This window comes from Anopheles arabiensis, chromosome 2 (genome assembly GCF_016920715.1).
Source record: "Anopheles arabiensis isolate DONGOLA chromosome 2, AaraD3, whole genome shotgun sequence".
Classification (NCBI taxonomy): domain Eukaryota; kingdom Metazoa; phylum Arthropoda; class Insecta; order Diptera; family Culicidae; genus Anopheles; species Anopheles arabiensis.
This window is the reverse complement of record NC_053517.1, coordinates 55,392,423-55,514,318: the sequence shown is the minus strand read 5'-3', so window position 1 is coordinate 55,514,318 and position 121,896 is coordinate 55,392,423. Positions and strand designations below refer to the sequence as shown.

The window sequence follows — 121,896 nt, the reverse complement described above, 5'->3', positions numbered from 1 at the left end:
CTTTCTTTTATAATAAGGATTAGTATTTTTTTTTACATATTTAACTGTAATTGATCAAATTATGAACAAAACAAATAATTTTCCATTCTGTATTCAATTATCAGATACAGCGTTCTATCATTGAAGTCTTCTAAAAATTAGGACCAGATAAAACCCAACCGAAAAACAGTAAATAAAATTACAATATCTAGGTATTTACTCACCTGTTGAATGCGGTTTGCTTATTCGGGCTTTGTTAACATTTACTGCTGTGTGCATCACTTGATTCTATTTTTTCCTGCAATTTCATTTGTGACATTCATGTTTTGGTAACGTATTTTTTTTATGAAAAATAAAATAACCACATTGATAACAATGACAGTGCTGTAATCAGGCAGAAGTACGAAGCATCATTACAACCACAGCACGATCAAAACTACCACATTTACAGTCGGTGAAAAAACAGCCGAAACAATGCAACAAAAATCAGCAATGCGTCCTCTCCTGGTGCCTATGGATACTCACCACGCTTCGCCGGTTATTATTCTGAAGTCATTCTTTCAGCAACGTTCAAGGCCGTAACATTGGACGACCGAAAGCAGTGAACATAAAAATATACGATACTGTTGTCGTTTTGTTATGAATCATTTCTTTTAACTACATTTGCTTATCGAAGCGTGCCGTGCGCAGCGGAACCTCTCCAGGGCTTGGCCGTTTCTCTGTGTCGATCAGCGTGTGCTTTGATGTTGTTACATTGCACTAGTCATTGTGCTTTAATTTTTTTTATATAGATCAGCGGCAATGTATAGATCTTCTATGCTGTACATACATTCACTTTAGCTGTCTGTGTTTGGTACTTATGGTATTTTGTGCACACGTTTTTACGCCGAAAAACGCATGTATACGCGCAAACACACAGACACAGAGAGTTGATGATTGAAACGTTGAAACGTGTGATTTCGTTCTATATACACATTTTTGAGACGCAAAACACCCAGGTATCGTCCATTAGCAATCTCATTCTTACCAATTTTAACACAATTTGCTCCTTTGCTCGTCACATCGTATGTTCGTTATATTTTTCCCATAACTTTTTTCACGCGCATTTTTCCTACAAATACAAATACCATACAAATGCTATGCATTCCGCTTGTAAATGTGTATCAATACATGATTTGTTTTGTGTATATATGTGTATATCCGGTTCCGCGAAAATCCTTTGATTTCGGTAATTATAGTCTTTGTTTTCTATCTTTAGATGAAGTAAATTGCGTTAGGCCAAACTTTGTGTAGTAACAAATTCTGCATGTAGTTCAAAGGGGGGCTTTTTATTTTAGGCATATTTGCAGTTTGAAATGAAAATTTAGCAGACATAATAAGTCGATCAATCCGGTCAATTAAATCACTCCCACATTTCTGTAATGAACTTTTTAGCTTCCACTAGATGCCACCAGTAGTTAGAAACAATCAATACAATTGAAGTAATAAATTATTCAAATCTTGTCGCTCCTATTTTTAAACTAAATGCGGACGTTGCATACCCATTTCTGTTAACCAGCTCTAAACAAACCCTAAGCGAGACGACCAATGCCAAAGTAATTTTAGGTTACAATGAGAGCAAGTGGTTCCGGCTCAGCTGTGGTTGAAATCGTTCGAGAGAGTACGAATTTTCTGTCTATCAACAGACCGACAGCTATCGTTGGTAGTTCGCATTACTATTCCTCCTTCGCCATTCCGGCATTCAACACTATCACGCATAAATTATGCAATTCAGGGTAAAGAAAAGAAGCGATAGCACTTGATGGAGTACTTCTGCTGCTGCACGAACCTGCAATCAAATTTGAAGCGAACATTCAAAGGCTTCACAGCGAGGCTTGAGATGTCAACAAAACGACTTCACTTTTTGTTACAACAGAAGCCACTTACTCTATGGCCAGGGCAATATTGCAACAGAAAGTGAGCAGCGAACGATACAAGAGCAACTTAACCCTTTTTACTCGTCTGAGATAAGCACGACGATCACGAGACTGTTGATTCATACGGAATCATCGTCGTTACGGATTAAACAAACAACACTGTCACGAATTCAACTAGTTATTGTTTTGTTTGACAAATGCACACCAAACGCTGGAAACATAAATACATAGTAAAAACACCAAAACACCAACCACTGTTTCTGAACATTTTTTTCTGACCAGTTCGCGCCTAAGGATTCAACATATTGTACGTATTCTGTATGATATCTTCAATCCTACATAACCACGTCACACCACCTTCTATTGTTCTCTACACTACGTTCGTGGTAGATGTGATTAAATGTTTTTAACTTTCATAATCAATACCATACATGCAGCTTGCCGGATCTTCTGCAGCGCAAATTAAAAAAAATCAACAAACCACTTTTAATTTAATTTTATTCCTTCCAATTTTCCACTACAAACAACATAATGTTTCCTTTACTATTATTGCACACCTCCACAAACTATACTGCCAAAACAATAGTACAATCATCGCGTAATAAATGACAATATAGACAAAAGCACCTAATAAATGAAAGTATTGATTGTATTCGTTCTCTCTATCGGGTTTTATAATCGTTTCACTTCGTTCTAATTTGCGCGGCAAGTTTTTTTTGTTTTGTTCGCTACATACAACATGTATGTATATGTGTTAATGTAAAAATGTATTTGTTTGGCTAAATTTCGTTACAGTTTGCTTCACTAACTAAGTGTATAAATAATAAATTATCGCGGATAAGGCCTCACAGTGCAAGAAACGATGTTTTGTTGTAAGCGTGTGTTTTTTTTTTTGTTTTTGGCGTTATGTTTGTTAAATTTGCTATTTGCTCACTACGCATCGAAACAAAACGCTTGTAATTTTCTTGGCAGCATTATGTTGTTTTTGTTTTGTTCGAAGATAATAGTAAAAATTAGCATATTTGTATATAAACCCAGTTTGCACCATGACTGAAATTGGCCGTCATTGTGTGGACAACACACAAACATTACAAGCAAAACACAAAGAAAAACGCCTGCTTCCTCTGTTGCTTTCAGTTGCTCCATCAACGTTTCCGCTTCCTGAAAACGTGAAGAGTAACCGGTTGAACGAACCCCAGGGAAGAGAAACTTTGAGGATTGATTGGTCGCCAAAAACAAGACCAAAACGTACCAACACACATTGGGGAAAAGAAAGGTCAAGCAATAACCAAAAGATGATACACAAAGTGTACATGCGTGAACAAACTCTCGGGTGAATGTCAGAGTTGACGGGTCGGTCTAACGGATAAGCAATATTTGAGGCGTCCTTCCACTGAGGGCAGTGGACAAGAAAGTAAATAGGGAGAAAGATTAACAATCAAGCTAGTAGTTTAGCCGTCACATACACACACACAAACAATAACGCGAATCACTATACGGCCTGCTGGTATTCTTGGTCCGGAAGCTAACAATACCTAATTCTAGTCCACCCGCCGCTTGGACGGTGGGACCAGATGAAGTGGCAAAGCAGTGGGCAGCTCATTGCCGTCCATTTTGACGTTGATTAAATGCATTGCCAAAGCAAACTCTTCGATGTCCAGGAAGCCATCCTGATCGTAATCCGAGAGCTTCCAAATCTTACTCAGGACGTTGTTTGGTAGCTTCGATTTGATCAGCTCCGACTTGGCCGCTGCAGATGGCGGATGGGGTAAAGGACGTTCAGCAAGGTAAGTACCGGCAGTTTATCACAGTAAAGCACCATCAAGAACAGCGGCGAATCAGTTCCAAAAACAGACATTAATGTTCGCGTACCAGAAGAAAAGAAAGGCAGAAATCAGAAATCATTAGTAAATGCTATTCTCGATCCATCCATCGTCTGATTAATCGATTCACAGACTAACACACACAAGGAAAAACAATTTCGCACAGGTTCTGATTGAGATTGGAGACGAACTAAGCTGACAAAGATATTTAACCTGGCTGAAGATGATAATGATACTTACCGGCACCGGAAATTTTTCCATCAACCGGTCCAAGCGACTCAAAGATAGGATCCGTTCGGGCACGATCACGATTGCATATCCAATCGACCTCACCATACCCGGCATCGATTCCTTCGCCCTTCCGGTATCCGAATGGTGAAACGACATCTTCCACACCGTCGAAAGCGCCTCCTAAACGTCATGCCGTGTTCGAAGAAAGTTATATCACGACACAGATTGTCGGGCAATGACGAGAGAAAAGGTAGAGAGAGAGAGAGAGAGAGAAAACACATATACATTTAGAAGATCCGAAAATCAAACACATCTAGCACTAACAAACGCGGAAATGGAAAACGGAGATGTTGTTCAACTTTCAGCATTTTCAAATTTAACATATTTCTATATTGTTGAATGCTACCTCTAACAATTGTCACTCGTTTTCTATATTCTCACTTATTGCCTAGACGAAGCAACGCATCTCCCAGGCACCACACCACCATACCCTTGAACATTTCGAGCACATTTTAACACTGAAACATGACAATATACCAAACTATTGGACAAACTGTTCCCATAAACGATGACAAACAAGCTTTAAACCACCAGAAGGACAAGACCAGCCTAACAAATGATTTGATTGTACCGATGATAATGATAAGATGTGTTTTGTTCTTTTACATAATCCCAACCACCAATCCACATAGCACAAGCACCATTATAAGTGAACAATAAAATGGACACAGCAAATGAAAGCACTTTACTTTAGGCAAAACTGCATGTAAGTCCCACAAATGGCAGAAGATTTACGATTCCAATTTAGTGTAATAGAAACCCCCTGTTTTTCGTAGTACTACTGTACGTATAGTAAACAATATAAAAATTATATAATAAGCTGAATAAAAACAACAGTAAAACAATAATAATAACACAAATATTTTGATAAAGATAAAAATATAGTAAACATTTTTATGTCGATATACATGTGCAGATATTTTTATTTTTTAAGCAAACGCACATGAATGAAACCGTAAAACTGGCACAATATATTACAGAACATTTAAGCGAGTAGAATGGAGTTCAGTGAATATTACATTAGTGGAGAGAAAAAAATCATTCGAACCTTTCAGTAGAAGATGGTCCAAAAAGTTGGTTTCCATTGCCGTCCCGTTGCTTTGTCCTAGAAGCCAACGTATTTAAAAGATGGATTTTAAGTAACACTATCGCTAATGAAGAGAAATGGAAATGATGATAACAGAAAAAGAACTATTCTTCTGTTACGTACATCGATTCTTTTTCAATCTTCTGAATTTGAAATTCCCTTTCTTCTACATTCCTTAACATTGACTAAGCAGTATGACACAGAAGAGATGCATGTTTAGATGTTCTTATTAGTTCCTAAAATATGAACATCTATCAGCAAGCCAGTTCGATTTCACTTGCCATATCCTTCAGTGTGCCCGTGCTCTAAAGATACTAAGGTTTGTCACATAACAGAAGGTTTGTAATAACAAATTAGATAAACGGAAAATGTATATGACATAATTTTGGCGTACTGGAATACCATATGACCTCAAGACAACGGGAACATGTGCAGAACACACCGAACGCAGAACCATGCATCGCCTCAAATTTTAAAATGCACATTTTGACAAATGTTTGAACTTTTTTTTGTACGTAACACTGTTGTGTCGTTGGGACAATCAGTTTTAAACTCGTCTAATTCGAGAAGGAAAAAATCAGCATATTCGGATATAAAAGAAATTATTTTAAAATCTTTGACTTAAAGATCTTTATAGTATTATATTTGTCATACAGATTAAACTAATACGTAATAATCATTTTTTTAGTAAGTAAGTAGGTAAGTAACACTACACTAATCATAAACACAAAAAGGAGGAGATTGGCATCCAACATTTGAAATGCATATGAACTTTTCGTTATACATACATATACATAAATTTGGCTAATTAATTGAGTTATTTAAAGATTTTATTATTCAAAAGCACAAACTATTTAATGCAACTCAAAATTTGCTAGATTTTCCGTTATAATTTCGAAAACAATCTACAATTATACGTACGACTGAACGTATCAGCACACTTAATCAAGAACGCCAAAGAAAATACTTAGGTTCAGATAAAACCTGAGTAAGTATTATATAAAATTTAGCATTTAGCCTTGTTAAAAGTTTATGAAAGATCGTAATTTCGAAATTTTACAACCACCCATTTGATTATCTTCTCATTTCCAAATAATTAACATTCCGTGTTAATACTGTTGACGACCAAATAGCTAATTTCGAACCAAATATCAACATAAGTTTACGGCCTCATAATTAAAGTAAATTAGCGATAAGGATGAAATTGTGTCTATCAAAGGTAATGTTGATAATAAAGGAAAGATTAATAAATAAACGCCGAGGACCGTAATCATAGCATTTGAAACGATTGAGAATGGAAATAGTATCCTCTGTCTTGTTCTGTTTTCTATGGTACAGTAAACCGATAAGATATTAAAACATATTTTTTCTTCCATGATACTTTCCATCGACTGTTGCATAACAATGACATACATAAAGTGTTAATTATCTTGTAATATATTTATGAGAGTGTAAGCATGAAAATCACATTCGAAATACGATTAAGTATAAATAAATCAAACGGCGACTTTCTTCGGCATTTGCTAGTCTTAGGCTGGTGCAAATAAATTCAGAGAGACAATGTCGTGCGTGCGACGATTCTAAAAGTAGCTCAATTTTGATAACACAGCTACTAGTCACGCGCAAAAATTCTCAACTTCATCCGGAACAGTCAAATTATGCATCTTGTTTTCAAGCTAGATTAATGCCAAACTTAAAAAAATTAAGCTAAAGGGTCCATCAATTGCATAACGCTTAAATAACTAATTTAAGACCTCCTCCCCCGCTATTGTAACAAACTGTAACGTTGAAAGAAAACACCCCACAAACATTTTGTAAATGATTGTGCTTGCCCCCATAAAATTCGATTTTGTACAATAATATATACTTAATGTACAAATCGTATTTTTTTGTGAGTCATCCCTTTTTTAACTTTATTGTGCAAAAGTCACATTTTCATAATTGAAACGAGATTTTTACTTTTACATTATTAAAAGTGGCCCCATATAGAAAAGAAATTCAAAAAAAAATTGATAACCGGATCCTCAGTGTCGTTTGCAATGTTCTTACATCACAATCATCAGAAAAGTAATCAATCCATCTATCTTCCTGGTTCCTCCATAAATATGTCAACCTTTTTCAGAGTTGTTTTTTTCTATTGCTTTAGTATTGCATCATCATACATTTGGCTGTTCTATTTAACATAATATGTGATGCTTAATAAATTATATGCACCTCTTATAAATTACAAACAAAAACGATACTGTTACCTTCCCTACTCTCTATCAACGTTACGTAATTAATGGATAACGCCTACTAAACTTATTATAACTTATTTTGTCTATGTTTATAAACAAAAATAGATAGGCTGAATTGAATAAATGAGCAACTTCAATCAACGCGATGTGTGATTTATCATATCATCGAAAACCTGCACGACATTGTGGCACTCTACATATATTAGCAGGGTAAGTAGGATCATCCTATATGAAATTCGTAACTACTATTTAGTGTTGATAATTTAGTGTTAATAATTTTGTGTAAAATTTTTATTTAATTTCACTTAACTCTCGCATTCACCATTTCAAAGATCTACAAGCCTAAGAAATGTTGTCAATTTCGCAGATTCCTTCTGTTGATGATATGTTCTAATGGAAAACCACCGACAACAGGGCACAATTTTTACAAGGCAGACCTTCTATAAAAGAATCGAAAGAAGCGAAACGTTTTCCTACATCACACGCGTGATATCTCTGCTGTTAATGTCGTATTAGTGGTTTCTACTTGATTCATGCAAAATAGCTTGGCACGGTTCGACGAGTAGAGAGGAAAATGCCCCAAAACGTAACACCACAGCCATGAAGGTTTGCTTAAACGTGTGGCGTGCAATGAATAAGACACCCATTACCTAACGAGGGACAAAGATCCCACTCCATCCATTACCATTGGCACTCTTCTATAAGATTCTTCTTTGCGTACGCGCACGAGATACGCATGGAAAAGAAGCCTTTGCGAAAATTACCAATCAATCACGTGCGTGCAGCGTTCCACCAGTAACAGAACAGTCACGCCGTTGTGTTTCTCCCAAGACCTTTAGAGCTACGCATCGTTCCTGTCTAGGCGTCGAACGGTTTGATTTTTATTGCAAAAGAATGTTCTCAAGAGAATGACAAAAAAACGAACGAAATTGCTCTTGTCGGTTTCAGGTACTTTTGGAACATAAGAACATACACTGATGTTCATTATCTTTTTTTTTATTTCATTGTACTATGTATGTTCAATTAATCGTGTAAAACCTGTTCTATTCGCTTTTAAAATAAAACCAAGCGTTCCGCAAACGATGGTATCAACTGCAAGACTCCTGTTCTATATGGTACTTTTATATTTTCGAATTAAAGTTGATTTCAAATTGCATTGGTCATTTTGAATTGATTAGAAATCACGAATTTATTTCAACCAATTCTACAGAAGAAGGAACGTTTCTGACACATTCTTTAATTTTTGTTAGCTAGTCACATCGAATATCCTTGTATCCCGGAACACAGAATAATAGATTAATGAATCGACTAATGAAAACAGAAAAAAGTTTAATGTAATATGTTATGTAACAACACACAGAATGCAGCAAAATCCAATTCATTCAACAATCAAATCAACAGACATAATTTTATTCAACACAACAAAAAAATCCAATGAAAACTTAAACCTTCATCTACTGTTTTTATAGTACAATTTAAAAAATGGCCAAGGCTCTATACTTAGTTACAGTTAAGTTAGAAAGCTAATTAAATGAACCCAATTTGTTTGTAAAACTTTTGAGCAAAGCGTTTCCAATCACATTTGACACAAGTTTGGTTGAACGGTCACGTATTACGATGTTTCGTAATTCCATGGCATCATGCGGGTGTCCAAAAACTTGAATATTAAACTTTTACATTCATTTTCTACTCCTTTCATATCGATAATCACCAAATGCAGGTACATAGTAGACCCGAAGCACACGATACCTGGTATATAAGGATTCAGATAAAAATGGTTTTCTAAATACAAAAGATAAATTATAATTATCAAGTTAAATCGATATTTAACCAAATTTGGAAAACCATTATCAAAAGCAAAAAAGTGCAGTTTTCTATTTTAATCTAAAATAATAATTGATGATAGAAGAATGACAATGAACAGACATAGACTGTAATCAAAAATCTGATAACAGAAAATTCATACAAGCCCACTTCGGTGAATACTTCAACGTCAAGATTCCCGCTGAGCAACAAAAGCGGGCAGAAAACACGACAAACAGATCATCACAGTGCGAAACTAACGACTCTACTATGTCCCCACTATTACTGAAGAAGGACAGACAGATGGACAGACAGACAGACGCCACCATGCTACCAGAAGAGCTTCAAAAACACATTCACACATCACAAGACAACTGAGCAATGGACACGTACAGTTCGTCCTGCAGTAAACAACACGAGAATGCATCCTTTAACCCCAACTGGGTCAGGTCATCGTGTGTGGGCGCACTGGCAAATACAATCTCTAGGAACACACGGAGCAAAGGCAAAAGCTTCCTGCAGGAATGAATGAGGTTAGATTTTTTTTACAATAAAAGCAAAATAAAATAACTATAAAAGGTGCGGACGGTGAGCATGCAGTCAACAGCATGCCCGCAATGTACCGCTGTGAAATGAACACCGACTGGCAGCAGATACAGAAGCTAACGGCTAAAACAATATTCGCACGGTACTGACTGCTCGGTACGACAAAAATGTTTTCTTAGTACGGCCTCTACTCAGCAGAGATCTGTTTGCTTTAGCTAGACACGCCCGAATTCGGACCATCGCGGACAATGCTAGAAGATTCATTGGACGGTCAAACTTCATCAGCATGCAAACAGCATATCCACCTACCGGGCAGCTTTTGTGGCGACCGTTGGTGTGCTGCTGGTGTGGGGGGCAGCCTAGCAGACTCGTTGATGGGGAAAATTGAAAAATTACCCCCCTGCCGATGACGGCCGTAGTGTACTACAGCTTTTGTCAGCTTTTGAGGTTTCCCGAAATTTGGCTTTCTACTCTTTGTTGGCCTTGGCCGCACCTACGCAGCACCGAGATGAACTTCCTTCTCCGGTGGGATTCGCGGCTGGAAAAGTTGCCACCCCAGTGCGAAAAATGGAGCCTGAATAAGTGAAGGTACGAACGAAATGATGGGTGTAACGAGGCCGGGTAAAGTAATGATATATTATGAGAAAAGGTAATGTACACATACACCGGCACTGGCACACTGTGCTGAATAATTAATACCGCAAAACCTGTCCTCCATTTTCCAAGACAATCGCAGAGAAGATGATGCAAAACGTATCACTGGTAACTGGCTGATGGCAGTCCCATTTAAATATCCCCTATCCTCCTCATTACCATTAATTCTGGCCATAGTCGCGATGACAATCCCTCCTCATTTCCCTGTGCCACTACCCACAGCAGAATCCGGCAGACATTTCCGGATCCGGGGGCCATTGCGCTAATGTGGAGTGTTTATGTAATTTAAGACAAACACTCTCCGTGATACCTCGCCTTCGCCTGTTGCCAGAGTAAAGAAAGCAGAGGCAACAACAATCCAGCTAAAAGAAAAAAAAACAAAACAGACCAAGACCAACGAGAGCAAAATATGCGCTGGAAGCAATTTACTTTATTGGAGTATGCACCCAAATAAGGGAATCATACCATGGATGACAGTTTTACACTACCGAGCGGGAAGAGACATATTATGCACGAACATGCGGCATCCGACCTCGAACGTAGCAGTACATGTGTTGAGGATATCATGCCTTGCTGTTACAGGTTTTGGGACAAAAAAATATTCTTTCTTATGCATTTTTTGTGTGCACTTCAAATATGCTGCTTTTAGAAAAATAACTTCCTGTCGAACAAAACTAAACAATATGCTCAATATACCTTCCTTTCATTATACCAGTCATTGCAACTAAATGTTGCCCGTGCTGCCGTATTTTTTTTATTTAATTTATAAAGTTGTACATGGCTTTTTAATGTGTGAGTTCCATAAATTGTCACACCTCGCAACTACGGGTCGCTTAGAAATGTGCTTAATGTTCTTCTTCTTCTATACCGTCGTAACGCCCTACGCGGACATGCCGGCCTATACAGGCTTTCGAGACTTAATTCATTACCACGTAGCCGGATAGTCAATTCTAGGCTTGAACCCATGACGGGCATGTTATTAAGTCATTCTAGTTGACGACTGTACCACGGGACCGCCCCGTGCATAATGTATAAAAGTTAAATATCACCATGCCAATTTTCAAAACTACAATAAAGTCTTTATGTTTTTATGCATTATCAGATATTAACGTAATTAAATTGGATCAGGTTAAAAAATAATGAATACTGTCATAGGTATATTCTTGCAATTCTTGCAATGTAAACAAATGACCAAACACATGGTCCGATAAATTGCCAGTACCTTGGTACAGTATTTATCATGCACGACTTAGAAATATGCCCGTCACAGGTTCTAGCCCAGGATGGACCCGACTATCCAATAGTCAACTTAAAAAAAACCCAAATACAGGCGTCAAAATAAATCACCGTAGAAAATTTTGAACAACGAATCTATCGAATCATTTCTATGCTTTCTTTTTATTCATTGTTGTGTATTCTTCTTCTTCTTTGGCTCAACAACCGATGTCGGTCAAGGCCTGCCTGTACCCACTTGTGGGCTTGGCTTTCAGTGACTAATTGATTCCCCCCATAGCAGGATAGTCAGTCCTACGTATGGCGGCGCGGTCTATTTGGGGATTGAACCCATGACGGGCATGTTGTTAAGTCGTACGAGTTGACGTATTGCCGGTTGTGTATTACTTTGTATTATTCTAACTTTTGTTGAAGTTTAGTTTTGCAACAAATTAAACACCACGCGCTTATTCATAATCGCCAAGTGGGATTTACACCATGCTTTCAGGAACTTAACATTATCAAAATCCCTGGAGCATTATAAAACCTCTCGGTGAAACATGCCATGACGATCCCTAGCCAATAATAGCAGCAGTGGAAGTAAAGTTCGATTATTATATTTACTCGTGGGTTCCTTTTTCCTAATCAAGCATTCGCTTTACTGTTTTATTTGTTCATGCACAGACCGATTCCTTTCCCATTAGAAATGTGTAACGGCTAAATTTACGGGTCGCTTGATATGTCCCGACCGGCAGGACTCGGCGTTAGGCCCGGGTACGAACTTAGCCATTATTTTCTGTCACTCTGCAGCATACAAATCAAACGCCTTACGGTTCGCATCCGAGCAGTACAAAAAAGTTTCGACAATTGTAAAAGGTACGATAAACGGAATGAACAAAAAAGGCATCCCCGTCAGCATATCCATCCAATAACCTACCATTTTGACAAAACCCCGTCTCCCGGGGTTTACTTCCCGCTTTCGTGACAACAAACACGATAAGATATCATAACGACGGTTGACATTGGTTTGTAGGGACCCTTGAATAGGGCAAACAGAAACATACAGACACAAAAGAAAACAAAATAAAATATAAAGATTTCCTAGTAAGGTTAACGGCGGCCGCAGTGAAGTAAAACCAAAAATATTAAAGTTAAAGTGTAGATTTAAAAAGAAATTTGCTACCGAGGAGGAGAATAACGTACGTGCCAGTGCTACATTTCAGGATGGGAAAACGTTAGTGGGAACTAAGCTGACGAGAATATATACCACCATACAACATCTGACACACGTACTGTGAATCTAACAGGGACGGATATACATTCATTTATTTATTTATTTATTCGTTTATTCACGGAGCACTAGCCATATTTTGTTGACTCTAACGCAAAATTTCAATCCGCCAGGATGGGGATCTTGAGGATTGTTATAATTACACTTATACATACTTGTACATTATTTACACTTACATATTCTTGTTAAGGTTTATAACATATTAACACATGCTAAATTTAGTTAATTCCGCATACATTGCATGCAGATATTAAGTAATAATAAGTGAACAAAATCATACAGCTGTTTATGTAAAACACAATTCGCATCTGCTGTCCAAGTTGCGATCATACTCACGGTTAATAAACTACCACAACCTGCACCAACAATTTGATAAAGCTATTTCAAGTTTTTTTTTCGCTCCAAAAGCAGCCCTCTTCAATGGCACCCTGAATCGTGTACGCGTGCACCAGAATCCATCGTTATTTTTTATATCCATTCTTCTAGCTTCTTGCCCTTTATCACAGCAACTGAGACACTTGACACAAGCACCATTAAAGCGCCACGCATGATCCCTATGATGTCGTTGAATGCTGACGATTTGGGATAGACAGTAAAAGCAAAATCCACTCGATTGGCATTATACCACGCTGCCTCTACCGAGTGAATGTTTTTGTTTGGTTTTCTGTGATTTCCCAGATTGTTGTGTAAATCCCTTTTGTTACAGTAATAGGATAAACATAAACTATAACTCGACTGCACTATTGTTTATGTTGGAATGGATGTAACAAAATTTAACAAAAAAAAAGCTATTTGGCAACTCTAACTTAAGGTTGAGAACATTAACTAACGGGATACTGTACTTAATGATAAATAATCAAAGTTAGTTATAAACTCGCACGACTAAACAACATGGCCGCCGTGTGTACAAGCATCGCATGGAACATCCCCCGTATTCATTCAATTCATCCTAAATAACGAACGATCTACGTTCAACGTTCATCGATTCTTTATAAATCATAATGCACAGAGTTGATCACCAAAATAACGAACGTTATAGTACGCCAGAACGTTAATTTCCTCCATACAAATATGAACGTGAACCGTATGACCAGGACGTTCACGAAAAGAACGACCTATCCGTTGAAATAAAGAACGTCCTAGTACGCTAGGTCGTTCGTTCCCGCCATACAAAAATTAACGTGAATCGTAATACCAGGACCATGTAATGAACGTCCTACCCGTCGAAATGAAGAACGTCCTAGTACGACAGATCGTTCATTTTTCCCATAGAAATATGAACGTGAACCGTATGACCAGGACATTCACGAAAAGAACAAACTATCCGTTGAAATAAAGAACGTCCTAGTACGCTAGGTCGTTCATTCCCGCCATACAAATATGAATGTTAACCGTAATACCAGTACGTTCATGAAAAGAACGTCCTACCAATCGTAATAAGGATCTTCCTGGTGTGCCTAATAATTTTCAAGATGCAAAACAATTTACAATTTGCAAAACAATAAAACAATTTACCATATTTTCTTCAACTGAAATGAACGAATGAATCGCGATTCACGTGCAGTTCATCTGAATGAAAGAACTAGTATGTACACGTTCATGGAAATGAACCGAATTGCCCAAGCCTAATTTTTAGATGAACAAGTGGCAAATGAGTTTGACATATCTGTTTAATAAGACTCAAATACCTGTATGGGCCGGCAAGACCGTGTAGATCGTTACGCCACATAGAAAAAAGAAGAATCAACATGAGTATACAAAACATCCGTGAATAAATAAACGAACATCAATAATATGATGAGCACAACGAAATTCAAACGTTCATTAAGTAGGATTAGTTCAAATGAAAAGAAAGAAAAAAATAAATCAAAAGGTGATTAAAATTGTTTCTTGTGAAGGCAAGTAATTCCTGTAACCTAGTAGAGTTTAAAGTTTTGAACCGTGAATAGTTAACTTAAATAACTTATCCAGCGCTACAATCGCTTTGCGGTCTTGCCCTGTCTCAGGAGTGTCCGAAACCGCTCACGGTCTCGCGCCTTCTTTAGCCAATCCTTAATGGCCTCCATGCCATCTTGCCTTTTCAATTTGGGCCTATTTGGGTCTGTTCTTGTACACGGCCTAAACATATTTTAAAGACTTGGTCGTCCGTTTCCATGCGTATTACATGGCCAACCTACCGGAGCCTTGATGCTCCGTTATATTGGCTCTTCTATTGTCCTACCAAACATACGGGGCAAAAAATCCTTCTGAGCATCTTCCTTTAGAATGATTAAAATAAAGAATTTTGCATAAACGCTTTAACAATTTTACAATTATTCGATCTATTCGATTCGAATAACACCAGAGTAAGCTTCATTAACGAAGGTGCGTATGATGTGCAACATTTCAAAGAAAACTAAGCGTGACTAACAACGATTTTAAAACCAAAGTGCATGATTCACTTCCACATTGTTATCGATACTATATGACGTATATACCGGTTACGGGTATACTTGTTTGTAAGCCCAATCAATTGATTCTGCAATACTCTTCAAGGTACTCTAGCTTCCACTACATGACGCTTCACCTCATGTTTACTTCCTCCATTAATCATCTCGAATCAACATCAACTCAAATATCGCGTTTATCAGCGACTCAAATACGTTTACAGTGTGAGATGCTTTTATTGAATATGGTGCTTTTAGTTACTAAATTAATCTAATTAAGGCAAGAATTAAGACAGAGCTAAGACAGAGTTAAGACAGAGATTCATATTATTTTAATGGGTCATGGGAGAAATCAATAAATTTTACTTTAGGTATTGTAGAAATAGAATACTTTGTATCATAAATAAAGAACCTCGTTCCTTAGGGACCGACTGTACATGTTTTGTGTGACACGCATGCTGATGAGAATGAAAAATGACACATTTTGGGGTTTACCTATTGCATAGTAGAAATAAAGGCTAATGCAGAAAATGTTCAGAAGAATAATACATTTGATATATCATTTTTGTCATAGCTAGCCACTATACTAAAAATAACACTAAAACTCCGATAATACTATCCACGATTTTATTAAGCAAACCGTCGATGTTAATTCTACCAAGTGCCACAGCGGGAGAGGCAACTTTGCATGGGGTGTTTTGCACCGCTGGTATTCGGATAAGTCATTTTGTACACGCTTTTTGAAATATCAACTTTGTTAACACATTTCAAAGCCAGAATGTTGCGAGTTTCTTCGTCGTCGTCTCTTTTTCTTTGGTACAACACCGTTGTCGGTCAAGGCCTGCATGTACCACTAGTGGGATTGGCTTGGAAATCACCTATTAATTATCCATAGCCGGATTGCTACAGGCAGTACAGTACAGTAAGGCGACTCAGTCAATTCGGAGCTAGAACCTACGTGTTGTTAAGTCGTACGAGTTCACGGCTGTACTACGAGACAAGTTTATCACGAGACGAGTATCACGAATAAAACTCTTACTCCGCGGACACTCAAAAAGCAAGTATGAAGGGCAGTAAATATAACATATCGAAATGAAAACCCAATGACTACCACGGACGTTTTGGCATAAGAAAGGTTAGCAATGGAACAATTCCTATCTGGACCTGCAGTCGCTTGCTTGCTAGTTTTTGTTTCTTTTTGAAACTCCTAATGGTTACGATTTGGTCCAGTCCCATTATAGAGTCGTCAACTCCCATGCCCGTCAAGGGTAGTAGAAATGCATTATACGAACAAAGCAAAGTTGTAGATCACAACGTGCATAGATGTGCATTCTAGCAACAGTGCACTATTAAATAAATCCGAAGGGCAGGAGCAGAGCTCAATCTAGAGTTCTTGGAGCAATTATTATCAATAAAAATAAATAATGTTAACAAAATAGATAAAATGATAAAAAGAACACAACTGCTCCCGCTTCACATTAATACAATGAATACTTTTGACGATGCACGCAACTATTGAATGCTAGTTGCTGATATTTCTTATCGGCCTTATGAATATCAATAAAACAAGACATCATGCACTGGATAATATGCGACTGAGTGTTACTAGTATTTTATTAGTATATAAAGAAATACAAATAGTAATTTCTATCATTTTCCAGACTTTTGTTATTAGACTTTTTTTAAAAAAACCTTATATATCAGAAAAATCAGTGTTCTGTACTTATTCAATATGTATATGATTCAATATGTAAAACACTAAAAAGCATTAAATACTAATAGCCACAAACAATGTTTTAGATAATCCAGATAATAAAAAAAGATAATGAATTAAAGATAAAGATAATAAACAAACACTCCAACACTGCATCAGTCATGTTCTACTAGATATAAAAACATCAACTACATATGAAATGTTGAGACAATATAGGTTCAATTGTTGAAGGCGGTATGCACAGATGGACCTTGCGCTCACCGAGCAATTTATGATAAACTGCTAACGAATGTGCGCCACTTTCGAGTGTTGTCCATGGGCTCGCGAAATTCTTCTTTGCTCTCTTGTCAGCCTTTAGCAATGATCAAGAAGTGCCAGGTCCTACTTCCATGCATCAATGATAAATCACCAGTGCAGTTAACCATGAACAAGCCAGAGAGCTAGCAGTATAGCGGAATGGAGGCGGATGATCTAAGTATTGCTCTGTTTCGACTTATGTATCCACTGCATTCCGGAGTTGAACGGAATTGCAAATGGAGCAAAACATAACAAGTGGTGGTGGTACGGTCATCGTGGAAAATACTAACCAATAAATAAGTCCAACCATGCACGATGTCGCACAGCTGCCCTACAATGCTAATTGTGGCCCAACGATCTTGCCAGCGGCATATATGCTAGTATGAAATTAACATCATCGCTCTAATCGTCTACGATAGACCGCTCGTAGCATCACCGAGGGGTAACTAGAAGAAGGAAGTTAACACAGTTGCTGCCACGATAATGTCATAAAAGAGCAATTCGATCGACAAACATTTGAAGTGTGTAATACCCATGAAGTAAAAAAGCAGCGACAATAATAAAATAAGAACAGAATAATGTATCAGAAGTAGAATCAAACAATACATCAATGCTCGTTTATCTGGTTATCGGTAAAGCCAAACAAGTCAGTCTAATGGTGATGTGCTGTCGGTAGTGCATAACCAACCCTTTGCTAGAAAATTTTAACACGAAATACAATGACATGTAAGAAGAATGATGGCTACTGGAAATAGATCTACTACTCATAAACAAGTTAAGTCATATAATGTCTTCAAGTGGATTTGTCCCTCAAGTGCAGTCCATGGAAAATGGAATGAAGCAAATGCTATGAAACATAGAACTGATACTCTACATATATGTCTACCATTTACCTACTCTTTAGCTGATATGGACTTCGGGCACAAATGAAAAAGCGGACGACACCGTTGTAGATTATTTGAAATGAATAAATTGTAACAGCTATGGCTTGGACCGGTTCTACATTTACTGACTCGATATGGCAAAATGGCGAAATGGCCAGTTAGTTGAGTAATAATGTAAACATTCACGCATAAAGTAGGTTAAGTTTTAACGAGTGCTTGCTACACTGTGCAACTTTATCAGTGTAGAACGACACATTGGCCTCGCAGCTCGACAAAGGGTTAATATGTTGTCTACTATCAAAAGTGTTCGTGTCCTGGCAACCATGTGTTGCAAGCAACAAACCAAATCTGTGTTGCCTCAAACAGACCAGCTAAAGATTAGATAAAACGGAACGAACTTCGTCATACTGTGGGTTCGCGTACAACGCCCATCCATAACGTCAAGTGGATTGCGTAACTACGCTGCGTTTCTGAAACTTATGTATAAGCGATTGAAAGTACCAACCTTTAACAAGCGGTTCCGAAACCAACTGCATCTCTTCCTGCGGAATCATGCTCATAAGACGGGCAATGTCCACGGCAAGCATACGGTCCACGACCTCGATAAGTGGCATTTTTAGCGAATGGAACTTGGTAAAGTCCTGATTGGCGAGTACTTCTTGCATTTTCTTGATATCAGGCAAATCTCCAATCGAAACCTGATGCTCCCGGCAGACGCGATCGTAGATAGTGCCGAGATTTTTTATCAGCTCCTTTTTCTTACTATCCTTGCCGAAAATTTGAGGCATTTCTTTCCGAAGCTCTGAAATGAGGTAGGCGTGGACCTTTGCTAGTCGAGCACGTTTGATAAGATCGTTCAGTTTACGCAATGCCGCATTTCGCGGCAGCGATTGCAAATCGCGGAAAAGATCTTGCTCCTCATCCTCGAACAGTCGCCGGTTGACGTCGTACCGCAGTGGCTGGTCCCAGAAGGAGCCAATGTAGACTCTTGCCACCTCGGGCGTTTGCAGTACCTTGCCGAGAGACCACATTAGAGCGCCGTACACGCGCATCAGCTGTTGATGATCGATCATGTCCGCCTTGTTTAGCACGATCCGTATCTTATCGTCATGTCCTCGCAGTGCTTCGATTGATCGCCTAAATTCATCCGAAATGTCCAGCTTGTGGGCATCGAAGAGCAGGATAATACGATCTACGCGTTCCGCAAACCATTCCAACACTCCAGTGAAATCGTAACCTCGGTCCACGCGCTGCTTTTCACCAGACAGAATACCGGGCGTGTCCACGATTGAAATGGCTCGTAGTACGGGGGACGGTACGTGGGAACACTGGAAACGGTTGAGGAAAGCGTTGCCATACTTTTCTAGCGGCCGGAACTGTTTCTTCGGATCGACAACAAGCGCATTTCCCGGTATCATGCCCTCCTTGTCATCGTACATGACAGCTATGAAACGGTCAGTTGTTGGTTCCGGTCCGATCCTAATGCCCGGAAAATCACGTTCCAATAGATACCGGATGAAGGTGGTTTTACCAGTCGAATACTGGCCAACCAGCAGGATCATCGGTTTCGCATCGAAATCCGAATCCTCCAGCTTCGGCGAGTGAAAGTCATGGAAGTTGTAATGCTCCTCCAGCGGTAACAATTTACTGCGATAAATTTTTTTCAGCTCTCCTAAAACATTTTCCACCACCTCCTCCGTTTTCGTTTCTCTTTTCAACCAACTGAACATGTTGCTTGGTGTAAGCGGAAAACTCAGTTATTCCTGTGAGTCACTTTCTACCGTGATAAAAATGCACTATGACTCATTCAGCAGTTCGCAGATCGGTGAATTATTTGATGAACTTTACATACACTTGTGACCGGTTGAGTACGATAATGTACGTATGCGCTGTTCCTAACGTGTTTCTTTACAAAATCATACAGAAATGCGATTTCACTTCGGGAATAATTATAGCAATGAGTAATGAGGCGCTGGCGAGACGTATGCCTTATCTACGAAATAGGCGTATTAAACTTCTGAAAGGAACTAACGAAAGCTAAATCAATTGAACGAAAGATACTAATCGAGCCTTTATCTAACGAAGGCACTATAAAACACTGCAAGAATTCGTACGATCAAAACGGTAAACTTGGAGCCGAGGTGTAAGCAATTTGCAGTTTGGCTACGGAAAAAAGAAATCCAGACACATCACATTTGTCAAGTTTCGAAACAAGAAGGAGAAGAAGAAACGAAACACAAATGTCAGAAAAGACAATTGTTCGCCACAGACCAAGGTGGTTAAAGAAAAATCCGAAAAAATTACCCCATATAGCGACCGCTGTGTTGCAGCAAGGTGTATGTATTTACTAGGTGATTTTTGCCGATTTTGCCGGGCCTAGCTATCATTCGCAATTATATACAGGTATTCCCCGATATACGCTATTAATGCGGACCCCGGTGGCAATCGCGTATCTCGAATAATAGCGTAAGTCGAATGTCGCGTAAGTTCGAGCTTTTCGGTCAAATAATAGCTATTTTTCGTATGATTTTGCCTGAAGTGGAAGGTTCAAGCCACTAAATTAGTAATTTGATCCGATTTCAACTGAAGATTTCAATTTTATTCCTTTTGAAATGGTTTTTAATGGTTTTTAAAGGAAATTTATTTTGCAATTGACATTCGATGTGTCAAATTAGTACATTTTGCTCAAAGAACTGTGAAATTTAAAACATGTATCGGAGGAATACCTCCCTAATAGCCAGCTCGAACTCCATAGCTGATTTGGGGAAAATGATGATTTAACGAAAAATCGTCCCGATACTTTTCTTCCGGTATTCTAATCTCACTTGCTTCAGTGCTGGTGGTGTCCATTGGAGTTTAGTATTTAAACAATCGTATCGCCGTTCTAGTTCTAGCGATGCATAACTACAATGCAAAACAGCACAACAGTACAGAGGGAATGAGAAAGCTCTCAAAGCGTGGAAGCTCCACTGGTTGGGCATCCCACCAACAGATGGAGCCACTAGCTTTTTGCTATTTTTAAAATGCATGAGTCGTTTGCCGTCTGCTAAACGAAGTCTTTTTATATTCTGTTTAGGTTGTGAGCTTGTGCCGTTCAGAACCCGTTTAGAAATCGTTTAGTGGATTTGTGGCTCTTGGGATGCGATTGTATGGAAAACCGGTTTTTGAAAAAATCACAAGAATCTCATGGCTTGTTGAGAAAGATTGATTTTTTTTTTGTATGGAGAACCGTGCCAACTAAAAAGCACATATTCAATAGTTGGCAGAGAATCAAAGTTCAACTCGTGAGTTCATCCTGTATATTCCTCTTTGGATCAAATTCCAAATTTACGAAAAAGTTTACGCTTCATGTGATAGGGGTGCGATAAAAATCAACCTTCGAAAAATGTGCATCTTGGCATAATCAAATACGGTCGTATGTCGGGGGTCGCTTGTATTTAAGAAAAAATGGACAACTGACATGTGCTTGATGCAGTGTGATTTGTTTATACCTATGCGTACATTCTCCAAGACACCATTTGATCAATTTCGAATGAAATATATCTTACAAACCGCAATAAAAACTTACTTAAGTTCGTTTAAAAACATAGAGCTGCAAATAATAAACGATATTGTTACACTGGAATGTTAAACTGTTGTATAAAAATAGGATTAATAAAACAATGTTTTGGACAAACTAATCGTTAGTTTTCGTCATGTCATATGTCCATTGTGACTACCTTTGTGCCTTCAACGAGCAAAATCGGCAAACTGGGTTTTGGCGTGAGCGTGTGCGTGCGGTGAAAATTCTACAATTTTGTGAACCGGAAAGTATCTACATCAGCAAAATCCACGCTTATTTGGGGTTCGATAGCTCAGTTGTAGCTATTTGAAGCAATATTGTGACAGGTACGCAGAGTTTTATCATTAATATGTGTAATCTTATTTTGCTTGTGCTTTTCCATCCGGCATTTAATGCCGTCATGTGTATCACAGCAATGCGGAGAAGAGAGTGTTAAGCCGCCATGTTTAAAGTACGCGTGACTTAAAATATTTTAACCATTAACTCACTCAATTGCTTTATTTTTAACCAATCTGCTTGTTGTTAGTTATTCACTATTTATTTGCTTTGCATTAAGACGTTTTAGCGGCCAACTGCAAGTAATGGTGGGGTCACGCGTGTATGTTGGTGGTTTGCCGTATGGCGTCAGGGAACGCGACTTGGAGCGTTTCTTTAAAGGTTATGGCAGGACGAGAGATATTCTGATCAAGAATGGCTATGGCTTTGTTGTAAGTATCGCTTTATTATTAGCTGTTAACTGACAAAAAATAACATTTTTTTTCTAATGTCTCCTACGTTTGCTAGGAGTTTGAGGATTATCGTGATGCTGATGACGCCGTCTACGAATTAAACGGGAAAGAGCTATTGGGTGAAAGGTACATATTATTACACTGTTTTTTTTTTTTTGTAAATATTGACTTACTTACCAAAATATGAATTACTTTATTTGTTTTACCGTGTAGAGTTGTTGTGGAACCAGCAAGGGGTACCGCTCGTGGGCCAAGCGGTTACCGCGAAAGAGATAGGTACGATAGAGATCGCCGTGGTGGAAGGTATGACAAGTAAGTATAACTACGTGATGGGTGTCAAATAAAGAACCCTCCGATTAGTATTAATAACACACAATCCCTTGAACTGTCGGTTTAGATATAAAAGCAATTCCAGGAACAGTTCCCGTTATGGACCCCCACTCCGTACCGAATACCGTCTGGTCGTGGAGAATTTGTCGACCCGTGTCAGCTGGCAGGTATGTACTTTCCTCAAATTCTTACACTGGAAGGTGAACATATGTACTATATAAATTTGTTTGATGATAATATTGATAAAGAGATGTGGGTGCAGTTGTTCGGGAACCGGTGTTTCCATCTCTGTTATTTGAACATCTAGACTTCAAACACGCTTGGTTATTATTACACGTAACTTAAAATGATTTTTTTAATTCGATGCGGAATCATAATTTTAAACAGTGATAGGAATAGATAGATTGCGAAAGTAGAACGATCCTTAACAACACTGAGTTATTTTTTCTCTCAGATAGAACGGCCAATGCCGTATTGCTATGTATTAAAAATGGTAACGATTTAGCTATTCTGAGGTATTTTAGAAGTTTTCTCGAAGCGGCATGCGAAAATCTCAATTTATTATTTTTTTCAGCTAGTCCCTATTATGGCATAGTAAGAGCATAATTTATATATTTCAACATTTTTATCTTATTTTTTTAACAAATCCTTTCAATAAACTCGTTGCTCTTAATAAAATTATTTACTACTTGGCAAAACGTGTATACAATGCCAATGGCATGATTTGCAATATTTTCCCATTTCATATATGCATATGAATGGTCTCAAAAGTATGACAGTTAGTGGTAGCTAATTGGACCATCAACCAAACCAAAGGATTTTTTAAATTAAAATTCAGATCTTGTTTAGAAATATTCAAATTAAATGTATGACAGTGCGTTGTGCTGACATTTGTGAAAGTTGTAGGCCAAGTCCTTCCAATCTTTTCAATTACCGGGTCCCGCATTGCATCAAGTTTGTACAATAACTTTAGCTAAATTGTCATAGTTAATATTTTGATTTAAAAAACAACCAGTTAAACATATAAAATTTCCCAAGATTTTTAAAGTTGAAATACTAAATTGGTCTTGGACTTGTGTAAAAGTTGGGCAGTCTTCTCAGGTGGACGGATCACCTTTGATTTTGATCCCTGTTCCGTAGTTTGTGAGCACCTTGTTTTGCGATACATGCCACAATCAGCATATCATAAGCCGGATAGATTGTAGTGTGTGCAATTCTATGCAAATGTAATTTGCTGTTTCAAAGTCTTTTTATTTATCAATATTGTAAATCGTGCTTAATATTAATGTACACTATTGTTTTACTATTGCTAGCTTAACAATTCACTCTTTATCGCAAATGTCGTCATTGCTTTAGTTATTAACGTTCTATATTGCATGAAATAATCATAGAAAGATGAAGGATACTTTTATAATATTCAACAAGTGATTAATACTCCATGAAGCATTAAAGGGATTAAACGAAGTTTTTAATGTTCTAGGAGCACAGAAGGACAGAACAGAAATGTATTGTTTGTTATCAGCTATGTTTATGACAGAAGATATCGTTACCTGTTCGAGGAAATGTAGTAAAATTGTATGTGTATTATATTCTTTTTCTGTTAAGGCGGCTGCCCTTATTTCATGATGAGAGAAGTCATAGAACTAGGGTTTACACAAGATAATGTGTGGTAGCGTCGTTTGATTGCTTCCCTTCGAATGGCTAGTGATTGACGACTGGGAGACGTGCAGCAGCCTAATTAACATGGATGTTTGGAGGTACTGGTGGGGTGGACCTCCACCGTTCCTCTCCGTGCAGGATGATAACACCCAATGAGAGAGATGTCATGGTTGATCTGGGCACATGGATCAGCACTCGACTACCGATAGCACATATGCTGAAACACCGCTCAGCTGATCAGAAAAGAAACTTACATTCCTGGACGATTAATTTGACGGCTACTGATGATACCACTCCAATCCAGACGTAGTTCGCAAAAAAGTGTAACTCATGCACCAAGTACGATCAGATATTATTACTGAACACCGTTGAATCAATGCACACCAATAATACCAAGTTGCGGGTAGATGGTGTTCAGGAGCTCCTTCCATATATGATTCGGAAATCATAGGCACCGGACTTCCCCTCTCTGGCCAACATCAACCACATACCTCGGATACAGCATACTGGGGCGAACGTCCAACCGTGTGTTCCAGCAAAAAAGTACCGTTATTGTTCCATTGGTTTTCATTTCTTATATTTTCTTTCCTATTCAACTGTTCTTGCCCTAATCAATGGTACACTAATTCTTGAAAATTTTTCACATTGATTAATTTTGAAGATTTGTGCGCGCCCAAGGATCGACTGCTGCCCCTTGGTCGTCTGATGATTGTAAGAGGGGATGACGTTATGAAATGGCATGAGCGTGATGGATGAACTCCCAAGTGATATTCTCCTTCGATCGCCACAGGCCAGCGGAGTCAGTATGTGGTTAAGGACTTCTCGTCTAGGCATTTTATCAAGATCTGCTCTACTACTTTGGATTGCTATGGAAAATTGAGTGAAAAGGTTGGATTCGAATATCTCAGCTATCTACGATGTTTCCTTCCACTGGTCCTAATTTTGTTGGAATCATCGCAGTTCTACAAATGCAGAAGAGACAGGAGAATGTCCGTTACATAATTGCCTCCACCATAGTCATCCTTTGAGACGAAGGCCGCTAAACAATTTCAACGCCTGATGAGGTATCACTCGTTCTAACGATGGCTAATAATGTACTCGTTTCCAATTCAACCCTTACTGCTGCGACGTGAAATAGTGCACGGTTACTACTCTCGCTCTCTCGTACGCCTGAAACTAGTGTTGGAATATAGTGTTCCCTGTGGACAGAAGGGGATCCTACTCCGCGAGAGAAAAGACGAGACTTGGCCCTTGGATGTGTGATGAACGCGAACCGGCGGCGATGTCATCGGGATCGGTCCATCCTAAGCGTCATAGACGAATGCTCTTTTCCTTTTTTCTTTTCTATTTTCAAGCTTTGACTGTTCTCCTCCGTCGCCAAATGCGTATTTCAATCCATTTCATCCTCCCGAGAGCATGGACACTCATCGGTTGTGGCTGGAGAGAAGATGATGACACAAGCACGATGAGGTTTAGTCACCTGTCTACCATACTGCCCGTACCATCTTCTTTTCTTGTAATCAATGGCAATGGCGCTGTAGTTACCTATTCTCCCCCGGATGTTGCGTGGATGTTTTGGAAGATGATCATTTCCGAGGGTTCTGCGTTAAGCTGCAACAGGAGGAACGTCCATTCGCGTACACTAAGGTGGAAAATCTTCGGGTGTCGCTCTGATGTCCTTTTCATTCATCGGATGCTATTCTTTAATGCCATTTTTGGTGTCGTCGATTGTGTTCCCCTTCGAAGAAGTGAGATCCCATCACAGAGGTCGGAGGCACTAAGTGAAGGATCGATACCACCCTTTTGGCATTTAACGATGATTCCAGCTATGTGAGTGACGGTCATGCTCGCTCGGTATCCACACTAAACACACACATGCATGAGGAGAGGTCAAATCTATGGTTCTGTGAACATGAGAAAGGAAAGATGATTCATTGACTGTCCCAAATACCAAAACTGTGTCCGGCCGTAAAGGTAATGGTCGATATTTTTAGATTTTGATTTCATCTTTTTACTTTAAACGTTTCTTTGAATCTTAATCGTTTTTGTCCCTTTCAATATTCTGTTTTGTATTGATGGTTAGAAGAATGTGAAAACTGTCGATAGCAATACTGCTAGTTTAGGTTATAGTACGAATTGTTTGTCTCCCCTACAATTTTTATATCCTCTGCTAATTCAATCAAGGAAATGAACTATCCTGATTAAAGTGTATTTTTGAAAATATGATTTAAACAAAATCATTGTCACCAGTTGTCAAATTTTTTTAAACAAAGATTAGGTAAGCATGCAATTTTGCAGCCTGGAAAGTATAAGTATGTTGAAAAAGGACATAATGAAAAGAATCATAAAACATATCGTTGTAAGACGTCTCAACATAGACTTCCTGAAGCGGATTTCACATAAAAACGAGCAAAGCAAAGACCACAAATCGATTTATGGTGAAACACATCCAGAGAAGGAGGCGGAGAATGATACACTGTTATCTCAAGAAGCGGAATTATCTAGTCGCTGAACGAATGACTGATCCTCGTTTACCAAAGAAACATAATAATGGTGAAATATGTTTTAACAATGAGAAAGACAGCATGATGATTGTGTATACTTAACTGTATACTGAGAGGAATCAACTTGGCGAAAATCGACTACATTCATCCTGATCCTGACCTGTAAACCGAATCTAAAGCAACAGCCACTGATGGGAAGATGCTGAGACTGATGGAGAATTTCTAGACCACACAACCAAGAAAATGAAGACACATTACCGGTTATAAAACGATGAAACGAAACAAATTAAAAAAAAAAAAACATATTCAGCATTTCTTAATTTACTGCAACACATTCTGCAAAAGGCATTGGACTTGCCCTGCGTGCTTAAAGATCGTACAATGATTCTTTTCATTATGCCTGATATTAGAAAAATACGTACCGAAAGAGCGAACGGACCGGCAAAAATGATACATTAAGGCGTCTCATTATTCTCATCGATAGATATTGAAACTTATATACTTTTGGTATATTTTTTTATTCTCTCTTTAATGTGTGCATTGTAAGCGCATATGATGTGACTTGTAAAGACATATTTTGATGGTGTCTAAAATACGCAGATGATGTGATCTCACTCACAAGCATTCTATTGCAGGTTTAAGATTAAAGAAGAAAACACAGTTACCCTCTAATAAGAGTCTTCTTTCAGAGTATTTACATAACCTTTTTTATAGAATCGCTCCGTATTAATTTACTTTTTCTGTTTATTTACGCATTTTTTTGTGTTCTGAAGGATCTCAAGGACTACATGCGCCAAGCTGGAGAAGTAACTTATGCAGATGCCCACAAGCAACGCAAAAATGAAGGGTAAGCTGAGCTAAACATAGGCATTAACTATTGTGTGTAAGTAACACCATTTTGTGTGTTTGATCATTTTTAAAACAATAGCGTCGTAGAGTTTGCGACTTTATCGGACATGAAAACTGCCATTGAGAAGCTGGATGATACAGAGCTAAATGGACGACGTATTCGTTTGGTTGAGGATCGTGGACGTAACGGACGAAATGGACGTGGCCGCTCACGGTCTTCGAGCAGTCGTTCTAGATCGCGTTCGCGTCGTCGATCGCGTTCCCGTTCCCGGTCTCGTCGTTCGTCTCGTAGCCGTTCTAAGTCGCGTAGCCGATCGAAATCGAAGAATGGATCGAAATCACCTGAAAAGTCTCGTTCGCGTTCTCGTTCAGTGTATGTATTGTTTAACGTGGATCATTAGTATACACATCAGTATCTCATAACTACGAACTTTATTTTAATGTAATTTGTTTTTAATCTTTCGCAGCAAATCTCGGGATAACAGCAAATCAAAATCACGTTCTCGTTCACCGAAACGCGATCGCGATGAGTCCCGCTCTCGTTCCCGATCACGCTCAAAGTCGCATTCACGTTCGCGTTCCAAGTCCAAGGACAACAAATCGCGTTCGCGATCCCGATCGCGCTCCCGTTCTCCACGATCCCACTCAAGGTCTCGCGATCGCTCGCAGTCGCATGATAAGTCACACGATAAGTCCCGTTCTGCATCTCCCAAAAATAACGATCACTCTCCGGAGCGTAATGAAAGCATGGAGGATTGAGTCCAAATGTGCTCTGTTTTAATCACGTGTAGTATGAAGACGAAGACGGCTACGTTTGGAGAAAAAATTGCACCTCAACTTTATCCATTTTTTAAATAATAATTATATGCATTAACCACAACCACTTAGGAATAGGATAACTCTACATAAATGATTGCCCTACCTGAGTTTTAAGCAAATGAGACAGTCCTTCCAAATGTTGTATTTGCCTACAAATTGAGAAATTGCATTTTCTTTGGACCATTGCTCACATAAGCTTTGCTCTTAACATTTTGTCAAAATGCGAAACACACTCAAAGCAAAACGCAAGCTCTGACGCTTGGCGCACACGTTTGCGGTGTTGTGATTTGATTTGAGCGACAGAGTGCAACACAAATATGATCTAGATCATAGCACCGATAAGTCATCCAATAATATTGTAAAAGAATGTCTTTTTAGGAATGGGTTATTAATCGATTTCCGTCTAGAATGGAGTTCTTTCTAGTTGGCAATGCAATATAGGCATCGAACGGCGATAAGGATTTTCCTTTTGATTGCACAGTTGTTTTACCCAGGTGTGTGTATGTAACGAAACAAAAAATGTAGGATTAGGTTTCATCTGTAGTAAAGACGCAAATTCTGTACGTTCCGGGAGCTGAATTCAACGCAAAACTTACCGTAAAAACTGTCATATTGCCCATTGAAAAAAAAAATATTGATTTTATTTGTCCAATAAAGTAACCATAATGGTAAAAATCACAACTGTCTGGAAAAGTGGTGGGTGCTTTTGATTTTCTTCAATATAAGTACGTATTTGATATACTTCACGGGCTCAATATCCATTTGAAATTGGAATTGGGCTCTTAAGGAATCGGTTTATCTATCTTGGATGTAGCATTGTTTTAAGTATCTAACAACTCTACTCATTATTAACCTTCATTTCTATAACCACCTACCCGGGTATGTTTTGCTTATTCTTTGTATTATAACTTTTAACTGGGTTATCGAATCGATCCAACAAAAAAAATAAGAATCCCTAGAGAAACATGTTTTAAAAGAGTGGTAAAAAATTCAGAATTTTTTAATTTTTTAAAATGTGCTTTAAAAAATTAAATCAACTTTTACCCCTTACTTCTATAACCACCTACCCGTGTAGGTAATACATGCAATAAAGGTTTTTGGTTTGAATTAGTCGCTAATTTTGTAATGATATGTATAGCAATGCATGTAGTTATATTTATAGAATCTATTCCAAAAGTTTTCTAGCTCTTAATTTTCTTCTAAAGTCACATAATAAATGATTGCCCCGACAGTCGGGAAGACATGGCGGTGTATTAGTGTCAGTTGAACTAATTTCTATGCATTCAATTTATGTAACTAAAAGCCATACTTCATAAATTTATAACATGAAAACAAGTGTTGTTATTATAGCTGCATAGAATAAGTTAAATAAGACATTTTTTTACCAATAAAAATACAAATTCCCTTATAAAATGTATTACCTACCCGGGTAGGTGGTCATAAAGATGAGGGTGTATTTTTGGTCATAGAAACGAAGGTTAAGCAAACTCCCAACCATTTCAAAGTCCGCATGTCTGCACATTTGTTTCAAAAGGGGTAGGTAATTGAACATAGTATGACTGTAAATAGCCTGTCCATTCTCCGCCTACAATCCACTACACTTTTAAGCACTTTTAACACGTTGTCTGCCACCATACATGCCCACTGAACTGCCCCGTCAGGCCACGGAATCACTCTTTGAAACGAATGCATTTGCTTTTGCATTTTTTCTCTTTTAAATCAAATTCACCAATTCTCTTTGTTGTCTCAGTCGCTCCACAATGTCGTTTGTTGGGCTAATTCCATGGAATTTCATTCTTGGAACCACCCCTCCCCTCCCTTCCCTTCCCTTTCTTTACCTCTCGCAAAAGTCGGTGACATTCCGACTCCAACGCTTTGCAACGCTTTGGTACGCGCATGCAAACGATGCTACAACAATGACAGGCAAAGCATGTGCCGATGAAAGGCACGTGAAACTGTGAAAAGATCGTTTACGTATTGTCCAAGCTGTCCCGATCAGCCTCAACTTTGTGATGAGTGTTTTAAGAATGTGCGTCAAAAGTAAAGAATGAATAAATGAACTCCAAGATCTTTTAATTATTGTTCATTCTCATTCTCATTTATTTATGAAAACATAATAGAAACTCTTTTTGATATTTGAATCATTTTTTTGAGAAATAATAACCGTGAAAGAAAAGCATTGTGAAAGAACCGATCAAATACGTGCAAATTTATCTCTTGTAACACGTCTTTTACAATGTGTAATGTGTCAGCCACTATGTGGCTGACGTGGCTCGATCGGAAAAAACCCGTCAGCCACATAGTGGCTGACGTGGCAGATAACGTGTTAAGGAATAAGCCTTTTAGACCAGTGGTTCTCAACCTTTTTGCAGCTTCCCCCTCCCCTCCCCCCCCCATGAATGTACTCAGTCAAGAATCAGTCAACCCTTTTGCACAATTGTGAAATTCTTTGGCTGAACACTAAAAAAAGGAAGAAACATAACTTCTTCTTCTTCTTTGTCACAATAGCCGTTGTCGGCCAAGGCCTGCCTGTACCACTACTACTGGGTTAGGCTTTCAGAGACTTATGGATTTACCCATAGCAAGGTAGTCAGTCCTACGTATGGAGACACGGTCCATACGGGGGTTGAACCCGTGACTGAACCCACCCATTCGGAATCTCCCACTACCAGCCATTATTAGCACAAAATATCTTCCGCTCTGTATTACTGTAATTGAAGGATGTTGTGAATCACAGTATTCATATACAACTTCATTTTAGAGCAATGTCCTTACTTCTTCTGAGTTGAGGTGGTACAAAAATACTTGCAAAAATGTTGCCATTTCACGCTCCTCTAATTATAACTTTTACTTCACCTGACCTAGTTGTAAATAAACGACGAACCCGTGGTATTTATTTCTCTGTTATCTGTTATCACAACACTTGCCATTGAGTGGTGTTATTTACTCTCCAACAGTACACTTTTAACACAGCGTTGAATAATAAGCAAATTCATACCTCATGTCATGCACTTCAGGCTATTCAAAATATCATTCGGAATTATATCCGGAGTTGTTCAGATCAAGGGAGCTTTTTTCCGGATTGGATCTGGAATTGGATTTGTTATATTAGCGTAGGCATCGGGGTAGATCCATGACGGCAATCCGCATTATATATTACTGATACATTCCCGCTATGTATCTAATAACTTTGAAGACTTCTTTCCATAGCTTGATAATTTATAGTATAGCTTTAAGTTTCCAGTTACTGTAAAGCGAACTATACTTACTTCTGACCGACCACTGACTTAAAGATACACTAAAGCGAATCTAGCTTTTGGCTTACGGATGAACAAATTTAACATTTTAGTAACACTTTTATTTCAATAACGATAGTACACAAATAACAAAGAATTAAGTAACGATGACTGTTCGAATTTGTTTTCAATGAGATTGTCTTTTTGGCATTTGGCAAAGTGTGCTTTTAAGCTAACATTATTCACGAGACTCTTACAAATATCAAAGTGTAACGAGTGAGGTATGTGGCAATATATCGTGCCGAACGGAGGCACATACCACCCAAACAAAGCCTTCAAACTAGCTGACAAGTTTCATCGTAGTTCCTGAGACGCACCGTCTCCATCACCTGTTCAAACTTGGTCAAAGAGCAAGGACTTTCACAGTTGGGTATTTCTATCTCCTTCGGGTACTTATCGTCACTGTTGAAGAAGTAAACGATTTTCACCTCAAAATCGTCATCAAACGTAATGCTATGGTGCAGCTCGAATACGATCGCTGCCGAAAAGTCTGGTTTACCCGTCGTCTGGTCGATGATGTTTAAGGCGCGCATGAAGTTTACCAGCGTCACGTCGTGGCCCGAATAGATGAAAATGTTCCGCTCGGGTATCAGTATTCCCGATCGTCGGCGAATGGCATTATCCAGCAACTCGGCCACGATCGCACCGCCCTTGATTTTTTTCATCAGCGGCAGTTCGGTTATCAGTGCCAAGCTGCGCTCAGCAATGGGTAGCATCTTCTGCGGAAAAATACCTTCCGTCCAGTCCGGCAATTCCAGCCCAGCCGATTTCTCTATCTCCAATGTGTTGTACAGCAGCTCCACATCGAGAATGGTACTGATGTTTTGTCCAGTTCCTTGGCTTAGCGTGCGAAACAGCGCAGCATTCTTTTCGTACAATTCTCTTATATCTTTCGGAGGATAGGCTACAAGACGTTGTTTCGATTGTTCGTACCTTGGGCAGGGTTGCTTTTGAGCTAAAATCTGTGTCCAGCGAAGGCGCAATTAAGAGACGAAACCCATTGTGCATAAATGACATCATGCTTACCGTGTCACGATCCCGTGGCAATACATTTACAGCTGCAGGTTGCCATGGAATGGGCAGGGGATTAGTATTTTCCAGCGGGGGAAGAAATCCAGCGATAAAGCTTTGAGCGCTCATGATACATCGTTCCGCGTAGCTACTGACGATCGTCATGTGCTCCTTGGAGTACAGCCCGTTCGGCGGAAGCAGCCGATAGTATCGTGGGCGCAGCAGTTTGCCTAGTTGATACATTTGCTGAGATCCTTTCTGCGAATTATACAACAGCGAAATGCGATTCTTCGGTCAGGCGATACGAACGGTTAATAATAACAGGCGATCGCAACCTCCAGCGTACCTCAGAGAGAGCACCCAATCCTCCAGTCCAGTGATGATTTCGATGCGGATCGTTTGGATAGAATTCAGTGGGCGAACGATCACCATGGCGAAAGATGATGCTCACCATACGAAGCGTACGCAGGCCGGATTCATCAGTGCTGTCCCCGAACGCCAAATAGGCCAGCATTACCGTTAAGCAGGCACCGCCTAAAACAACAACCGACACCGTGAGGCCCCGTTTGCCCGGCTGCATGCAATCAGTGCCCATTGTTGCTCTGATTCCCGCACCTGTTGAATGCGGTGGTAAGACAATAATTCTATTATTATCTCTCCCTCTCTCCACAATACTTCAATCTTTACATAATGCGTTTACGGAAGGGATAGATTTTGTGTAACGCGAGAGCGATGCTTTCACGAAACAGCAGTTAACAATCAACTTATTTAGCTGTTTGTTACCTACTTATAAGAAATCCAGCTAATTTGCGTTAAAACTAAATCGACTAAATCAGTGGCACGCAATGGCGCACAGACAACGAGCACAGACTGATAGAACATAAACAAACCAAATACGATGACAGGAGCACACCAACACAAAGACAACACGATGTTGCACAATGCGCCTACTATTGAATTTTGGGTAAAATGAAAGAACAACACTCGCCAGTATTACAAAACGCCTGAAAGTATGCTTTATGTAAACTGACCAACCTTTTGAATCAGCTTAAAAAAATAACAAGTTATTCAAGAAAAAATGGATTTTAGAATATTCTAGCATAAAGGAAATAAAAAAAAATAAACAAACACATATAACCTACGCCAAAACTAATGCTTTCTTAATTTTTACCTACAGTTGATCACAATGGCGAACAATCGGTCAGACATCGTTGCATGATGTGCGTGTATACAGCCGAGAACCAATTAAAATTGTGATTTTCTCTCTGTAATTGAACGTGAACATGGAAGCATTCCGTGAAGTAGTAGTATAACGATTCTTTACAAACGGTTTATTGATATTTAGCACAAATTTTATCTCTCTTCTGCTGACCATGCACAATGTCTACATGAGCTCGGGTTTCGGAGATGTAAGTAAAGATAGGCTCGGGAGGAAGTTGGTTCATATCCCCTTCCAGATGTTTCAACTCTGCTACCGAAGCCAGGTTGTGCAGTATGCAGCACACTTTGATCAAGTCCACCATCCGAGAAAGATGTCGTCCCTTGAGGTGATGCAGCCGGCGGAAACGTGTCTTGAGATGGGCGAATATTTGGTTACATTGACTAGTGACAGTCTGCAGGTGGTCGTTGTAAGTTTTCTGCGCTTGGGTAAGCAACACTTCGTCGACGGGGTAGGGCACCAACAACTGGTTCATGCAGGGATATGAAGCGTTGCCAAGCAAGCAATACCTATTGCCACATATGCGTTTGACCGTTTCCAGCAGTTCCGGCTCATCGGGATATTCCACGAAAACATCAACGAAACGTAAGTTTTCATCAATAATTGCTTGCAGCTGAATGGAATAGTGCCCCTTTGTAAGTAGATACCTCTCTGGGGTTTCTCTCGGTTTATCAATCTTGATTTGTGTTCCACCAACGCATCCTGCCGATCGAGAGTAAAGCTTATGTAGATCGATCACGCTGCACAGTGCAAAACAATAGAAATTCTTAAATTCTCACCAATTACGCCAGAAAAATTGCATTTCTTGGAAAACGCAATGTCCGATGCTGTTTTCCTCGCTTCAGACAGTGGTATCATCAGGATGTGTTTCATACTCAAAATAGCATCCGCTACTCTGCAGATAACACTATGCAAACAGCTTACGGATAGATTAAACTGAGTTGCAACATCCCGATAGGACGTTTTATCGTGCCCAAGAAACCACAGAAACGATAACACGTGCGTTTGCGGACTAATAGCTTCGTACCCGCCATGTCCTGGAAATAATCACACAAAGAACGAATATATTACATGTCGAAACAAACCTCCAACCGCATGGCAAGTATGGCAAACCTCTTAATTTCTTGTACGCCGAAGTTGTTTCTAAATGGTTGCAGATCATCTGGACAGCTTTACGTCCAATTCGAAATTGTCGTAAAAACTCTTCGTCACTGTATTTTGGCACAACGTTTCGTATGTAGTGTGAAAAGTGCATCGTACACTGTCTGCGAAGAGTTAGTTCCAGCACTGGTTCCGCTATGGATGAACATGTTGATACCGTAAAGTTCATACAATAACTATGAAACTATTACATGTTGATACCGTAAAGTTCATACAATAACTATGAAACTATTAATTACCATTTTTCAATGTCGTCTCGTGTGGATCTGCCATTTCGTGTGGATCTGCACCATCTTCCAAGTTCGAATGGGAGATTTCCAAATGTATGATCCTGCAAAAAGATTTTCGTTCTTAATTAGCGTTATTCAACATTAGCCCAAGGCGTACCTCACCTATCCGAATCCGAAATCCCATCAGGTCGAGCATACGTCGGAGAGCTGGTTTCGAAAGATAGATGATCGAATTCATTGTCGACGGAAGCTAGTTTCAATTGTTCGATATCATTTTCTGACACATCTATCACAACTAAACACTCTTCAGACGGCATTGATATGTGTTTGCACATATCATAAGCCAAAGAAGTGGTAGCATGGTTAGCATCATCGCTGTTGTGTTGATCAACTTTGAGGCGTTTCGGGGGAACTGAAATATCGTTTTGTGTTGTCAACACCTCGGTACAGTTTTCAACATTTACAGCACCAGACGATTTTTTAGATCCATCCGCATCGATGTGCGGCCGGTCATAGGTTAGGATACCACTGCGGCCCCATTTCACAACATTGTCGATGTGATATTTTGCGTACATCAACTGCTGGGGCGGTAAACGTTTCAGCGCGGGTACGAGCGACTTGCAATAGAGAACGATCTCATCATCATAATTATTGATACACGAAAAACTATCATCAATGGTGCTAAAAGATGTATCTATTACGATGCCAGAATTGTCTGTAAAAATGCAGATAGTTACATGAGTAATTTTGCTTTTAGCAACTATTTTTTAGTGGTTATTATAATGACATACCTCCAGTTAAACCGGAATGCAATTTTAAAGTGCGCAGTTCTTTCGATTCCAAAAAACTTAACGCTTCAAAGTACCACAGAGCCGATCGGTAGTTGCTCAAACTATTGCCAGTGGCATATGTGTGCTCCAAAGCTAGCTTCAGTTCGGTTCGGTAAGCTAAGCGAAAATCTTTTAAAAGTTGTTTAATTTCCCTAACCCCTGCTGCGGCATCTCTTTCTCGATATTTTCGTAGCAGTATATTAAGCGCACGATCACGAAGATGTTTTGGTTTGTTTTCATGTGCGTCTGACCACAGTATGGGAATATTGCGGTAAAGTTCGATGAATTCATACCAAAAAGTTGTATCCTGATTTGAAGTCTCTATTTTGAACGCCATATTTAATACAGTTTTTTTTACGACCAATAACCACAACACTAGTACACTACAGCGAAATAACGGATGAGAACGATGCACGATAGCAAGAAAACAAAGTGTTCGTGTCGTCCATTATTTATGAACTGTCATTAGTTGTGAAACATAATCAGCCAACCCTGTCCAGCCCGGCGAGCAGGGTTCGTCAGAAAAACATACACATTTCTTTCATCAAAACGTTAATCTGTCGAATCTATTGCTCCAAATCAAAACGTGTATGTAATGTGGTTTAGGATAAGCTTTAGAAATGAATTCAGCCATGATTGATCCTAAAAAAACATATCGCAATATAAACCATATGTTACCGTACGGTTGGTATTAGCTTCGTGAAACAGCCCTGTACACACCGTGATGATGGGAGTTATTCGAGTACCTATTTTTATCACACCTTTCGAACCGCCAAAACATGATACGGCTCGCTGCGAACCACGAGAGACTGTTTCACGGAGTCAAATGGTTTCTATACTGTTGAATTTTATCTAAATAAATAGCATCTTTAATCTATACAAAGGCCCAGCAGTACAATACCAGACTTACTGCAGGCTAAGCACTTATCAACATACGAGAATAAATACAATTGTGTTCCTAGTACCCGTCTTTAAGTAGCTCTAACTATCCGCACTCTTGAACATCCATATTTTCTTGGTGCTCTTGTTAAGCGTGGGACGTGACCCGAAAATGTTAATTGCACTGCATAGTTTGTATCCAAGTTTCGCGTAAAATGCTTGCTGGTCAATCGTGGAAAGGTAAATTTTCTTAAGATGCAGCTTGTGGAAGCAATGCTTTTCCACTTCTTGCATCAACAGTCTCCCAATTCCTTGGCCACGCCGCTCCCGGGTAACCACTACGCTTTCCACAAACACAGCCTCCCGATCCGCAGGAATGGGAGAGAGTTTGGCATGAGCTAGCACGATGGTTTCATCTTTTATGTCCGTCGTCGTCAGCACGAAGCTGGTCGGTAGTGTTTCCTTCGATGATTCCAAACTCCACAGCCGGGCGGTGTATGATCGAGGCCATTCCGAATTTATTAGTGCTATGCACTGGTCCATCAGCTCACGGTGTTTGTGGATCGGAACCACTTTGTACGGTTCGCTTATTACAGGTTGAGGAGGTGGTAGCGTCATGCCTGCGACTCAACTTCAATCGTACAGTAGCTGGAGAACAAGCAGAAGTATGTCAAGGTTACGCCAACTCGTGTCGGGAGTTACCGGACACATTGCAGGAAAGGGAAACGGTAACTTACTTGCTTTTTTTTGTAACGGGACGGGATTTCAGGGTGTCCGAACGAGGCTACATCACAGATTCATATGGTGCTAAAAATAATTGTACGCACACGCACACCACCCTGAGACGGTGTACGTAGTCTGCGGATTAATATTGATAATGATGTCTAAAATTATTACCCAATAATATCGAAGCAAAGCTCTAAATAGTACCATCAGTAGGCAGCAGGAGAGTTGGGTTTTGTTCCGGAATAAACTCACTTCTCTGTTATTCTCGACATTGATCTCTTCTACTCAATGCGGTTTGCGTATGAAAATTAAGCAAAGAAAAGAACAACATTCATAACAAAACAAACCACCAGCCAGTTATGAAATGTCAAATCGCGGCGCGGGTGAAAGGCTACATGGATATATGAAATAATCTGGATATTTTAACTTATCTGGCACAAATGTAAAAATCTAAATTAAAAAAGTTTTTGCAGCTGAGCTTTAAGAAAGGAATGAGTCATTTCAAACTCTTACTTTGTGCTGCTGAAATTCATTGTACTTTTTTATTGACTGTCACTTGAGCACATAAGCAACTAATACGCATACGCATTTAAACGAATTATCCTTTAGTATGGAAACATCCATACTAGTATCCAAACTTTTCATTCAGCGAAGTTCGGCCATCACCAGTCTGGCCCGACGGTGGCACCCACTCGACATTTTTATCATCGCTCGCTAGTTCGACAGCATCGTCAAAATCGACGTTTTCGCGAAATTTACCATCTCGGGTCCGTTGTCTAGGTCGTTTCTTCTTATTGCTGCTACTGCTCTCGCCGGCAGAAGTGCTGTCGGTTATAAGATCTGCTTTACTTGGATCGTCAGCTTGCGCTACCAAAGATGACCGTTTCCGTTCATTTCTATAGTTGCTCGGTCCACCTGGCACTTCTTCCCGCGAAACGGACTTGCTTCCGGAGGGAATGTCTTTACTATTCGGAGCTGTCTTTGGAAGCGATTTTGTTTCCTTTGTTATGGAAGTGGAACATTCCGCTGCATCCGCATCATCTTTCTCCGCTTTTATGCTAGATTCGCGGATGCCAAAAGTGTTTCGAAGCTTATTGCGCTTACCATATAGTGGCAACATTGGACGTTTGTCACCCGACGTTCCCTGTTTGACCAATCCAATCTTATCGATATCGACAGGTTTGGTTATTTGTATGAGTTTCTTCACCTGGGCAAGCTCTTCATTCAGTTGCACTTGCTCCATGCGCAAACGCCGAACTTCGAACTTGTCTATTACTTTATCTTTAGTCAGGTTATCCAAAAATTTGTCCACATCATCGGCATTCTCTGGCAGATGCGTTTCCTGTTTGATGAGCCGCGCGTTTTGTATCTTCGATTCATTCGTCTCCAAACGTTCGAGTATTTGTGCCTCTTTGTGAATCTGAAAAAAGGGGAGTGCGATTTGTGATGGAATCGGTTAGGCATTTTGGTGAACAATATTTTAATTAATCCACAGATGCACTTACCAAATCAGCGTATGTGTGCGTTTGTGGATTTTTGGCAGCTTCTTTACGCTGCCGTCGTTTTTCGACTGCACCCGTCCGGTCAAGAAAATCGTCGTCATCGTCCGAATCCGATTGTTTTTGGAATCGTCGTCGCGGCTCTGGTATTAAAGGATGCAAGTGTTAGTACGGCTTGGAAGTCGTGGATATAATCGAGCTTGTGGATTTAAAACTACACTTACCATGGTTAGCTTGACGCAGCAATCCCTGCCGATCTAGTATACGACAGGCTTCCAATGCACACTGCACGACCACCTCCTTTTTCTTGCCTTTATTTGTCGCTTCGGCTACGATGGGACGCCCGTCGGCATCGTCGATCGGCAGCTCCACTTTGCAACAGTACGTGCCCGACGACAGTTCTTCGACTTTGTACTCCAGGTCGTGGCCCTCGCGCTCGAAGTATCCGCGCAAAGTTTTCTTCGGATCGTCCAGAAACAGTTCTTCGTTGTTGGATGTAGCGTACGGATTCTCGGTAAGGTCCGTCTCTTCGTCCGCATCTTCCGCCATACCCCATGTAATCCCCTGCTGTTCCTGTTGCAACTTTTCAATGCGTTCCTGCTCCTTTCGGGTGATCTCGTTTATCTCTTTGCACATTTCCTTTCGCTTCTTAATGTGTTCGCGCATTTCCGTGATTGTTAGACCGAGCTCGCCATCGTCGGAGGGTCCTTGAAAGATGTAAGTCCGCGAGCTTGAACCAAGCTTTATCATGTAGCCGACGCGGACAAGAACGTACGTGCGAGGCGGTATCTGTTGTTTGTTTAAAAACGTACCATGCGTACTGTTAAGATCGTACAGATACCATCCCGGTTCGTTGGTTGCATGTGCACGATGGGTCGAAGCCTCTTCATCCTGTTCTTGTGCAGGTGGTGCACGGTACTGGAATATAGCGTGATAGCGTGAGATCGTCGGATGTGCCATATTGATATCGCAGTTGGGCAAACGACCAAACAGCCAGAACGGTTTGCTTTGCAGTTGTTTTATCTTGTCAACAATGACTCCGTTTTTCTCCACCTCGAAGCTGTATTCCTGAGATGGGTCACATTTACGGGACCAGGACGGTTCCTTATAAGGTATCGGAGGAATCTCGACATTATTCTGCTCAAACTGCTCGGCGATGTTTGGTTCCGTTCCTGTCGGTACAGCGATGTCCGCCTTTGAAACAGACGCTGGTAGACCAGACTTCCGCAGCTTGGTTAAAACCTTCGGATCTACGTTGGGTATCTTGAAATCCGCCTTTTCCGTCATATCCTGGCTTTGTTTCGCACTGCAATGTGTCCGGCAAAGGAAATATACTATGTTTGTAGATACAGCTAGGAGTTAGGCCAATCAATTAGACCGCGCTAGCTTCTCCGGAAAACAATACGCCGTAATAAGAAAACAACCCACCATCCGCTTGTTGCCAGTTGAAAATTCAATACTGACAGTTGACAGTGAAATCACTGACAGTGCGATGACGTTTTCAAGCATAGCGGCCGAGATCCATTTGGTACCGAACTGAAATAATAAAAAAATAAAATAAAAAATTCAAATTACCAATCGACTGATTTAATTAATCACGAGAAATATTTTCTTTTTCTAAAACTAACCTTAATGATGCTTTTGTACACACAAAACAAAAACACACTCACATAAAGTAATATTGCGTTGTCCACTAAAATAACACTGTGCGAGCAACGATCGTGCGACAGTTTGCTGAGGTAGGGTCTTCATTCAAGCAAGAGTGTGTGTTAGCAGCGGGGTAAAAAGTGAAACTATCGATCGAATGATAGAAATTCTCATAAATGTGCTATTAACAGATCCAAGCACTGCCTGCCACCATAGTATGTATAATCACGCCTATTTGATCACCAAAAGGACTGCAGTTGCCAATACCATCAAACGATATTAGTGGAACCGAAAGAACAACAGCGCAATGGCGTTACGTTTTTGGCAGTAGTTTATTGTTTTAGAAATGTTGTAGCTCCATCCTGTTACTGCCAACCATACCCAAAGAAACTTTCCAACCGTGAGCGCCAGTCTAAATGTGTAAGTGTTTAGTTTTGTTTACAAAGCAATGTGTTGTTATCCTGCTTGTTAATGCCCTTTTACTAAGCCTTAGCCTATTATCCCAACTGTATCGATCATGCAGCAAAAGTTATCCATGGTGGCTTCTACAATACCATCGAATAGGGCTCGAAACATGTCATCATCATTTTTCTTGCCGGACGTCTTTGTGATACATACGAAATAAGAAGAAAAGATTCACGACAGGGCGTTTTACTTATTCATACTTTCCAACGTTGAATGATCGTAGCCGCTGCCTTGTATTTTTGTCTTGCGTGTATATAATGTCAATAGTACGCTTTAAACCCATTTTAATAGGTATATGCTAAGGAACTCTTCTCTTATGTAGAGATTAAAAAAAACCTTATGCGAAGGCTACTAGATTGAACTTTTAAAATATTTTACATCCATCGTGCAAAAATGTTGAGTAGCATAATAGGGTATGAGTGACAAGGATTAAATTAAAAAAAAAACAATGCCGGTGTTGGGACGTGCTTCTTTGAGCATCTTGCAGCATTGTAGCTTTTACTTGATATACGCGTACCTTAACATTTTTACCTTTTTTTTTTCGAAGTAAGTTACATCAATTTCTTTATCTTTATTTTATTAAAGCACAGCGTATATGTTCTACGCTCATTTTGCTGCTTGTAAAGACAAGTGACGACGTGTAAAGAAAAATAACGTTTGAAAAGTGCTAAACGAACATCAATCTTGAAACCATGAGCCTCAAAACACGCAGCATTGTGTTTGTGACTTTTTTCACCAGCTGCCTGATCGTTGGATTATTAGTGGCCAGCCTCACGACCAACAATTGGATACAAGGAAATGCAAAGCGGCGAAATTATAATGAATCAAACGGGCAGGTCAATTTTGGACTGTTTTCTGGGCATCGGCGGCTGAACGTTGGGTTTGGTTTAAGGGACCATAAAATCGATGGTAAGTAAAGAGGAGTCTCTACAGCTTTGCTGCTTATCAACACACAAGTATTGATATAAAAAGCATATTTTTTCACTTTCCAGTTCCGGCAATGATCCGCAACGAACCAGACGTTATGAGTTATTGGCTTTGGTTAGGCGCTGCACTTGGCACAGGTTTCGGCATTCTGGGTGGTGTGATCACTGCCATCGCATCTGTACTTAAGTCGGCATCGGCATCAAAGAAAACTGGCACTATGGTGGTGCTGCTAGTAAGCAACCTATTCACCGGTTTCTCCCAGACAATTGCATTTGTTTGCTGGCTGGTACAGTTCTACAACTACCTGACCCACAACGTTCTGCTTGCAGAAGATCGTAACAATAGCTGGTACAGTACCGGGCTGGTAGTACTGGGATCCAGTTTCTATTTTATTCCGGCGGGTATTGTGTTGGTAGTGGTTAATTTAATTTTACTGATTGTCGCGACGCGTCTGGAACAACGGGAAAGGAAAAAGTTCCTAAGTCCTCCAACTGATGATAAAACCCAAGGCGCGATCATGTTGTACTAAAAATGCAATGCGGAATGTTTACATATCGTCGTACAATCTCTTTACTTACTCTACCAATACTCAAATTCACAAATTCATTAATTTTTGAATGTATTATCTATAAATAAGGATGGTTTTTAAATCATGCCATAAGATGAACTAAAGACAAATGAACACAATCCACGTGAAGTTGTGGTAGTTTTAGCTACTTGCGGGTAGAGTAGATATCCACCAGTACCGTTTTAATTTTACCATTTCGGGCCCGACCTGATTTTAATCTGCGTAAGATACTATTAGGAATTCATTAATTCTTTTACCATGAAAACGAAAGCATATTTTTAACATGAAAATAGCTACTTCAAGCTTATGAAATAAAAATAAATATTTTGTAGGTTTTGTAACACGTAATTGTTTCTTTTATGTCGTATGTAGTAACAAAATCGGACGTATTCATCGACACAAATATGATTAATTTATTTCTTTTATTTTATTTTATTTATAAGGAATCAACTACTATTTTACACGGAGTCGACTTTTTATTTACAAGGAATGGCTGTTCCGTATTGTTAATGATACAACTTTGCTCCGTAATTATAAGTCTGTGTTGACGAGCTTGTGCATCGTATTTTTCCAGGTTCAAAAGCACGAATATCTTTTTTCAGGCTCTCGTGGTCTAGCCGTTATCTTACCCATCCATCTCTGGCCAGCGACCCGAAAACTCAAGCACGTCCTTCCATGAACATCGGCACGGTTGCTGGACTACGTAACGGATTTTCCGGTTACGCGATTATCCTCTGTCCGTATCAGGGGCGGATTAAGCACTACGCAAACTAAGTCAAGGCCAACCACTTGTGGGGTTGACTTTCAGTGACTTTTGGATTACCCCCCACATCCTACGTATGGCGGCACGGTCCATTTGGGGCTTGAACCCATGATGGGCATGTTGTTAAGTCGTACGAGTATGGTCCGCGTAGTATGCGATACAGCCTGTAATCAAATGACTTAAACGATGGGGAAGAGAGGAAGTGTAGCTAACTTAATCCAATTAATATATTTTAATTAACTTCAATGTACCTGAATATGTACACTGTTAGTACTAATCATGCCTTGATTGGAAAAAATAAGACAGGTATGAAATTTATGCGGTCCACTGAAAGTCAGACAGTTTTTATTTAATTCATTTAATTTAATTCAGTTCATTTAATAACAATATGACCACGCAACATGCCAATATTGACCAATATGGTTCTTAAACTTTTTGATATCAGTTATTAAAGGTCCATCGACTAGTTCAGGTGACCATCTGCGTGCACGAATGTTCAACCAATTCGAATCAGTAATTATTCTATCTAAATAATGAACAACGGCATTGAGGCAATTAGGTCGTGAATGGCAGGTAAGGCAGTGCATTTCCATTACTCCTTCATTTCTGATACTTCTTAAGTTTAAGCAACTCTAAAATTATGCAAAACAATAACTCTCTTCAAAATTACTATGATACTTTTGTTGGAGCCTTCCAACCACGGTATTTGGCTGATTAAGACCATAGGGCGCTTGGCATAGGTTATGTATAACATATCTGGTCACCTAAAATAGTCGATGGAGCAATAATAACGGATATCTAATGATTTTAGCATCATATAAGGTAATATTGGCAAATTACGTGTTGATTTTGCTACGAAATGAAGACTGTACGAATTTCAGTGGACTTCATAAATTTCATACCTTTTATCACATTTATGAATATTGTTCCGAAATTTAAAAAAAAATATGTTTTCTGGTTTTTTGCACGTGTATAGTTAAAGAGTGTCCTCAAGGACTTGTGAAGAAAGATTTCCGATAAGTGGTCTAGAGAACTGTCCAGGGTGCCGCAAAATCAGATAAAAGGTGAAAATATGAGGTGTCCGACCTTAGGGTGCGGCCATTGTATCAGCATAATTCGGAAATACCCGCAAGTTTACTCGGCAAAATATCGCCAAAACTAGAATAACTTTGATTAAGTCGAAACCCGCTAATTCCACTTCATTTGCATTTCGTACGACTTAACCACATGCCCGTCATGGGTTCAAGCCCCGAATCGAACGTGCCGCCATACGTAGGACTGACTATCCTGCTATGGTAATGTTGTGGGCAGCCGTACCGACCCCTGGACTTGTCGTGGCAGTTGCGCTGCCACCGGTCAACGTCCAAGAGGACGACAGTGTGTCACGGGCACTGTCGCATACACTAAGCGTGCGAGAGGTATCAGGATTCGCCAGCCTCGGGGCCCCAACGTCCTTCGCATGAACCTCGTAGCTAGAACACTGTCCAGTTTTATACATACTATAGATTACCAATCTACGGGGCCCCAGGCGACCGCCTAGTCCGCCTGCCGTTAGATCTGCCGCTGCTTGACCGACACCGGTTGTTGTGCCAAAAAAAGAAGAAGAAGTAAATATATCCTTCATGGATGATTATGATTAAATATACAAAAACAGTAAAAGAAACTTTTAAAATTCCCATTTTTCACTAAGGTAAATCACACTAATCTTTGTGCTAACAAACAAAATGCATGGGATAACATACTCGGTCGTATAGATGAAGATAACATGAACGTAACATAAAAAAGTAAAAGAGAATTTAAAAATCCTGTCAATATTTTTTTCAATTAATAATGATTTACAACTTCAACCGCAGCCGGCTAGGTCGTAACTTTTGAGTGAGTGTTTTGCCTTTTTTTATTATTACAAGTTTTCATAAAAGTCGCTTAGTTTTGGCGATGAAAATGTTAAGCTGGTCACATCGCCGTATTTTGCGAGCAATATTGTATAATGCAGGGAGCGCACTCCCCTGTTTCTATTCGTTGCTAAGGTGTACTAGTAGAATTATTTTGAAAAAATATGAAAAACGTGCTGGAAATCACAAGATTCAACTTACACGGAAATTTGAGATACACGGTATTTTGCGGCCGTTTTCGGTTGGTGTATTTCGGGGATCGCCTGTATAGCGAAATCGCGTAGGGTAACTGTATTAACTACGCGTAGGGTAACTGTAAGTGTTTGCGGCAGGCTAGTGCAGCAGTTTCACAAAAATTGCTCACACATCAATATTTTTCATTATTTTTCTTGAAAGTGTTCACAAATATGCGTGAAAATGCAAACATTGATTTTGCTCCTATTTTCGGCAGTTTGTTCCTATTTTCGGCAGGCTGTGTTCTTATTTTCGGCAGCGCGAGTACGGGTCAGAAAATGTTTGTATCAATGTGAATATGTACAAAAAAAATGTTTAAAGCAATTTAACACTCTTACTTTCCCAAGATTGGTGTTAAAAAGCATTTTAATTATTAATTTTATGTTGCTTATTTTGGCCCAACAAAGCAGCCATTGACAGTTTGATGGTTATAGCGTACAGGGCGAACTGGCTTACACATATTTATTTTTCTCTTAAGTTAGGGCATTTTTTGTCGTAAAATTGGTGATATTTGGTACAAGAAAGATCATATTATGTGTCGACATACGCATTGTAGTGTTCTGATCTATTTTAAAAGGAATATTCAGCCAAATTCAAAGTGTGTTATTGTTCCGAGTTTCGGCAGGAGCCCACAACATTGAGCTGTCAAAAATGAACATTTACTGTGTACAGGCGGTCCCCGAGATACACGGTTATTGGGGACCGAAAACGGCCGAAAAATACCGCGTATCTCGAATTTCCACGTAAGTCGATTCTCGTGATTTCCAGCCAAAATATCACTAATTTTCGTGCAATTTTGCAAGTAGGGGGTGGTTTTAGCCACCAAATTAATTTTTTGATGTGTTTCTAATGAATTGAACAGTTTTAAACCTTTCTAAATGGTATTTTACATTCGATCAATACGGAAATTATTTGGTATTTCACAATGGATGTGTCAAATCAGTGCAATTTGCTCAAAGAACTGTCAAATTTTGAAAACCGCGTATCTCCGAATCCGCGTATAAGAGGTACCGTGTATCTCGGGAACCGCCTGTACCTATTTTCGGCAGCATTTAAAGTGAAAAATAACTTGTCTACCGTGATTTTAAAATTCCGAACAAGTTAGAATAAATTAAACAAGCATAAAATCTTTAATATACACCACTTTTTCATTGTTTTACTGTTCTGATTCTCTTTATCACAAAACCTGCCGGCTGACAGCAAAGCTGCCGAAAAAAAGCACAATCTATTTGATATTTTGGAAAATACGTATTGAAATGGTGTGAAACTTCGTATATGAATATCAAATAAGTACACTTTCACTACAAAATTGTATTTTGTGAAATTTTTTACCGCATTTGTGCAGAATTTCACGTTTTTAGCTACCCTGCCGAAAATAGGTACACTGCCGAAAACTGGTACAGTTACCCTAGGCCTAGGGTAACTGTACCAGTTTTCGGCAGTGTACCTATTTTCGGCACTAAAACGTTAAACCATTTTGCGTACGGTAAGTGTTGATATTCACATCACACACCATTGTATTTTCAAAATATCAAATAAATTGTGTTTTTTCGGCAGCTTTGCTGTCAGCCAATCGTTCGGCAGGTTTTGTGATTAAAGATCAGAACAGTAAACAATGAAAATTTATATAAAATTTTGTTAATTTTCACGATAAATTATTCACGCTAATATTACACAGTAAATGATCATTTTGACAGCTCAATGTTGTGGGCTCCTGCCGAAACTCGGAACAATAACACACTTTAAATTTGGCTGAATATTCCTTTTAAAATTGATCAGAACACTAAAATGCGTATGTCGACAAATAATATGACCTTTCTTGTACCAAATATCACCAATTTTACGACAAACAATGCACTAACTTAAGAGAAAAATAAATATTTGTAAGCCAGTTCGCACCGTACGCTATAACCATCAAACTGTCAATGGCTGCTCTGTTTAAACGTCGCATCAAAATGGCTGTCAAAACGGGCCAAAATAAGCAACATAAAATTAATAATTAAAGTGGTTTTAAACACCTATCTTAGGAAAGTAAGAGTGTTAAATTGCTTTAAACATTTTTGTACATATTCACATTGATACAAACATTTTCTGACCCGTATTCGCGCTGCCGAAAATAGGAACACAGCCTGCCGAAAATAGGAACAAACTGCCGAAAATAGGAGCAAAATCAATGTTTGCATTTTCACGAATATTTATGAAAAAGGGCTTTGAACCGGCAAATAAAAAATATTGTAACATACTATGATACTTTATCAACCATAATAACAACACTTTCAAGAAAAATAATGAAAAATATTGATGTGTGAGCAATTTTTGTGAAACTGCTGCACTAGCCTGCCGAAAACTGGTACAGTTACCCTATATCGAGTATGGCGTATTTCGTGGAATACATGTATTTGCGGAATTAAGTTGTCAACCATTTTTTCCGTTAATCAACCAGTGTGGTGATCGCAATGACAGCACACTTGACGGCTGTTGTCACACATCAAAACAAAACAACACGACGGCAATCGGCACAGAATAATTGCAAACGATTCCTTAGACATTTTGATTCAAACTTTTTCTCAATAAATCCACATTTTGGAAAATGTACACATTGTTGAGTGGTTTTTATAAGTATCTCACACAGAAGGATGAGTATTGCATATTAATACTGGGACTGGACAACGCTGGAAAAACGGTAAGCACTTACTGTGAAAGTTGATGTGTACACCAATATTTTCAAAACATTCATTATCATTTCTCTTTGAACTAGACCTACCTGGAGGCGGCAAAGACAAAGTTTAGCAAGAACTACCGAGGAATGAACCCGAGCAAAATTACGACAACCGTGGGTTTAAACATTGGCCAGATCGATATTGCTGGCATACGGATGAGCTTTTGGGATTTGGGTGGCCAGCAAGAGCTGCAGTCACTGTGGGATAAATATTACTCGGAATCGCATGCCGTTATCTACGTCGTCGATTCGAATGATCGTGTTCGCATGAATGAATCAAAGGAAGTGTTCGATCGTATGATCAGCAATGAGTATTTATCGGGCATTCCCTTGCTAGTGCTAGCTAACAAACAGGATCTGCCAGATTGCATGGGTGTGCGGGAAATAAAACCCGTCTTCCAGGAGTCCGGTCATCTCATCGGACGCCGAGACTGTCTCGTGATGCCTGTATCAGCGCTTACCGGGTAATTGCTATACTTTAGTTTTTTTTAACCACGTTAGATTCACCACTGTTTTTTACACGTACTGTTGCTCTTTACCTGATTTTTTTTTAGGGAAGGTGTTGACGAGGGTATAAAATGGTTGGTTGAGTCCATTAAGCGCAATTCAATCATTCGACCACCAAAAACGGAAGACACTTGATCGTAATTGAATGTATCAATGCTTTTATTTTTCATGCGTATTACGATTGTGATAAAGCTGGGTGGCGATTCAGAGAAGCTATACAAACCAGAGTGGCAGTTTTTTCTTCAATAGAATTATGTTGTGTATCACACTTACATCATAATTTAAGTTCTTTATTCCAGGAACGATCAATGTCAACAACAACTACTACCAGCTAATAAGAATGGCGAACAGCATTAAAACTATTTTGTTGATGCCAAATTAAAGTCTTCACAGCCTTATTGATGTTTACTTTTTATCATTCTTATATTTATATTTATTCTACACAAAATGTAATGAATATGCACTTACAGATTCTTCCGGAAATATTACCATTTTCTCAATCATTCTCGTAACAATACATACAAACAACGAAGGAAAGGATAAATTTCGTAAGACATACGGTTTTATTGTAGTTGAACTGAACACTTTTTATTTGTCTTGTGATTCTAGTATTATAACGGAACTTTTTACATACTGAACTTAAAACGCTAAATGGTCCTAGTGTAAAAACGTTTCGATATTCTTAAATCCATTCTTACTTTTATACAAAATGTTTATTTGTTTATGGGCTATGCATAATAGTTTATTACACTTACATTACACTAACCTACATTATTACATTATACTAACCTCGAACAATACGCGCACGCATAAACATTTGTATCTGTAGAATTTTGTACATGTTGTACATTCCATATTTAATCTTTTTAACGCCCCTTACCACTCAATCATGACAAATACAATTAAAATAATCCTATGATATGCAATATTGTACTGTGAGAAGATCCGATATCAAAAGCTAGTTAGCATCTATTTGTTTAAACTTTGGCCTTCTACCATGGTAAGTTCTGAAGTTGAATTTCTTGGCCAATCTCCGAATATTATCGATGTTTCGTAATAAAAAATTCAGAACTTGCGAAACTTTTTAGAGGAGACCCATTGTCATCGCCAAATTTCTAAAACTTAATCAAACATTTTGCCATTTTAGATGAGTCAGCAAAAAATAAAAAAAGTAATAAAATAAAATAAAAGTTTTATGTTCCAATTGATTGAAATGTTTTAGCCTTTCAAGATTTTGAAAAGCTTCCAGCGGCCAATAGCCCTCTAGCAGTGAAAAGTCAGCCTCCAGTGGAAAACAAATCTCCTCATTTTTTTGTGGACGCTAGTTTAGGCTGCTCAAGCATCGTCATGAGTACCTTTCCATCGGAAACAGCTATGAATCTAATACCGGAGTTTAGAGGGAATGCAGCGGAACTTGATGCCTTCCTTTATGCCGCAGATCAGACCAAACTCAAGGGCAACGCGGCTGCCTATTTTAAGCGGATAAAAGCGGATACCTGGAATGAGGTAAAAACTCGCCTCTTGCATGAGTTTGGGGATAGTTTGAAATTAAAAACGGTAGGACAGCAGATCGAAACATTGCGGCAAGGAGTAAACGAATCCTTTCCACGCTATAAAGAGCGAGCTGAGTTACTGGAAGGTTACCTTAATGCTTTCGAGCAAAAAACTAAGGAAAATCTTTCGTACTCTAAAAGAATGTTACGATCGCATTTTATTACCGGGCTAAGGAATCGTTCACTTCGCAGCCTTGCCCGCCTTCAGAAGCCGCTTGACTTTGGAGAGTTATTAAATCATTTGATGGAAGAATATCTCAATATAGAAAATGAAGAAGAATTGGAGAGACGGTTGGATGCATTAGAACAGGGCTCGCGCCATTGGCGAATAAACACATTTTCAGGGGATATATCGGATGAAAAAGATTATGGTGATAGGAATTCAAAGGGTAAAGCGCCTCCACCATGGGCTAATGCCGAAGTTTATCCTCCCTCCCATTTCCCTCATCATACAAGTGGAAATGCGGTCTATCCGTCAATGTGGGGACCGACAGCCCCCCCCCCCTAGTCTGCCGGCTTATCATAATTCGTGGGTATCGCCAGCACCTTCTGCACACATGAATTACGGTAATGCATGGGCACCCCCACCTGTTTCATCGTACCCTCTGTGGGGGATGTTTTCAAACAGTTACGGGACACACCAATCTCCGAGTTCGGCGCAGGATGTCCCTGGCCCCAAAAATTACCATTCGACGTGGGCCCCATATGCGGCTAATGGCAATCCAGCCTTTTATAGTAATCACGCTCCCCAAATGCCGCCCCAAGTTTTTCCTTCAAGTAACCATACTATGGAATCCGAAGTTTTAGAGACGGCTAACCAACAAGGATATGGCCAACGGCTCCGAAACCACAATCGTAGAGTCATGTCCGCAGCAGAGCCAAAAAACTAATACCGGGGGTCCGCAGCAAATCGGAACCCCCACAATAGATAAGAACCCTTTGAAATCTCCACCTGACGGTGCTCAGCCCTCCTGTGTACCTGAGGCCGAATGGATCACCTGTCAGGTGGTGCAGGCCCCGGGAGATCTGGACTGTGCAGAGCTATCAACCACTATGAATCCCTCTTATGTATCAAAATTCCTCATTGATACCTGAGCAGCGGTGAGTCTGCTTCGCCGATCAGAAGCCCACAATATCGGCATTAATGATTTCGATTTAGCAGATTGTCCGACTTTAATCGGCATCGGGAACTCGACCGTCCAAACCATAGGCTCATGCCAGATTGATCTATTAGTAGGGGGAGAAATTTTTTTTTCAAAATTTCGTGTCGTTAACGATCTATTTGTTCCTGGATTATTTGGAAAGGACTTTGTTGATGACAGCGCCGCATAATTAGGTCATCACGGCCTGGGAACTGACCGACCGAACGAAAACAATTGTAAGCAAATCTAATGTAAACAATATCGACCAAATAAAAACTGCTGATCGCGATCGATCAGCAGAAAATTAGTATATAAGTTAGGAATAAGCATGAATAAATCGACTTTCAAGCACAAGAACTCAAAGACTAAGTTGTTTGTCTGTTCCAAGCCAAGTCGGACGGTAAAATCCTCCTGTCTTGGCGCTTCCCAACGAGTTCAGACTCGGTGCGGAAAATATATGGTGGCTCCAAAGAGGATTAGTAGAGACCTCGCAACGTACAAGTCGGAGGTTAACTTCCGATCTTGAAACCCAGAGTCGGCAGGAACATACAAGTCGGAGGTTAGCTTCCGATCTTGACGAACGTATTCCTGACCGATAGAGAAAAACAACCGGCGCTCCAACGGAGGAAGGTTCGTAAAAGCGGAAAACATCGCAAATGTATAATAGTAGCCAAAAACGTAAAGTGCAACAAACCAAACGAGTGCAAAAAAAAACGCCGGAAACAGTGCTTAAGAAGTCCAAGGTACAGAGACAGAATTCAGTAAGGCGCCGTACGATCACCGATATATTGTGATTGAATAAAGACACCGGTGGTAAAAAAAACGACGTTCGCTATATCGTTTCGGTCGTAGCACAGGTTTGTAAACAAAACAAAAAGGGTGTGTGTGTGCAGTGAAACGCAACCTCAGAGAGGGCGTTTAAAAACGGACGACCTGAGAACATCTGATCGAAAATCATTACGTAGCGTACTAGTAACAAAGTGCAGTGTAAACAATTACGCGTGTGGCACACATTCGCAGTGAGAACGTAGTAAAACCCACAAGACGCTAACGACCGCGGTTTACGGACGTTCCCGTAAAGCACCGGCAGTGTACTCCAATTACAACAACACAAGTAAATGTGCGGATCAAGAAAAGATCAACAGTTGGGGAGTGTAACAATACGGGACGTGCATACAAAAAAGAAATCTTCGAGCTAAACCGTATCCGGCTTTAGCATTTCCGGGAAACCACAAACATAATGGTGTTGATAAGAGTGCGAACTAGTGGAGTAGTACGTGTCCAGCTTATTGACGTGTGTTGATACGGTGATCGGTAGCCAATGGTCATCGCCCCGGAAGACCCGATTATCCAACGAAAAAGCGTGGCGGCAATACTACCCAAGCAGCGGATTTGAAGGCGACCAGAAGACAGGGGTACTGACGACACCGCGGGGGATCACCTGAAGACGACCTCGAGCAGGACAAGCAGGGGCGTTGTAAGAGCAGCAACGACACGACGACACCCATCCAGATCGGCAGCGACAGCCCAGTTACTTTATCCACCGGCTACGCAAAGTGAGTAGTATGGATATCATATTTAAAAGCAACCCGAAAGGCAATTGCAAGCTATGCAAGAACCCCGATGAATGGGACACACAAGTTAATTGTATCGAGTGTGACAGATGGTTACATCTCAAATGTCTGAAGCTAGAAGGTCCCGTTAAAAAATATGTGTGTCCAAAATGCTACACAATAGCTGAGGAACGCAAGGGAAATAGGGAGGCCTTAATGCAAACAGAGAGGCTACTAAAAGAAAAAACTGAAGCGGAAAAAAGAACTAGAGAAGAAAACGAAAGGTGTGAGAAGGAAATCGAAAGACTAGAAGACATATTAAGAAATGAAGAAATACATAACCAATCCGACACAACTCACCTACAAGACGACCTACAAACACTTACAACAAACGTAAATAAAATGGCAAACTTGGGTTTTGCTCCACGCAAGAAGACAGTTTTAAAACTTCCGGATTTCTATGGCAATTATAGAACATGGCCTCGTTTTAAACTACTGTTCGAAGAAACCACTCGAACAGAAAAAATTACGAATTTGGAAAACCTTACACGGCTCCAAATTCACCTTAAGATGCATTGCGATCCGTTAGCGGGTTGATGTTTAACCCAAGTAACGTGGATGCAATCTTGGAAAGATTGGGGAGGCTATATGGCAACCCAGTTAGCATTTTTAACGCCTTACTAAAAGACCTTATGGTGGTTAAACGGGCATCTTTGGAAAATCCATCTTCGATTATTGAGTTCTGTAACGCACTGAATAACATGGTGGAAAATATGACCATGTTGAACCAAACGGAGTACTTGATGGACCAAAGGCTCCTTACAGATCTGGTCGCAAAACTCTCTCCGGACCTTAAAACCAGGTGGCTCGGGAATTCACTTAACGAGGAAGGTGACAAAATCAAAACCTTGAAAGATTTCAGCAAATGGTTGAAACCAACAGAAGACGTGGCGATCACACTTCTTGCTATGGAAGGTGGTCAAAGAGACAGACCGGCGAGGCTGAATACTCACTATTCAGCCAGCCATCAAATTCTCAAATAAAAGCTGTCTAATTTGCAGCCGTCCTCATGAAACCATATCTTGTTACAAGCTAAAGAATGCCTCAGTAAACGAAAGATGGAAAATGCTGAAGGAGAAAAACGTTTGCACTAACTGCTGCAAATTCTCTAACCATGCGGCCATTAACTGTCGCTCAAGGCCGCAGTGTACAGTGGATGGTTGTGGACAACGACACAACACCATATTGCATGAAGAAAAATTCAACTCAATGGGCGCGGCGTCAAAAGCACATTTAAATTTTCATCAAACCTCGGAACAATACCTATTTCAAGTTCTGCCAATAACTGTCTGTAACGAAAACAACTCCATCGAAACATTTGCATTGATAGACCCAGGATCCTCAACGAGCCTCATGACAGAAAGCCTAAGACAGAAACTAAATCTGCATGGCCCAAGGAAGCCGTTAACACTTTCGTGGACAAATGGATGCAACCAGGTAGAGGATACAAGCACGTCGGTACCTCTGAAACTCAGAGGTCCAAACGGCAGGCTGCTTTATGTCAAGGACATTAGGACAGTAAATGAACTGGACCTACCCACTCGTAGCATCAATGCAAACGTGTTGAAGAGAAAATTTTCCCACTTAAAGACGGTAAATATTTCAAGCTACAAAAATGCTAAACCCACCATTCTGTTAGGACTTCCACATGCTTATTACACGCAAGCTGTGGAGTCCAAATCAGGAGCGCCCAATGAACCAGTGGCACACAAAACACGCATTGGTTGGGTCGTATTTGGAAAGTGCAGAGATGGTGATGCAAAAGAAAATCAACATCTTTTCACAATACAGGATAAGAAAGAGGAGGAAGAAAAGTCAATGAGAGACCTGATGAAAAGGTTTTTTTCAACAGAAGAATTTGGCGAAAGGGAAACCAAATTCACCCCAAAATCAAAGGACCATGAAAGAGCCCTAAGTGTAATGAATGACACACTGAAATATACAAATAATCAGCATGAGATTGGCCTACTTTGGAAAGATCCCAATGTATCCTTACCAAGCAGCTACGCACAGGCGCTAAGAAGGCTCGAAAGTCAAGAACGGAAAATGAAAGGTAATGACGAGATGAAAACCTGGTATAAAAATCAAATTACTGATTATGTTCAGAAAGGTTACGCTCGTAAACTAACACCATTTGAATTGCTGAATAGAGATCCAAAGATCAATTACATTCCCCATTTTATGGTCATCAATCCAAATAAGCCAACTCCAAAACCAAGACTGGTTTTCGATGCAGCTGCAAAGAACGAAGGGATTTCACTTAACTCTACTCTCTTGTCCGGACCAGACGCCACTACGTCAATTTTTGGAGTATTAATCCGCTTTCGCGAATACCCTATCGCCTGTTCAGGGGACATCAAGGAGATGTTCCATCAGATACGGATCCGCAAAGAAGATCAAGTGGCTCAACGATTTTTATTCAGGGATAATCCACGCAACGAACCCCAAGTATACGTTATGAACGTCATGACCTTCGGTGCCACATGCTCTCCTGCTTGTGCCCAGTTCGTTAAAAATGAAAACGCCTTAAAATATAAAGACAAATACCCCACTGCAGTGGAAGCAATAGTAAAAAACCACTATGTTGATGATTATCTTGATAGTTTTCGGACTATCAATGATGCAATCAAGACTATTAACGAGGTTTGCCTCATACATGATAGAGCGCATTTCTTTATGAGAAATTTCGTTTCTAACTGTCAGGAGGTAATAAGAAGCATCCCAGATGATAGATCCTCACAACAAGAGCTGCTGCACATCTCTAATAAAGATATGAATTTTGATAAAATTTTGGGGCAATACTGGGACAAAACAAACGATGTGTTAAGGTATAAGCTTAAGCATACCCCGTGTTCCATAATTTCAAAAGAGAAATGCTAGCCTACTTGATGAAAATATATGATCCATTGGGGCTAGCGGCAAACTATACTACGCAAGCGAAGGTCATCATCCAAGAATTTTGGAAAACAGAACTGGATTGGGATAGCCCAGTACCAGAACGCATAATGGAACAATGGCAAAGATGGAAGGAAAGAATAAAGGAACTAGAACACATACAAATACCTAGATGCTACTCGGTGGCTAGCAATATCGAAGTAACTGAGTTACACACTTTCGTTGACGCTTCGGAGAAAGCGTTCGCAGCAGTAGTGTACTTAAGAACATTAACAGAAAAGGGGATTGACGTAAACATAGTGGCGGCAAAAACGAGAGTGGCACCAATAAAACCACTCTCAATTCCTAAGCTGGAACTTCAAGCAGTAGTACTCGGAGTCAGACTCGCCGAGACTGTTAAGGAGGAACTAAGAATTACCACTGATAGGGACTATTATTGGTCAGATTCCAAAACCGTCCTAGGATGGATCAATGCCGATCCACAAAAGTACAAACAATTTGTGGCGGTAAGAATTGGAGAGATTTTAGATACTACCAATGCTAGTCAATGGAAGTGGGTCTCCTCCGAAAGTAATCCTGCAGACGAAGCAACCAAGGTAGTTACAAGAAAATCTATATGGCTGAATGGCCCAGTATTTCTTAAAAAAAGGGAAATTGAATATAGGGACCCCAAGCTAATCATTACTCATGAAGAAATCCGTCCAAATCTTATGATTAAAACCATAGAGAAGAGAACATTCAACTTTATAAAAACCGAATGGTGTTCAAATTGGCTAAGACTGAAGAGATCACTGGCAATCAATTTAAAATATATAGAATTTTTGAAAAGCAAGGTCAAGCGATTAGCATTTTCCCCGATAGTAGAAAAGGAAAACCTGGATAAAGCAGAAAAACTCCTATTGCAAAAGGCACAATGGGAGATATACGAAGATGATTTAGTTCAGCTTTCACTCAATGGACAAGTCTCTAAAAACAGCACAATAAAGAATCTCAATCCACAAGTAATAGAAGGACTACTACGAGCAAGGGGACGATTAGCAAATATATGCTACCTCTCCGATGACGTGAAACAACCCATAATATTACCCAAGAGGCATCACGTGACAGAATTGATCATACAGCATTATCATGAACGCTACATGCATAAAAAGATGGAAGCAGTTATTGCGGCAATCCGGCAAAGGTTTTGGGTAATCGACCTTAGGGCCGTGGTAAGAAGCGTGATCAGCAAATGCCAGCGTTGCAAAAATGAACGCGCACGTCCCATTGCCCCGATGATGGCCCTTCCAGATCCAATTCCCTTCCAGAAAGCCGAGCCGCTGTGTTCAAAAAACCCTTCACCCATACAGGTGTAGATTACTTTGGACCCATGACAGTGTCAATCGGAAGAAGGGTAGAAAAAAGATGGGGAGCGATATTCACGTGTATGACAACGCGCGCTATACAATTAGAAATCGCTAAAGACTTAAGTACAAATTCCTTCATAATGTGCCTAAAAAATGTGCAGCATAGGCGTGGAAAGATTTGTCACATATACAGTGACAATGGTACAAACTTCGTTGGGGCAAACAGGCAAATAACGGAACTCATCGAAAGATGTGCAACCAACGGTATCAGAGAGAGAGAAGAGAAGGTATCAGAGAGAATGGTCCGAGAGGTCAAGAGCTTGCTGCCAAATAATGATAATACGCCAGAAGAAGTATTAAAATCGGCCTTTATCGAGATCGAATTTATTCTCAATAATAGACCTCTTACTCACATCCCCCTCGAAACTGAAGACGACGAACCTCTCACACCGTTTCACTTCTTGATAGGGTGTTCCGGAGAGGCCGAACCTACGCCAGCCGGGATTTCAGCAGCTGAAGCTAGCAGAAACAACTGGAAGAAGGCACAAGTTATCACCCAAAACTATTGGGAACGTTGGTTGAAGGAGTACCTCCCAACATTAGCCAAACGAGAAAAGTGGATAGAACGCTCAACCCCAATACAACCTGATGACATAGTCGTCTTCCCAGACGAACAACGCGTGGGTAGGTAGTTAAAGGGCCGGGTAGTAGAAGTTTATCCCGCTAAAGACGGGCAAGTTAGATCCGCAAAGATTAAAGTTGAAAACGGCGAATACAAACGCCCTGTTATCAACTTATCAGTACTAGAAGTAAAGGGCAAGAAAATTGCAGACGTACCTTCGTGGGGAGTTAAAAGACCGGTCAACATCGCCTACGTCAAGAAATTAGCTGAACAATTAAAAACTCCTCCTGCAAAAAGGAGGAAGCATCTCGTAAAACCTTATAATGGTCCGGTATCTATGCATTATAAGCCTGTTAGCCGCATGGAAACTAACAGACAATCTTTCAGTTAAACCAGTTGAAGAAGCTGGTATATTCTCGACCACGAAGGAACGCTTCTCTTGAAAAGGGGTGTGTGGGAAACAACCTTCCACACGAAAATACACCCCGAAAATGACACAGAGACTTTACTGACAATGGAGAAAGAGGTGACCACAGTATTCAAGGCACTGAGCGACATGGACACTAATCTTCTAAATTTGAAATTGACATTACAACAAAACATTCGACACGCACTTCAACTCTCACAGACTGCAGTAAAAAGACGAACCAAACGATCTAGCGGCATATTTGGATTTTTGAAAGGTATTCTTTTTGGAGAAGACGATATTGACGAACAGTTAGCCCTCTTTAGAGCTTCTGAAGACCAGAAATTGAAACATATATCGGAAGACATGACTCATAAAATCAAGCAGGGTGACAGACTTAGAATCGAACTTAATATGAAAATAGACCACATGAACGAAGGTATTAAGAGTCTTAATAAAAGCTTCAATGAAAACAAAAAAAAACGTACTCATAAAGCATGTCACAGAAACAATCATGCTAGCTGAAGACATAGTACAATACATTACGACAAGGTATCTAGAGTTAGAAATCCAGCCCCTTAGCATATTCGACTCGACGAAAATTTCCGAGAAGATACAATCAAGGTTACCCGATGGGTATATAATTCTAGACCACCCCCGAATTTCTAGCAAAGAGTTTTTTAGGGGAGAAATAATAGTACATATTGAAAACGTCATCGTTTCGCAAGAGAGATTCGAAATATTCCATATCACTGTAATACCAAACCTAAAAAACTTTACAACTCTGGACTTAGATGAAAATGTAATAGCTATAAACGATATACACTATATATACCCTACAGATATTAGGCGATACAATAGCACTCATCACGTGTCCTCCGATGTAGCCGTTAGAAGAGATTTGGATTGTATACCCTCATCTTTCAGACATATAAAAACAGAATGCTTGTGTGGTATAAAACCAATTAAAAACTCAATAACCAAATTTGTAAAGCTCTCCCAGCCGAACAAAATCCTATACTACTCTTCTCATCCTAACGAAATATACCTCAAATGTAACAAAACACTGACACATCCCGCGACAGACCAAGAACATAGAAATCCAGCCAACCATGAAAATTGAAGCTGTAGAAACAAAAATGTATTTCAAGCCGCTGGCCAAAATACTAAATTTAAGCGCAGAGCAAAAAGAAGAAACGAATAGGGATCAGCTCTACCTCATAATAATTACAAGTACAATAGCCTGCGTCGCCACTTTAATATTAGGAATAACCATAGCATTTATTATCAAACAAGTACGAGCCAAAATGTACACTTTACGCCCCCCGCCGTTTAAACCGTCACCAAATAGTAACCCCTCTACGAGGAATTACGGGGGTCAGGATGTTGATGACAGCGCCGCATAATTAGGTCATCACGGCCTGGGAACTGACCGACCGAACGAAAACAATTGTAAGCAAATGTAATGTAAACAATATCGACCAAATAAAAACTGCTGATCGCGATCGATCAGCAGAAAATTAGTATATAAGTTAGGAATAAGCATGAATAAATCGACTTTCAAGCACAAGAACTCAAAGACTAAGTTGTTTGTCTGTTCCAAGCCAAGTCGGACGGTAAAATCCTCCTGTCTTGGCGCTTCCCAACGAGTTCAGACTCGGTGCGGAAAATATAGACTTGGTACGAAAACACCAGGTGCAGATCTTTCTGGCAAACGATTGCATTAGATTTCCATTGTCAGCGGAACCGCAGATGGATAGCGCAAGCTCCTCAAGAGGAAAATATATTGGCACACGTCTCCCATGTTTGTTAGTTCATCAAAACTTGTTTCATCTGCATCTGTACCTCAAAGAAAACGGGTGGAGAGAAAATAGCCCTAATAAATTCAGCCAATCGGAGGAGCAATTGGATTGCGACCCCCGAGACCTAAAAGGAACCCTTTTGGTGGGAGAGAAAAGAGTACAAGCTTTGTGTCATGCTCTAAACTTACAAAAAGAACAGGTCTTGCTCTGGAAATTATAAAACCCAGCGTTAGCCCCTGGAACGCTCCGGTACTTTGTATAACAAAATCCCCGGATGCGGCAGGCAACCCTCTACATTAGAATGGAAAACAGGGTTTTTTCAAATTCCTATCCATCCTAGAGATGGGGAAAAGACTGCATTCTCCACACCGGCCGGACATTTCGAATTTACACGAATGTCCATGGGGTTACGAAATAGTACTTCGACCTTCCAAATATTGATGAACACGGTGTTGTACACAATCCCAGGTGTTAAGGCAGTAGTGTATTTAGATGACATAGTGGTCCATGGCGGTACGAAAGATGAGCATAATGACAATTTGAGAAAAGTATTATCTGCCCTACGATAACATAATCTCAAACTTGAACCCTCAAATTGTCAACTTCTGCGGCAGGAGGTTAAATATTTGGGGCATATAATAGATCACCAGGGCATTAGACCCGCGGAGGACAAGGTAGATAAGATCGCCAATGCTAAGCCCCCAAGTAGGAGTAGGACCTTGAAGGGTGCAGAATGCAAGTATCATGCAATTGAAAAATAGCTTTTAGCCATTGTTTGGGCCACTCAGCATTATCGACCATATATTTTTGGAAAAAGATTCATAGTATATACTGGGCCTCATCGCGAACGAAAGTCGATAAAATTTATCCGATCGGTTAATTTGCTCGAATCCACCGGTGGAATTTATTTTCAACCGGTGGATAATTTTCTCCACCGGTGAATAATTTCTCCACCGGTGGATAACTCTTTCCGATTCGAGTAGCCATTGATTTTGCCTATCTGTCAATCACACTTCTGTTTACATTTAGAGGTGTTGTTTTGCGGAATGAATAAAATAGTAAATTTTGCTTATTTACGGACCATCTAGTGAAGAATCCACACCAGGCCTTAGACAGTATTGACTGTAGGCCTATTAAAACAATCCGGGTAAAGTGTAAAACGGGTTGTAGGCTGAACAAGTCTAGTTGAAACAAAATCGTATGAACTGGAGGACGAGGTTTGAACCCTTTCTGAGCTTGCCACCTTCACTGACGCTTGTCCTGTGTCATATACCATGTGCGTCCATCAACTCCAGCCACCGCGAACGTTGGATCCGTGAACGTCCGTATTTTACGCCCTCGTTCAAAAATATATTGAAACAACGTGGTACACTTATTCCGTGCAATAAGGAGTGTCCGAAACCGTTCACGGTCTCTCGCCCTCGCCAGTCCATTATCCTGGCCTTAATGACTGACGCCTCCAAGTCATCTGGCCACTTAAATTTAAACCTACTACGCCCTCTCCGCAATTGCGGATTTAACCGTAAGCGGACTGATTGGCCGCAGGAGGCTCCGTAGATATAAAGTCCAGCATATATGGTGTGTACAGTAGTCTCATCACGAAGAGACTCAAAGACTACAGGGGCCCATATATGAGGTATTCCGACCAATACCCCCCACTCCCCCAAGAAAAAAATTAAAGTGTATTTGATTCAAATCCAAGAGATGAAATCTCCCCCCACCCCCTCTCCCTGCACAACACCTGGGACGATCGTTTCCATGCCTTGAACAAGGACCGTCCACTGAAGACTGGCGAGCTTGATACGACAATGAGTGTGCTTCCACACATACGATGATGATTTCATCAGATTTGATAAAAATAAAATAACTACGTTAATATTGTAATCTATGCGATTCAGTATAGCTGCTATTCCAGTGTACATATTCGTTTAAATGGATGAACAAAAACAATTATTGAGTGACGCGTTTGTCACGAGGCGTGGAACTTAGATATGTGTGTGTCAATCCGAACATTCCCGGGCTATATCCTTCCATAAACGACCCAGAGTTTTTGGGAATAGTCCGGATAGTAAAAGTAGACACAACACTTTCGATAGGTGCAAGACAACGCAAACGATTCCGACCGGAACTCGCCGCTCCAACGGATATGAATTGCTTTTAATTTCTTGTACCTAGTGATCCTACTGGTCTTCTCAATCTCATTGCATTTCCGTGTCGGAACCGATTCTAACATGCCATAAGGCCATAACATAAGGTTGTATAAAAGAGAAGGATTAGCAGAAAAGGATTTTTTTGGTTTCTTATTTCTTAGCTTGAACTATAAAAACTAGATACCTGTTATAAACCTAAATTTATGTGTTTTGATTATTTATTAAAAAAAAAACAGGTAAATTTATATTTTCTAAAAAATAATATTTTAGCTAAATCGAATGATAAAACATCTTAAATAACTCAAACAGCGATAAAACATCCTTTTTTGCGAGTTGTGAAACATGGTTTTTAATATTATTTAGCTTTCCACTGTTATATCAACTGGGGTGGAGCAGTAGATATGGCTATCCGACTGAAATGGTTTTTTTATATGAAGTTTTCAACTGCATATCCCACTGCTCGACTTTTTAACCACGTTGCTATGGCGGCAAACACCATTCCACTCCACTGCCAAACCGATCGGTTAGCGAAGATTCTGATTGAGAAAACGCAATTGGATAACATTGGAATTTTGCTAACCGATCGGCTAAATTATCCACTCCGTTATCGACTTTCGTTCGCGATGAGGCCCACTGATCACCGCCCACTTATTTCGATTTTGAAATTGAAGGAGACTTCGCCAACCTTAACGCGCTTAAGGTTACGATTACAGGGAATCGACTGCGAAATTAGGGATAAAAAAGGGAAAGAAAACGTGGTAGCCGATTTCTTATCAAGGCTACCTGACTACGAAGGGAAACCAGAAAATGAATTAACGAACATCGAAGTGATTACCAGCCAGGCGAAAAAGAAACAAGACATCCTGGAGGGAGGGAAGCCGGATGATAGTAGGGATGATAGATGAAAATCATTGGGACGATTTATTATAAATAGAGATTCCGAATGAAGAAACGGAGGAAAAAGCAATTAAAAGAAAAGAAAAAGAAAAAAAGAAAGCAGCAGACAAGCTAGAAGTGCCTCAGGAAGAAGTAGAAACCATTCTGAAAGAATTTCATGATACGCCGCTGGGTGGCCATGTAGGCTCCTGGAGGATGCGTAAACGAATAGCAGCTGCCTATTATTGGAAACATATGAGAAGAAATATAGAAGATTTTGTCCGTAGGTGCGATTCGTGCCAGAAGAACAAAATTTGTAAAGTTAATCGGATGAAAATCCCGAACAAATTAACCCTATGAAAATTACTACCACCGCCTCCGAACCAGGAAAGAAACTATTCATGGATATAGTTGTTTTACCCGAAACAGAAAGGGGCAATCGATACGCTCTTGTGGCCTAACATGACCTCACTAGGTTCCTTACGGTTGTGCCATTAGAGAACCAAGAAGCATCAACTGTTGCCAATGCCTTTGTGGAGGGGCTCATTTGTTGGTTTGGAACACCCGTAGAGTTAGTTACTGATCAGGGCACTAACTTCATGAGCCAATTAATGAGAGATACCTGCAAGATACTGAACATAAAAAAAAACCGCTTACCACCCGCAGGCAAATCTTGTGGAGAGGGCCATACTTCACCTAACTTTCATAGTCCCCTTTTTTTGCCGTTCGTCGTTCGAAAGAATTCTCGCCCGCTACACCAGTAATATTTTTTTAAAACTTACTCCGGGCAATCGTAAACATAATTAAACTTTTTAAAAATTCCTCGATCCTAAAGTACGTAATGGGATATAATGCGATGAATCCATAATGGGAAAAATTCAAGAAATTTTCAAATCAATGTACAATTCAAAAGCAATGAAAATTCGTTATTCTCAATTGTTAGTACAAGATTTGGAAACAGAAGAACAACAATTAGAAAAAGTTTAAGAAGTACATAACTTTGCTCATAGAAATGTTAGAGAAAATTCTATACAATTCATGAAGAAATATTATTTTCCTGGAATACGTAAATTTATATAAAACTTCATTCAAACTTGTGAAATTTGCAAACTAGTAAAATATGATAGAAAACCACAGAAGTCCATTCCAATTAAAACCCCAATACCAACCTAGCCAGGAGAAATAGTTTACATAGACATGTTTGCCTATAATGCAAATAATCTTTTTTACCACATATTTGGAAAAATTTTCAAAATATTTAAAACTCAGATCTATAAAATCAAAATCAATAGCCGATATTAAAGATGTCTTGTTACAGCTTTTATCTGACTGGAATCTCCCAGCAGAAATAGTAATTGATAATGAGTCTCATTTTGTATCAAATGTTGTAAAGCAATCAATATTGAATTAAGGTGTGAAAATATTTAAAACTCCGGTCAATAGGTCAGAAACAAATGGTCAGGTAGAAAGATGCCATTCAACTATACGAGAAATAGCCAGATGCATTAAATCTCTCAATCCTGATATGAGTATCATTTGCCTTGTACAACAAGCCACTTACAAATATAACAACTCTATACATAGCTTCATTAAAGATACTTCCAGAAATATTTGCATTAAATAATTCTCGAGTGACCATCCATTTGCAGAAAGATCTCAAATACGTGAAGAAAGTGATAGGAAAATCGCTAAACTTTTCAAAGAAAAAGAAGAGAAAATAGTCGATCAGGAATATCATCAGACTTATGAACCAGGCAGCATTGCATACGAAAAAAAAATAAAACAAATAATAAAAGAGAGAGTAGGTCATTCAAAATCATTCAACTTATATAATAGATTCTCATAACAGAAAAGTACATAAAGTTAACTTTAGGAAAATATAATTACAAACTAACAAAAAAATGACTAACATTTAACATTTTATCTCTTTTCAGACTCGCCATTTGCGTGTCATTTAAATTGTTATGCTAACATAGGAATTATTAGGTCAAGCACGAGTCAAGACAGGAAATATAATAATCATACATCCAATCAAGATAGATCATTTAGAACAAGTTCTCATAAACAATGATGCGGAATTAAAACACCATGTGAACGATAATCCTGTTTACATTATTATAAAATTAAAGGTTAATAAATTGCATGAAACATTTAATAAGATTAGGCCACACACCAACAGAGAGCGACGATGGGATACTATTAGCACCATATGAAAGTGGATCGCAGGAACACCTGCTACTGAAGATGTACGTGTTATAAGCTCCACTGTTAACTCCTTGATTGACCAAAATAATCAACAAGTACTGATTAACGACGAAATCGATAAACGCTTGTATGACATAACCAGAATTGCAAACAGCGTCAAAAATTATCATCTCAAATCTCGATACAATGCTAAACTATTTAGAAATACTAGCTGATGCTATTTTACTGGCAAAACATGGAATACCCAGCAGTAAACTATTATCTCTTGACGATCTGAAGCAAATGGTTAAGTTTCTAGCACTACATACATGTATCATCTACAGAAGAAGTGTTGATAAGATCTACAGCCCAGGTAACAATGAACAAAACACATATCATATATATGTTGAAATACCTATTTGAATCCAAACATACTTTTGAATACAATTATATTGATTCAGTTATAAAAAATGACAAAAGAATTCTCTTGCATCACAACTATATACTGAAGAATAACACTCATGTGTTTAAATTGTCACAGCCCTGCGAACAAACAGATAATGGTAATTATCTCTGTGACAGCGTACACCTCAACCCATCAAGTAAGTGTATTCAAAAACTAGTACATGGATATCATTCCGATTGTACTTATGGAAAAGTATATTTCGATGGAATAATTAAACGTATCCATGATGACATTATGCTCATTAACAGTGCTACAGTCAGAATTTCATCAAGTTGCAACAATGACACGCAATTTCTCACAGGCTCATATGTAATACATTTTGATAAATGCAACAACTATATCAACGGAGAAGAATTTCCAAACCTTGAAATAACAATACCGAACAAAGCATTTCAACCAACACTGGGGTTAATAGCAACAGAAATCGACGTCATCGATATACCACCAACAACATATCTAAACAATCTCATAATTGTGCATAGAGAAATGTTGAAAAAATCAAACTAGAACAAATCTTTGTCATGGAAAGTTATTGTGTTTGGATCAATAAGCGGTTCGATTGTGTACATTGTATTTATCATAACAGCCATATTGATACATACACATCAAAGCCTGAGGTTCCAATTGCCATCTGCATCAAGGGAAACAACATAAAGTAAACAAGAGCATCTAGCAACTTTGAGAACAAAGTCATTTAAGAGGAGAGGAGTTAGCGAGACACCAGAACCGAAAGCAACATTGTAGACCATTGGAACCAGCATCATGCACCAACATCGCACGAACATCCGGTCAACATCTAATATAAACAACTAACCATAGAAATAACCATAACAATGTAACATTCAAAACCAAGCATAAACATAACACAACATAGTATGTGCATTGTCATGTAGGGAAATCAATCTATATAATAAGAATTCAGGCCAAGACAGTTAGGTCTAATCAAGATCTTAGACTCAGAACATGTGCGCGACAAATGGGTACAATAAATTTTTTTTTTATATAACAGTTTAAACGCGTGTGTTCTTAACTTGTAGTCCCAGCTTCGTCCGTCGCGACAGTTTCTTTGAGGTGAACTGATTTTTCAGGCTGTAGAATGATAGGTTGGTGAGGGGGGGAGGTGGGGGGAGGTGAGTGCTACCCTTATCAAATTTCGTAATTGCGACATTTTAATCGATAGAAAACCTTTTTCCTATGTAGATATTGTAGATATGTAGATATTCCGATACATCATAAAATTATCATTTTTCACATTTTAAGGTCGCTTTACAACTTGCGTGAAAATGAACGTGCAATTTTGGTTTTTTGGTGTTGCTATATTTCATTGAATATTCATCAGAATATGGCTTATCGTACACGAAAAGAAAGGATATTCAATTTCACAACTATCAAGGCTATAAAACATGCTTAAATAATTAATTAAATGCATTTCCTCATCATTCCCCGATGACCATTATTTTTTGCTATTAGGAGTATATGAACATAGGGAAAGAACCTGAGTATGCTAAGAATTACCCTTTTTTAGGAAAAGCCTCAAGCTTTCCAAATTGGATAATGGAAAGTTGAAACCGTTCAAAATTTATATGAATGGCTCCGAGTATCAGATAATCCAAGGTACTATTTGAAAAAAGATACAAGGCGAAGATCGAATGGACATTCAATCCACCTGGTGCGCCACACTTTGGCGGCGCTTGGGAGCGACTCGTAGGGAAGATCAAAAGCCTTCTCCCAATTGAAGAAAGCTATAAGGAAGGTGAACTAAGATCTATAGTTATGTACACATGCGCTACGCGCTATGATACAGGTGCTGAGTAAGAAAACGGTCGCAAGCGAGCCATCGATGTTACTCCACGCGCGGAGTCAAGTTCCAACGGGAACTCCACTGGAAGCAGGTTCCCACGACCAGGTGTGGTGTCGTATGCTCAGACGGACCGAGGCAACATGATCATCATAAACGTGGACGACAACGTGACCGGCAAACCTGGCAGCACCGAAAACACCAGCCTAGCTAAATACCACCGAATCCAGAAGTTAGCTTTAGTCTTAGTTTAGCAGTTCGCAAATAAAGATCCCCAGTAATATTTTTTAAAACTTACTCCGGGTTATCGTAAACATAATTGGCGCAGTCGGCTAGGCCCAATTCACGTTCAGTGACAAGTGTTCAAGTATAGTGCAGTGAAATAACGGAAATAAATCTGTGTATCGCCCGGACTTTGCTCCATCGCCCGATCCGTGGTTGACTCGTGACGATCGCGTGAATTTCATTATTTCATAAAGTGTAAGAACAAGTGCACGAACGGTTGGTTTCAACTATTTAGAATTGGAAGAGAACATTCGAACAAAAGCTAGCGGCAAGACTCCCCAGCCAGCGTTACTGGGTAAACTAATCAACGCAGGACAATCGCTGACCCAACCCGTGGACAACGAGCGACCAAGGAAGAAAAGGAAGGACAATCGCTGACCCAACCCGTGGACAACGAGCGACCAAAGAAGAAAAGGAAGGACAAAGCAAAGGACAGGTAACGGAAAACCCTAATTTCCCGACACGTGGATAAAAAAGGTGAGTTACATCCTAAAGCATAAGTTCCCCACTCTTATAATAAAAAGGCGGTAGGCAACAAACAATTTTTATAATTGAATGCCAAAATATACCCCTTTCCCAAAAGTTCGTTCTTTGAAATTCACTAGGGACAAGAAAATTCCAGTGAAAATGGAACAAAATATACACGCATTGATTGAATCTATGCGCTCGTTAGAGAACGCGTTAACACACTCCAAGCGGAAAATGATAGTTTACAACGCTTCCAACAACAACAACAGCCAACGACCTCGAGTCGCAGTGCTGACTATTTTCGTATCCCGGATCCAATTAGGGTCATTGCCGGATTCGACGGAAACAAAAACAGTTAATCGGTTGGTTAACAACAGTTAAAAAACACTAGACTTCTTCAAAAACAATGTGGCACCAGAAATATTTAGTGTCTACGAACAGACCGTAATTAATAAGATAGAGGGCAAAGCACGTGATACTATTTGTGTGAACGGAAACCCTACTACTTTTGATGAAGTCGCAGATATTTTGCAGAACGTTTATGGCGATCGAAACAACATCGCAACGTATCAAACACAACTGTGGAACCTAAAACAAAACGAATCTTTGAGCCTTCACTATAGAAAAACAAAAGAAATTTTGATCAATATGAAATCAGTAGCAAGACAGAATACGGTATACGCTTCACATTGGGAGGCAATTAACCTGTTTTTAGAACAAGAATGCCTCGCTGCGTTCATAAATGGTCTGAGCAAAACATATTTTGGATATGCACAAACCGCACAACCAGAAGACTTGGAATCAGCTTACGCCTTTCTATGCAGATTCCAAAACGCCGAAAGAACTAAATCAAACACCAATAATGGGTTCGAAAAACATCCTAGTGTCGACAAAAATGTAAAAGGGATAATAAATTTTCACAACCTAAACACCTTGAAAATAGACCATTCAATAACATGAAACCATCTTCAGATCGTACAAAAATTGTTCCCATGGATGTCGATCAATCCTTACGGTCCAATATGAGAAACAAAATTTTCTCGCATACAGCCGAAGAAGATGACGGAAAAACAATATCAGAAGAATCCGATTCAGACGAAGAAACCGATAATGAAGAAGATGTAAATTTTCAAATTACTGCAAACTTAAACCCACCGAGTTAAACGCAATTAACGGACTACCCTTTTACACAACAAAATTAAATGGCTCAAACATCAAACTTTTAGTAGACAGCGGAGCGAACAAAAACTTTTTAAATCCAGAATTAGTTCCACTAACTCAAAGAGTAAACAATCACCATAAAAAATAAAAATGGTAAGTTCAAATCACAAGAATGCACATTCATAACTATTCTAGATAAAAAATTAAAATTTTACCTTTTCAAATGTCACAATTATTTTGACGGAATACTCGGATATGAATCACTCTCCGATATGGAAACACTAATTGATACAAAAATCATAAACTTATTCTACCCGATCGTACAATCGACTTAGAAATAAGAACATTAGAACCCCCTTCAATTACATTAAATGCTAATAATTCTCAAATTATAAAGCTTCCTGTTTCTCAAACAAAAGGAAACATTTTTCTTCCAAAAGACATTCAAATAAAAGATGCAATAATTCCTTCAGGCGTTTATAAAGCAAAACAAGGATATGCTAAAGTTCTTGCCAGGAATTACGGCGACACATTAACATTTCATTGGACTAAACCAGCAAAAACATATGAATTAGACAAAATGATCGAAATAAATCACATGAGCACACACCCATATAATGATCATCCACAAAATTACATAGCAAATCTCGAAAATTTAATTCGCACCGATCATTTAAACAAAGAAGAAAAACATAAACTTTTCGAAATTCTTAAACAAAATCTAGGCATCATCCATCAAGAAAAAGAAAAACTTTCATGCACCACCGCTATTAGACATCGAATAAAAACTAAAGACGATATACCCATTCACACAAAAACTTATAGATACCCCAATATTCATAAAGCAGAAGTGAATAGGCAAATCGAAGAAATGATTGCTGACGGTATTATCCAACATTATATATCCCCATGGACATCCCCAATCTGGATAGTCCCTAAAAAATCAGATGCAAGTGGAAAGGAGAAATGGCGCATCGTGGTTGACTATAGAAAATTGAATGAAAAAACGATCGATGATCGATACCCTATTCCCAATATAGAAGAAATTTTGGACAAGTTAGGTAGAAGCATGTACTTCACTACACTTGATTTAAAATCCGGCTTTCATCAAATTGAAGTTGATAAAAAGGATAGACCAAAAACAGCTTTTAGCACAGAAAAAGGACACTTCGAGTTTATACGAATGCCCTTTGGCTTGAAAAACGCACCTGCTACTTTTCAACGAGCCATGAATAATATTTTAGGTGACCTTGTAGGAAGAAACTGTCTCGTATATCTAGATGATATTATTATTTTTGGTAAATCACTCCAACAACATTTGGACAATTTGAATAAAGTGTTGAAAAAATTAATTGAATCAAATTTAAAGGTTCAATTAGACAAATGTGAATTTTTAAGAAAAGAGTGTGAATTCTTAGGACACATCGTAACTCAAGATGGCATCAAACCCAATCCAAACAAAATAGAAAAAATATTGCATTGGCCCATACCAAAAACAACAACCCACATTAAAGGCTTCTTAGGAATCCTTGGTTATTACAGAAAATTCATAAAAGATTTTTCAAAACTGACCAAACCTCTCACAAAATGTCTTAAGAAAGGTTCTAAAATAACACATAATGACGAATTTATAAATTGTTTCAATGATTGTAAACAAATGCTCACTACTGATCCAATTTTAAAATATCCTGATTTTAGCAGAAAATTCATTTTAGAAACAGACGCAAGTGACTTCGCCCTTGGCGCTGTACTTTCACAAAAATTCGAAGATGGTAAGGAACACCCAATCGCTTACGCTTCTAGAACGCTTAACGAAACAGAGTGCAACTATTCAGCTACCGAAAAAGAGCTACTCGCCATTGTTTGGGCAACCAAGCATTTCCGACCGTACATTTTCGGAACAGTTTTTGAAATAAGAACTGACCACAAACCTCTTGTTTGGCTAAGACAGAAAAATGATTTAAATAGAAGACTTCTTCATTGGAAACTGGCCTTGGAAGAATTCGAATTTGAAATTAAGTACAGGTGTCCCCCGAGATACGACTGTATTTGGGACCGAAAAAATGTCCCAAAGCAAGGCGTAAGTCGAAAAAGTCGTATGTCGAATATCTGTCAATGTTAAGTTTATAACCGAAGTTGAAAAGATGAAATCTATGTTATTGTGATTTTTATTTGCCACAATGTTTGATAATGTATTATTTTACAGCAAAAGTCGTTTGCACGATGCAAATATTGAAGATCGGGTAGTTATAGAATCTTTGAAAATGTGTATGTAACGGTTATCAGCACAGAAATTCAAAAAAATAAAACAATTTCTTGTCACTGATAACTTTTCACTGTCAAAATCAAAATCGTCGTATCTGCGAATCGTCGTAACTCGAGGGGGTCGTAACTCGGGGGACGCCTGTATAAAAAAGGTACTCTTAATGGAAATGCAGATGCACTATCCCGCATAACGGAAAACCCTGCTTTAACATCCGAATTAAATGCAAATACTGCCTCTAACAATACTGACACTATGACGCAACACTCAGCAGATACTAATGATGACGAATTCATCCCAGCAACTGAAAAACCACTAAATGAATTTAGAAATCAAATAATACTAGAAGAAAATAATAATGATTCTCGAGAAGCAATTACACTTTTCGGAAATTATCATAGAATAACAATAAAAATACCTCTTTTGGACCAGCTATGTTGATCAACATAATCAAAGAATATGCATCTCCCAAATGTGTTACTGGCATTTGTTGCAGCGAAAAAATCTTACAAAACTTACAAATTATCTACAAAAACTATTTCTCTCGCGCAAAATCGATCAAACTATTTTGGACAAAAACAATTTTAGAAGATGTAACTGATGAAATTGACCAAGTTTTGATTATTGAACGACAACATAATGCAAACCATAGAGGAATTATTGAGACCAAACTACATATTGCTAGAAAATATTATTTTCCAAACATGAAAACTAAAATTACTAAATTTATTAACATTTGCAAAATATGTCAAAAAGCTAAATATGAAAGACGCCCATATAAACAAAAATATCAAGATTACTGCCACTCCTAAAAATCCTTTGGAAATCGTTCATATGGACATCTTTATAATTAGTGATAAACATTTTCTAACCCTTTGCGATAAGTTCTCAAGACTAACCATGGCGATTCCTTTACAATCAAGAAACGCTATACATATACTAAAAGCACTAACTCAATTCTTCGCTAACGTTGGAAGACCTTGTTTGCTTGTGATGGACCAAGAATGTTCGTTTAAATCCACCACAATCAAACAATTTCTTGAAGAAAATAATATAGAATCTCATTATACAAGTGTTGGTCAATCCTCTTCAAATGGAACAATTGAAATTGTCCATAGAACAATAAGAGAATTGCACAACATAATCTCACTACGAGATTCTACAAAAAAATTATCAACTACTTCAAAAATTAATTTGGCAGTCTCAATTTACAATGATTCTATACACTTTCAAACAAACATATCCCCTAAAGAACTATTTTTCGGCTTCAAAAACGAAGATCCTATCCCTGAGGACCTTCAAGAAAGAATTAAACAAAAAGAGGAACTTTATAGAGTGTATGCCACAAAACAAAAAGAAAAAAAATCCAAATACATAGAAAAATTAAACAAAACACGAGAAGAACCAGAACTATTCAAAGACAATGACACGATCTTCGAAAGGAAAAGAAATAATTTAAAACACGAAGAAAGGTATCGCGAAACGAAAGTTTTCGATAACCTAGTTACAAATATTTTAGACCGAAATGGAAGAAAAATTCATAAATCAAAATTGAAAAGGAAACGAAAAACCTAACATACCATTTAAATTCTTTCTCATCCTTACAGAAATCACAGCTGAATATTATAAAAAACTAAAAATGAAATTTGGAATGATTCTTTTCCTCATAATAGTTTGGACTAATTCAAAACTTATAACAGCAACAATTTACAGAGAAATTCCTAGAGAAGATAGAATAGTCGCAATAAAAATAGGAACGGCCAAAATAAAAATTGGATATCATAGAGTAATACATACAATAAATCTGGAAAAAATAGAAACTAACCTTAACTATATTCAGAATTTAGCCAATAATATTAGCCTAACCAATCATCTTAAGGACACCTTAGACTATAAAATCCTATCAGCTTATAAGAAATTAGGAAATATAACACCTAGAAAACAAAAGAGAGGCATAATAAATGGTTTAGGAACAATTATAAAAATAATCGCAGGAAATCCAGATCAAGAAGATTTGAACATAATTAACAGCAACCTAGAACATTTAGAACATTCAGAAAACAAAATCATATCCAACATTAACGCTCAAGTTAGAATTAATTCCGAAATAGAAAAATCAGTGAACAAAATTACACAAACTCTTAAAAAAATCGAAAATCAAATGAATAATCAGATAAAAGTCGTAAAAACTGAAATAGAACAAGTAAATCTTATCCTGAACATTGATAACATTGTACAACTGCTAGAAGACATAGAAGAACAGATTAGCTTTGCTCGTTCTAACATAATAAACAAAAATATTCTATCGTCAAACGAAACGGAATATATATGGCAAACATTAAAAGATCAGAAAATATTTCTAAACTTTAAAGAGGAAATTTCACAATATGTTTCATGCATAGTTACAGCAATAGGTAAAAAATATTTCTAGTAGTAAAAATACCGATAGTAGAGCGAAAAGATTATGACCTCTTACGAATAGAAACTCTAAACGTAAACAACACCCGAGTAGAGACGGATGTAAAATTTGTAGCCAAACATAAAAACACCATTTTCAATGTTAACGAGGAGTGCACGATTTGCAACAACCCACAACCGCTAAACGACAAGTGTATCTCAAATATCATCAGAAATCATCCATCTAAATGTACCACCACCACGAGCTCCGAGCATACGATAATACGAGAAATGAAACCAGGAGTCATTCTAATCGATACCACCCTTGGAGTGCCAGTCATTGATTCATGTTCAAACAGCCAAATAATAGCAGTACCCACACTAATTGAAACCGGCAATTGCACCGTAAAAATCTTAAATAGCACATTTACTGCGCATATTGATGTGTTAGACCAAGAAGACTACTTCCTACCCTTAACTGGCAGCAAAACAGAAATAACTCTTAACAAGCCAAGTATACAAGATCTGCACACAATGCATATTAGTAACATACATCAACTCCATACAATAACACTCCGCTTACGCACGCATACAATTGCAGGAGGGATATTAATTGTTGTTCTAACAGGCTTTCTTATAACTGCATTTTGCATCTACAAACACAAAACCAAACATGCAGAGAAGAAAATGTCTACCGAAGCTATTCACAACATCATCCCACTGCAAACGTCGGTAAGTCGATCGAGGACGCTCGACGTTTAAGGAGGGAGGAGTTATGTACACATGCGCTACGCGCTATGATACAGGTGCTGAGTAAGAAAACGGTCGCAAGCGAGCCATCGATGTTACTCCACGCGCGGAGTCAAGTTCCAACGGGAACTCCACTGGAAGCAGGTTCCCACGACCAGGTGTGGTGTCGTATGCTCAGACGGACCGAGGCAACATGATCATCATAAACGTGGACGACAACGTGACCGGCAAACCTGGCAGCACCGAAAACACCAGCCTAGCTAAATACCACCGAATCCAGAAGTTAGCTTTAGTCTTAGTTTAGCAGTTCGCAAATAAAGATCCCCAGTAATATTTTTTAAAACTTACTCCGGGTTATCGTAAACATAATTCTATATTAACGGGAATAAAGTTCATTACGAATAATAGACCTTTAACTCATATACCCCTCGACCGCGAAGACGACGAGCCATTAACGCCTGCCCATTTTTCTGATAGGTTGTTCAGGTGAAGCCGAGCCTAACGTCATAGACATCTCAAAGGCTGAGGGTACTCGAGCCGGTTAGAAGAGATCCCAGTTCGTGACCCAACGTTATTGGGACCGTTGGGTAAAAGAGTATCTTCCAAATCTATCAAAACGAGGCAAATGGACAGACCCAGCTAAACCTCTATATATTGGGCGAACGTGAAGTGTGAACGTGGGCAAGGACGGGCAAACGCGATCCGCTAGCATAAAAGTAGGAGATTCAATTCTTACAAAACCAACAATAAAATTGGCACGGCTAGACGTAAAGGGAAATTTCTCAGATTGGGGTAAGAAACGTAAGGTCGATATTAACTTCATAAAAGAAAGAGCAGCAGAGCTGTCGACACATCCAGCAAAGAAAGGAAAAACTAGAATGAGACCGGTACAATGGTACACTTACCAATCATAGTCATTTTTGCAATTTTGGGTACTGCGACAGGATTTTCCGTTGCACCGATCAATCAATCAGGATAATTTTTTCATCATCAAGGAACGCTCTTACTAAAAAGGGGGATATGGGAGACTAAACTCCATACCAGAGTCTACCCAAAAAGAGACTCAGAAATACTGAGGAAAATAGAGAAAAATTTAGACATAACTTTTGATAAAATTAATGTCACTGATCCAAAGCTCTTCCAAATTATAACAATACTTAAAGGAAATTGTGAGCACGCTCTACAGTTGATGTCTGAAACTATTAAATCAAGAGTTAAACGATCCAGCGGAGTTTTCGGCATTCTCAAAGATTTCATTTTTGGAGGAGATAGCATTGACGAACAACTGGCATTGTTTAGGGTCTCGGAAGATGAGAAAATGTCTCACATATCCGATTCCTTGAAACTGACCAACCAATAGCACGAAAAGTTAGCTCAATCGATTGATGACCGCATCAATCTAATTAATGAAGGGATCAGTATAATCGAAAAGCAATTTAGCGAGAACAAAATGAATGTTCTTACGAAATTTACATCAGAAAGAATTGCGACAGCAAACATGTTAAATCAAGGCATAATAAACAAGTACACAGAAATGAAGATCAAATCCCTTCATCCAGATGATGAGTTACAAATAGTAAACAAAATCATGACAAAACTGCCTAAAGGATATATCGTTTTACTAGATAGCATATCCAAGAATATGATAATTTTAGACGATGAGATAATAATACTAGTACACAACATTATAGTATTAGCAGATAAGTACGAAATGTTTCACGTCATCCCGATTCCAACTGTGAAAACGAACACAATCTTCGATGTAACACACGATGTAATAGCTATCAATGAACATAGTTTTCTATACCCAACAAAACAGGAGAAAATTAATGCAACCCACAGCATTTGCGCCGATGTATTCATACAAAGAAAATTAGATTGCGTAGCTTTAGCATTTTTCCATTCTCAAACGAATCAATCATGCCACACAGAAAGGTTAGGAAAGACGTACACAGAATTCTATGAATTAAGCAAACCTAATAACATTTTATACTACACTTCCGATCAAGCAAGATCTACATAAATTGTAACAACACTAAGACAAACCCGTATGAATACGCAGCCATAATCACTCTTTCGCAAGACTGTAACATCCAAACGACAAAAGGGGAAATTAACCCGACTTTCGAAGTCAAAACCGAGGTCTTTCGTACGTTTTTTAAACCAATAATAGAAGGTCCTCCGCAAAGTAATGAAGAAATTAACAATAACAAAGAAAGAGACAAAAAACAAGCAGCTTCATACTGATTGGCTTAGGAATTGCAATAATCAGCAATTTTATATTAATCGTGATAATTATTTTCCTGGCAATGCGAAAACACAAAACCGCAACGATTCCCAAACCGCCACCGATAGATGTCATGAAAACAAAAGACACAAAATTGTAATCCCTTAGCAGGATTTACGGGGGAGGGGATGTCGCTGGAGGTTAAATAATTAGCTTATTAGGTAGCGACAGCCATCCGCTCGATCGAATGATCGAAGACGGTTTGGCTACGCTAGCTCGAAAATAAATAAATAAAATAATAATAAACAATGCTGCACGTAATAAACAATAAAGCACGTATCGATGGAGCACCCATCGTCATTCATTGAATTTACCAATTCGTTGCACAATATGGTCGACAACATGACTATTTTGAAGCACGAAGGATATTTAAATGACCAGAGGCTTCAAAAAGATTTGGCGTCCAAACTCCCGTCAAACATTAAGAACAAGTGTATTTTGGACACCGTTTCAATCATCCGTTAACTCGTGCCTGATCTGCAACAGATCGCACGAAACAACAACATGCAGACAGTTAATTAATAATCCGATAAATGAGAGATAGAGAATTCTCTCTAGGGGGGATTTGGGATTTGTACAAACTGTTGCAAGCACTCCAACCACAGAGCAGACAATTGTCGTCTAGCTCCACAGTGCACGATTCCGGGATGCAGACGAAAACATAACACGGTTCTGCATAGAGAACCTTCGCCCCAAATCGTCTGAACTGTCACCAGCACTCAGCAGACTACCTATTTCAAATCATTCCTGTTACCTTGTACAGTGGAAATAATTTCATGAAGGCCTATGCCTTCATCGACCCGGGGTCTTCTATTAGCCTAATATCTGAAGAAGTTCGACTTCGTCTAAAGGCTCAGGGACCGATAAGACCCCTGACACTCGCCTGGACCAATGGGCACTATCAAGTCGAAGACCAAAGCGTTTCGGTTGCCCTTAAAATTAAGGGCACGAACGGAAGGCTATTAGACATAAAAAACGTGCGATCAGTAAGAGAATTAAATCTCCCAAAACAAAGCATAGATGCGTTTGCTTTAAAGAAAAGGTTCAGCTACCTTCCAACACCAGCAAACACCATAGAAACACCAGCTTTTCACTGTCATGGAAAAGAAGGATGAGGACCAAAATTCAGTGAGAGAACTCATGAAAAGGTTCTTCTCTACGGAAGAATTTGGAGTAAGGGCGAATAATCACCCATCAGGCTCAAAAGAAGCGGAATTAGCCACGAAACTGACGGCAGATTCCTTAAAATATGAAGTTCAATATGAAATCGGCCTCCTATGGAAAAACCCTAATAAAATACTTCCGGATAGTTACGATCAGGCTCTGAGAAGGTTTAAAGGCCATGAAAGAAAAATGGCCGAAGATAAGGAACTAAAGGAATGGTACTGCAAGCAAATACCAGATTATATTCAAAAGGGTTATGTCCGTAAAGCTGCTCCATACGAGCTACTTGACACTAGTGATAAAATAGACTATATACTACATTTTGTTGTAATAAATCGCATAAAACGTAGGACCCCAGACAAGAGATTCGCGTCGGGCCGGGCCGTGTCGGATCACAGCGGGCCGATTTTGTATGAGATTTGACAGTTGGCGTTAACGGATTTATAGCATCGTCCGATGTCGTCCGGTAGGTGTAGCTTGGCCGTTAGAGAACATCCGATAGCGTGCTCGGGGGATATAAAGGAAATGTTTCATCAAGTAGGGATTCGCCCAGAAGATCAATGCGCGAGTTGAGAGTCAGCAATATCGATAATCGTTGCAACAACATCGATGGTTCTGATCGCTTAGCGACCATCGATACGCGCCGTTAGCAGTAAACTGGCTAGCAACAAAATCGCTAGTAGACAAAAATTACAACATGACACAATTCGGAAGACGGTGCCCACATGTTGTGGGCAGCCGTGCCGACCCCTGGACTTGCCGTGGCAGTTGCGCTGCCACCGGTCAACGTTCAGGAGGACGACAGTGTACACGCACACTGTCGCACACACTAATAAGCGCGCAAGGCTTAGTATGTGCCGAGCGCCAAGCAGAGTGTGTACGAAGGCCGATCGAGCAGGAGCTCTCGGCAGGGGCGCTCGGTGCGGCTGGTGCGCGGCCACCGCACTTTAAAGTGGTTTTAAAGGTTTTAAAGTGTTAATTATTTGTTCATTGTGTCTTTTATTTATTATTGTTCGTTTATAAGTGTGTTAATAAAAGCAAAAGTGTCAAACACAACAGTAAGGGGGATCCCAGTACGAATCCGCGGACGCCATCGCGATTGGGCACGTCTTTCGCTGCATCATCGTAGCGGCCATCGCGATGGCAAAGGTCCGGGATTCCGTGGAAAGATTGGGCCGCCGCCACCGCCAAGACCGAGGCCCCCGGCTGCCGTCCCATCAAGGGGGCCATATGGGCAGCGCTGCACACTCTCGGCGACGTGTGAAGGTCGCCGGGCTGCAGTCCAAGCAGCGCCGGCAGCGTCATCGGCGAGGAAGCTTTCCGCCTTGCTGCCGGGCTATGGGCGAGAGCGTCATCCGTCAGGCTGCAGCCCCAGCTTCAGCGGGCGAGGTTCATTGCCGCCCTGAGGTAACAACAGCAGTCATGCCACTGTGTCCTAAGAGGGCGAGGGATCTAAGCCGCCCTGGATGCAGTGTGGAAAAGGGACGAGGACTCATGCCGTCCCGGGTGCTGCTCTGTATTATGGGGGCGAGGTTGTCATGCCGCCCCGGAGACAGCCACAGTGTCTAAAAGAGGGCGAAGGTGTCATGCCGCCCTGGATCCAGCACCACGAGCAACAGCAACGCGCAAAGGAAGGGCGAAGGATCAAGCCGCCCTGGCTGCATCGTGACCAAGAGGACGAGGGTGTCATGCCGCCCTGGTTGCAGAATCATTAGCACCTGCATCAGCACAAGCAGCAACGGGCAGCAGGAACGTGTGAAGGAAGGGCGAGGGTCCATGCCGCCCAGCATCAACAACAGCAGTCCTGGATGCAGCATCGCAGGTTGGAATGGGGGCGAGGTGGTCATGCCGCCCCGGCTACAGCTTTGTTCGTGAGAAGGGCGAGAGTCTATGCCGCCCGTGGTTCATCTTCAGCACCGCCGCTACAAGATCGTCATCGCCGACCTGGAGCAAAGGGACGATAGCGGGGCAGAGAAAGGCGCAGGTACACCGCCGGTACACAGCATCACCGCCGCCGCAAGTAATCGTAGCCGATGATGATCGAGCGCGATTAAAGGTGATGGCGGGGCGGAAAAGGGGTGCCGGTAGCCGTAGGGCAAGCAGAAGCGTCCGCGCCACAGCATCCACCGAATACACCAGCATCGGCCGGGGGGGTGTCACCACACCGGTATTCCCTCAGTGGAATATCCCGTGTCGGTTCGACCCCTCCGGATAAATAAAGGGGGAGATGTTGTGGGCAGCCGTGCGTGCCGACCCCTGGACTTGCCGTGGCAGTTGCGCTGCCACCGGTCAACGTCCAGGGGGACGACAGTGTGTACACGCACACTGTCGCACACACTAATAAGCGCGCAAGGCTTAGTGTGTGCCGAGCGCCGAGCAGAGTGTGTACGAAGGCCGATCGAGCAGGAGCTCTCGGCAGGGGCGCTCGGTGCGGCTGGTGCGCGGCCCATACAGTATACGTTTAAAGTGTTTGTTCATTATTATGTATTTTATTTATATCGTATGTTTAATAAGTGTTTAAATAAAGTAAAAGTGTTCAAACATAACACCACACCTTCCCTTTTCCTCATCTACCCAACACTTGTTGGTGAAACAATAAAATAATTCATTCAACAATTGGCATTTGACTAGTTAACAACGTTAATCCACGTCCGAAACTTTAACTGGCGCCCGAATAGGGACCTGATAAAAGCGAGGCATCATAAAATATATAAAACCTGCACAACGCTCAGTAGCAAAAAGCTGTTATTAGTATCGTGGAACTTCAACGAGTGTAGAATATCAACCATACATCTGTGGACTGGAACGAGTTCGAGACATCTCTCTCGAATCAACCTGAAGGCACCCAGTAAGGCACCGCCCAAAAAGGATCACCTGACGATTGGACGTTTCCACCCCGAAGAGGAATTTAACGACTCACAACCTGCTGCACACCACGCGATCGGAGTTCATCTGGACAGGATGATGACGTTGACAAACTCTATGATGATTCTGAATCTGTTAGTTAAGTAACTAGCTTTAAATATATTATCAAGTGAATTACTGTGCATAACAAAAAAGAAACAACTGTCTTACAAATCGTAAAAAAGTGTAGGAAAAGTGGAAAAAACTTAGGAAAACTTTATCTGAAAGAAAGGTAAAGCTTTATGTATCTGTATGTATCTGTAGAAAGGTTTCATTCCACATTCCTGGAAATGTATCGTATAACAAAAACAGACCATCCATTAAAAGATCTATTCGATCTCGTTGATCTTACCGTTCATAAATATAACAGCTCAATTCATTCGGTAACAAAATTTACTCCCATTGAAATAGTTTGTCCTTCAGAGAAAAGTTCTGAAATTATTATACAAGTACAAACAAACCTGCGTCTGAAACAGGAAAAAGATTTGTACTTCTTCAACAAAACTAAAGTAGAAAACGAAATACCTGACACAGCACTAGCTTTCGTGAAAACAAATGAAGATTGAAACAAGTTAAACCCTTTCAAGGCATCAATATAAAAAATGTAAACAGAAATAATGTAACTATGAAAGATGAGAAAAAGAAACACCAGAACGACCTAAAAATAATTAATGTTTGTAGACAAACAGAATCCGAACTGTCATGTGTAGGCATTAAACGTCAAATGACACATATGTACATACCTTTGCATTTATACAAATGTCAAAAAGATGTGAACTGTCAACAAAAATAATAAAGAATTCAATTCACGCTGAACTGTTAACAGAAAAACACGTGAATCTGTGTCTGCTGTCCTTACGTCCTTATGTCCCTACGTTGAGCTCACCTCCTAGTGAGCTGTGGGATACGATAACTAGATAAAATTCCACGCAGTTTCTGTGTTTGTGATTGTGTTTGAAAGCCTGCGGTTCGAAATGGCAACGAAAGAGGAAATGCTGTGCGCGCTCGAGTACGCCAAGGTAAATGTACCACCGACTGCTACAATTTCACAATTACGTGAATTGTACAATGCAAACGTTGGAAATATCGATGAACTAGGCGTGTTAAGCGATGTTCCCGCGGATATTGAAACCCCGAAAGCAGAAGGCAAATTAGTATTGCCAACCGAGCTGGTTGCTGCAATGCTGAGAACAATGGCGTCGCCATTTTGCGTAGTGCTGTAAGGCATGCTGAGAAGAATGCGGTATCGCATGATTCAACTTTAGTCGGAACCCTAGAAAACGTCACACATTTGGTTCCAAACCCAATAAACACCGCTCCAAGTGTACATGAAGAGATAGAACTTCTCAAGAAAAAACTCGAAATACTTGAACTAAAGCAGCGAATTAGTCTCCTCGAAGCTCCGGTTGTTACACATACAACGCAACAACCGTTATTCATCAAGTTCAATGAATTTGTCGATGTATTCAGCGGTGATAAAAGAGAGCATGTTGAGCGATGGTTCAAGGAACTTGAACGTGCTTTTCTTCCCTATCGCATGGATGATACTATGAAGTTCCACAGTACACGCCAATTGCTTACCGGTACTGCTGCTTTGTTTGCTAAATCCCTAGACGTTACAACATATCATGAGTTGAAAAACAATCTGATAAAAAAATTCGGCACAACCACATCTTTAGAGAGTGTGTACAAGCAACTGAGAGGACGACGACTTGCACGAAACAAACCCGTCATAAGGTATATTTTGGACATGCAAGCTATGGCATGCGATGTACCCATCCCAGAAATGGATTTAATTAATATTATCATCGATGGCATCGGTGATCCCATCAACGAGGCATGGATTAGATTTTCTGCAAAATCTATGGGCGATTTAAAACAACTGCTGAAAAGATATGAGGAGATTCGTCCACGTAATGCTGCCACACCATCATCATCAGGGTCCATCTGCCAGCCGTTAGGATCATCGAGCAACCAACAAAGTGAAGTAAGATGCTACAACTGTTCGAAATTCGGGCATTATAAAAGTTCCTGCCCAATGCCGCGTAGACCACCAGGATCGTGCTTCAAATGTCACCAAGCTGGACACGCTGCTCGTAATTGCCCGAACAACATAATCATTCCATCGGCAGCAGCTCATCACTCAGTTCAGGATAACGTACAGCAGGAAACATTTAATACGGATCTAGAAGAATTTCAACAGGTGAGTGTTGCCTTTAAAGATCAAAAAGGTCAGAGTAGTGTGATGACATGCATACGTTCTCTTCTCGATAAAGGAAGCCCAGTGAGCTTTATAGATTCTGCTGTAGTGCCCAAAACTCTTTTGCAACCACCTTCAATTTCACTATATCAGGGACTCGGAAACCAGAGATTAGTCGTCTGTGGTGAGGTGTTATGCCAAGTCAAGTTTCAGAAGAATCAATTAGAACATCCATTTATTATCCTACCCAGTGAAAGTATTGCTTGGCCGATGATCATAGGTCGTGATCTATTAAAAAAAAATAATATTTTTCTTTGACAACGCAATTTAAACAATGAATTCAATAAAGAAAATCTCACTCCTAATAGCGATGTATGCATGTCTTCACCTGCTCACAGTATTTCGTTGGCTCAATATACACTAGAATCAAAACCGACTAAGCTAGAAAGACTATGTCCTGAAGAGTATCATGACAGTCAAAGTGAGGCATTTGCAGAAATTTGTGCTATTGATTTACCTGACGTGAATGACGTGGAAGAATTAAAAATAGGCAAACATATTAGTAACGATGAAAATACTGCTCTATTAAGTTCCATTCATCAAAATTACATTAATTACCCGCCTGATAAAATCATTTCACCCGATCATAGAATGAAAATCAGTCTTATTCATGATATGCCTCTATATACAAAACCTCGCCGATTGTCTTACGGAGAACGGAATCAAGTACGAGAAATAGTAAATGATCTTTTAGAAAAAAAAATTATTCGTCCCAGTAATTCGCCATATGCCTCGGCACTTGTTTTAGTTAGAAAGAAGAACGGAGAAATCCGTATGTGTATTGATTACAGACCTCTTAATAAAATTACGATCCGAGATAATTTCCCCCTGCCGTTGATCGAGACATGTCTAGAGCATTTGAGTAATAAACGAGTTTTTTCTCTGCTGGATCTAAAAGCGGCTTTCACCAAGTAAAAATGCACGAGGATTCCACCAAGTATACTTCCTTTGTGACTCCTGATGGTCAGTATGAGTATCTTAAAATGCCTTTCGGATTGAAAAATGCTCCTTCTGAGTTTCAACGTTTCATCAACACGATACTCCGGGAATTTATCGAAGCAGATAAACTAGTTGTATATCTAGATGATATTATAATTGCTTCAACGGATTTTAAGTCCCATTTGAACACACTTAGTGCCGTCCTTAGAAAAATACGACATAACGGATTGGAGCTTCGACTCGACAAATGTCAGTTTGCTCAACAAGAACTGGATTACTTGGGGTATAGAGCAAATTCATGTGGAATACGCCCTAGCGATAGGCATATAACGGCTATAAAAAATTATCCTATGCCAACAAATACCAAACAGGTACGAAGGTGCTTGGGACTTTTCTCCTATTTTCGCAAATTTGTCCCTTCCTTTTCCAACATAGCAAAACCCTTGACCAATTTATTGCAAAATGATAAACGTTTTGAGTTCGATTCATCATGTGAAGAAGCATTCTGCTCGCTACGTGACAAACTTATACAGTCTCCTGTCTTGGCAATTTTTGATCCGAAGCGTGAAACGCAACTACACTGCGATGCCCGTTCTTCTGGTTTTGGAGCAGTTCTATTACAAAAACAAGATGATGGAAAATTCCATCCTCTAGCTTTTTTCTCTAAAAACACAACAAAAGATGAAGCTAAGCTTCACAGTTATGAATTGGAAACGTTTTCTATTATATACGCATTAAAACGATTTCACGTTTATGTCCACGGAATTCCGATAAAAATCATCACAGACTGTAATTCACTTGTAGAAACCCTTAAAAATCGTAATTCCTCTGCAAAAATTGCTCGATGGTCGCTTTTTCTCGAAAATTATGAATACTCCATCCAACATCGTTCTGGTGCTTCAATGTGTCATGTCGATGCCCTGAGCAGACTGCAAGCTAGTTGTGCTGTTCATGAAATTGATTTAGATTTTCAATTGCAATTAGCTCAAGCGAGAGATCGTGCTATTGAACAGATGAAGTCCAAGTTGGAGCTAGGAACTGTTGATGGTTATACGTTGCAAGATGGATTAGTGTATCGAGAATCTCCAACCAAGGGACTTCAACTGTATGTGCCTCATGAGATGATAGATAACATCATTCGACATACCCATGAAAAGATCGGCCACTTAGCAGTAGATAAGACATGTGACAAAATAAGCAATCATTACTGGTTTCCTTGTATGAAGCCTCGAGTGGAACATTTTATAAGAAACTAGTTAAAATGGCCCGGGTACAGTGTATAGTATTTACATCATACATTGCAGTATACACACAATATGATTTCTTAATTTTCTATTATTTAAAATTCTATAAGTTAAATTGAGGATGGTGTATCTCTTGGAATAAATAATTTATTCAGCGAAATTCACATTGCTGCCATATGTAACTCACGCCGATGAGGAGCAGCAATTCTGCGAACTCTTTCCGCTCTTCAGCATCTTGAACAGTCTGGGCTGTTTGCACACGCATTTTTGCCCGCAAACGCAATACCCTAAATTTGCCCCACAGCATGCTCTGTCGGATACACTGCTGCAAAACCTAGACGTTGGTATCTGTCGGAAGTCACCACGTAGCAGCACCACCTTATCACCGAACGTTTGGCGATTTCCCATAACGTCCTGCAAGGCGTGATCGAGGGCGCGAGTTTCAAGAGCATAGCGGCTACTCATGGATGTCTCGTTCCATACGATCGGTGGTAGTGCCCACTGATCTCAGGGTATGTGTTCCATCCTTGTCAAGGGGGAGTGCTAACCTGCTCTACTTTCAAATGACACAACCAAACGATCAGTGAAGCCTGTTGCATCAATTCCGCCTGAGCTGACTATACACGGATGTTACAGGAACTGTTCGCGTCCAGGTTGAGCGATAGCTTGAATTTAGAGTGTAGCGTACGTCACCAGGTCAGCAGCAGAGCAGCAATTCAACTCGAAGCTATTGCAATGTTCAATTGGCGCCGCGTGTACGCAAGATTAGTTTTGAGCAGAAACGGCTACCCGGTGCCACCAGGTTCATCAAGAATAGATTGTTCTGTCAAACCGTAGCTATCCATCCACTGCTGCAGTAACTATATCTTACACCGTTCGTTGTTCATTCGGGTCACGTTTGTTAATATGTTATTCATCACATCGATAGCATAAGGCAGATTTTAGCAGGTCTGGTCGTATTTGCACAAAGTCGGTTAACTGCGCCTCGGAAAGATCGTCAGCGTCTTCTGCGGCGTCATTTCGCACAGGTGCTGATCAATGATTCGCAGAGCTTTGAGGAGCTTGACAGCTCGCAGCTTCCGATTCTGCTCGGAGTCTTCAACGGAGTACCGGTCCATATTTTGCCGGTGGAAGTCTTCACAAACGTGTTTCACGTTTGCATCCTACAATAAGAGAGGATTATGGGACACTTCCTCAGACAATATAAGGGCAAATAGGTGACGCAGATAATTGAGCATTTTAAATCAGACTGCAACCTGTAGGGTCCTGAATATTTTGGTTCCGTACTGCAGCAATCCGAACATCAACAGTACACCATGCAGCCAATTAGTCTGGCGGTGGTGCACGATCTACTGGTTACCCGTACCAATATACCAGGGAAGCTGCTGCAATTAATTTTAAACTTACCTGTACTTATTTAATCTTTCTGCTATTTAGATCACTTCATACATATTACACAACTTCGCATACAAATGGACGATATTCTTTGACGAAAACATCCTTGTCGTTTTTCGTCCAACGCCTACATCGATGAATCGCTATGTGCACCGAAGTGTGCAAGAAAACCAACACGGTCCAAAAATCATCCAAGCTATCCGCACCTAACATCAACTCACTAACCAACATCGTCTCACTATAGAGTGAAAAAGTAACGCTCTATAGTGAGAGATTGAAAATGAGAACCTTTTTGTAAAATTTGTTATAGGACTAGTTAATTTGGCCCGGTTGCAGGTTTCGCAACAGAACTTAAGACGTGTATACTGACTGCAGGCCATATTTAAATGTTTTCATGCAAACATGTAGATAAGAATTCCTGCTCTCTTTTGATGTCTTTTTACTGATACTTTTTATGACCGTTTTATTTCGGTTTCAGACACTCCTGAGGCAGGCCAAGACCGCAAAGCGGTTGTAGCGCCGGATAAGTAAGTAAATTTTATGACCGTTCTGCTATCTTGGTACAGGTTTCCATCCAATCCTTATCCAGGTTTATAGCCCTTCCATAGTTTTGTCTTATTTACTTATTTAAATGTTTTATTTACAAATGTTAGTGTTTCCATTACATTAGCAATCGTGGTCCACTTTCTTTTTCAATATGTTTGACAGTTGTCAACTCGTACGACTTAACAACATGCCCATCTTGGGTTCAAGTTCCAATATGACTGACTATTATCCTGCTATAGGTTATCAAAAAGTCACTAAAAACCAAGCCCCGATGTGGCGCAGGCAGGCCTTGGCCGACAACGGTTGTTGTGGTAAAGAAGAAGATGTTTGACTATTCCGCTATCATTGACCATTTTTACAACCATATAGGACATACGAAAATTTAATTTAGTTATGCTGAACTTATGGAATAGCTTCTATTAAATGTCATGACATGTTCATATAACATATGGGTCATCCATCCACAGGGCTCACTGTCACGGCTTATTATTGACTCGTGCCCTATGTTCTGCAAGACTATTTGTGTACCAAGCAGCCATGGATATCCAGGAGTGCTAAATGCAAATAAAATCAATTAAACTAACTTCATTCAACTTTGTTGCATCATGAGCTCATATAAAAAAAAACCCATGGCCCAGGAATGTCCTTATTCCGTGTATATTATTATTGTATATTATTCCGTGGGAAATATAAACCCGTTATAAGCATGTTTTAAAGTTGTTCACTTAGTCCTAGTTATGCTCCGATGGTTTCACTATTTTGCATGGTACCACGCATTTTTGGGTTAATGTACAATGAAAAATTGTAATTGTTAAACGTTCATAGCGTACGATTTGGCAATCCTTTCAAGCAAGCATTTGACTGCATTTGGATGATGGTACAGGAAGCAAGTACATGATAGTTCGAAGCAAGTATTTTTATTTAAACGTTTTGAACTACACAAAAAACACTACTACGCATGATAAAACGGATGGAGCGAGGTAGAATCTCCACCACAGAATTATTTAGAATCACTGGGAATAATTTGATAATTATTGATAGGGGAAGGTAGGTAAAGACGGACACGTTAAGGGAAATGGTAAAAATCTAGGGATATATAAGTGAAACGACCATGAAAATGTGCATACATTATCTTACACTCATGTTTTGTCAGAAAATGTGTTGAAACTTTTAAGTTTCCATCGATTTTTGCGTTTTTTTCATGAATGAAAAACATGGTTTTTTTCGTGCAGTTTTGAAATGTTCGGGTAAGACGGACACCTGATATGGGAAAGATGGACACCATGAAGGGTAAGATGGACACCTGTAGAAAAGGTTAGAAAGTGAAGAGTTTTACAGTATTTTAACAAATTCTATCGCTGTCCACGTCCTGGTACATTTATAAACCAATTCTTGGCCTATTGCAACGACGATTTATTCAGCCGTGGTTTTAGAATTTGTAAACAACGCTTCTAATATATCGTAGAATGCAGCATCTAAAACATTATTGAAATATCGCACACTTACAGCTGACGTTGCTCTAGCTTACAGAACAATAGTCTAGAACTTCGTTTTAGGAAATTACTCCGCAAAAAGTCCACGACCCCAGTATTTATGAGGGACTTGTTAATAGTTTAATCCATTTTCCACCATGTCAAAATTCAACATTTGATTTTTGTAATCCCATAGAATTTCTCATCTATTGCTGAACAATGTCGTATCAATGCCTCATCTTTTTATTGCTTAAAGTTGTCCAAGTTGTGTAAAGATATTAGATTTCTTGAAGCGCCTCATCAGCGTCGAGCGAGTAATAGCATAACGAATGGCTACTATTTTGACCGGTGTTTCATTTCTCGATTATTTAAATACTTTCTCTAGTTACTGATTGATTTATAGCAGTGGAATACCCTTATTTAAGGTATTTGAAGAAATATATTAATCACCAATTGATATAAGAAGTAAAATAAATCAATAAATTCGGTGTCCATCTTTCCCTACAACAAAGTGTCCGTCTTTCCCGCTTTGGTGTCAGAATGTTTAAACCACCAGAAAACATTATTTTGTATTGCTTTCATTCTCGTTCTTTCGCCAGTTTTTTCATTAATGATCACGACAACCCATTCATGTAATAAAACTTCCGGAAATATAAACAATACAAGTTGTAGAGCTTAAGATCGGCAGTAGTCAAATTAGATCCACAAGGGTGCACATGATTGAAAATTTATTTTGTTCGTGGATTTAACCAATTTTGCATATATATTGCCAAAAATGTTCTCAAATGTGTTGTTTTACCTTCAGTTTGGATTCTACATTGTTGAATTATTCGAAAATTACCCTTTTCATGCATTTATGGGAAGTGTCCATCTTACCCACAGTGTCCGTCTTTACCTACCTTCCCCTACACTTTCAACACGTGTGTAGAAGAAAATAATGATGTCTTTTGATCTGAATATGAATATATCAATGATTCAATCACTCTACCATTGCTTGTTGCCTCGGAGAATGGAAACACCGCAAAGAAATAAAAATCATCCAAGCATCCATAGTTAGTTAGCAAAACCGTTCTATAGTGAGTAACTTTTTCGTGGAAGTAAGATCCTATAGTGAGCAATCGTTTCACCTATGAGCGTAACGTGAGCGTAACGTGAGCGTCACCTCTTACTTCGTTTTGTATAGGGAGATTGCTTGAAATGTATTGTATATTCCGCCCCTCCCCGCATCAATAATAGAAATCTGCATAGCATCCCCAAGGAAGGAACACCATTTGATAAACTTCATATTGACCATTTGGGTCCCTTGCCATCAGTGAGGTCGCAGAGAAAATATATTTTGGTGGTCATCGACGCTTTTACAAAATTTACTAAAATTTATGCTACTCGCTCTACAAATGCTCAAGAAGTCTGTAACATTCTCAATCAATATATGTCTTATTACAGTCGTCCGAAGCGAATTATTACCGATCGAGCAACATGCTTTACTTCCAATCTTTTTGAAAATTTTCTTGAAAATAATGGCATTAAACACGTCTTAAATGAAACATGTTCACCTGAAGCGAATGGACAGGTCGAACGAGTTAACCGCATTCTTCGCCCAATTCTTAGTAAACTCTCAAATAGTCCTGATCATTGTGATTGGAGTTCACATTTACGCGCAGCCGAATATGCATTGAATAATACCAAGCACGCATCTACAAATTTTGCCCCTTCTATTCTCCTTTTTGGCGTCGAACAAAGAGGCCATGATGTTGATGAATTGACCGAGTTTCTTGATGAGAAAAAAAAAAATACCGATATAACTCGAGACCTAGCTGAAAATCGTAATAAAGCATCAGAAAATATAAAAAGATCTCAGGAAATTAATGAAACCTACTTCCGTAAAAACCACAAACCCGCTCCCAAATTTGAAATAGGTGATTTTGTTGTAATAAGAAACGTTGACACCACCGTGAACCAAAACAAAAAGTTGATTCCAAAATTTAAAGGGCCATACATTGTACATAAGATTTTACCTAACGATCGCTATGTTATTAAGGATATAGAAGGTTGTCAGATAACCCAAATTCCATAAGATGGAGTTTTAGAAGCTAATAAATTAAGAAAATGGATAGAACCTTCCGAGGTTATTGAGACCAACGAAACTTAACGGCAACATTCACTTAAAATTAGATTTAATTGAGGGCAATTAAATACTCAGGATAGCCGAGTTGTAGACAAACAGAATCCGAACTGTCATGTGTAGGCATTAAACGTCAAATGACACATATGTACATACCTTTGCATTTATACAAATGTCAAAAAGATGTGAACTGTCAACAAAAATAATAAAGAATTCAATTCACGCTGAACTGTTAACAGAAAAACACGTGAATCTGTGTCTGCTGTCCTTACGTCCTTATGTCCCTACGTTCAGCTCACCTCCTACATGTTTTATATTATTTTACAGCTGGCTACACGTAGTGTATGGGCGAAACATTTCAATATCAAACATGAACGATATTCCCATCTTTGCATTCAAAGAAGGTCAAACTAGGATTTTTATTTGAAATAAATATTATGTTCACCATTTTAAAATATCAGATTTACAAAATGAAATCGATTCTTTGTCTTCAGAATTCAATAAAGTTGAGGATAATCAGTAATCAGCTGTTATTATAGCCGAGTTTATTCATGTAAAAATGAATATGTTTATTCATATAGTTTATTCATGTTTTTGACGTTTGACGTTTAATTGTTCGGCCGCATTTCCGTCGCGCTCCGTGATTTTTCAATAATTCTCTTGTGTTTTCTGCGTCGCATCGCATTGTTGCCTTTTCTACGGACTATTAAACTGTTTAACATCATCGCTTCGTCTTGGCGAATTGTTTAGTCCTGCATCACAACTGTGGTTTCCTGCTGTTTTTTCCTGCTCGGCTTAGCAGTGTTGTGCTGTGATTACGCGTGATTTCGCGATGGCGGCTATTTGCTTCTCGTGTGCTGAACCGCTAGAGGCCACCGGCTGCATCATCAGTTGTGCATATTGTGACGCTACGTTCCACCGCGGCTGTTGCAAATTGCCCCCCGAGCTGATTGACGCAGTATTGTCCAATGTCGACCTGCACTGGAGCTGCATTGGCTGCACTAACATGCTTAAAAATCCGCGCTGCCGTTCCGTAAAAGAAATAGGCGCCCAGGTCGGTTTCTAAGCCGCCCTCAACTCAGCTGTAGCAGCTATTGGCAAGCTCATTGAGCCTATTGTCGCCGAAGTTCGCAGTGGTTTTACCCTCCTTTAAACTGCATCCACGCCTCACAATCGGAACTCTGATCCTCGACCAGCTACTGGTAGAAAGCGGAGGCGTATAATCGAGGATTCGGCATCTCCTGGTGTAAACAAAATTGTAAACAGTCGCGGCAACACCCTTTGTGCCGCGTCATCGCCAAACGCATACACCAACACCACGATTGCCGTCCAGCCGACACCTACACAACCGCATGAACTGGTGGGAACCGATCCGTTATCATCACCGCTTCAAGCTGCACCTCGTGAGCCATTCACAGATAGGATCTGGATCCGCCTATCCCGCTTATCAACGGCCGTCACAGTGGAACAAGTGGTCGCTTCTGTAAAGCGTCGCTTAGCCACCGATGACGTTATAGCGTATTGCCTGCTGAGAAGAGGGGTTAGTGTGGACAGCATGAATTGGCTTTCATTCAAAGTGAGGGTCCCGGCTATCCTTCGAGATGCGGCACTCACACCATCCACCTGGCCCGTCGGTATCAGTTTTTTCAATCCCGTCAACACGACCACCAAACCTCATCTCCTATAGCCACCCGAAACCGCTTTACTACACGCACACCAGCTACTAGTACTGAACACCGCTACACCACACGCACACCAACAACGACTCACCGTTTAGCCGCACGCACATCTACTCCACCTGATCCTGAAACAACATCATCACAACAGTGTCACCCCCCGGTGAATGATACCTTGGAAGCACCCAACTCAACACTTGTTTCTGGACCGCCCCAAAACCACCGTGCTTCATCTCCGCACCTACACCAGTCTACAATCGATCGCTTTTTTCTCAACTAGACGAAGTTCCGCTCATTGCACGCAACAAACACGCCAAGCCTCATGCTCTGACAACGCAGCTCAATTGACTTACCGTTTACCCGCTTTATCCAACCGCCACAATGACAACGCTACCGCTGAGTATTTAAGCTGCTATTATCAAAACGTTAGAGGTTTGCGTACTAAAACAAAAGAATTTCACTTAGCTGTATCGGAGGCTGACTTCGATCTCATCGCACTCACGGAAACTTGGCTTGTTGACAACATTCCATCTGCTCTTCTCTTCAACAACAACTTCTCTGTTTACCGCTGTGATCGCTCTCTCAGCGGCTCTAGCTCTCGCGGTGGTGGTGTTTTGCTAGCCGTTTCTAACGCATACGAGTCGATAGAATTACCTTCCCGTGATCGTTCTCTCGAGTATATTTGTGTGCGCGTCGCCTGTAATAACGCACATCTGTACGTCATGGTAGTATACATTCCACCGCAGCTTAGCTCCGAGATATCGACTCTTCGCTCTCTACATGATTGTATCAGCAGCTTCACTCTCACACTGAAGCCTTCGGATCTGCTGTTTGTTATTGGCGATTTCAATCAGCCTAGAATAAGCTGGTCCACAGCTGATCTTTCGTCCTCGCCAGCATACTCATCAATCACGCACTATGAACCAACTGCGCGCTCACTGGCCAACAACACCTTTGTGGATGGATTTAAATTTAACGGATTAGTGCAACTTAATCACATCAATAATTCGCACGGACGCATGCTTGACCTGCTCTACGCTAACAATGCTGCAGCTAAATTGTGTTCGCCTGTCTTTCCAAGTGTTGTTCCGCTTGTACCTCTTGACTCCTACCATCCGGCGTTAGACTTCAATATACGTATTAACTCGTCGACCCGACGCAATTCGACGACTCGACAAAACTCGACGACAACCGCATTTTATCGTTATAACTTTGCTAAAGCTGACTATGTGAAACTGAACGACATGATATCAATGTTTAACAATAGCTTTCATTGTTCCAATTTTATTTCACTTGACGAAGCAGTATGTTCATTCTCGTCCTTCATGCTGCAAGCTTTTGTTGTATGCGTCCCAGTTCAGCGTCCTAAACCTAACCCCCCCTGGGCGGACCGCACACTCAAACGACTCAAACGTGTAAAAAGAGCTGCTTATCGTCACTACCAAACGCGCCGCTGCCAAAGATCTCGCTCGATCTACTTTGACACGCACTCTTTATACTGCAGCTATAACAGGTTTCGATATCGCAGATATTTGAGTAAAATTCAACGTAACCTCTGCAGGTGGCCTGACTCGTTTTGGCGCTTCTACAACAGCAAAACAAAATCCACGCATACACCGAAATCCATTACGTACAAAGGAGCAACAAGTGCCAACACTAATGAAATGTGCAATCTCTTCGCGGATCGCTTCGCAGATTGCTTTTCACCGGCCATGAATGATACCGATACCATTGATGCTGCTCTCGTCAACACTCCGGCTGGAGCAATTAACATGAGCACTCCTTTCATCGACAGTGAGATCGTTTTATCTGCCCTAGCGCAACTAAAGCCTTCCTTCGCTCCTGGACCCGACGGAATTCCTTCTACCGTGCTGAAACGCTGTCAAACGACAGTAGCACCTATCCTTGCAAAATTGTTCAATGCATCGCTAGCCAATGGCTACTTTCCCAAAGCATGGAGGAAATCTTGGATGGTTCCTATTTACAAAAAGGGCGACAGGACAGATGCCATCAACTACCGGGGTATTACATCCTTGTGTGCCATTGCCAAGGTGTTCGAACTAGTGATATACAAAAATCTGCTACATGCATGCCGCAGCTACCTAAGTCCGTATCAACATGGATTCGTGCCAAAAAAGTCGACTACCACGAACCTGGTTGAATTTGTAACCTATTGCACTAGTCAAATTGATGCCGGAGCTCAAGTCGATGCAATTTATACCGATCTAAAAGCAGCATTCGACTCTCTTCCGCACGCAATTCTTCTCGCTAAACTCGATAAGCTAGGAGTTCCCAGCCCGCTCGTACAGTGGCTTAAGTCGTACCTAATTAATCGCACATACATCGTGAAAATTGATAAGCACATGTCCAAAGAAATAGTCAGCAGCTCGGGTGTGCCACAAGGAAGCAACATTGGCCCGCTTCTCTTCATATTGTTTATCAACGATGTTACCCTCGCTTTACCTCCCGACAGTATCAGTCTGTTTGCCGACGACGCAAAAATTTTTGCGCCTATTAACAACACAGGTGATTGTACATTCCTGCAAGACTGCATCGAAATTTTCTGTTCGTGGTGCAAGCGTAATGGACTGACTATCTGCATCGAGAAATGCTACTGTGTGTCTTTTAGTCGATGCAGGAGCCCAGTGACTGGGACCTACTTCATGGATGACACTGCAGTTAATCGACAGAATCATGCCAAAGACCTGGGCGTTCTGCTTGACTCTAGTTTGAACTTTAAACAGCATATCGATGACGTTGTAGCCAGAGGAAATCAATTACTTGGCGTGGTTATCCGGACAACAAATGAATTCCGCAACCCCATGTGCATCAAAGCTGTGTACAACTGTATCGTTCGTTCGGTTCTGGAATATTCGTGCGTAGTCTGGAGCCCAACTACCGCTTCTTCAATTGCTCGAATTGAGGCGATTCAACGTAAGCTCACGAGATATGCCCTACGCCTACTTCCCTGGCAGGATCGCAATAATCTTCCTCCGTATGCTGCGCGGTGCCGTCTTCTAGGCCTTGAACCTCTTTCGGTCAGAAGACGCAATGCACAGTGTTCTTTCTTCGCTGGATTGCTAAATGGCTCTATCGACTCATCGCCATTGTTGCATCGAGTCGATATCTATGCACCATCCCGAACACTTAGGTCTAGAGAAACTCTACGGCTCGCTCAACCCCGTTCCAGTGCTGGTCGGTCAGACCCTATGTTCCGCATGTCGGCTGTCTTCAACACTGTCTCGGATTGCTTCGACTTCGACATCTCAACTCAGTGCTTCAAGGAACGTCTCCGGCTTTTGCCGTGGCCGCAGTGAATTGCGATGCAAATCTTGTTTTTGCTATGTATTTTTATTTTTTTTATTGAACTGTTACATCTTAATTAGGCCATACGGCCCGTTGAAGATTAATAAATAATAATAATAATAATAATAATAATAATAATAATAATAATAAAATGATGCTTAAAGCTATTATTCCTAACCGGCAAAAACGATAGGACACTCTAGGAACAGTCTGGAAATTTATCGCTGGCAGCCCAGATGCTAACGATCTCAAATTAATCAATTCGTCTATAAACCAATTGATATCATATAACCATGCCCAAATCACGATCAATGGTGATTTATCAAAAAATTTAGCCTCAGTCAAAAATCAGTCTAGCAAAAGTACAAAAGGCAATTACAAAGTTTAACTATTCCTCCATGGAGCTGTATTCCATTAATATTTTTATGAACCTCAAATATATATCAGAAAAATTATCAATAATTATAGAAAGTATCATCCTTGCGAAGCTAGGAACAACAAATGTACGATTACTAAGTCAAAAGGAAATGAATTTGATTATAGTTACCTGAAGGAGAATAATATTACCATACATACACCCATAGAAGCATTATCTCTGACTAAAACAAAAGCAGAATTTTTAAAATGACGAATTATTACTACTCACATCATCACAACACGTCTATTCAATTATAAATAGAGATAAGAAAATCTATGTTCCAAATCCTTTCTACATTTCCCATAAATCCCAAACCTATTCCGTCACCTCTTTGGAAAAGCATTTCTACCACGTCCTCGATCTACAATTAGCTGATGATGAATGTATAGCAAAGCTCATCCGTGAAGAACCAGTGAAATGCGACTATCTCACCAATCCAGCAGCCGAGGAGATATACAACCTGGACATGAATCACATACTCATCACTTCGACAGGCAACTTTACATTACAGTCTACATGCGAAACAAAGCCGAGAGTGATAACTGGATCTGTTTTAATTGAATATTCGTCATGTGATGTCTTCATCGATAATAGACTGGTATCTAACTCTAAAGTAGATGTCTCAGGAACACCAATTCATCTTCCCATTTATGGACTTGCAGTGGAACTACACAGCAAAAGAAAAAAAATTGAGCGTCGAATATCTTCATTCCTTGCATACAGAACTTCGTAAGGAAATGGACTACATCAAACTGGAGTCAATTTCTACAGCTGAGAAAGAATTCCACACTCATCGAAGTTCGAGTCACCAACCCAACAGAACTACCCCCCCTCTGAAAACATCGTACAAAACTACAACTTTAATCCACCCACAATCCAAGACATTTCCCGTACGGAGCCTCAATGCTAAAAAGGGGCAAGTTAAGAGTCAGCAATATCGATGATCGTTGCAACAACATCGATGGTCCCGATCGCTTAGCGACTATCGATACGCATGGTTAGCAGTGAACCGGCTAGCAACAAAATCGCTAGTAGAAAAAAATTACAACATGACACAATTTGGACGACGGTGCAGTCCGATACACTTCCCCTCACACCTTTCCTTTTCCTCATCTACCCAACACTTGTTGTTTAAACAATAAAATAATTCATTCAACAATTGGCATTTGACTAGTTAACAACGTTTATTCTATGTCCGAAATTTTAACTCGCGCTAAACCAAAATATATCCAAAAAATGTCCCAGGGCGACGCTCAATGCTGTGACATGGCAATTGTCATAAAATTTGCTGTGCCGTATCCGCACTTAAAATAGAGCCAGTTTTGGAAGCCGGGTTGTTCTTAGATCACGTGGGCACGCTACGAACGATACGAAATTAATATCTACAATCGAACTCGAGCTTAAGAACGCCGTGTTGGCAACTAACGAAACAGATATAAGAGTATTAAACCCAAAGACGTCTCTGGATAATGAATGTAAATATGCAAGGCAACTAATCCAAGTGTAGCAGATTTACTGCTAACAGTAGGTCACATCTAACTTAGCATTGCCAAAAGCCAGGTGAAAAGACGTTAATCACCAGAAGCGCAAGCGCATAGCCAGCAGCCAGGTAAAGAAACATTTGACACCAGAAGCGTAAACGTTCTCGTGTTTTACGCCAGAACATAAATAAGGAAAACGCGCCACAGATAAACAATTAAACAGATAAACAAATTAAACGTCAGTTCACCTTCCATAGACATGTAAATCACTCGTGTTCTGGTGCATCTCACCAATTTGCAGATACCGCCGAAGGCTCTGCCCAATTTGATAATCACTTTTGGTTATCAGCTGTTCAGTCAGTTGACCGATCAGCATTACCCTCATCGAAGTAAAGTGCACATTTGCGCTAGTTCCACCCAAATCCTCCCGCGGTGTCCGATTCCGCCTCGGTCATCAACTCGACGCGCAAGGTCGATCCAGTCCGCGATTTCGCCGACTTAAGCAAGTGCTTCTTTTCGAACTTAGCGTAAGTGTGAACGGGTTGACGTAACCGATACGCGACGAATGTGTATACATTTTGGTGTCGCGTTCCGAACGATCCCTTTCCTCGTTCCACACCCTTTCACTGCGCTCCGCGCATTGACTCACCGAAACGGTTTGAGAAGCGCGGCCGAACCTACCACATGGCGACCGTGACAGCGTAGCAAAAACAAAGCTACAAGAACGTTAAAAAGCAGTGAAAAAAAATAAAAGTGCAGTGCTGTGGAGAAAAAGTTATACGCAAAGTGCGGTACGTGGAAAAAAATACAGTGGAAAGAAAAAGGTTAAAGAAAGAACGGTGTCAGTTTTTACCACATAACCAATATCGTGAGAACTCAATACAGTGCCCCAAAAATCTAATAAGCAATAAAGTGATCAATAATCGATTTTTAACAAAGTGCGAGTGGTGCAGTTTGAGGCATAAGGTAACACCAAACGCGGGAAAAATCAGGCGAAAGAACAAGCGGTAAAGATGTTGTCTTTACCTAAATAAATAGCGAAAAAAAACATTAGTGAAGTGATAATCGGATATAAAAGACAAAGTGCCGATCAAGTGTTCATTAGACAACAACTGTAAGCCACCAGCGAGCCACCCATCAAGGAAAAGCGCAAGCCGCCGCAGCCGCCTTCAAGGAAACGTCCGCCGCCCAGCCGCAAGCCGTCGCAGCCGCCTACAAGGAAACGTCCGCCGCCCAGCCGCCTACAGGGAAACGATCACGCCCACCAGCAAGCCGCCGCAGCCGCTTACAAGGAAACGTCCGCCGCCCAGCCGCAAGCCGCCGCAGCCGCCCACCAGCAAGCCGTCGCAGCCACCTACCAGCCAAAAGGGATGACCTGGCACGGACTGAAGAATTTTAATCAAGACGGCGAGTACATCGGACCCATATACCAAACGAAAAAGACATCGAGGATCAGCGGCTCGAGATCATGGAGCTGCTGAGGAGCACGGGCAACGCAGAGCTCAAAAAAAGGTAGAAAATATTCACGATAATTATAGAGCTTACAAAATAATAATTAGAGAGACATTCGAGAGAGCAACCGATGTTTTAATGACATTATTAGAGCTATAGAGAAGAATAAAAAACAACTATATAACGAATTTTTTTGCATTCATACATATTATTATCAACAAGAAAGAAATTCTTTAGCTCTTTTACTATCAATTAAAATAATAAGTAAAAAAATCTTTTTTTACAAAAAAAAACAAATAAATTTTTTTCTCTTATAAAAATCCACTCTCATAGAAAGAAAAATAACATTTAAGTTTGTCCACCTTGAAAAATTTTTCCTCTCTCTTTTTCCGCTTTTAAATAATCACTCTAATTACTTTCCACAAATAGAAACTCAAAAAATCAATCAATTAATAAATAAAATAAAGTAAAGAATTTTTCATTTTTTTCCAACATATAAAAGAAAAAAACTTTCCTCGACTCTCGAGGAAAACCAGATTTTATTTTATATAAGCTTTTATATAAAAATATAAGTCTGCTTTCTCTAAAAATCTAAATTGTACTTGGTTTTATGTATGAATTTAAATTATTTTTTTTTCTCCACGATCAATAAAATCCAAATCTCGACCATATGACTAAACTAAAGGAAATGGTTAGGAGACTAGAACTTATTTACAAAACTCTGCCGCAAAATAAAAGGAATATTAGACAGTGTGCATTAGCCACATACAGATTACAGGTAGACGATATATATTCCGTATTCAGGAAAGAAGTAGAGACCAACTACGACAAATGCAGCGACTCAGAAATCAAGTTCTATAACAACATTATCCAAAATTTAATAAACAACATAATAGAAAAAGTTAACAACGAGATAATTAACACCGACAACAATACTAGCAACTTGAATGAGACATTAAAAACACACAAAAAACTGACGTTAAAAACCACAGCTCACGTCATAATATCAATTTTATCTATATATAAAAGACAAAAACAAATCGTTCCGATAGCAAACATTGCCCACACAGCTATTCAAACAAATACGAGCGTAGACTCAAATAACAAACTAAACATGGATGCTTTAGGGAACCTAAAAACGGCCACCAGCCTCATACCTACATTTAGTGGTAGATATGACGAAGCTGAAGCCATGTTAGCTGCTTTAGAAACAATGAAAGAAGCAGTGGATGAACAGCACCACAGACTAATAATGCGGGTGGTACACAGAGTATTGCCACTGCGATTCATGCATTAAAATAAAAAAACTACACCAAAGGATTTTGGTAAAGAAATACAAGCTCTGGCAGAAGAGCTAGAACAAGCATATCTTGGAGAAGACGTTGCACCGGCACTGGCAACGGCAAAAACCAACAAGATAGCAATGGCAGCCTTTGGAAAAGGGCTCAAAAAGGAAATCCACCAGGCAATAGTATTGTCCGATACCATTCCCATCCTTGATGTAGCTATTAGAGCAATTATTACCATCGATAAGACGAATCAAAGCACGCAGGACAAAAAGTCAGACAATAGACAGAATGGGCAGGAGAACAGATACAGCTCGAATCAGCGTCAGACAAATACTCGTGGTATAGACCAACGTCAAAACAATAACAACTGGAGATCCCCACCCCAGCAAAACAATAACAGTTGGAGATCCCAACCACAGCAAAATAATAACAATTGGAGGTCACCACAAACACAAAACGGTAGATAGGGAGCCGGGTTCAACACCCGAAACAGGCAACCCGCGAGCCCATTTTTTTAGGGCAACGCGAACCGCAAAGGGCAATCCTTTACACGCAAATGGAGACCCAGAATTCACAGGTGGACCAGCCCTCCACAAGCCATTACGGGCAACATACACAATAAATGTGCAAAAATCAAATTCTATTAGGACACGATTAGGTCTAGCAGATACAATATGCAACCTATTTGTAGATTCAGGTTCCGACATTTCTATCATCAAAGGCAACAAAGTAAGACCTACACAAACTTATAAACCAAAAGATATAGTGGATATCATAAGCGTAGGAGAAGGAACAATAAGGGTCCACTCATGGGTCCACAATTACGGATGTAATCGTGGAGGGAAAGAAAATCCAACAATTATTTCACATCGTACCAGACGACTTCAAGATACCGGCAGATGGTATACTAGGTAGAGATTTTTTTTTATGGATCATCGATGTATAATCAATTATGATACTTGGATTTTCTCTGTAAAACACAATGGAGAGTTTTTAGTTTTTAGTTTAGAGAGATTTAAACATACTTTAAATCACTCAAACAACTGTCGTCGGTTTCACCGATAAAGGAAAAGAAGAGCAAAGATCCAGCAATAGCGATAACTATAGGCATAACCATAGGCATGATATCCGTTGCGATGATAATAGCATCCGTTATTGTAAAGTGGCATCTTCAAAATCAAAAGAAACCATTCCCCCTACCGTCAAATAATCTCTGAAAGGAATTACGGGGGTGTGAATGTTGCCGACAGAGCCACTCCATTAAAAGCGTAAATCGCGTGGTGCGAGATACCTTACAAATTTTTCATGGCATCGTGTCAGAACAACAGATGTCAATATTTAGTCACACAGTCCATCGCTTAAATGCACCATGCATGGATCAAAACACGCGACAAGCGACCGTGGGACCAGATGACAGCGGTCTCCAGTTACGACAAGTCAGTGCAACGCGGCTCCCGCAGGCCACCTGGACTTGGAGCGTAATGTTAAACCCGTTTACCAGCAGTTGTAATTTGGAAACAGAATAAACGGGTTCTAATCTCTAATTGGATTCATTATTGGCGCAGCCGGGTAGGCGTTACGAAAAGTGATAAAGTAACGGCAAATAGTGGATGTGCTGAAATAATAAATCAGTATGAAAGTGATCCCGCAAAGTGTACCAAAATAATACGGACATCGAGCATCTTCAAGCACCACAGACGAAACCGTCGCTGAGGAGTAGAGGATTCCCCCGTTACCGCAAACACGGAGTACCATCATCGTTTTCGTAGCCTTCGCCTAATACGACAGCAAGAAAAACCGTAAGTAATTTTAATTTATCCCAGCTGTTTACGAAACAACGCGTACCAATAGCGCACTACCAGATAGACGCATTGGAAACCGGGTAGTAACAATGAAAGTGTTAAAATTATTTACGTCCCTAAACGCTTCAATAGGGAAGTGAAGCACAGTGGATTTTTTTTCTTCTCCGGTTTTTGCGTTCCGGTAATCGCATAAACTTATAGCCAATGCGTTTAAAATTGTCATGATTTTTTTAAATGTCTAAAAACTCTAAGCAGTCTGACATTCTTAAAAAAACTAGACCTCATAGCGTGGGGTTCAACGCACACCTAAAACCCGGCCGACCACCAATGACCGACGTTGAACTGGCAGAATGGCAACTATACATTGTCAGCATAGTTACCTCATAGCGTGGGGTTCAACGCACACCTGAAACCAGGCCGACCACCGATGACAGAACTGTCAGAACGGCACCGACAGTGAAACGATTGGTTACGCGATGCCTTCCCCTACGAATGATCCGCCCGAGCGTCCAACCTTCACCAACCCAATTTGCTGACGACGACGATGTACACCTCATGGCGCAACCCGAAACAGAACCCGCCACACCCGTGTGGGTGTGGCGGGTTCTGTTTCGGGTCCCAAATTATTAACAAATAATAAAAGCGCGATCGAGAGTTCGATCGTCGCCATACTTCACTTAACTTTACGAGTTCACTTTTCTTCGTAGTTCCTGTGCTTGAAAGAATTCTCGCCTGCTACAATAGCAACAGTGCCCGAAGCAGCAGCCGGAAGAATCAAGACAGCGAAGCAGAAAGATAAAAATATAAAAAAAACCCAACAGAGAACTTCAAAATCCGAGGCAGCAATTGCAAGAAGGAAGGAACAGCGAAAGAGTGCAGAGTAACCAGACGCAGAGAACATCCTCCGACGAAGACGATGCGAGCAAGTATCAAGAAGAACCAGCAAGCAGCGCGCGGTAACTACAAGAGAGCAGTGCAATACGTTCAATGGATGTTCGATGAACAAGAAAAGGTAACCCTTCGAAAAATTCCGGTGTCAACAGAAAGTGTAATATTTTGCAAAAGAGCGATACCAAACAAAGAAGCCAGCACGATTGCTAGAGCTATAGTAGAACACTTTATGCTAATATAAGGAACAAATGTATCACAAATAAGAACAGATATGGGTACAGAGTATAAAAATGATGTATTTAATAATATAACAGATATACTTAAAATAGAACATAAATTTGCCACGGCTTTCATCCGCAAACTATAGGAGCGCTAGAGCGTTACCACAAATACCTTAACGAATATCTTAGGATCTACACTAATAAACATAAGGACAACTGGGATGAATGGATTAGCTATTACACATTCTCATACAACACTACGCCAAATCTAGAGCATGGATACATTCCATTTGAGCTAGTTTTTGGAAGAAAAGAGAAAATCCAACACGAAATCTTAAATAACAATAATCCAATCTACAATTACGAAGATTACTCACATTGGCATAGACTAAAATTGGCACACGATAGAACAAGAAGTTTTATCGAGAGAGAGAAAAAACTAAACGTATAAGCCGGCAAGTAAAAGTAAAGCCAATAGATTTACAAATCAATGATGAGATAGCAATAACCAATAAGAATAGGCGAATTTATAAAGGGCCATATAAAGTAACTAAAATAGATGGAACTAATGTAACTATTGAGGACAAGGACAAACCCAAATAGTGCATAAGAATAGAGCTATCAAAATGTGAGAATAACTCCATATAGATTACGTTATTCTTCCGGAGGGTGGAGGTGTAGCATCCATGCTATCGCATACCCGCTTAACGCATGAATGCTAACAGCCGGGTAAAACACTGCACATGCGTCCCGTGCTTTACTGCACACGCGGTTTCGTGTTTTACCATGGTCGTCGCACCACCCAAGTTGGAAATAAACAAGGAAGACCTCCAAAGTAGGTCATAAATAAGGAAGAACAATTAGCATAAGAAACTCATTAGACCTTAAGCAAAACATTGTAAATTGTAAAAGCCCACCAGGAAGGCGACCCTCTTGACAAACATTCCTTCGTCAAAGCGCGTCAAGCTGCGAAAGGGAAAGTTACGAGCGCAAACATGTGCGCTAACTTTCTTAAGATGGGAGTATAAATAAAGCTACCAGAACGGACAGAAGGTCAGTTCTGATCGGACACAGGATCGTACATCTTGTCTCTTAAACTCATTTATTAGCAGTATTGTCCCCCTACGCAAAGTAAGGCTTTGCTGTCTCCAACAAACGCACAGTGTATCAGCTGGCCGGTCAGCAAAACTCCAATCCGAAAGGTTAACGTATGTTAGGTGGCATAACGTCAAAAGTTCCCACGGTTTAGCATAACTGGAAGTCCGCTTTTCACCTGACGCATCACATCGATAGCAATTGTTACGCAAGGTCAAGTTCGATTAGTTTACCGTGCCAATCGCGAAGTACTAACTCAGCGCTGCCACCAGGCCTATGACGCGAACCCATACCGAACCAACAACATTTTTCCCATCAACACAAGCGTAACCCTTAACAATCGGACATTCGTTTCTAAATCAATATTATCCACTGAAGAAGATATACAAGGAGCATTTCTAAATCTGGAAGTTAACAGAAGCTTCTCCCTCAACCTGCAGACCCTGAAGGAAGAAAACATGATACACAGAAAAAAGTTATAGTTACGTAGACCGAATAGCTGAGACAAAATGGAAGAGATCGCAACACAATTGGTCGAGATGATGCGAGCCATCACTTCTCTCCAGAACCAATACACAGCGCTAAGCGCAAGTACCTCATCAAGTAATGCAGGTAATAATAGGGCATTTGACGATTATTTTCGCATTCCTGACCCTATAAAATCATTGCCAACTTTTGAGGGCAATCGGAAACAACTAGCATCATGGTTATCAACCGCCGATAACACACTAGCTTTGTTTAAAGACCTAGTACCTGCAGCAGTGTACCAAATGTACGTTACTGCAGTAACAAACAAAATTTGTGGGAAAGCAAAAGACATCCTATGTCTTACAGGAAGTCCACAAAATTTCGACGAAATTAAAGAAATTTTAATTTCTTCGCTAGGTGACCGACAAGAATTGTCCACCTATAAATGCCAAATGTGGCAAAATAAAATGACCGATGGGATGAGTATTCACAAATATTACCACCAAACTAAAGAAATTGTGCAAAATATTAAAACCCTTGCAAAACAAAACGAACAATACCGCACAAATTGGGTTGCAATCAATGCATTCATTGATGAAGACGCACTTGCTGCATTCATCGCTGGACTTAGAGGAAATTACTTTGGGCACGCCCAAGCCGCTCGACCTAAAGACATTGAGGATGCGTATGCATTCCTTTGTAAGTTCAAAGCGACAGAACAAAATGCAGGCAGCCTTACCAAAAATGTTCAAACCCCATCCAATAAACCACCTTTTAAGAATAAATTTAACCAAAATGAAAGTACCAGTTATATTAAACCAACTAAAGCCATTTCAGAAAAGAAATTTTCAATCAAAAACTCAGATAAACCTGAACCAATGGATGTAGATGCTTCAATGCGCAGTAAATACGCACAAAATAAAAAGCAATTCCACAACAACGAGCTTGAAACGGAACAAGAGTCCAATGACAGTGACAGTGATGATGAATCTGATCATTTTAACGAAGTAAATTTTCGCCTAGCAGGAAGTCTGAAAAACAATACTTAAATTCCAAAAAGAAATACAACTATCTCCCATATTTACGCACTAAACAAGGTCTCAATCTATTGATCGATTCCGGCGCAAATAAGAATCTTATCCAACCAGGTGTTTTAAAAACAAAAAAGGAAATCAAACAGATCGAAATCACTAACATAGTGGGAAAACAAATTATAGATACCTGCGGAAAAACAAACCTTTTATACAAGGAAATTCCCTCACAAAAATATTACGAATTAAAATTCCACAATTTTTTCGATGGATTGATGGCTCACAATTTTTAGCAGAAAATGAAGCCATTCTCAATTACCGAAAACAAACACTTGAAATTTCAAAAGTAATTATGCCATTTGAAAAATATTTCCCTAACGAGAAAAACTATAACCATGTAGTAACTCTCCCAACCAATACGGACGGAGAATGGATTGTTTACGAACCGACTAAATTTTGTAAAAAAAATACAGTTCAGCCAGGCGTATACTCAGCCAAAAATAAAAAAAACTACAATTTTACTACAAACAAATAGACCAAAACCCCCTAATATACAACATAAAGCGTTAGAAATTACAGTAAATAATTTCGAAACTGTTACTCCTTTACCCATGAAACCCGAATCAAAAATTACAAGCGAAATGCTGAGCGAGATAATTCGTACATAACATCTTTCAACTTTGGAAAAAGACCATCTTTTTAGAACAATTATTAAAAATCAGAACGTTCTATTAAAAGCAGGAGAAAAACTTTCAGCTACACCAGATGTTAAACACAAAATAACTACCACTAATGATGCACCAGTTTTTACAAAATCATATCGATATCCACACGCATTTAAAAATGACGTAGAGGAACAGATTAATGAACTACTACGAAATGGTATCATAACCCATTCGACAAGCCCCTATTCCTCGCCAATATGGGTAGTCCCCAAAAAGGTTGATGCCTCGGGAAAGAGAAAAATAAGAGTAGTAATCGACTACCGCAAGTTGAATGAAAAGACCATTGACGAAAAATTCCCCATCCCACAAATTGAAGAAATACTAGACAGTTTGGGTAAATCAGTTTATTTTACAACACTTGACCTCAAATCAGGATTCCACCAAATCGAGATGGATTCTAACGATAAAGGGAAGACAGCGTTTTCTACAGCACAAGGCCACTTTGAGTTCAATCGAATGCCTTTAGGGTTGAAAAACGCCCCAGCTGCTTTTCAACGCGCTATGAACAGTGTGCTAACAGGACTGATAGGAAATATTTGTTTCGTGTACCTCGATGACATTATAATCATCGGTATAAACTTGGAAAACCACATAGAAAATCTAAACACAGTTTTAGAAAGGCTTTCAAAATTTAACCTCAAAATTCAACTAGATAAGTGCGAATTCCTTAGAAAAGAAACAGAATTTTTAGGACATGTTAAAACCGGATAAAACCGAATCCAGATAAAATCACCAAAATCCTAGAATGGAAACTGCCATCAACACAGAAAGAAATCAAACAATTCTTAGGTTTATCAGGCTACTATCGCAGATTCATCAAAGACTATTCAAAATTAACAAAACCTCTTTCAAAATGCCTAAAAAAGGATACTAAGATAAACACGCAAGATGAAGAGTATAAAAAATCTTTCAATAGTCTAAAACAAATTATCGCTTCGGATCAGATATTAGCATACCCTGATTTCGAAAGACCGTTCATTCTAACAACCGATGCAAGCAACTACGCTCTTGGCGCAGTTTTATCGCAAATCCAAGAAGGAAAAGAGCGACCAATTGCATTCGGAAGTAGAACATTAAACGAAGCCGAATCCAGATACTCCACTACAGAAAAAGAAGCCTTAGCGATTATTTGGTCTGTCCAAAAGTATAAATCTTATTTGTATGGTCATAAATTCACACTCGTTACTGACCATAAACCTCTTACATTCATCAAAACATCCACTAAAAACTCAAAAATTCTTCGCTGGCGCCTAGAACTCGAGAATTTCGATTTCGACATCCAATACAAGGAAGGAAAGGCCAACGTAGTAGCAGACGCGCTAAGCAGGAAAACGGAAATTCTTACAAATACCAATATTAACCAAGATTCTTCCATTTCAGGCACTCCTAAGAACAATGTTTCCAATACAATTGACGTCAACTTCGAAGAATCATCATCTATTTCAGAATCCCTTCAGCATAATAACCCCTCACCGAACAATACTAACTCTGATTCACAAACCATGCATTCAGCTGACACATCCGACGATTATTTTATCCATTTCTCCGAGAGACCAATCAATTACTACAGAAATCAGATAATTTTCCGAAAATCCCATATAACAACTGACATTACGGAAACCCCTTTTAACAACTATAAAAGAGCAATTATTTGCAGAAATGATTTTGACGAATTAACAATACTAGATTCTCTAAAAAATTTCCACAAAAACAAACAAACCGCGATTATGGCACCGGATGAATCAACTATTTCACTCATTCAATCCGTTTATCGACAATACTTCAACCAACATGGACATTTTGTTCTTACACACTTACAAGTAGAAGACGTTAGTAACGAACAACGCCAAGACATCATCATAGCTAAAGAACACGAACGCGCCCATAGAGGTATTCACGAAGTTCATAATCAACTAACAAGATGCTATTTCTTTCCACACATGATGACAAAAATTAAAAAACTAATTAATCTTTGCAAGATCTGTAACGTACACAAGTATGAACGCAAACCGTATAACATCAAAATCACACCCCGACCTATTGAAACAACCCCTTTCAGTCGCGTTCACATCGACATCTTTGGAATCGACAAACACAACTACTTAACGTTCGTATGTGCTTTTTCAAAATTTTTACAAACCATAGAAATTCCGTCCAGGAACTTGACAGACATAAGAAAAGCTCTTGCTCATTTTATTACAACGTTTGGCGCACCGAGAAAAATTATTTGCGATCACGAAACCACATTTAGAAGTCTTCAACTTCAATCATTTTTAGCCAATTTAGGAACAGAATTAGAATTTTCTTCATCCTCCGAAACCAATGGACAGGTAGAGCGAACACACAGTACAATTATAGAATTGTTCAACACCAATAAACACAAGTTCAGAGATTAAGGCTCTCCGGAGATCATAAAAGTAGTGACAGCACTATACAACGAAACAGTTCACTCCTCAACAGGATTCACGCCCAACGAAATCATTTTTAACAGAACTAGCAATCGGAATCCAGAACAAATAATTCAAACCACTAGAAACATTTACGAAAAAGTATCCCAAAAGCTCCACAATGCAAGTAGAAACATGCAGAAATATAACGATGAAAAAGAAACACCACCGGAAATAGAGACAGGTAAACAGATATTTGTAAAGAAAGGCGTTAGGAAAAAATTAGACCCGCGATTCAACGAAAAAACTTGTCTTAATGCGAATGATAAAACAGTTACAATGGCAAGAAATATCAAGAGGAACAAAAACAAGTTAAGGAGAATCAAGTCCCAGTAATACGTTCTTTCCGTTTTCTTTATCTTTCCCAGGCTTGGAGATCGAAAATGCAATACTTTCCGATAACATTCATGCTAATCCTGCTTACACAACTCTCGCAAAGTAAAGAATTAGAAATCATAGATTTGAACAGGCAACCGATATTTTTTCTTAAAACCAGAACTTGTAGATTACAAACAGGAAGCATAAAATTCATACATCCTATAAACATGTTAACCCTTGAAAATGCTATTAACACCATTACACCCTTTTCGTACGAAAACATTAATAACGAACTTAAAGAAATTGTCAGACTAAAAGTAAAATTATTGTACTCAAACTTCCAACAATTAAAACCTAAACATAGAACAGCTAGAAGTCTAGAAATCTTAGGAACAGCTTGGAAATGGATAGGAGGAAGTCCTGACGCCGACGACCTCAGAATCATCAACACCACAATGAACGAGCTAACCGAGAACAACAACAAACAGTACCGAATCAACAAACAGTTCGATCACAGGCTACGAACCCTCACTGACACCATAAATCAATTGACAAAAGAACGAGAACAAGTAATGCTGAATGAACTAGAAACCATTAAAACCATAATGAACATCGATATCATCAACCATGTTTTAGAAGAAATTCAAGAAGCAATCAGTTGGACTAAAGTATCAGTAGTTAGCAACAAGATTCTATCATCACCAGAGATAAACTCCATCAAAACCATACTAGAAGACCAAGGAGTAAAAGTCGAATTACCAGATGAAGCGCTAAAGCTAGTACAACCAATTATCGCGATCAACTCGAATTCGATACTCTACATACTGAAGATCCCTCAGCTAGCTGATGAAGAAGCAACAATGCTTGAAGTATTTCCTCTCAGTATCGATAACAGAATCATAGTAGAGACTCCGACGCACCTTATAAAAACACGGAACAAAGTGTTCAAACCAGCCAAACCTGATGAATACATCCAAAACCAATACAGAGAGTACATCGATAAATGCACATCCAATCTCATCCTAGGGAGAAAAAGCGATTGTTCTACTGCAAGAAAGAACAACACGACGATAAAGCTAATATCCGATGGACTTATCATTGTCGACAACGCAAAAGGAGCAGCCCTGAGTTCAAGCTGTGGACCCGATGATAAACTCGTCTCCGGAAATCTTCTGATACGCTTCAACGATTGTGAGGTAACGATAATGAATCAAACATTTTCTTCTAAGACTATCTCCAGCACAGTAGAGCCATATTGGGGAGCAGTATCCATCACCGAAGTCAGATGGCAACACCATAAACCGATGATAAGGCAAGACGCATTCGAGAACATTGGAACGATGCAGCATTCTTATCTCCAGCAGTTCAAGAGCGCATGGAATTGGAACCTACTTGGAGGAGTATTGGTCTCAACAATCTTCACGTTATCCCTGGCGATCTTCGTTTTCACGTTCTACAAACGATCGATACGGACCATCGCAGACGTTCTACCGAAAATAGCGGACGCATGAGGACACGCTCTTCTTCACCCCCCCCCCCCCCCCCCCCCGAGGAGATACGTAGACCGAATAGCTGAGTCCACGTAATAAGAAGCCAACACGTGGACACGCGCACCGAGCAACGACCGCATCACCAGAACACGCGCGCATAGCAACATGACGCGCATAGCAACGGGAACCGGCACGTGGACACGCGCATACCGGATATGCAGAGTCAGCAGCTATAGGGTAGTATCGAAGGCTAGGTGCATTGTAGAATTTAAGAAATAAGTTAGTTGTAATTTGGATCAGCTCAGTGTAAGAAGCGCTTGCACTTAAGCAATAAAGTTTTTTTTATGAAACGTGAAGCCTTGCACTTATAATTATATATCAATTGAAACAGTCACAGTATGAGCATAAAAACTGGATATTAAGCATTATTGGAGGTCTTTTGAAAACAACAACAAGCTTGATTATACTACTAGCCTACATGTGCTTATGCCAGAAGAAGATAGTTTAGCATATCTACTATATTATAAACTACATTATTATCAACCACACTATCAGCTATAGACACATGGTAACAAATAACACTATTGTAACACATTTATAACATATTCAGCAAATCAGACCAGGGCAACAAACCCGAAGAGTTCAGGCCACACAGTCCATGCAAAAACAACCGAAACATGCAACATAAGCAAAAGCAATCGTCACCATCACCGAGAACACACAGCAACGTACAAGCGCGGTGACGATGACACCCATTTGAAACCTTCTTGCCCAATACATCAAAACTGCAGCATAAGCAAGCAGCGACGAAAACACCTCACACCGTCCCAGACACATTGTAAATTAAAACCACATAGAAACACCTCACCTAGTAAAATACAAAACAAAATAAGAAATTGCACCGAACCAATATATTTTATCGACAAATAAAACCAATACCGATCACGGCAGATCAAATTCGTTCGGACTGCCAAGAGAGGAAGTTACACCTCCTAAATGCTTCGCCTACCCTAACTTATTTCGAATTTCCAATCAGGGGAACCTCTGGGTTCCTATGATCGCCTGGACGATCAACCACCGGGGGTAATCTGTCCACTTGATGAGTTCATTCCACCTCGGCACGTGCAAAAACCGGTTTACCCTCGGTTCTATCACATTACAATAGTACGAAAGCATCGTTGCAGAAAACATAAGAACAGCCAAGGCCGAGGACGTCCTTCTTCAACCCCCGGAGAAGTCACACAGTCCATCGCTTAATGCACCATGCATGGATCAAAACACGTGACAAGCGACCGTGGGACAGCGGTCTCCAGTTACGGCTTCCGCAGGCCACCTGGGCTTGGAGCGTAATGTTAAACCCGTTTACCAGCAGTTGTAATTTGGAAACATAATAAAGAGGTTCTAATCTCTAATCGGACTCATTACTACAGATACAATTAACAAGATATTAGAAGATATACATGAAGCAATATCGTTATCCAAAATGTTTATTACAAGCAGCAAACTTCTATCACCACGCGAAATTGCTATTATACAACAGCTATTAGAAGACCAAGGAGTTAAAAGCGATATTCCTGACGAGATCATTTCTTGTATCACACCTAAAATAGCAGTCAACAACAACAAACTGCTCTACATACTTAAAGTGCCAGAGTTGCAAAAAAAGGAGTCAAAAGTAATGGAAATACTAGCACTGAGTCACAATAACTCGTTAATCAAAGACTATCCAAGGCACCTCGTAAAATACGAGAAATACGTGCAAAAGTATTCTGATATTATGGATTTTTTTTTGATAACTGCATCGCTCCATTAGTAATGGGGAAAGAGAGTCATTGTGTAGTAGTTCCGGAAAACGTAACAACAGCTAACATGATAGGTGATAATCAACTTCTTATCAATTGATAATCAACTAACGCAAAAGATCATTTGATAACATCTGATTGTGGACCGAATGATCGACATTTGAATGGAAACTTCTTACTAACTTTTTCTAATTGCACCATGCAATTCAGAAACAAAAGCTGCACATCAGAAGAAATCCATGTAAAGAGTCCAGCTGTATATGGGACAGTATTCAACATCGCAATTCATCGAAAAGTTGTCGAAACTCCTTTAGCATCCCTGGATGATAGAACATTGACGAATCGCAAACACATCGAACACATCGACTTGCAACAATCTAAAAATACTACTTGGAATTGGAGCTTATTAACTGGACTAGGACTGTCCAGTCAAATATCAAATCAAATAGAAAAGAGGAAAGCCCGCTCACAGAACTCGTCACGAAACTATCGTAGAGAAAATAATCTCGAAGACAGTTTAAACGCATGAGGACACGCTTTTTTCACCCCCCTGGAGGAGTTATGTGGCATTGGGCACCAGCTTGTGGTTATTGTGTCGTGCCTTACCATATTGCAGCGCGGAACATTTCATCTCTTCTAGTTCCCACGGGCGCGCGAGTTAGCACATCGGCATCAAACTGCTGATGCGGCGGGTTGAATAACTTGGGTATCGATATGCTGATCGATATATGCATATCGATACCGTTAGCCGACCGGTCACATTAAGCGTTGGTAACAATAATGGAAAATAAAGTTAGTTGGTTTCTAGCACTCGAAAGGTCCACTTCTTTCTAGCATCGAAGAAAGAAAAATAACTGAACCTGAAGAAATTTAACGGGAAGTGTATAAGTAAAAAAAAAATCCTAAAATTAACAGTAGTTAAATCTGTGGTCAAAGGAGCCATTATTGAGACAAAGCGAAGTCGAAAGGAATAAAAAGGAAACCCTGCTGTAGCTGCCCAACTTTCCTCCGCTGAGAACTTCAACAATGGAAATCAACTCAACATTACTGTAAGTATTCAAACAAAAAAAAAAATCCGAAATAAGCATATTTTGGTGAACAATACAAAGCGTCGGTTTAATTAGTGATCGGTGAATTATAATTGTGACAGTGTAAAGTAAAGTGGAAGCTAAAAAACAAAAATGACCAATCGAAACTCCGAAATTGTTCTACGATCTTTTGTAGAGATGGGGAAAACCCCTGACTTTTTGAGGGACGTTCCAATTTTTGACGGAAACCCAAACGAACTGATGAATTGGATCTCGGATGTAGAAGATGTTTTTATCATGTAAGATCCCTATTACGGACGATTCGTTGCAGTTCCATTTGGTTGAACGAACTATCAGAAGAAAAGTCCGCGGAGAAGCTTCCGACGTACTAAACGCAAATAATGTAACATGCGCTTGGCATCAGATAAAATCAACACTGATGCTATATTACAAAGATAAGCGTGACGTGAAGACCCTAGACTATGAATTAACGTGTATAAAAAAGGGTTATTCTGAAAGCCTTGCCAGATATTATAGCAGAGTTAATGAATTACTAACCGCTATGATAGCACAAGTTCAAACGGATAGCAAATATTCCCTCCACGCAAACGTTCATATAAATTATTTTAGGGAGAAAGCTTTGGACTCGTTTATTAGAGGTCTTGAAAAACCGTTATCTACACTGTTAAAAACTGGTGACCCGAAGACCCTTAGCAAAGCATATCAATTTTGCCTTGATTACTTTAATATGGACATTCGATCAGCACCTCATAAGAATCAGTATGGTAATCAAAATTCCTCCAATACTCCTAAGCCAAAAGATCTAGGGTACGAACCGCAACCCTCCAGGGTAGCACCTAGAAAAATTGTGTACCAACCAACACCCCCTCCCATCTCCACGTCCAGCTCCACGATACCATTCAGCTCCACATTACGTTCCTAATCACCAATATGCCTCTCAGAGACAATACCCGGAGGTAGACCGAAGCACAAATTCAAGAAATATTAATTATGGAAATAGACCCTCGTATGGAGAAAAAAGACCAAGACCTGCATCAAGCCAGGAAGCATGGGTAAAGAGACAAGCTCACCCATTGCAAGCTCATCAAATGGATAGCAATGACTACCATTTACAAGAACAGATCAGGAACCAGTTCACTGATGAATATGATATTACAGAAAACAATCAAAATATAAATTTACAGCACGACCATGATCCGCAAGAGGGATCAAGTAGAAATCATCAGAACAATTTTTTTAAATCAAAACTACCATTGGAACTTTTCCATTCTTGATAGATACAGGTGCTAATATTAATTTAATAGATCCAAAATTTGCACATTCATACGAACACAGCAAGCCGTACAAATTTTCTTTAGGCCAAATTAATAGTGCAAACAGTAAATTTTCTCCCACATATGCCATTGATATAAATTTTTTCCATCCTAAAATTGATTTCGAAGATCGCTTTTTACTTCACCATTTTCATAATTATTTTTATGGTATAATTGGCAACAGCATGATGAAAGCTTTGGATGCTATAATAGACCTAGGAAAAGATCAAATAACATTAACTAGAAACGGCAACAAGTTTGTTGTCCCAATTTCATATTATTCCCCGCTTAATCATTCTTCTCACAATTTAATCCGAACATCTCACCTCTCAAAATTAGAGTCAGAAAAACTAAAAAAGGTGTTGGAGATAAATAGCCATTCATTTTATAAACCAGATACTAAATTAACTTGTACAACTAATATCGAATGTGCAATACACACTACGGATAACTCCCCAGTTCATCAAAGAGTTTATCCTTACCCTGCTGCATATGCTGACGAAGTAAATAAGCAAGTGGAAAAATTATTAGAAGATGGAATTATTAGACCGTCTCACTCGGCTTGGACATCCCCGGTATGGATTGTACCAAAAAAGTCAGATGCGTCAGGGCAAAAAAAAATTCAAATTTACAAAACAGCCACGTGCATTTGAAGCATTTCGAGTAGGCGAACAAGCCGTGTTGATCAACTCAATCCAAAATTTCTCGCTTTTCAACAATTGCGGAACCAGCAATAGAACGTTAAAGGGATCATTCGTCGTCACAACAAACTCATGCGACGTATGGATAAATGATGTACAATTCTCATCGAAGGTGGTAGAAATGATAGGCGAGCTCTCGTTATATCAGTTGGACGGAATAGTCGTCGATAAGCAGCACAAGGTTATCAATATGTCTATCGAACACCTTCTAGACCTACACCTTGAAACAAGGAAAGAACTCGAGCACATTCGTTTAGAGAACCAATCGCTATCCATCACCTGGCCATCCATAAGCCTTTTGGGAGGAACGTCGATCCCTCTCGTCATATGCGTTGTAATTTTGCTGGTATGTAGAAGAAAAGCAAAAGCTAGAGTTGATTTGACGATCGCACCTGCAAAACCTGCCTACACAACGTTTCCACACCGTAGCTATGTTCCGGGGACGTCAACAACATAAGGAAGGGCGAGTTAGCACATCGGCATCAAACTGCTGATGCGGCGGGTTGAATAACTTGGGTATCGATATGCTGATCGATATATGCATATCGATACCGTTAGCCGACTGTTCACATTAAGCGTTGGTAACAATAATGGAAAATAAAGTTAGTTGGTTTCTAGCACTCGATAGGTCCACTTCTTTCTAGCATCGAAGAAAGAAAAATAACTCGCGTCATCGGACAACAGCCGAACGCAGACGGCTCCCACAACCATATACCGCCAACCGAGGTAGAATGAGAGCTAGTTTAGTTAGAGCTAGTTTTAGTTTAGAACTCATCCGAGAAACACATAATTATTTGAATAAAAGCGATTTTGTTCGCTTAATTAATGTACACCGCATAATTACACATCGAAGAAACACTAATTTTAGCAAATGTAGTAATTGAGGGGATTAGAACCAAGTATAAGGTACTAACACACAACCCATTAACAAACGAAGATAAAAATGCCATGATTAAGGAGATAGGAAAACAACTTCCAAACAACGAAGTGATGAAACGCCCTCTTGTAAAGAACAAGGCTGAGCTAGCATAAAATATGCCATGCCCGATGGAGCAGCGATCATCAGCATCTACCCGAAGTGAAGCATCCGCCCAAAGACAACTGTCGTAGAACATCCGCACGAAGATGACATCGTGAAACATCGGCGCAATAGGTTTAGGCTCGAGCTAGTTAGGACTAGGGAGTTTAAGTCAGTTAAGAATGGTAACTCACCAGCGATAGACGCATTAGGTTAATTAAGAAAAATAAATGTTTTTTTTAATGTTTTTTTAAGACTTAATATGTTCCTCGCATAACTGGCGCAGCCGTCCGGAGTGTTAAATGCTTAAAGTGTAACAAGTGGAAAGGCGGAACCTAATAAATTTCGTCAAAGCGATCCCGCAAAAGCATCCAGAGCATCAAAGGAAATAATTTCCGCCGAGGAGTAGAGGATCCCCCGCGCTTCAAGTATCCAGTAACTGGCAAAGTTACTGTGTTATTTCTGTGCACGAATTCATACTACCAGAGAGGTGATGCTTTTGTGGGAGAACTACAAGATAGGGTCCACGGAAATAGTGTAAAGTGAAGTGACAATTACATCACAAAAACTTACATTACTTTCAACAAAATCGGAAGTGTACAAGTATAAAAGTTAATGTGTATGCACACTACCAGATAGACGTGTGAAGCGACCCTTTTTGTTTCTTGTCGCTTCCAATGACAGAATACCACCGACGACACGTGCTTCGCGTGCAGAATGGCAACTATACACTTTCAGCATAGTTACCTCATAGCGTGGGGTTCAACGCACACCTGAAACCAGGCCGACTACCTATGATCGAACTGACAGATCGGCACCGACAGTGGAATGATCGATCACGAGATGCCTTCCCCGCCGAATGATCCGCCCGTGCTTCGAACCTCCACCAACTCAATTTGCTGACGACGACTATGTGCACCTCTTGGCGCAGCCCGAACAAAAACCCGCCTCACCCCCTCGCTCCGTGTCCTAAATTTAGCACATAATAAAAGCGCGATCGAGAGTTCGATCGTGGTCATACTTCGCTTAACTTTCCGAGTTCACTTTTCTTCGTAGTTCCTGTGCTCGAAAGAATTCTCGCCCGCTACACGTGACATATTGATTCGTTAAAGTTTGTGACATTCACATCCTTGCAAGGCACTACCAGATAGACCGTGCAAGTAGAAAAGTATACATACTACTAGATAGGAGTTGCTTTTACACAATTTTTGCACTACAAGATAGACGGAATTTGTGACATCGTAGGAAGTGCTACCAGATAGGGCCCGCGATCCCAAAACCAAATAAAAAAAAAATGCCGAAGTTACCCAAAACACAAAACGCTTTAAAGAAAGCAAGGGAACTGTTCAGTAAAAAACTTGGCAACACCGATTTGGATACGAAAGGCTCTAGTTCGGAACACTCCGAAGAGTATTCACATATTCCATTGCAAAGTGGAACTAGAACAACTAGAATCATTGCAAAGTGAAATTCTTGTTCTGCGACAAGTTGTGTAGAATCTTATGGTGCAGAAGCTTTTGAGACAAACGACAGGAGAATTAAGATTGGACTCATACGAATCCCTATGCAAAACCCCTGACCCGATAAAATCATTACCGAAGTTCGACGGTGATAGAAAACAACTAGCGTCATGGCTAAACACAGCCGAAAGCACCTTACAAATTTTTCATGGCATCGTGTCACCTTTCTAGAAATAAAAGAGATTCTCTTAAACGCTTTAGGAGATCGACAAGAGATTTCCTATTATAAAAGTCAACTTTGGCGAACTAAAATGAGTGATATTATGAGCATTCACAAATATTACAATAAAATCAAAGAGATCATGCAAAATTTAAAAACCCAAGCTAAACAAAACGAAAAATATCAAAAAAATTGGGGCTTTTTTAATGATTTTATTGAAGAGGATGGTTAAGCAGCATTTTTAGCTGTCCTAAAACAACCTTATTTTGGTTATGCGAGTTAACAAACGTAATTGTTAACACAGCACTTTTCTACGTGTTGTCAACCGCCACCGCAATTGCAGCGTCAACGGCACCGGCAGCAAATAGCGGACCGCGTCGATCGGTTGACCCAGTTCTGACGAAATGCTGATCAACAAATTCCCGTCCAATTCCTTTCCTACACCCAACATAAAGTTTCAATAAACACTCTATTTCCAACAATAACCACGACTAGTTATTTTATTCCGAGCCCGAAATCGTAACTGGCGCCCGAATAGGGACCTTCATGTAACAAAGTGAGGTGAAGTAACAGAAAAATAAACCTGCACACGGTACACGAAGAGTGAAAGTGACAAGTTCCATTAAGTGAGGCGACGTATTGAATAAACCTGCACAAGTGAACGAGTTCCTGCACATCTTGACATCTCTCTCGATTGGAGCCGAGGACCCGTAGTAGATAGATCATCAAAAAGGACCATCCGGAGCACCCCGCAGCCTTTCATCCCGATACGGAAGACGAACGACGCAGTCATCGTGAATATTGCAACGCAGACAACGAGTACAACTAAACGCATACATCTTGGACATCGCTACGTGGACAACGATGAGCTGCATTTGCTTCAAAGTCTGCATATTGCTACAGTTAGACCGACCCGCTAGAAACCAGACTGCAAGCTGGCATTCCACACCGGCTACGAGCAGACGAAGATGTAACGCTACACCGGCCACGAGCGGACAACGGCGACATGCGCAAGTAATGCGACACGCAGACCGATCGTGAGAACGGACCAATGCAGCCAGCAACCAGCGGCCTCGTTAGAACATTAGCTCGTTAGGTTTAGTCAGTCGAAGTCGAAGTCTAGAGTCAGCCAGATATAGATCATAGTTTAGCTTTAGTCAGGAGTAATCCTGTTTGTGTAAAATAAAAAATCTTTTTTTTATGGCTAACCGGCCTAGATAAAGATTAACTCTACTGTGAGTCATTACGAGTCAATTTAATTTACTATATTATAATTTAAAATTTTAAAATTGTGAATACGTGGTGATAAACTAGCGAACAGTGAATGTTAGTTATACTAAAGAAAAGTTTAGATTGAGTGAACTTAACGTATGATTTCTGTTAGCTAATATTTGATTTGAAGGATTCGATTTCTCCATCATTTTTCGTAAAGCTAGACGTTGCGAAATCCAATAAAAAAACAGAATAACGAATCCGCCAGAACAGTCTAGTTCAATACCAGTCATACCATCCGCCATGACTCATCACGAATATATTCAGTTGGGTAAAGTGCCGGATTTCGTAAGCAACCTTCCAGAATTCCATGGACATGGATCTAGCCTTCCAAGATGAATTTTAGAAGTGGAAAATATTTTTAAAATTTGTGAACGTCTTCCTCGTGATTCAATAGAATACCACATTATCGTGGCAACAATCCGAAGGAAAATTAAGGGTGAAGCCGCTGACGTTTTAGATTATAATTGTGCTACATCGGATTGGAACGTAATTAAAAGAACACTTCTCCTTTATTATAAGGACAAAAGAGATATAAAAACTTTGGATTACGAACTTACTTACTTACTTATCCGGCGCTACAACCGCTTTGCGGTCTTGGCCTGCCTCAGGAGTGTCAGGATTACGAACTATCATAAATTAAAAAAACGTCCGTCTGAATCACTCAGCTGTTATTTCAGCCGAGTAAATGATTCTCAAATGTCTAAAACTGGAAGTTCCCGTTAAGAAATATGTGTGCCCAAAATGCTCTACAATAGCAGAGGAACGTAAAACAGGCAGAGAGGATTTAATGCAGGCAGAGAAGCTCTTAAAAGAAAAAAACATTGAAACAGAAAAAAGAACCAAGGAACAGAATGAAAGGTGTGAGAAGGAAATTGAAAGACTAAAAGACATTTTGAGAAATGAGGAAATTAATAACCAAACTGACACTACCCACTTACAAAATGACTTACAAATACCGACAGAGAAGATGGCTGATCTAGGGAAGCGCAAAATTATAAAGCTACCCGAATTTTACGGGAACTATCGATCATGGCCCCGTTTTAAATTACTATTCGATGAAACTACTCGAACTGAAAAACTGACAAATTTGGAAAATCTTACACGTCTACAAACACACCTTAAGGGCGAGGCGCTGAAATCCGTTAGCGAACTTATACTGAACCCAAATAACGTCGATGCCATCTTGGAAAGATTGGGGAGATTATACGGCAACCCAATCAGTGTTTTTAATGCCCTGTTGAAGGACCTCTTGGC

General features: G+C 39.8%; 8 protein-coding genes and 1 non-coding gene across 22 annotated transcripts; 3 read left to right on the top strand and 6 right to left on the bottom strand.

Moving 5' to 3' along the window:
* Nucleotides 1-1,025: 1,025 nt before the first annotated feature.
* Nucleotides 1,026-20,371, bottom strand: LOC120904732 (EH domain-containing protein 3). 2 transcript variants are annotated; one of them, XM_040314984.1, is made up of 4 exons: nt 18,666-20,371; nt 5,058-5,114; nt 3,959-4,129; nt 1,026-3,645 (listed from the first exon to the last, which is right to left on the bottom strand). In XM_040314984.1, the coding sequence occupies exons 1-4, from the start codon at nt 19,888-19,890 to the stop codon at nt 3,437-3,439; spliced, it is 1,662 nt and encodes a 553-aa protein (XP_040170918.1). In that variant the 5' UTR covers nt 19,891-20,371; the 3' UTR covers nt 1,026-3,436. The 2 variants fall into 2 exon arrangements, with proteins under 2 accessions (XP_040170918.1, XP_040170928.1); XM_040314994.1 differs by lacking the exon at nt 5,058-5,114 and having other exon boundaries at nt 18,666-19,890.
* A 1,508-nt stretch (nt 20,372-21,879) lies between these two features.
* On the top strand, nt 21,880-29,292 carry LOC120904632 (serine-arginine protein 55). 7 transcript variants are annotated; one of them, XM_040314811.1, is made up of 8 exons: nt 21,885-22,048; nt 22,249-22,429; nt 22,506-22,576; nt 22,664-22,762; nt 22,848-22,947; nt 27,717-27,790; nt 27,872-28,165; nt 28,260-29,292. In XM_040314811.1, exons 2-8 carry the CDS (start codon nt 22,304-22,306, stop codon nt 28,549-28,551), a joined length of 1,056 nt encoding a protein of 351 aa, XP_040170745.1. In that variant the 5' UTR covers nt 21,885-22,048; nt 22,249-22,303; the 3' UTR covers nt 28,552-29,292. The 7 variants fall into 7 exon arrangements, with proteins under 7 accessions (XP_040170778.1, XP_040170785.1, XP_040170770.1 ...); XM_040314820.1 differs by having other exon boundaries at nt 21,886-22,048; nt 22,279-22,429; nt 22,866-22,947; XM_040314802.1 differs by having other exon boundaries at nt 21,886-22,048; nt 22,279-22,429.
* Nucleotides 29,293-31,947: 2,655 nt separating this feature from the next.
* LOC120896378 (lysosomal acid phosphatase) lies at nt 31,948-33,841 on the bottom strand. 3 transcript variants are annotated; one of them, XM_040300431.1, is made up of 4 exons: nt 33,706-33,841; nt 33,265-33,533; nt 32,934-33,176; nt 31,948-32,869 (listed from the first exon to the last, which is right to left on the bottom strand). In XM_040300431.1, the coding sequence occupies exons 2-4, from the start codon at nt 33,511-33,513 to the stop codon at nt 32,183-32,185; spliced, it is 1,179 nt and encodes a 392-aa protein (XP_040156365.1). In that variant the 5' UTR covers nt 33,514-33,533; nt 33,706-33,841; the 3' UTR covers nt 31,948-32,182. The 3 variants fall into 3 exon arrangements, with proteins under 3 accessions (XP_040156365.1, XP_040156367.1, XP_040156366.1); XM_040300433.1 differs by having other exon boundaries at nt 33,702-33,817; XM_040300432.1 differs by having other exon boundaries at nt 33,606-33,803.
* Nucleotides 33,842-34,215: 374 nt separating this feature from the next.
* Nucleotides 34,216-36,797, bottom strand: LOC120894325. 2 transcript variants are annotated; one of them, XM_040296838.1, is made up of 6 exons: nt 36,320-36,797; nt 35,691-36,243; nt 35,538-35,629; nt 35,251-35,433; nt 34,917-35,174; nt 34,216-34,839 (listed from the first exon to the last, which is right to left on the bottom strand). In XM_040296838.1, exons 1-6 carry the CDS (start codon nt 36,693-36,695, stop codon nt 34,250-34,252), a joined length of 2,052 nt encoding a protein of 683 aa, XP_040152772.1. In that variant the 5' UTR covers nt 36,696-36,797; the 3' UTR covers nt 34,216-34,249. The 2 variants fall into 2 exon arrangements, with proteins under 2 accessions (XP_040152772.1, XP_040152773.1); XM_040296839.1 differs by having other exon boundaries at nt 34,694-34,858.
* A 128-nt stretch (nt 36,798-36,925) lies between these two features.
* LOC120894329 (N-alpha-acetyltransferase 80) lies at nt 36,926-38,330 on the bottom strand. Of its 2 annotated transcripts, none has more exons than XM_040296843.1 (3): nt 38,168-38,330; nt 37,975-38,095; nt 36,926-37,885 (listed from the first exon to the last, which is right to left on the bottom strand). In XM_040296843.1, exon 3 carries the CDS (start codon nt 37,853-37,855, stop codon nt 37,340-37,342), a length of 516 nt encoding a protein of 171 aa, XP_040152777.1. In that variant the 5' UTR covers nt 37,856-37,885; nt 37,975-38,095; nt 38,168-38,330; the 3' UTR covers nt 36,926-37,339. The 2 variants fall into 2 exon arrangements, with proteins under 2 accessions (XP_040152777.1, XP_040152778.1); XM_040296844.1 differs by having other exon boundaries at nt 37,975-38,044.
* A 142-nt stretch (nt 38,331-38,472) lies between these two features.
* On the bottom strand, nt 38,473-40,938 carry LOC120894326 (kanadaptin). Its single transcript, XM_040296840.1, has 3 exons — nt 39,687-40,938; nt 39,469-39,605; nt 38,473-39,383 (listed from the first exon to the last, which is right to left on the bottom strand). The coding sequence occupies exons 1-3, from the start codon at nt 40,747-40,749 to the stop codon at nt 38,589-38,591; spliced, it is 1,995 nt and encodes a 664-aa protein (XP_040152774.1). The 5' UTR covers nt 40,750-40,938; the 3' UTR covers nt 38,473-38,588.
* A 243-nt stretch (nt 40,939-41,181) lies between these two features.
* On the top strand, nt 41,182-43,410 carry LOC120894327. Of its 2 annotated transcripts, none has more exons than XM_040296842.1 (3): nt 41,182-41,529; nt 42,165-42,483; nt 42,567-43,410. In XM_040296842.1, the coding sequence occupies exons 2-3, from the start codon at nt 42,267-42,269 to the stop codon at nt 43,028-43,030; spliced, it is 681 nt and encodes a 226-aa protein (XP_040152776.1). In that variant the 5' UTR covers nt 41,182-41,529; nt 42,165-42,266; the 3' UTR covers nt 43,031-43,410. The 2 variants fall into 2 exon arrangements, with proteins under 2 accessions (XP_040152776.1, XP_040152775.1); XM_040296841.1 differs by having other exon boundaries at nt 42,160-42,483.
* Nucleotides 43,411-48,422: 5,012 nt separating this feature from the next.
* Nucleotides 48,423-49,582, top strand: LOC120894100 (ADP-ribosylation factor-related protein 1). Of its 2 annotated transcripts, none has more exons than XM_040296479.1 (3): nt 48,423-48,641; nt 48,717-49,141; nt 49,237-49,582. In XM_040296479.1, exons 1-3 carry the CDS (start codon nt 48,549-48,551, stop codon nt 49,241-49,243), a joined length of 525 nt encoding a protein of 174 aa, XP_040152413.1. In that variant the 5' UTR covers nt 48,423-48,548; the 3' UTR covers nt 49,244-49,582. The 2 variants fall into 2 exon arrangements, with proteins under 2 accessions (XP_040152413.1, XP_040152412.1); XM_040296478.1 differs by having other exon boundaries at nt 48,425-48,641; nt 49,232-49,582.
* A 37,091-nt stretch (nt 49,583-86,673) lies between these two features.
* On the bottom strand, nt 86,674-86,729 carry LOC120899242. The gene has a single exon (XR_005739045.1). It is a non-coding gene; the product is annotated as a U6atac minor spliceosomal RNA (small nuclear RNA).
* Nucleotides 86,730-121,896: the final 35,167 nt, after the last annotated feature.

Coding starts and splice junctions, on each gene's coding strand:
- LOC120896378 (XM_040300431.1), bottom strand. CDS start 33,513: ATGGGCACTGATTGCATGCAGCCGGGCAAACGGGGCCTCACGGTGTCG. Junction 33,177..33,264: donor GATTGGGTGCTCTCTCTGAG/GTACGCTGGAGG, acceptor TATAATTCGCAG/AAAGGATCTCAGCAAATGTA. Junction 32,870..32,933: donor TGCCACGGGATCGTGACACG/GTAAGCATGATG, acceptor CGCTGGACACAG/ATTTTAGCTCAAAAGCAACC.
- LOC120894100 (XM_040296478.1), top strand. CDS start 48,549: ATGTACACATTGTTGAGTGGTTTTTATAAGTATCTCACACAGAAGGAT. Junction 48,642..48,716: donor TGGACAACGCTGGAAAAACG/GTAAGCACTTAC, acceptor TCTTTGAACTAG/ACCTACCTGGAGGCGGCAAA. Junction 49,142..49,231: donor CCTGTATCAGCGCTTACCGG/GTAATTGCTATA, acceptor ATTTTTTTTTAG/GGAAGGTGTTGACGAGGGTA.
- LOC120894327 (XM_040296842.1), top strand. CDS start 42,267: ATGAGCCTCAAAACACGCAGCATTGTGTTTGTGACTTTTTTCACCAGC. Junction 42,484..42,566: donor AAGGGACCATAAAATCGATG/GTAAGTAAAGAG, acceptor TTCACTTTCCAG/TTCCGGCAATGATCCGCAAC.
- LOC120894326 (XM_040296840.1), bottom strand. CDS start 40,749: ATGACGGAAAAGGCGGATTTCAAGATACCCAACGTAGATCCGAAGGTT. Junction 39,606..39,686: donor GCTGCGTCAAGCTAACCATG/GTAAGTGTAGTT, acceptor CTTTAATACCAG/AGCCGCGACGACGATTCCAA. Junction 39,384..39,468: donor CGCACACATACGCTGATTTG/GTAAGTGCATCT, acceptor CCCTTTTTTCAG/ATTCACAAAGAGGCACAAAT.
- LOC120894329 (XM_040296843.1), bottom strand. CDS start 37,855: ATGACGCTACCACCTCCTCAACCTGTAATAAGCGAACCGTACAAAGTG.
- LOC120894325 (XM_040296838.1), bottom strand. CDS start 36,695: ATGGCGTTCAAAATAGAGACTTCAAATCAGGATACAACTTTTTGGTAT. Junction 35,630..35,690: donor GGGATTTCGGATTCGGATAG/GTGAGGTACGCC, acceptor ATCTTTTTGCAG/GATCATACATTTGGAAATCT. Junction 35,175..35,250: donor GGCGTACAAGAAATTAAGAG/GTTTGCCATACT, acceptor GATTATTTCCAG/GACATGGCGGGTACGAAGCT.
- LOC120904732 (XM_040314984.1), bottom strand. CDS start 19,890: ATGTTCAGTTGGTTGAAAAGAGAAACGAAAACGGAGGAGGTGGTGGAA. Junction 5,115..18,665: donor TTCGGAACCGCTTGTTAAAG/GTTGGTACTTTC, acceptor GTTGGCTTCTAG/GACAAAGCAACGGGACGGCA. Junction 3,646..3,958: donor TGGAAAAATTTCCGGTGCCG/GTAAGTATCATT, acceptor CGCCATCTGCAG/CGGCCAAGTCGGAGCTGATC.
- LOC120904632 (XM_040314811.1), top strand. CDS start 22,304: ATGGTGGGGTCACGCGTGTATGTTGGTGGTTTGCCGTATGGCGTCAGG. Junction 22,577..22,663: donor AAAGAGCTATTGGGTGAAAG/GTACATATTATT, acceptor TTTACCGTGTAG/AGTTGTTGTGGAACCAGCAA. Junction 28,166..28,259: donor CGTTCGCGTTCTCGTTCAGT/GTATGTATTGTT, acceptor AATCTTTCGCAG/CAAATCTCGGGATAACAGCA.